Below are 136,903 nucleotides of genomic sequence, written 5' to 3' on the forward strand. Positions count from 1 at the left end.
CCTAGAAAATGCAAAATTAAACCTGTGATTCATATTACATTTCTATTGAGCAGCATGTCCCTAAGTCTTTTTAGGATATAATCTACTATTAAAATATAGAGAGATGTCAGAAAATGCCTAAGTAGTTTTGTTCCTATCCTTAAGCAGCAATTGGAAGAACCCAGATAGAACAGTAAGGACTGCTAAGCCCATCATCACGAGCTTAAGATGTGAAAATGTTCGTGATGTTCATGGAGACTTGGGCATCATAGTTCTGAAGACATTGTGAATATTTGTTTGTTCTTCCTGAAATATTTGCAATATATAAATCCGTATTATTTTGCCTCTTCTAAAAGTATCTGATGGTTCTACAAAAGATATTGTGGCAGAGATCTATTTCTCTAACTGAAATCAACAAGATCTTTTTAATCTTTATCAAGAATAAAAACTGGAAATTTGACTATTTGAGAAAATAAACTTCCAGATTAGTTTTTGTCTTTCTTTTAAAGTACATCAAACTACTTTTGTGAACCCCATTAATTTCTTACACAAATATTTTTTATTCTATTGGATTATGAGGATTAGTGCCATCATTTGAATTTTCTTTTTTTTAATCCTACTAGCATTCTTCATACTTCAGTTTGCTAAGCATATATTTTTAGAAAGGTTTTTATAATAGGCAACAGAAAGATGTGTCTGTGTGTGTGTGTGCATATGTGTGAGTGTCAAGAGTCCTCATTCTTAGATATACACATATTGTATATGTTTGCCATCATCTCTAATTGTCCCTTTCAGTGGTAATTCACAAAGTTTAGGTTACCACTCTTCCTTCTCTAAGTTCACTGATGTCTTTTAAATTGCAGTTTCAAAATACTTCAGTCAACGACTTTGGGTATTTATCACAATTAAGCACTGATTTCTTGAAATTCTCTCCTCTTTCAATTTCCATATTTTCTGCCTTGCTCATCATTTCTTCCTGATCCTCTTTATGAAATCTAATAGTTACCTATATATTGACAGTTTTCAAGTCCATGTCTTTGGGCATCTTTGTCTCCTGAGATGCAGACTGATGTGTACAGCTGACTGCTGAGGTGATGCTGATCCTCATTCAGAAAGGAACGTGCCAAATCTGAACTCATCTTTTTGCTGATAATACTTTTCCATCCAATTACTCAAATCAAATGCCCACAAGCAACAGTATATTCCATCCTCTTCCTTACTTATATTAACTCTGCTCCTAAGCCCTGTCACCTGTCAGTTCCAGCTCTTAAATATTTTAAATGCCTATTTCCTACTTTCTATTCGTTTCTACTGCTGCCCTAGTAAAGGCTTCATTATCTCCCTCTTCCAGTGCCATCCTAACTTCCCTAGCAAATGCACCATTTTGCTCCTGACATATATTCTGTATATTCCTAGGGTTAATTGTTAATAATATGAAAATCCATTCATGTTTCCCCCACATTTAAATTTCTTTAATTCTTTGCCATCATCCGGAGAAGTATTTTTTGAAGTAGCACAGATATCACTCTCCTCAGAATCACTGGATTAGAAATACAGGAGATAGATTGGGGATATTCAACTTTATAAATTCTCCAGGTAGTAACATAACACATGATACAGTTTGAAAAAAAAAAAAGCAACCCATTCACTTGCAAGGCATATATTGCTGCTTCATTGTCTGATTGAAGTTCATTTTTTTTCCTAATCTCATTCATTTTTTGTTCCAACACTATTGAACTGATTTGTAACTCTCCAAAGGTAACATTTCCTCCCACAAATTTATTCCTTTGCACAAACTGATCCTTCAGCTTGAAATTCATATCCATGTTTATTTCCCAGCAGCTTTTATTCAACTTTTAAGTCCAGTGCTTTGGCACTGGGGAGTTATCTGGAATCTCTCTGGCCTCAATGTCTAGCAAGTATCAAGCATTTAGCACAGAGTCCAGGACAAAAGCTGCCCAAATTCACCACCCCTAGACCTCCACATCACTCCTGAGTTACTTTCTCACTTTCCTATTTATGTTAATTTTAGGTGTCCTTTCCCCCTTCCCAAGGGTTAGCTCAATGAGTACGAAGATTTTGTTCTCAGTTATACTCCTTTCACCTGAAATGGCAAATGACATAAACATTTGCTGCATGCTTCAATTAATAATTTAATGTTATAAGTGAATAGATAATAAATCTCCAAATTCCATGCTGTATGTGGAAACAACAGATTCTGGAGAGAGAACATTGGTGTTCTGGGGAACTGTGTGCTAGGCCTAGGTTTATTAATCAACTGTGTGACCAAATCTCTTAATGCCTCTAATGCTTGGGTTTCTAAATAGGAGAACAAGAGGTTTTGGAACATTGGAGTGGCTCTCAATCCTGGCTGGACCTTAGAACGATGTGAGGGGTTAAAGTTTACTAACTAAATCCGGGTGTGAGGCCCCAGCATCAGCAGGTGAGACGGCCTCCTACGTGCTTCAGTGAGGAGGTAGGGTAAGCCCCCCGCAGCAGAGGGGCGGTATTAGATGCCCTCAGTGTTCTCATTCCGTTGTTTGTAACTTTCTGAGTACTCGTGTGCAGAGAATGACATTTATTAAGCTTTTTAAGCATACGTGGAACAGCTAAGTGGTTTTCACATGACATTACTGTTTCCAGTTAAAAAAAAAAGTCTTTCTGCTTTAACCTGAAGTCTCACTGGAAACATCTAAAACGCAAAATGTCACAGCATTCACTATGAAGAAGCAAAACAAAAACACTGAGGTGAACAAATGCATTTTGTTTTGGTTTCTCCAAACACACATTCCCCCACCTTTTGTTCTGAGAACAGCGTGTTCCTGGACACCTTTCAGAATCTCTGTCCTTCTGCCTTTCGGTGGGCCAATGGCATTCACGGACATGGCATTTAGAAGGCATCCGGAGGGAAAGAGACAAACTGGCCCTGACTCATTCCAAAACCAAGAGAGCTGGTCAGTATCGATCTCTACCCTTGGTTCTGTACCTGCAGAATAAGCCTGCGAGCTGAAGCAGGAAAGGAAAAGGAGAGGCAGAACAGAGGGTAAAGCTAAGCCCACGCCAGCACTGGGAGACTCCATCAGAGGGACGGCTGAGGGGAGAGGCCGAGCCATCCTGAGAATGTAGAGAGCAGTCAACAAAAACAAAGGAGGCGCTAGGTGTAAGTTCTGTGAAGGTAGATTCTGAGTCTGGTTTATGTCTGTGGCTAACTCAGTGCCTAAAACAGTATCTTTTCCAGTTTTACTGAGAAATAACTGACATACCTCACTGCATAAGCATGATTTACACCATGATCTACATATATTGTGAAATGATCACCAAAACAGGATAAGTTAACCTCCACCATCTCATATGGATACAAGATACATCTCTTCTCATGATGAGAACTCTTAGGATCTACTCTCTCAACTTTCCAATATATCACACAGCAGTGTTAACCATGGTCATGTGTTGAACATAACATCCCTAGTACTTATTGATCCTATAACTGGAAATGTATGCCTTTTGACCATGTTTCTCAAATCCCCCTCCTCCTACTCCCTGCCTCTAGTGACCATAAATATAATCTTTTTTCTATGAATTTGGTGATTTTGTTTGTTTAGATTCCACGTATAAGTGAGATCATGCAGTATTTGTCTCTATCTGTCTGACTTATTTCATTCAGCATAATGCCTTCAAGGTCCATCCATATTGTCACCAGTGGAATGATTCCATTCTTTTTTACGGCCGAACCACACCACATTTTCTTTATTCATTTATACATTGATGGACACTTAGGTTGTTTCCCTGCCTTGGCTATTGTAAACAATGCTGCAGTGAACGTGAGGGTGCAGATGTCTTTTAGAGTTAGTGTTTTAGTTTCCTTTGTATATGTCCCCAGAGTGGAACTGCTGGATCATATGGTAATTCTATTTTAAATTGTTTGCAGAACCCCCATACTGTTTTCCATAGTGGCTGTACCAATTTACACTCCCACCAACAGTGTACAAGGGTTCCCTCTTCTCCACATCCACATCAGCATTTGTTATCTCTCATCTTTTTGATGATGGCCATTCTAACAAACGTGAGTTGATACGTCATTGCGGTTTTATTTTACACTTCCCTAATGACGAAATGATGTGGAGCATCTTTTCATGTGCTAGTGCCTAATACAGCATCTTAATTCTAGTTAGGCACATCATAAAATTTACTGATAAAAGAAAGATTAAGATAAATATTATGTATTCAAAGTGCATGTTGTTCCCTGACAAGAAGAAAAATATTGACACTTGAAAGAGTATAAGCAGTCCCAGAAACTCTTATGTTTCATACAGAGTAAACTGTTGATGCAGAACATGCATGTGTAAAACACAGCTGCAATAGTAACTTCAGTCAATACTTGTTATGCCTCAACTTATGTCCAGGGTGTTTTACATACAGTATCATTTTCAAATGTGACATTCACCTCACATGATAGGTACTGTTCTATTGTAAAGAAGGAAAACTAAGGTACAGAGAAGCTGTCTCTGGTTACAGGCCAAGATAGGGCTTGAAATTGTCTTGTTTCCAAACCCTTGCTCTTTCCATCCTGCTACGTTTGCTTGGATAGATGTAAAATTTGAATGGTTAAGATTACTGGAGTGTTGTAAAACAAAAAAAATTTCCTAAATTCCTAAGGCCTAACTTTGCAGTCTCTAAGGTGAGAATAAAAGATATAAAACAGGCAGAGTTTCCAGTCCTCTAAAATGTTTCACTGTCAATATTTTAACTCTGCTATATTTTGAAAGAAACATAATTATCACTACAGTTATTATTATGAATACGGGCATCCTATTTTGTAGTCAGTATGTTATCAAAAATTATATCTTTTTTTGCATCTTATCTGTTCAATTTTATGATGTGCAGATTTCAAAATCTTTTCATTTGCTATCTAAAAATACATCAAATAAAAAATAGGAACGATTAAAGAGATGTGGTTTTCAAAACCTTTTCTCGAATCCAGCTCTTTGATAAAAATAAGTGAGTTTTGGATTTTAAACATTTAAGGCAGGTAATCTGAGTATGAAAAAAATGATCCTTGTCTTAACTTGACAGCTCTAGTGGCATTTTAATATCCTTTGGCTGTTTGGAAGAGCTAGCCTTTCACTCGTGTTAATCCAAGGGCACTCGAAGGTTGACTGGCACCCTGAGATGGGAATTTGACTTTGATACAGTTAAGTTTATCTATGCCAATTGTCTTTTTCTGCTGATCCAGTTGCTCAAATCAAAGAAGTATTTTCCTACAAAGACAAAATAAGAATGGCAGAGCAAACAGAAAACAGTTTTGCAAGTTTTAAAAATATTAGGTTAACCAAGAAGTTGAAATGCTTGAAAATTGAGTGATGGTACTGTATAAGCAAACTACAAAATCTCTATGTGACTCACTTGATTGTTCCTCAATTTTTTTCAACAATCTGAAGGATCGCTTGATTTTTAGAATTTGTAGTGGCAGTTCTGAGACAGTGTGCAAATTCACTGAAGCACATTGCCTGACTTCAGGTTATTTCTGGAGAAATCATAGAAGATAAAGAGGCATAGACTCTCTCTCTATATATATTCATCAGCAGGGGCTTTTCAAATAAGTTTTGATGCTTATATGTTTTAACACTAATTTATTGGCTTAACAGCTACAAAATGAAAATGACTAATAAATGCAATCTAAACAGAAAAAAATGAGGCCTGCATCCGATAAATGCGTGCCCTCGAGAGCTTCACTAAGAGGCGAAGAGCAACTCCAGGGCTTGTGAACTCACAGGCCATGGAGGCCGGCACCTGTACTCTCTCCGTCAAGACCTGTCAGCGCCGATAGGCAACTGCCACCACTGTGAGTTACAGACTCTATAAATGGTGTCCTGTCAAACAGACACATCAAAATCTATATCCATCAATTTCAGGAAACTATCTTTAATGTGGTTAAACAGGTAATGGTTTCTCTAGGGTCAAGAAAAAGGTTAAGGTCAAAATATATGTACTCCAGTGGTACAAAGTGTTTTATTTTTTTCCCCTGGGAATTTAAACTGTAGCATTAGAATGCTAATATTGGGCCCAGTGGGTAAGCACATACATTTCTGAGTATTTTTCATATTATCCATTAAATATGTTTCAATGCCTCAAAAGTGAACAATCTGTGCTATTAGTTTCATGCATGCTTCAGCTGTTCTAAGAAAATCATTTCTCTTTCAATAGGCTTTATCTTCTTCCAAATCAAATATTCTAAGTAAGTTTTTATAGTTAAGTTAGACAACAGCAAATCCAGAACCATTTCTTCCAATTCAATCTTAGCATAAAGCAGCTTAATGAAATTCATTACATTCTTCAAAAATATGGGGTTTTTTTCTGTTTTTATTTTCTGTTTCATGCATTTTCACTTCTGAAGTATAGAAACTGGCAACAACTTCCTTCCTTGGTTGTATTAATAACCACGAGTTAATCTTTAATTCAAGACTCAGATAACTGAACAATCAACCAAAAAATAAGAGCTATCAATCAACAATTTTTAAAAATTGAGTTCATTGTGTGTTAGTCAAACAGGAATTTGAATAATAGTATTCAATGAACTAGTAGGAAAACTGTAAACATTCTCATGACAAGTTCTCTGTGCAGATAGGAAACCAGCTGATCTTCATTTTCACCAAGAGTCATTTTGTCACACTTCATATGTAGACAAGTGAATTCAGGCTAGGCTAGCCTAGCCTGTGTTTGCTGGCCCCATGACATATGTTTTTTTCATTATCTTTCCCAGATGAATTTCTAAGGAGAACTGTTCTCCCAGTTTACCAGGCAAAACAAGACTTTTCTACATATTGAACATATGTCAAGCAGTGATTGGCAAGTCTTTAGGGCCAGCAAGAATTATAGTCTAAAGTTTAATTGTGGTAGATTGTCTGCACAGAGGGCTGTGACCATTCCTCCTCCTGCATACACTCGCTTTGGCAAGGTGACATCCAGCTCTTCCTATCAAAAGGTGGAGATTATTTTTCTAAAACCTGAATTGGACTGGCCTTGTGGCTTGTTTGCGCTGCAAGGATATGACAAGTGGAGCAGTGGGCCATTTTTGAACCTGCGCTTCAAGAGGCTTTCATGCTTCCCCTCTCCCTGCTGAGGGGCCATGTGAATGGGCCAAGACTCTCCTACCAGACTATGTGATACATACACAGCTATTCCCACGGCCCCAGGTGACATCCAGCCAACCTCCAAACGCAGAGCCACTCGGCAGTCTTGCCAAGTGCATGGGGAGCACCTGGGACCAGAATTGCTCAACAGAGCCCCGTCTAAACTATCAACCACTGAGTTACGAGCTAAATAAACATTCATTATTTTAAACCACTGAGCTGTTGGGATGGCTTGTTATGCAGAGACAGACAACTGATAGCCTACTTGTGTATGAGTCCTGTTGCTCTGAAGAATTTTGGGTTATTTACCTTTTTTCTAACACCTAAGCATAGTGTACAACCCAGAGTAGGTGCTCGATAATGAATTATTTAATTTTTGAAATGTTTCTATAACAATAAGTAGTTATCTTTTGGTAATTTGGTAACATCCAAATAATCCCCACAAATAATCAATCTCTCTTCCACTTTGTTAAACAATTTGAACATTTAACAGATATACTGAATATATATAGAAAGTTGAATCACAAGGTGGATGGATTTTTTTTCATAAGACACTTGATCTTGGTTAAAACACACATACTCTAAGGCCTATCACCATGGCAAGGGTTGATCATAGCAGAGAAGTCAGATTCAATAGTTTCTTCACATTTGGGGAATAAGTTTTGATAATGGTCCTACCACAGCTTACATTTCTGGATAAGAGTTCACCAAACATTTCTACATTTGCCAATTGATAGCCTTTTCCCTCAAAAGCATGGCCCTTGGACCACAAGGATCTGTATCACTGGAGAGCTTGCTAGAAATACAAAATATCAGCTTTTCCCCCTCACCCCCACTCCTACTAAATCAAATTCTGCATTTTCATAAGACCCTCGAGTCATTTGCCAATCTGTCAGCCAGTAGTAACCTGGAGTGCAACTTTTTCAGCCCAGAGAGTGATTAGTGGCACTTCTAGGAAAGGAATGAAAAACTGAACTCATTTAAAGTTGTTAAGGCATTTGGATACAAATATAAAAAGATAGTCACAAACACAAGTGGCTTAAGAGACAATTTTTTTCAATCCTGTTCAAATCAGCATTACTGAGCTTCACACAGCTACTCATGGAGCACAGAAGTTTGAAATTTTACAATCAACAGGGGAATAGACAAGAAAAGGAGTTAGAAGGGCAATAGAGCCTCGAGGGTATTAACTGATTCTTGTCCATGAGATGAGACTGGCTAGAGAATGAATTAATTAGCAGAGGTGAGGGAGAGGACTTTGGAGGAGACCTGTGGTCTCCAGTCCCTTTCCATTTCCTGGTGGAAATGCCTGTAAGACACAGAGACAGACACTATGAACCACTGTGACCATGTGATCAACCAGGTTGTGCCTCATGGTCTGATAATCAGAGTGGATCCTTGCACTTTCCATATTCATAAAATCATACAGTTAAAGGACCTAAAATGTCATTTTTCTGAACTTATGTTTCAATGAAAGTATTCTTTCTGAACAAGACTCTCACACCTGATAGCACATCTACCTGAAAAACAAAAAAGGGCTATCTCCCTTATTCTATCCTAGGTTGAAAATGATCAGTCCTTCCAATCTTCTCAGTAAATGGCTTTTTGATCCTTTTTCAGACCCAATTGCCTTCCCTTAGGAAGCACTCCTTTTGTATTCTCAGTTTTAATTACTTCAATTTGTTTTTGCCAGGTTGTCCCAAGAATGGGAGGAAATGCTCTGCACAAAGGGTAGAGTTTATTTTTTACCAAAGCAGCAGAGTCTAGGATCAGGTTGGAAAATAAAAGGAAGTTTGTCTTATGTGAACTCTCTGATCACATGGACTCAATAGGCTTTTCTCTTCCAAGGAACGAAGGAAGTCCCAGTAATTCTGAATAAAGTTATTTGATTTTTTTTCTCTAGTTGTAATGCACTACTTACAGGAAGCTAGAGAGGCCTCCACCATCATATTAATAAATGAACATAAGAATCACTTCTAAAAAAGTATCCTAAGAAATTATCCAAATGTGGAGTTCATAGGCATATGTTTATTTTGGTTTAGGTTTTATATGGTATTTTTAAATTGGAAGCAATTTAATATCTTAATATTGACAGTGAAATAAATCATAGTACAACTTTCTATTAAGCATTACAAATTTTATATTAAACATTACAGAGAAAACTTGCTTATAATATGATGGACAATAAAAATAATTGCAAAATATTATGCTTGCCATGATTGTTATATAGAGGTTTCACAGGCATAAGTGAGACAAAACTTTACAAACTCTCAATTTGTGAAATTTAATAAATCAAAAAGCAAAGAGCCTAGTGTTAAATAGCCATGTAGTACATCTGAAACTAACAATATTTTATGTCAAATCTATTTCAAAAATTAATTAATTAATTAAAGGAGAATTGGATTTTTTTAAGAAGCCACAAGCCTGACAAAGGCATCTCAAAATTGCCTAATTTTAGAGTTTTCATAGAGAAATAAATTTTCAGCAGACTTAGGGCAACCAACATGGAACACAGTAGAGGAACTTCTCACTTCAAAATAAAACTTACAGTAGAGTTGCATTTATTATATTGCTTTTAATTTTCTGTGCTTTTCTATAACCTTATTAAAACTTATAATTTAAAGATGGATATAGGCAACTGTTTATGGCATAAACAGATAAAATGAAAATCTTCTATCAAACTGGAAGAAGCATATTAATATTGATTTTTAAGTGCAGAGTGAAATTGGTAGAGAGAGTCCCCAGGGGTCAAAATCTAAAAGGAAATTGAAAGGCAGAGCAAATAGCTGAAGTGGATGCCTCGACTGTCTTGAGGATGGTTATTACAGAGGAGTGACCAAGAGGATTGAGTTTTAATAATTACACAAGGAGAAAAGATGAGGCTTTGTGTCATCCAGAGTCAAGGAGTGGTAACTTCTTTAGGAAGCCTGGACATTCAAAGGCTGTGACTTAAATAAAAGTGTGGACAAGAGAAACCATTCACATTCATGGGGTGATAATAAGGCAATTAATCTGTTCCTGGTTGGACTCCAGGTGAGAAAAAAATAATTTCCTGGACAGTTCATAGTTTTACATCAGCCTTCACATTGGATTGAAGCTGTGATTTCCTAGTTTAGTAACAGAATATCTGGGAGAGAATAAAATGTCCTGATTTTTAGCATCGACTAATTTCTGTGGTGTTAAATAATCCCACTCTTGCTGATCTCAAGCTACCAATGCGATGTCATGAACATGGAGCTGGGGAGAGGTGTACACAATCGGTTCTCACAAACCGACATGGGCTGGCTCCATCCAGCATAGCCTTTGTCTAAAGAATGAGCTTATTTAGAGCACTCCCTCACCCCATACACAAAAATAAACTCAAAATGGCTTAAAGAATTAAATATAAGACAAGATGCGATAAATCTCTTGGAAGAAAACACTGGCAAAAACATTCTCTGACATAAATCTTAGCAATATTCTACTAGGGCAGTCTACCCAAGCAATAGAAATAAGAGCAAAAATAAATAAATAGGACTTAATTAAACCTATAAGCTTTTGCACAGCAAAAAAAAAAAATAAATTAAGCAAAACCACCAACTACAGAATGGGAGAAAATATTTGCAAATGATACGACTGACAAAGGCTTAATTTCCAGAATATATAAACAGCTCATACAACTTAATAACAACAACAACAAAAAACCTAGTCCAAAAAAGAGCAGACGACTAAACAAGCAATTCTCCAATGGAGACATACGAATGGCCAATAAGCACATGAAAAAATGCTCAATATCACTAATTATCAGAGAACTGTGAATCAAAACTACAATGAGGTATCTATCACCTCACACCATCAGAATGGCCATCATTCAAAAGTCCATGAACGATAAATGCTGGAGAGGGTGTGGAGAAGAGAGAACCCTCTTACACCAGTGGTGGGGATGTAGTTTGGTGTTTTCATCTTGCTTCTTAGAGTTCTAGTTTATTACTTTCTACTTATATGCTAATATTCTTATTAATTCCTTTCTTGGACTTGCTTTGCAATTAAAATATTAGTCTTTTAAAAAACTTTTTCTTGTGATGGCAACTTAACTCATTAAATTTATTTTATTTCCAGTATGCACTTTTAAAGCTATCTATTCTCTTTATTATCACTTTTATTCATTCCTACAAGTTTCCATGTTTGTAGAGACAATAATATCAATGATTACATTGTTTTATAAAGTTAATATATGCTTGAGTCAGACAGGAACAGCATGGGAAAAGTGTATTACAGACATGAGATCTCACACAGGAAGATTAGAACACAGAAGTTCAATGAAACGTCAGCATGCAAATTGCAATAACCCTCTAAAAAACAGGATGTAAATAAGTTGCGTCCGTGCCAGAAAATCAAGTGTAACTCAACATACATAAATGTTTATGTCACTTCCCACTGTAATAGAGTTGAGGAGAAAATCAGAAGATTAGCTCACAGTGCTGATAAAATTCAACATACAATGACAAAATTGGATAAAATTCCACATATATTTTAAATTTAGAAATAACCCAGAACTATGAGTAGAAGTCAACTTTCTTAGCAAGGTTATCTTTGTTACCTACAACAGATATCACCCTTACTAGTATAATATTAGAAGCATCCCCTCTAAATCAAAGAATTGAAAAAGGATGCCACCTATCTCACAGTGAAAAAGCACTGTTAAAAAAAAAAGTAAATAAAAGTTATAAAGACTGGACAGAAAGAGGAAAAGCTTAAATTTTTTATGAATTAGTGGTTGTCTAACTAAGGGGAAAAATAAGTTTGAAAAATTAATGAATTGAAATAAAATAGCACTATTTAAAATATGCATAGCGTTTCTACTATGCTAGGTTTTATTCTAATTACTTTACATCTTTTAATTTGACCCTAAGGACATTTAATGAAATTTTATAATGTGATAAAGATGAAAAGTTAATATGTGGAGAAGCCTAGACAGGAACCCAGCAAGTCAGATTCTAAAATCCATGTTCTTGTCTTATGCTACACTGCTCTTTTCATTGTATAAAGATTATTATATTAGTATAAATAATCAAAGATTTCAAGCAGACTTCTGGAAATGGATATGTGTTACCTGAAATGCATCTTACAATATGAATCAATCACAGGCAATTAAAAACAAGTCTAACAAGATAAGTGCATGACCATTACAAGGTATATCATAGAACTTCATTGAATATAAATAAATGGAGAGACTCACCATGGTCACTGATGAAAAGACTCAAAAGTGCAAAAAAAAAATTAATTTGGCAATCTTGGTAGAAACTCCATAGTGCATGAATTAAAACCTGACAATGAAAAGACACGCCTCATAGAAGGTATGTATGAAATGAGCAGGCTTTGTGACTGTGCACTTTGCAGAAGTGACAATATGTGAATTTTGAAGATAGACCAGAGAATTGCTCTGACACGCACCTTGCTTACTGAAGTCTTACCTCTTAGAGCCACTAGCTGTCACGTAAGCCATCTGACCACCCTTGGGCACCATGCTATAGGGAAGTCAAACCAGCCCACGTGAAGTAACCATATGCACAAGCCCTGAGAAAACATGACAAAGACTTGCTCTGCTAACCCCCCAATTATTCCATGACCCTTCTCTTGTAGTTCCAGTCACTGTCTGACTGCAACTGCAGAAGAGTTTGAGCTAGAACTGCCCGTCAAAGTCTTCCCCAAACTCCTGACCCACAGAAAACGTGAGAGATGATCAAATGATTGCTGTTGTTTTTAAGCCACTAGGTATTGGGGTGATTTATCATGGAGCAATAGTAACTGATCAAGGTGTAGAGTCTATGAAAGATAATATACATTGTTAGTATTAACTGAAATACCCAAAACTAAAACAATCTAAAAATCTATCCGCAGGGGAATGACTTAGAACACCTTCTAGAGCATGTATACAATAAAATAATAGGCATCAGGGAAAGAGAATAAAGTAGATTTACCTATGTAATTATGACATGGTTTCCAATAGGTATGTGGAAAAGACCAAGTGGAAAAAACATGTCCCATAATACATGTTCCTGTTTGTGTGAAGAAGTGTATGTGTCTCCGCGCATAGCAACCTATTTGAAGGTAAACACAGGAAATGGTTATCACTCAGGCAAGGAGTGAGACTGAAGATGATGGGAAATCAATACTGAATTTAATGATACCATCAAATGAGGAGTGCCTAAACCATGGCCCACCCGCCAAATCCACTCTGCCACCTGTTTTTGTCGGTGGAGTTTTATCAGATCACAGCCATGGCCACCTGTTTAGGTATTCTCTGTGGCTTCTTCTACACTAACACTGCAGAGCTGAGCAGCTGCAACAGACAGCTGATAATATTTACTACCTAGCCCTTTACAGAAAAAAATTTTTACTAGCTACTAAGTCAAAATCATTCTCCTTCGTTTAAATTTCTGACAATAAATGTACATTTATAGGTTACTTTTTCATTGAGATATAGTTGATAGACAATATTAGATAAGGCAGATGAATTCGGAAAAATCAATGCTTATTCCTAGACATGCACAAGACTAGAATATGGGACCTATTTGTACAAAAACATATTGTTTCTGTACTTGAAATTCATGTTTTCATTTGGTGCCAGAGATAGAATTCAAATAACATGAAGTCCCTGCTTTCAAGAAACCTGACAGATTTCTAAAGCACACAGTCAATTAAATTTAGTCAAACTTGGCTATTACTGGCTGCTGCTAAGGGAATTTAGAATACAGACTTCTAATAAATATTCTAATATGTAGCTATAATTTAACTCACTTAATGCATGAACACTTTCTGTGCATCTGAGTTCGGACACCACAATGCTATGGCTTTTTCCTACTCCCAACTTGTAAAAATTATAATAGCACGTATCAGAACACTTTCAGGAGACACAGTTTTTGAAATCTAGTTCCCTTTATTCTTAAGTCTATGTGTTTGTTAACTTTTCAACTCCCATGTCTCACTTCTGTGTTATTTATTACTGTCTGATATGATACACTTTAACATAAATCAACCTTTCAGACTGAAGGTTTCTCATTCTTTAAACTTAAAACAACATCCAAAATTTACCGATCGTATACACGAACTATTTAAATTAAATATGCTATTGCATAATACTTAAAACTACCACTGAAATACAACAATTATATATTTGGACGTTTCTCCATGCTTGGAAATCCTACACGGTATTTCTCCTCTTCCTCTGCTTTTCTCTGGCTTCACTAACCACCCTTGACCTCCCTGACCTATCACCTTGGAAGGAAGCATAGGAACTCAAGGCAATCAGGAGAACTACTCAAGTTTAACCTTACTGAAAATAGCCTTCTTGAACTGCAAAGTGCTGTATGACGAGACTCACTCACTTTCAGGTCAGGAATTATAGATCATGAAGACCAAAATGACAGCCTAAGTATCATCAAGGCCAAAGAAAATGAAATTAAAACTATAGGATCACTGTATTCCCTGGATGTAGAATAAAACCTGAACCATGAACCAAAAATAAAAAAATAAAAAAACCTTAAATAATAAAGTGAGGAACCCTCCAAAATGGCAATATTCAACATCAGTTTTGTCAATGTGATTAATCGGAACAACAGAGCTAGACTAAAAATAAAATCTCAAGTGTTAGATGATCCTAGAATGCCAGCCTGGTCTTGCAAAGATCTGACACACACGGCGATAGCTGTCTCCCAGCCACATGTGGGAAGCCAGGTGTTCCAAAATCCCTTCTCAGATGAACACATTGAGGAACTCATACTGCATGCATTTTCTGTGGGCATTTCGTTGTCTGTTATAATTCTTTGGGAACCAGATCAGCACTGAATACCTTTTTTATTTGAAGCTTTCCATGTGCTAAGGCTGATGGTCTCTTTTTTCAGCCATGTTTTCAGAGGCAGCAGAAAGAGTTGTTTCTACTCTCCTTATGCTTCTAGTTCTAGTTTGTATTGAAGGTAAAACATTAACACTTGTCTCCTCTTTTCCTTATTTCCGTCTCCCTCTCCTCTGACCTTTTTGCAAATAAGCATTTAGGTTTATTCTCTCTTCTCATTTACACACAGGCATGTACACACACACACACACACGTAAATCCATCATACTTGTCCAAGCTCCCACTTTGACTTGCTGCTTGCAAACTTTATAAGGCATCCTCTGGCCAGAGATTCACCCCCAGTGAACAGAGATGTCTATTTCACAGCTACGTTTTGACCACAAAACAGAAGCCTCTGTAGAAGACAACACTTAAAGGCCACATGGTGGAACTGTGTTCCCCTATATCTCTCAAGGGACAGTGTAACAAAATTTTTAAGTTAACAAAATCTGATCTGTCAAATGTCAGCTTGCTAGAATTATCCTAGCTATAATCAATCATCTGTGGAGAATCACCTCCAAATCTCATTAAATCAAATGATAACAAAGTGTCCTCTGTCTTGGTCCTGGTATGCATCAAAATTCAACTTTATTTTACTAAAATTAAGGAAATAATATATCCGATACATGTGATATATCACTATATATCTATATATGTGATATAGCAATCTATCAGAAAATAATATGCCTGCTATCTTCCCTTAGAAACGCCAGCATTTGTGATGCACAACACACTCTGCAGGAGAATAAAGGGGTTTTGTAATTCATCTCCCTAACTCTGGGAGGGCCTGGCTAGCAACAGAATGTGGTATTGTTGCCAAGATGACACCGGTGTCTTCCGAGGGCGAGGCCACAATCGAGAAAACATTCAAATGCTCCTTTTAGCCACCAAGGAAGAAGCCAACAGAAAACTTCCTTTGGGGATGTGGTCCAGGAGACGAGCTTCTGACCACCCAGTCCACTGCAGCCAGTATTGAAAGTGCTCCTGAATAAATTATTTCCATCTCATCCTGAGACTCCTATTTTCACTTCCTTTGTTTGTCCTCTATTCCACCTTGACCTACACCTTTAGGCTGCCTCGCTTGCTCTTATGCTGCCTTTAATGGACTATTTGAGTGTTTCATATGAATATTGGGGAAAAAAAAGGCTGAACCTTACACTCTTCTTCTTCTATCCAGTCGTGTCTTAAAACTCACCTTAAAATGGATAAAACACGACAGATTAAAAATCTCCTTTGGGGAGAACATATAAATATGACTATTTAGGGAAGGAATGTCCCTACTCAATCAATGTGGTAAAGAAATATATACATTTTGCTTTCTCATTTTGTTTTAGTGTAATACTAAAAAGTTTTTATGAATAAATTTGAGTTAACAGTCATTTATGGGATCTCTCTAGTTCTAGCTATGGTCATTATGGAAATACTTTGCAGTAGCGAATTGGGACTGATTGAAAGATTTTATGTCAGTATTTTCATGTGGAAGGGGTGTGTGACTTAAAAATATAGAGGCTTAGCAAATTTTTGTTTAACATAGCTTGTCTTCTAAGCAATAAAGATTTTGTAGATAGAGAGGTCCAAGTTGTTGTCGTAGAAAGCCCTGAGATCACCCTGTCCCCTGGACGCACTGAATCTACACCTGCATATAGATTCGTCCTGAAGAAGACCTGAGGGCTTATTGAACAGCTACTGATAGAAGAACCACAGGGCAACAGGTAGGAAAGATGGTAAAACAGTATCCACAGTATCCCTGATTCAGCAACCCACAGGATGGATGCTGAGAGGTAGAGCACAGACTCACCCACTGTCAGCTGCCGGAGGCTGGAGAGGGATTCGAGGAGGTGAGCCGCCCCACCTGGAAGAAGGCGTGAGGAGCTGACATAATGCCCGAAGAGCCGACATGGAGCAAAACAGCACGTTAGCAGTACAAACAGGCTGCGCAGGCGGAGGCGGCGCAGACGGCGAGCGCACTGGTGTACGCACTTATCCTTTTATGACGCTGTTGGCGCATGCGTGGTGTTCATAATGCTGACTCACGCTGCTAGCGCATGCGTACATTTACCTCTTAACAGGTGCAAGCTATTGTAAACTGGCCTGGGCCCCAGTGTCTACTCTCTTAAGGCTGCCGCCCCCCACCCCCAAATACAGCAAACAAACGAACAAACAAAAACAGTGATTTAAAGGGCATTTACACTACACTGGGAGGAAATTCATTTACTAACCTTAGAACTTGTGCAAACCACCAGGGAAGTGCTGGAACCTCTCCGGGTTGAAAGCAAGAGCAAGCGGCATTGCTGGAGTCTCCCGAGGACTCACCATGCTTGGGCCTGCACCGCCTCCTGCTGCCCCACCAAAGTGGCTTCAGATGCAGCACTCCCCAGAGACTGCTCCTGGCTCACACAACCTCCAGCTCCAGCCAGCCCGCCAAAGCCCCCGGGTGCAAACTATTTTCACAAGGCCACTCCTTCAAGACCAAGAGAAGTAGCAGTTTTATCTGATTAATAGAAACCAAAACTGAAAGTTAAACAAAATGAGAAGACAGAGAAGTAGGTTCCAAATGAAAGAACAAAATAAAAGCCAGGGGAAAAAAAACCCTAATGAAACAGAGATAAGTAATTTACTTAATAGAAAGTCTTCCACAATAACTTCACCCTATAATCCTACAATTGTTAATACTTAAGATAATATGTAATTATCTGATACAACCATAAATCAACACCTTTTATTTTACTTCTAAATCAGATATATTTTAATTTTAATCACTTCAATGAATATCTTTTCAGATGACCTTACTTTTTTAAATACCATTTACTTAAAATAAATGGTTATCAGTAAAAATCTCAAAAACATGATTTTTGACTCACACCTAAAGAAAAGATGAGGTAGCTGACTACAGTATTTTTAAGAGTCAATCTTACAAATTCACAAATTAGCTTTCTTAATTAATGTAATTTTCTTCTCTTTGGATAGTCTTCACTTGTGAAAAAGTTTTCTAAAAGGAAGAATGATAAAGTTTTTATGAAACTTGAATCTAATTTCAAAGAGTCAACAATTTGAACAGGGCCAGTTACTCAATGGAAAGGAAACAAGGTTGACATCAAGACTTTTTTCTTTTTTTGGTGAGACACTGCTGTACAAACTCTGTACAAACACTCAAGAAATTCCTGGGCTCAAACAACATACCAAATGGGACCAAAATAAAAGTGTTCTCCTTGGCTCTCCTCAACTTTTAAAATGGATTAAATACCATCTAAACGCGGTGATTTCATTGCCACACAGAACAACAAGCAGATGGCATCAGCAAACGCTGAATGGCAAGAAACAGCAAGGCTGAGATTTCCAAGATGTTGATGCAGGAAGACAAAGTAAAACCAGAAGCTCATAATGGAAACGATGTGGGGGGAGGTCCATCCATCCAAAGGGTTGTGAGATGGGTCTCACATCATGTTTCTTGGAGGACAGTTGTGGCCATGTTGCAGCAAACCACTTTTTTCTTTATAAAGGCAAGTTCTCTGAGTGACTCCCAACAATGTGATTTTAAAGGTGACAGGAAGAGACCTCTGTCCTGCAAAATTCCTCAACCTCGTATTTAGATGTGGAATAGGTTTTAGATTTCACCCCGTATTTCATTATCATCTTTAAAAGTATGAAAAAAAGTACAGCACTTTAAATTTGGCCAAACACCCATTATCTCACTCATTTTTATTTTGTGTATCATTTTACTAGTTATACATATTTACCCCAATATAATGTAACTATAAGCACATGTATTTATTCACCAATGTTTCTTTTGTGGCTAGATGTCCCATGTAGAAAATTAAAATTGTGAGTAAAGCAGACACAAATCTTGCTCCCAAAGAGGTTATGATCTAGTGAAGAATATAGATATTAAGGAAATGATAGCACATTTTATTAGTTGCTACTGTTAGTTAATGCATCATTATCTCCACCTGGATGACTAATGGGCATCTCAGCTTTTTCATGTCCAAGAGTTTTGTTTCTTCCTAAACCTACCTTCCTCAGTCTTTCCTATTTCAGAAAGTAACACCATCACCCACACAGTTCCTACAGCCAAAAATATAGTAGTCCACCTTGATCTCTCTCTATTTTTATTTTCATTTATATAGTCAGTCACTCATGTATTCAACAAATATTTATTAAACATCAACTATGCTAAGTATCATTTTAGATTATTAGGCTATATCAGTGAAAAAAATCCTCCTCTCAAGGAGCTTACATACTAGAAGAAGACTGACAATAAACAATCTACATAGTATACAATAACTTGGAATTTTTTAAGTGCAATGAAAATTAAAATAAAGAGGTTCAAGTTTGGGGACTAGGTGGGGAAAGAATATCTATATATCTTATCAAAATATTTTTCACCAGTAAACAACTATCATTTAAAAAAATCACTAATATAGGTAGTATTTCCTTCTGCTAAATATCTGTGAGCTTTTACAGTACACAGCTGTCCATTTTTCTCTTTCTATTAAGATATAAATGAATAACGTTTGGTAATTTTAAGAGGTACAGCATATTGAGCTGATACATTTATATTGCAGTATGATTGCCGTTGTAGCATTAGCTACCATCGCTGTCACGTCACATGATTATCTTTCCTTGGGAAAAATTAAGATTTATTCTCTTAGCAAGTTTATTATTTACAGTACAATGTTGTTGTCTATAATCAGCGTACTGTCCTTACATCTACGAGTCACAAGCACATACCCCTAGACAACATCTCTCCTAATCCCTCACTCTGCAGCCCCTGGTAATCAGCATTCCCCTCTCTGGTTTTTGGTTTTTGTTTGTTTGTTTGTTTTCAGTTCTTTTTAGATTCCACATACGAGATATCACACAGTATTTGTCTTTCTCTGTCTGACTTCTCTTACTTAGGATAATGTCTTCAGGGTCCATCCACGTTGCTGCAAATGGTAAGAACTTCCTTTCCCCTCATGTCTGAATGGTATTCAATGCCACAGCTTTATCAACTCATTTGTTCACAGACACAGGCTGTTTCTGTATCTTTACTATTGTGAAAAATGGTGCAATAAATATGAGAATGCCTGTATCTCTTCAATAACTTGTTTTTGTTTCTTTTGAATATATACCCAGAAGTGGGATTCCTGGACTGTATGGTCCTTCTATTTTTAATTTTTTGAGGAATCTCTATACTGTCCTTTGTAGTGATTAAACCAACGTACAATCCTACAAACAGTGTATGGAGGTTCCCTTTTCTCTACATCCTCGCCAAGACTTGTTGTCTCTTATCTTCTTGGTAATAACCATTCTTACAGGTGTGAGGTGATATCTCATTATGGTTTTGATTCACATTTCCCTGACAATTAATGATGTTGAGAATTCTTCTCATGTAACTACAGGCCACGTGGATTCTTCTCTGAAAATTTTCTATTTAGTTCTTCTCCCTATTTTTTAATCAGATTTTGCGGTGGTGGCAGTTGTTACTGATTATATGACTCCTTTATAAATTTTGGATCTCAACCCCTTATTTGATATATGGTTTGCAAATATTTTCTCCCATTCCATAGGCTGCCTTTTTATTTTGTTGATTTGTTAGTCTCTGTTACTCCCTCAAACCTTACACAATTTATTAGCAAGTCCTGTGAACTCTACCTCAAAAATACATTTTAAGTCAGTTCACGTTTTCTCACTATGCTCCCAAGCCACTGTCGTTTGGGATTGGGCTCCTGTAATTGTTTCTGAACTGATCTGCCTGCTTCACTCTTTTTCATATAATCCATTCTCCACACAGCAGTCAAAATGATACATTAAAATTTAGAGTATATTATGATATTAAATAGTTTTTGACAACTTAATATATCAGAATAATGTGGCAGGTATTTTACTTGCTCTCTTTTTTTTCCCCTCAAAACAACACTATCATTAGGTCTCATTTTAATGTTATGTATGTGGAAACTGAACTATGTAAAGGTCAAATAATTCCTAATTGAACTATCAGCGTTTCAAGCCTAGAGCCTAACTCTATGGCTCATACATTTCTTTACCCTTATTTAATTTTTAAATTTTTAAAATTTAAACAGTTTACAATGTGTCAATTTCTGGTGTGCAGTATAATGTTTCTGTCATACATACATATACATATATTCATTTTCATATTCTTTTTCATTATAGATTACTGTAAGATATTGAATATATTTCCCTGTGCTATATAGAAGACACTTGTTTATTTATTTTATATATACTAGTTAATAACTGCAAATCTTGAGCTCCCAATTTATCCCTTTCTATGCCTTTCCCCCATGTAACCATAAGTTTGTTTACTATGTCTGTGAGTCTGTTTCTGTTTTGTAGATAGGTTTATTGGTGTCTTTTTTCCTTTTTTAGATTCCAGATATGAGAAATATCATATGGTATTTTTCTATCTCTTTCTGGCTTACTTCACTTAGAATAACAATATCTAGGTCCATCCATGTTGCTGTAAATGGCATTATTTTATTATTTTTTATGGCTGAGTAGTATTTCATTTATTCCATTGTGTAAATATACCACAGCTTCCTTATCCAATCATCTGTTGATGGACATTAAGTTGTTTCCATGTCTTGGCTATGACTATTTATTGTTCCACTTGTAAAAACTTTATATACATACACACTTAAGATGTTAAATAGGTTTACTTGATTCTGACTACCTCCCTCTACCTCCCTAAACTGATTTTACCGTAAGTTCTCAACTCTCAAAAATGAGTGATTTCTGGAGAAATCCCACTTTTACTTTAGGGGTTTCTCCAGAAATAGATCCAGTAATCCCAATAGTTGGTTGGAATACCTTTAAACCTATTGAGTCTAATTCTAGAAGAGTGAAATCAACCCAATTGCAGCCTGGAGCAAATGGACTGCAAACCATAGAGCTCTCCATGGTCCTGCCCGTGATGCATATCTCAGGCATCCACTTATCTCAATGAAAATTTACATTTGTCTGAATGCATGAAGATGTACTGAATCCTACTGCTCTGATTTAACAGTCACAACTACCCCATCCAATGGCTTTGAATTCATTCATCTGGTTCATAAGGTCTCTTCAGTAATCTCATCAGTTTACTTCTTAATTTTATGTAATCCACTGTATGAATAATTTGTGAAAGATTACTAAAACTGTTGAGAGAACAATTATAAATAAGACTAGATATCTATTCTGATTAAGTTTTCACTATAGTATATGTAGTAAGATATCTATTCAGGTAATCGCATTTTATTGAAGATGATACTAAATAAAAAATGTAATAGAGCAATATGCAAAATATGTAAAGGCACAAACACCTATAAATTCCTGGAAGAATAACATAAGAAGGTGGGAATATGTGTATGAGGTACAGAGAATTACTATTCAACATTGACAGCTTTGTATGTTTATATTTTTAGTATCTTTAACATTTTCTGATAAAATTTTTAAGAAACAAAAACCATACAAATATGTGAAATCTGCACTAGATCCCATGTGGAGAAAGGCTAAGAGATATTTTGATAACATATAGAGTAGGCACTTCATTTTTCTATGTGATCAGATCAATATTGTTTACTAATATTCCAAAAATCTGAATTCCAGATTTTATTCAATCACTTTCTGCCTGCATGCCTCTCTTGATCACAGTTTTCTTATCTTCATATTGAGAACTAGATGATCTATTAGTTGTATTTTGGTTTAGATGATTTAAAATGTGATCTATAAATACTTATCTTAATATTGCTAATTATACAACCTGATATTTGACAGATTATCAAAGACAGATGGAGTTCATAAAGCTCTAAGATATTTCAAAATTTAACTTCTAAAACAGACACCAAAAGAATGTAATAAAATGTTTAAATAGTATAATGTAGGAAATTCACAAGAAATTTTACATGCAACACAAAAAAAGTTAGAAAATATGTCTAATGATTAGCGACGTTGAGCATATTTTAATGTGCCTGTTGGTCATCTGTATTTCTTTTTTGGAAAAATGTCTATTCAGGTTTTCTGATCATTTTTCAATCAAGTTGTTTGCTTTTTTCATATTAAGCTGTTTATATATTTTGGATATTAACCCTCATGGGTGATGTCATTTGCAAATATTTTCTCCCATTCAGTAGGTTGTCTTTTCATTTTGTGGATGATTTCCTTTGCTGTGCAAAAGCTTTCAGATTATTTAGGTCCTATTTATTATTATTTTTGTTTCTTTTGCTTTAGGAGACAGATCTAAAAATAAATATATTGCTACAATGTATGTGATTTATGCCAGAGTGTTCTGCCTATGTTCTCTGCTAGGAGTTTTGTGGTTTCATGTCTTATATTTAGGTCTTTAATCCATTTTGAGTTTATTTTTATACAGTAAGAAGAAATGTTCTAATTCATTTTTTACATGTAACTATCCAGTTTTCCCAGCACTACTTATTGAAGAAACTTTTTTTCATTGTATATTCTTGCATCTTTTGTCTTAGATTAATTGACCATAAGTGCTTGGGGTTATTTCTAGACTTTCTATTCTGTTCCATTAATCTATCATGTCATTTTGATTACTGTAGCTCTGTAGTATAGTCTGAAGTTAAGGAACATGATCCTTCTAGCTTTGTTCCTTTTTCTCAAGATTGCTTCAGCAATTCAGGGTCCTTTGTGGTTCCATATAAATTTTAATATTGTTTAGTTCTGTGAAAAATATCATGAGTATTTTGATAAGAGATTTCATTAAATATGGAGATTACTTTGGGTAGTATGGGCATTTTAACAATATTAATTCTTCTAATCAATGAACATAGGATATCTTTCCATTTCTTTGTATCATATTCAGTTTCCTTTATCAATTTTTGACAGTTTTCAAAGTACAGTTATTTCATCTCCTTGGTTAAGTTTATTCCTAGGCATTTTATTCTTTTTGATATGATTTTAAATAAGATTTTTTTGGCTTTCTCTAAGAATTCACTATTAGTTTATAGAAAAGCAGCAGATTTTTGAATATTAATCTTCTATCTTGCAATTTTACTGAATTCATTTATTAATTCTAATAGTTTTTGGTAAAGACTTTAGGGTTTTCTATGTATAGTATCGTGTCATCTGAAAAATAGTGACAGTGCCACAATGACAAAACCACAATGGGATACCACCTCCCACCTGTCAGAATGGCTATCATCAAAAAGACCATAAATAACAAATGTTGGAAAGGATATGGAGAAAAGGAACTCCCTGTATACTGGTAGTGGGAATGTAAATTGGTTCAGTCACTATGGAAAACAGTACAAAGGTTCCTTAAAAAATTAAAAATAGAGCTACCATATGATCCAGCAATACCACTTCTGAGCATACATCCTAAAAAACAAACAAACAAAAAATCCCACTAATCTGAAAAGATATATGCACCCCAGTGTTCATAGCAGCATTATTTACAATAGCCAAGATGTGGAAATAACTTAAATGTTCATCAACACATGAATGGATAAAGAAGATGTGAGATAGATATATATACATGTACACACACACACACACACACACACACACACACACACACACACACACACACACACACACACTGGAATATTACTCAGTGATAAAAAGAAAGAAAGTCTACCGTTTACAACAATGTGACTGGAGCTAGAGGGTATTATGCTTAGTTAAAATGTCAGACAGAGAAAGGCAAATACCCTGTTATCACTTATATACGTGGAATCTAAAATATAAAACAAAGAATGTAATAACACAAAAACAGATTCACAGATATAGAGAACAAACTAGTGGTTACCAGTGGAGAGGGAAGGCGGAGGGCAAGATAGGGATAGGAATTTAAGAAATACAGACTACTATGTATAAAATAAATAATCAACAAGAATATATTGTACAACAGGGAACATGGCCCTTATTTTCTAATAACTTTAAAAAAGGAGTATAATCTATAAATTATATTGAATCACTATATTGTACACCCAAAACTACTATAATATTGTAAATCAACTACACATCAATAAAAAAAGTTTAGAAAATAATAAGTAATCGGTGATTTAGTGATCAGAAATTTGATTAAAATTGTAATTTTCTAATTCTATTGAATCTAGTTTATTTATTATATATTTAATTTTTAAAACATTAAAGCATATCACCCTGGTGATAATAAATATGTCTATCACTCCTCTGATTTTTTTTAAATTGTAATTAAAAGGGTGCAGCAATCAACATTGTCTCCACAGTGGAGTCTTTCAATGTTTTGCCCAGAATCTGCCAGTCCTCTTGAAGTTAACTAGTGTACTAAGTTTGCTTGGGTTGCCATAACAAAATACCACAGACTGGGTGGCTTTAGCAACAAGAATTCATTTCTCACAGTTCTAGAGGCTAGAAGTCCAAGACCGAGGTGTCAGCAAATTTGGTCTCCCCTGAGGCCTCTCTCCTCCGCTTGCTCAGGACTGCCTTCCCCTGCGTCTTTGCATGGTCTTCCCCCGTGTGTGCATCTCTGGTCTCTCTCTGTGTCCAAAGTTCCTCTTATAAGGCCACCAGCCCAAAGGCCTCATTCGGACTTGATTTTAAAGGCCTTATCTCCAAATACTGTCACATTCTGAGGTACTGGGGTTTAGACTTTCAATATGTGAATTCGGGGCAGTGGAGACTTGATTCAGCCCTTAATAAGTGGAGAAGAAAGCAGGGGGTCCCAGCGTTCAGTTGGTTCCCCAGTTTTCAGAACACGTCTCCACTCTCAGCTCTGTGTGCTGTTCCCAGGAGCAGATGTTCTCTTCACATTTTCCAGAAGCTGAATCTTCAGTTTTGCGCTGGTGAGGCTTCCCTCCTCAGTATGGAAGAGGATCTGAATATTTCTTCTTAATTCAATCTTTAGCCATTTTTTGATCAATCTTCCTCTTTTTAGTCCCAGTTTTATTGCCACTTTCAATGTCACAAGTGCTGTCAACTTTCCTGTGATGGGGTTGTTATGTCGTATTTAATTGTTTGCTCCTTGGCTTTTTCCCCTGCTGGCTTAGAGATCAGATTTCTTAAGCCTGTTGAGTCAAGACTTTTTGGTTACCTATTTTTTTAGCTTCTGAAATTATGTGACTCTTATATCCTCTCTCATTCTGTGTTTTGCTCATTTTGCAAAAATCCTTCCCCTGTCTGACATTTGAGTGGGGTTTCTAGAAGGAATAAATGTTTGTGTTCAAACTATCATCTTCAGTCTGAAGTTGTATTATAAAATGTGGAAGCGAGAATATTCTACTAAAAATAAATATTATCCATAAATTCAGATTTATGATACAATACGTGTTTGCAATATTATAGTTGCATTTGCTGTTCAATGTACATTGTAAAGTTTGCCTCATAACTAAGTCCAATTAGCTCTTCTACTCTTCACTGTAGTGCTTGCTTCATTTCTGCAGTTGTTAAAAGTCAGTCCTAACTGGGGAATTAGAAGGAGGGCATGCACTCAACTGTCAAGGAATTAGTTACTCTCTAATATAACTTCACTTAATTTCATTTCATATATTTCCCTTTTAATATTATTAATAAATAAAGGTACTACTAGGGAAAAATGTTTTAAGAAACAAGATTAAATTGAAAAATTTCTATCTCAAACAGTATTCAATCAATGTTTATGGAGAGTATTAATGAATGGGATAAAAACCTTTTAGACCTTTTAAGTATGTCTTTGTGATATCAAAATTATTTTCCCGGTTGGAAGAGTCTAAATTTAAAAAAAGAAATGAGTAGTTATCTGAAGGAGCAGTCGGTATACATTGTTCACAGTTACACTGCGTCATCTACTCGGTCCTATCTGGACTGCAGAAGTAAGATTTGGTGATCTAATTCTATGTATGCCTTGGATTTCTCCTAAAGTGTTTCCTGTGATTATTTTCATAGATAAAGATTTGAGGTGATTGCAGCCCATAAATAACACACATCATAAAGATACATATTTAAGCCCACAAACTGCATGGACTGTGCCACTGATTTTCAGGACATGGCTTAGCTAAAAGCTGTCCTCTATACAAGATGCATAATTCAACTTTGAAGCTTTGCCTGCTTTACCTGAAAACCACCAACTGCAAAAGCGTAAGAATCATGTGTCCCGACAGAATAAATCGAACTCTCTCTCAGCGCTGCTATGGCAACTTAATTCTAAAAAGAAGATTCTTGAATAAAAAATTAAGAGTATTTTAATTATTATTAAGTAATTACGTAATATAATGTATGGTAATATATAAATTATAATAAAACTAAAATAGATACATTTGGTCCATATATTTTGTATATATATGTGTATACACAGAGAGAGAGACAGAGGGACAAAGACAGAGAGACAGAGAGGAAGAGAGAAACAGAATAAAGATATTAGTGAAAAGTCTTTTTGCTGTGCATCAGGAAGCCAGGAAAAGGTGAGTGGGGGAGTGGATAAGGAAGACAAGGTAACAGCGGTGCTCTCTTAAGTTACTGGCCTAGTAAGTATTTTGGAAAAGCCGTTCTGTGAAAACTGTGCCTGGAAACATGCTGTTATTATCGACACAGAGGTATTAATGGGAAGAAACCCAAGAAATTATTGTGATCTTGGTTGGAAAATCACATTGAATACCGTGTACTGTTTTTAAGAGGAAACCAATCATGTTTTTTATAAACTCTGAAAATGTATTTTGTCAGTCCCAATTAAAGAACTGTGACATGAAGCTCCAGTTTTTAAAAAAATAAGCTACTTTTATTTTCTAATAGCATAATCAGGATAAGAGAATTTTGATACATCTGCTGTTTCTTTTCTTTTCTTTTTTCTTTTTTTTTTTTTTTGCCAAAAATACGGCTCCAGGAGTTTTAAATAAGAATTTCCACATGGAGATGAGAGTGTTTATAACATACTGGAACAATTTTGTTCACTTTCCTTTTCCCATCCAGATTGATTCAAGGAAATGGGTATTAGAATGAAAAATCATACTCACATTTAGATGATTATTTATTGAACATCAGGCAAGGTCTGTCTAAGGACAAGGACAACTTTGGCTCTGGCAGTGACTTCTGAATAGCATCCCAAAAAATGTTCAGAAATAAATACACGTTGTGTTTTAAAATTCCCCAGGATGGCTCAGTACAACATATGTTATACAGTTATATATTTTCACACCAACATTCCTGCAGTTATATGAACCACAGAACATTGTGGGGGTAGAGAAACTTGGCATGTGGTGAGACTGACATTTCTACCAAAAGAGTAACTTTCTGTGCAAGACATTTAAATTTCCATAAAATCAAGCCCTTTGATGAGCTCATCAAAACCCTCTCTAGTTCCAAAATGACATATCTTAGTTACTTTTATGTAGCTAAACAGATAGTATTCATATTTTGATATAAACAAATCGTATTAAAGACAGTATTATAATTTGAAAATTAGGTAACAACCATGAGCTATTTGTGAGTGGGCAAATTTTCCAATTTTATTTATTCTGCAAATTCCCCAAGGCTTTGCCTCCAAGCTCGGAACAAAGAAAAGCATCAGGAAGTGGCCCATCTTGTTATGATTTCTTTTCCAAACCACCCATTGAGAGTACCTCCCCATTAAAGACGTATACACATGCTAAACTTAAAAAAGAAGTCAATCATCTTACACTCATTATCTGTTAGCCACCAGTCTCCACTGAATGCATTCATGCCTTGCTGTATATTGGGAAAATCTGGAAAATGAGCCATTGATATTGGAATATCCAAGATATTCCCATCTTGGACAGTCTTGAATTCTACATGGTCAAGATGGGCAAATGGGAGAGTAAAGGAACACTTCAGTAGGAGAAAATAAGCAGTTTTAGTTGAGTTTCAAAGCAGTATAGCATTATTAATGACTACCAGAGGATGGATATCAAAAAATTATATGACTCTATTTTTAAAGATTGTATTTGACTATTAAAGAAAAATCCAGAGGTCATGTTTACACCTGCATTAATGGTACCTCTTGTGATTCTTATGAAAATTTTTAAGACTGATTTGTTTTTACTTTAATTTTATCAGTCTCTCCTGCTTAAAAAGTGGTTAGTATGGTATAGAATATAAGAGAATTCAGAAATTCAACTGAATTTAAAAATCTGAGTGCTTTTTAATTACAGAGCCTAAAGGGCATAGTTTGTGTATCTGAAGCCATTAAACGGGCAATGATGAATAATTATACCCAGGAAAAAAGAAGTTACATGGGGGAGGGGAAAACAGGCTGAAAAACTATTAAAAAAAATTCTTATAAGTAAGTTGCAAAATTACTACAAAATATTTAAAGGTTTGTTTGTTTGTTTGTTTTTAATGTTTTTGTTCATGAGGGGTACCAGGAAATAAGTCCATCATGAGGAGGAAGTTTCCACACCGCCTGCTCCCGTGGGCTGCCGATTCTACAGCGGTAAAGAACGGTGGTCCTCAGAAGCTACAACTCCACATTCTTTTCGTTATGCTCCCTGCCGCCCGGGTCAAGTAGCTGGGCCCACCCAGGCCCAGGAAGACTGTGAGTGGGAAGTGCTTTGAGTTCTTTAGAGAGATATGTTTTACAAATACTATTATTATTAAAGCTATTATTAAAGCTGAGGCCCAGTTTTAGCTGATGCCTTTCTGGAGGCAGTGGGTGGGCAGCAACCCACTTCAGCGCCCTGCCAGAGGCGCTAAGCATCCTCTTTGCTCCCAGCGCTGTATCTCGGCTCTATTGTTTCCAATTCCGTGTCTTTTCTCGAGGACCTCACCCTCCCTGCTTCTCACAGAAGGTCAATCCACAGAGAGGGAGACAATAAGGCAGAAAATCTCCCAAGAACAATTCAAAGTAGCAATTTTAGTAAAAATAGCTGGATTTAGCCCACGGTAAGACGGTTTTTACAGAATTTGCCTGGCGTGCACATTCATTACAGTACGTCTCCCCCTCGCACTGCAGGAGCACCAAGGTGTCAGCTGACAAGGAGTTTAAATTTTCCTCAGGCATTCTTACAATTCCTCCAGCTGCTTCTTAACCACCTGCCCGGGGCTATGAGATGAGCACTTATCAGTTGTATCCCATTTAACTCGTTCACACACAATTTGGCCCGTGCGCAACTTCTCCATAGCCAAGGAAGCCCATTTTAGAGAAATGTTTTTGAATTCTTTTCTTTCTCTCTCTTAAAGGAAGTGTTTGAAATTACACTTATGATGTCCAAAATCAAATGTCCTCCCACACACTTTTTAACTGTAGCTGGTATCTTGGAAGGCTCAGAATCATAATGGAAGAATACATGGGTATTAAAAAAAAAATACTCCAGGAAGGATTGGTTCCCACAAGAAACTGAAATGAGAAACTCCCAACGAAAGAGTCAAGTATGATGTTGAACTCTGACATGTTTAGCACACTGCAGTTTCTAAATTTCAGACACTTCGAGATCATTATTGCAAACAGCACCCTGAAATACATGAAATAAGTCTCCTTTTCATGTGTGTTAACATGGTACAAAATAGTTCTTCGAGTAGCATTTTCATAATGAACTCAGGGGTTCAGAGGAGGATTTTTAGAGGTAATCTTCCCCAGCCCTTTTGGCTCAGAGATGGAGGAACTGATGACCAGAAACATGAAGTCCCCTCCAAATGTCACATGGTTTGTGACAGAGTGAGGACCAAGATCAGGGTTTTCTAAGTCACTAAGTTTTCTGTTCACTACTCCTTCTGCTGTTACATTCTATTAGTTTTATCACTTTTGAGAACCAAGAGAAAAATTCCTAAACAAAAATTCAGAATTTAATGTTAAATTAAAACTAGCAATTTTATTGGTTGCTTTAAAATTTGAGAATTCTGTAGTTCCCCTTTTGTTTTAGATTCATATATTTTTGTGACAAAACATAAAATGATTGGACTAACTTCAAAAGTACATGAAAATACAAAAAAATAAACACAGGAAAATATATATAAATAAAAATCACCTCCCAGAGAGAACAATTATTATTTTGATGTAGTTCTTTCCAACTTTTTTCTCTCACTCTTCCATCATAAGTATGTGTGAATATATTTATACATGTATACGTGTGTAGACACGTAAATAACATTGAGTTGATAGTGGAAAATAATAAATAACAGCACCTAAAAAGAAACGTATTTGTATTTATAAAGAAGTCCCAAAACTCCAAACTCATGTTTACATTGTGTTTTGACTGCTGTGACTATTTCAACCTGAAAAAGCCTCTGAATCAGGCTTGAACCCAAGACAGAGTGATTTTTCTTCTCTTGTTAGGAGATATAAATGGCTATAATGGGGCTCTTGTGGCCAATGGGGTGACAGAACGGACATCTTGTATTACAAAATAAATTTTAAAAGAATTGGCCGTGGCATCTGGAGAAATAGCTAGATGAATGCACTGATGAACCAGAGAAAAAGACAAGCTTTATGAAGTTTTGAAACAGATTTAAGTTCTGATTATGCAAACTGAAGAAAATGGGCTCATATTGTCAACAAAAATGTCACTGCATCTCTAATAGGCCAAGCATGGTGTTAGGTGCTGGGACAAAAAGGTTCATGAAACATGATTCAAGTCCTCAAATACTTCATATTCTAATAGGATGCACCAGTACATACACCAGTGACTACTATAAAGTCCTCCAATCTTATAACAATATTGTGGATTTGTGCAAAGTGGGGTAGAATGACAGGCGGATGATCAATCAAAAATTGACCCATGCTTGGAAAAAATGTAGAAGACTCCTCAGAAGGAATAGTTAAAAATTACCATCCCAGGATAGATAATAGCTTATGTGCTGTAGAAATAACAGAAAATCTATGCGTTACTTAGTGAACAAAATTTTATGGAATGCATACCACATTTCAGGCACTATTCCAGACATTAATCACAGAGCTGTGAACCAGACAATCAAAGCCTTTACCTTCTGAAGTGAAAAAGAAAATCTTGAGACTGAGTTTCACGGTAAATTGTGAGCCTAGAGATATAACTTTGGGAGTGAGTCATCAGCACACAGATTTTTATTGAAAACCAGCAGCACCAAATAAGATCATCTAGGAAGCAAGGGAAGGCAAACAGGAAAATGAGAAAATGTGAGCCTTGGGGCTCCATGTCACGTAAAGTCTAGGGGGAAAAAAGCAGAAATGCTAAAAAGAGACTGACAAGAAATGGCCAGTGAGTTAGTTCAGAAAATGTCCAGGAAAACCATGACAGGGAGGAACCCTGAAAGATAAGTGAAGACGATATTTTAAAGAAGGGCTGATCAACTGAGTCAAATATAAATATATCAAGCGAGATAAGGACTCAATTTACCATTGGATATAGCAGCAATAGTGCTCTGAGGCCACTGGTGATCCGAATATTTATTTGAGTGGATTGTGTATTTATTTTAATTAAAATTGCCTTCCAGAGGGATCTTAATCTATTAAGGCAGAAACTGTACAACAACAAATGAGGTTGAAATTTTGGGTAAAATGAGAGCTGGGTGTTTCATGTTGGATTTGACAAAATGGCCATCATTGAAAACATGGCCAAGAGGATTTTCAGTGGCGTGTTGTGGAAGAAAGCTTGATTAGAAAGAATGTGAGGAAAGGCATTAAAGATAACAAAGAGTATAAAACATAATTTTATGGAATTTTTCCATAAAGGAAAGCAGAATACAAAGAATTAAAAGAGACATGATACAGGGCCCCCAGTTTTTCTTTGCTTCAATCATTGCTTCTGTTCCCTTTCTTTCTTTTCCCTTTTTTTTTTTTTTTGCTAAATCTCCCACCCTTGAACCTTGTCTACCCAACAAACCACAAGGCTTACCAAACAGTTCTTGATAAAACTGTTCTGACAGTTACTGGGATGTCTGTCTGCCAATAATACCAAGTAGAAGGAATGGAAAACTGGAACAATCTTCAACCGACCCAACAGCAAGTTTCACAAGAGTTAGAGGCGAAAGCTGCCATGTGAGTCAAACCACCAGTCTCCCTTTCTGCTCCTCCCCCAATAAAATCCGGCTTTGACTCAGCAAACTACTTGGTCTTCAGGTGGTCCTTGATATGCATCAGGTGAATAAAGTCTTTAACCTCTCTACTTGAGTTACCTAAACTATTTTTTCCCCTTGGTTAGAGAAATGAGACAATAACTGAAGAGAGAGTTGCCCTCCAGAGAGGCCTATAAAGATGAAAGACGTTCTTATTTGTTTCCAATGAAAACAATTCTATAAAGAGGGAAAGATTCATGACGCATATGTAAAGGGAGTGGATAATTGCAAGAAAAATGTTTCTGTATACAAAAAGAGATGAGATTCAATAAAAAGGTAAAAAGTAGAAAGGAGCTCAGAGAGTGTACCGTTTACCAGAGGACAGTAGAGCAGATCTGCCAGTGCAGATCGTAAGAGGATTTGGTAGTAGAAAGATAAAAATAATTTTCTGATGGCTTCTATTTGTTCAACGAAATAAGAGAAGTCATTATATAAGAATGAGGAAAGAGGAGGGGCGTGTTGGCATTTTAAGAAAAGACAAAAGGGGAAGAAATGGTATATTCTGTATTATTAATATCTAATTTATCGGATTATGATCCTGGAGTCTGGGCTTATAAATTTCTGGGAAATGTGATAGGCTTGAAAGGCAGAGCTAGGAGATCATTTGAGAGGATGTGCTGGGGAAACATTTTAGATTCAGAGAGCAAATGGCATAAAAAGGTGTTTAAATGTTATTTTCTAATCAATGAAGACACATGATTTTTAAGCAAGTGAGGACAAGAGATGTTCTGTTATAAATGTGCTGCTTGCTTTATGATAACTATGTATGAGAATTTGTTCTTGAAACATGTTTATTCAAGATTTTTAATTGAGATTTAATTTTCTCTGTAAACTATTTATGACTATCACTATATCGGTAAGAAAGAAATACTTCATATAAATATATACCTATAGCAAATGTTTTGAATCTGGGTCCATAATAATTTATAAGCCAAATAAACTTCTTTTGATTTATTATTTGCTTATTATTTTTTCATATATTCCCTTGAATCTCATTTGAAAATATGAATATTTGGAGACAAATTAAGTCCTGTATTTAGAATGAAGTGTATTTTGAAACATCGTTTCTTTCTGATTCCAAAAATAATACATGGTAATTGTTGATAATTGGGGAAGTTAAAAATTTACAATGAAGAAAATAAAAATTAACTATAATCCTAATTGACACAGTCATTTTAATAAGTATAACATTTCATTATATACATTTATCATCATTTACTTAATTGGTCTTCTAGGTTATTTACAGATGCAAATTGTATTTGTAAAGGTATTTGCTAATGAAAATTGGAGAAGTGGGAGAAGGGACTGTATAATAGCAATCCAAGAGCAGATATCTTGGGAAACTATAGCAAATTAGACAAATAACAGGTTATACAATTATGACACCAGCATCCACAGATTTATAGGATTTTAGTATGGTCTAGAATGCAGCTGGTCTGTCTTCCCCCACCCAAGTCTCCTGCATGACCTGTACCCCAATCAGGAATAAGCCTTGATTCTTTCTGGATCATAGCAAAACACGTATTGTATTGCTTTGGGAAACCTCAGATCAAATAAAACCAGGTCAGGTTAACCATATGGCAGTGTTTTTTAAGTTTGCTGCAAGTCCTTTTATCAATGCAAACTTATTATTGCTGCAGGGAAAGGTTTTCTGAGTCAGAAAAGGTGCACAAACTAGGCCAAGGTTTTGATATTGTGAAGAGTTTTTAAAATTAAAGCATTACATACGAAATAGAGCAGAAGTGCTTTAAAAAGATAACATCTGAAACTACCTTCTTTCTTCAAAAAGTATTTACTGAATCCACAGAATTTGAAATTAAAAAAAAATAGATGTAGGGAAAAACAGATTCCCATCAAAATCATTTACCCTCAAGGTAAACATATCCATGTTTAAATCTTAAGACCCAAGAAACCTAAAATATTTCCTGTATTTTTTGGCACTTATGGTGAAATCTGATAATATAATGAGGCAATTTATTTTGTTTGTGGGTTTTTTTTTCATCCATCACTTGTCAAAATCACAGAGTCATGAAGTACAGAGATAGTAAGATAAACATTTTCCTGAAAAAAAAAATTGAGTTCAGGAGAGAATCATCTCAGAACAAAAAATACTTCAAGTTCACTGTACTTGTTTCAATATCGCCTCACTGAGGAGATAAGAAGCCAAGAATGAAGAAAGTAGCCAATTATAGAAAATTTGTGAAAAGAAATGTTTCCTTTCTTTTCCAGATAACATCCTCCTGGTGACAAATGCTGAGCTCGTACTTTGGGTCTCATCGCAGGGATGGCCTAATTAGAATGAAGTAGATCTGGTGAAGACTATTAAACACAGTGATCAGTCAGCCACAGAAGGATACAGTGACTTGTCAAAAGACGTGGGAATGTACAAAAATCAAGCTGGAGGGACAGCTTTGATTTTAGTGAGCTCTGAAAAAATGTTGGAATTTTGAACTGCGTTTTAGCAGGAAACCAGCAGAGTGATTTTCAGGAGCAGGGACCGGTCACAGGCAACAGTGCAAAATTTTATCCTTTAAACACACCAAAGAGATGCGCTCACTGTGCAGTTTTGAAGGGGTTCGTATGATGTGTAGGGGCTTCTACAAGCAAGAGAGACAGTTGGAGAAATGAGCTTTAGATGGAGATTAAATCTTTATAAAATTTAAGAAGTAAAGATTTTATTGAGCTTATTATCATGTGTGGAATCTAAAACACAAAACAAATAAGCAAAAAATTAATATCCAGGCAGTCCAGCTGGAGGGTCCAGAGTTTTAAACAGTTCACCCCACTCTTCTCACAGAAAAAAATGAGTGATGGAGTTGTGATTTAAGTCCAATTTTTCCAGCCAAGTTTTAGTCCCCTCCCCATCTCAGGTGCTGGTAATCTTTCTGACTTGTAGTAGAGAAGTCATATAATTCATATAATTATGTTAAAAGGAAGACAGAGGTACCTGAGATATAAAGGAGTCAGGGAAAGCTAAGAGTTTTGCCTGGGATTAAAGAACTGGTCATTAGAAAGAAAGAGAGAAAGAAAGGAAGAGAGAGGATAAAAGAAAAAAAAACAAGCATTTGATTTATTTTCTTGACATCAACCTCATCACCAATAAATTGCATTAAATTTCACCAAGAAGTCTGCTTAAACATCAAAGTAATATGATGGATGATAGAACACTGTACAAATGAGCTCTATTATTTGATATGAACTTTGTTCTTCTATAGTCTTTTAACTTAATTCTTTAATTTGAAGAATGCCTTCACACTAAGAATAAATGAGGATATGCTAGGAGTTTACCATTCAATGCTATGATCTTTCTGAGAAACATAATAGTTTCACTCAAGAATTCTGATGGACATTAAAAGTGAACATCAGTCCCCAAAGAGATAAAGATAAATCATCCAGTTTTATCAAGAAAGGGATGTTGATGAAAGAGTAGCAAGACAGAATTTTAAAATCAGTGGAATAATACATAATCATGCAGAAAATAAACTCTTTTCTCTAATACCATGTGGCTTAAATTTTAGTCACAGGGCACTAAGATGAAAACCCCCCATGATAAATGCTCATTTTGCTTAATGTTACATTAACTTGTCTTCTGCCACTGGTCTATGCAGTTTTCAAGGACAGCAAGCATATTCTATTTGCCTGTAAGCACTTTTAGTTAAAAGAGAATCACATTAGGAGAAATAAATCAAATCTTAGTTGAGAAAACTATTCCTATGTCTATATCCATCAGAGGTAACCACAGAAGAGATGCAAGCAGGATGCTAGAAATGTCACTATACATTTGTCCTGGAAATGTGAAGATACTCAGTAAATGTAATTAGATAGGCTACAGTCTATGTCAAAGCTTGACTGTTATCCAAAGATGAAAAATAGTGAAACTTCATGTAGTTGATCATTCTTCTGCTTCTAAAATGCCTAAAAGTACTAGAAATAACATAAATAAAAACAAATATGAAAATAACTTAATGGGCTTTCATTTCATCATGACGCCTCACTAAGAGAATTACAGAAACATGCCCTCCGCCCTTTAGAAGGTTAACATTGCTGGTGAGTAACAACTTACAGGCAAAAAATTAAAAGTCTGACACGGGGTAACACACACACACACACACACACACACACTGCACATTCCATTCAGATTTTTATCCAAACAAATCTGAATCAACTGACCTTTGTCCTCATGACTTTTTAATCTAAGAGGAAAGTAAAACACGACACTTTTCAGTTATACTACATTCATGAATTCCTGATAACACACCTACCATGTCATCTCCTGGGTGCCTTGAGGGAGTGTTGAATAAATGAAGATGCTCATTAGCATTTTTAGCTAATTAGCATTAGCATTATTATTTTTTGCGGATTCCTCAATGGCTTCTGCTCAATTTTGATCCAGGTGCAGCCACACTGAAGTTTCCTCTCAGTGGACCCCAGCTTGGGAAAGAGTGCCTTGATTTTAAAAGGTTTTGAAAAAGACTTTTAAAGGATAACAGGAAGTAATGTGTGAAATGACACATTACTTTGGATATAAGGACCTACTTTCTATGAGGCCTGCTGTATGTAATTTAGACTGCACTGCATAGAGGAGGCAACATCTTAATGACTTTTAAGATCCTCAGCTTCAATCATTAATGGTTCTAAGACAGAAATCTTTCAGAGAAGTTTGCCAATTTCTCTTATTTTTTGATACCAACCAAAATTACTTTGCAAAATGTCTTTGTTCCAAACAAATTGTTCCTCGTATGTCTAAACTTCCTTCCCAAGTACCATTCTGTCAACACAGTCTGTCTTTGTGAATTGTTACTGCAGGTTGGCACTGGGATAGTACAGGACATGCTGAGGAGAAACCAGAGTGTCAGCATACACTCCTATAAAATATTTCCCATAAGGCCTCACATAAACTGTAATATCCTATGACCCCAACAGTGTTCTAATCATGGGAAACAGAGATTAATAAATATTACACTGCTTTAAATGAGCCATGTTTCCACATCTATCTGAATGTGAATCAGATAGAATTAACTTTAAGGACTCAAAGATGCATGAAATAGCCTTTGTTTACACAGAGTGATTTCAAAAATGAGTTGACTACCAGAAACCTCACTTTTTCCCATATGCCTATTTTATTTATTAGACATTTTATTTTTTTCCCTTTAAGAATAAATCCTCCAAACTTTTATAAGACAGTTTTTTGATATTAAATAAAAACATTTTCTCCTTGTTACTTCTTTCTTCCTTTCTCATATGTCTGTGATCTTTATACATTTGTACTCCTTATTTCAAATGTTCTGTACCAGAGGAAAGAGAAAGAAAGGTGTCAGGGATATGGTAAATTTGTGTTTCCTTTGCTTTATTTTACTTACAATTTCTTTCCTACTCAGAAACATTTTCATACAGTATTATGTCTGTATCAATTTAAAAAAAACTATGGAAATAAATAGCACAGACATAAAGAATAAGGATGTGTGTATCACGTAGCATCCTAAATACCTATTTGAAAATGTGGAAGTCTTTGGAATATTTTCTTATTGAATAAAATTAACTGTACATATCTGTCACTAGAGATGTGCATTTTAAACTAAGAAGTTCTTCCTTGTTTGTAAAAGTAGAACATGCTGTACTTCATTGCAATTTTCTTTAAATATCCACAGTTGTTTTGTATATATTGTCAGAGTACAAGCTTAATTATTTCCAAAAGGAATGAAGCTTATGGAAATGAACAAAATTAACTTAGCACTCCCTTTTATTCAACAGAGTTATGGAACAGAAAAAAAAAAAACAAGTGAGACAGATGGATGGGTAGGGCCAAAAAAGGGAGGAGAAAGCATGGGGCCAGTTCCTAGTGAGCTACAAACCTGATGGAGGGTTGATAGAAATTGAGATTGGTGGGTCAGGCCAGGAGACAGGTCTAAATGGGAGAGGAGTTCTTAACAGAATCTAGAAGGGGGTTGGAAGTTAGAAAAGAGTAAAATTAAATGTGATTTCCTAGAAAAGGGAACTGGTTCTTAAATCTGGTACAAGGCATCTTTCGGACATTAAAATATTTCTACAGGGACAGGTATGTACCTTCCACATTTCTCTACAGACTGTTTTGAATGTGCCTTGAATTCACATCCCCTTGTTACAGAACAAACTGCCACAAACTCCATGGCTTAAAACAAAACCCATTTATTCACACACAATTCTGTAGGTTGGATTTCTGGATGGGCTCATCTGGGTTCCATGCCCAGAGTCTCACAAGGCTGAAATCAAAGTTTTGGCCTGACTGGGCTCTTATCTGGAAGCTCTAGGGGAGGTGTCCATTTATAGGCTCATTCAGGTTCTTGGAAAAATCCAGTTCCTGTGCCTGGAGATCCTGTGAAGTCCCTTTCTCCTGGCTGGGTGTCAGCTGGGGGCCTTTCTTGGCTCCTCGATACCACCTTCATTCCTTCTCAGTTGAACCCCACCATCTTCCAACCAGCAATGGCCCATCAAGTTCTTTTTATGACTTAAATCTCTGATTTCCTATTCTGCTGCTCACCATTGAAAACTTTCTCTTTTTAAAGGGGCTCACTTTATTAAGCCTAGCCCACCCAAATAACCTCCCTACAATGAAGAAACTGGTCAACTAATTAGTAACCTTAAGTACATCTACAAAATCTCTTTTGCCGTGAAGCATATACAGTGATGCCCCATCATATCACACATGAGGGAATCATACAAGAGCTACTGATGTCTTTCTCAGGCATCTGATAACCATATTCCTTCTGGAATTTGGATGACTGGGTACTGTCAAATATACTGAACACCACAAAAGCAGATTTCTTAAAAGTTCACTCAACACACTGATGATTTACATAACCAAGTAAAGCTAAATCATAAACTCTCCTTCAAAAATTTTTAAGAGTAAAATTACAGTGACTATGAACTACCAGTTAACAACAGAAAAAAAATACATGCATATCTCCATACTATAATCTTTGAAAAATGGTTATCAGGGGAAAGTAAGGACAGAAGATTCCAGAGTTTGCTACTCTTTCCCCATAACTCTTCTCAAAGAGAATGCATGATGGAGGTGAAGATAAGTGCACATATATTTAGAAACCTTATGAACAATTCCTCAATTTGGAGACCAGCTAACTGGCAGGGTGTGTAGAAAGTTCAGAGAGGATATACAGATAACTACTATAGTGAGGAAGTAGTCTGACCAACTTAGCAACTTAGAAAATTGCCATGCCAATTGCCCAGAACTAATTATGCCCAGCAATTTAAAAAAAAATCTAGCAAAAAGAAAGGGTAGGGGGAAGTGTCTGATAAATAAGATCACAGCCTCTGAAGGTCTGTGAAGTGGGCAGAGAACTGTTAGCATGGCCAAGGGAAACCTTTCTCCACCCCAGAAGAGCACTGTCATAGGCAAAATACACGTTTGCCTGCCATTCCACTCACCTAACTGGGAAGAGCTGCTGGTGAGTGGCAGGTAGAGCAAAAACATTTACCATCTGAAGCCAATTATCTGTCTGGAGAAAGTTCTAAGCATTCCATGCTGAACTGGAAAGAACGAACAGGAAGTCTGTGGGGATACCCAGACAAACATAACAAATAGGTCTACTGGACACTAATGCAAGTATTTAAAAACAATTTCAGAAGGAAAAGCAAAGAACAAGCCCACCAACCACAACTGCCCACAGCCCTAGCCAAAACATCCAATTCCTCTCTTCGTGCCCTGGGCAATGGAATCCCATGCAGACCACAAGTCTTCAAACTGAAGCTCTAGAAAAAAAATAAACAAACCGATGTCTAAAACAATGAGAAAGGAGCCAAGGAGAGTTCATTCTTTTAGAAAGTATTCAAAGGTCTTGGAGTAGTTTTCATATTAATCATCAGTACGATAAAAGAAATGATAGCACAAACATGCAAAATAAGGCATATTACAGGTTTACGGCTGAGCTAAGCACAGTACAGCTGCTCTGCTCCCAACTCAGATCTGCATATATACTCAGCAACCCCGCCTTCCACTCCACAGCTGGTCATGGAATTCTGGGGCTTAAGCAAGTGCAGTCTTGAAGCTACTGTCAGAGGCAAGGAACAGAGATCATTCTGCATACTTCCCTTGTATTATCAGTGAAGGATTTCTAACGAGTACTTTATAACTTATCTCGTCTTCTTAGCACATGTTTGTTTTCAAACTATGATGGCAATCTATCAAATAAATAATTTTGCCTAAACTTTTAAGTCTGTAAACATTCATTCTAAAGCACGCACAAACTTAGATTAAAACCAGCAGGAGCAAGAGAGAGGGAGGTGAATGAGGCGAAAGAGAGAGAAAAAAGAGATGCAATTTAAAATAAGATTTTTAAGATTTATTTTAAAAACCTATATAGAATTGTATAACATTTTTCTAAAGTGCATATGAAATATTTCCAAGAGTTTATTCTATATCAGGCTTCAAAAAAAATCCCATATTCATATAAGAGTATTTCTATAGTTACACTTGTTTTAAAGAAATTTCTTCTCCATTCTGATTTAATAGAAGAGAGATTAAAGTTCTCTTTCCATTTCTTGAGTATTTTCATGAGAATTTGTTTTATAAATGTTCTTTAAAACATTTATTTGGTTTTTAATGAAATTTTCTGTGTGAACTATTTTTATAATTCACAAATTTAAAAGTATATAAATAAAATAAAACAAACAAGACATGTCACAATTAGTCACTCTAGATTTAAAGTACATTTATGTAATAATCTCAAGGGGGAAAGATTTTTAAATTAGTCTCTTTCAGATGCCATAAGAGATAAGTGAAGGTGTGACATTCACCCAAAAGCCATCAAAGGTATGGTGCAAACACAAGAAAATGAGTAATAGGACCAATTAGCGATGCCTAAAAAGCCATTTAGAAATTGTGGATATAAAATATAAACATAGAAATAAAACACTTCTAAATTGAATAACAGACTGTGTCCAATTGAAGAGAGTTAGTAATTAGAAAGAAGTTTGAGGAAGTCACTCGGAACCTTGTACAGAAAGATAAAGAAATAAAAATTTGAAAGAGTATGGGATTTCAAAATTGTAGAACAGGTAAACAAGATTACACTGTATAGCACAGGGAAATATACACAAAATGTTATGATAAATCACAGCGAAAAAAATGTGACAATGAGTGTGTATATGTCCATGAATGACTGAAAAATTGTGCTGAACACTGGAGTTTGACACAACACTGTAAAATGATTATGAATCAATAAAAAATGTAAAAAAAAAATCCCCCCCCCAAAAAAAAGAAAGAGTATGTAAGAAACATGGAGAAGAATTGAGGCTACAAAATAATTCTAATATGAGGGCTTTTGAAAAGGAGAAAGATCGGCCTATGTTGAAGGAATCTTTAAAGACAAAACAGAAAGAGTCTAAAGTTTAGTTAGGACTTTAAGTAAGAAATAGCCTTTAGAGTTTAATAATGCACTAACAATAATAAGCATGATAAATAAAAGTACATTTCACTGGACACTCGGTAATATATCTGCAGAAAATCAAGTATACGGAGAAGTGTTAAAATAGAGAAAAGACTACAATTCACAGAATAATAAGGACAAGCAGTCAAGAAACTCACGGAGAAAAGCTAACCCAATGTCATCAGTAACTAGAAAGCACAAATTAAAGTTACACTTACCTTTTATATACATTCATTTTCTAATGTAGAAGTTAAATCATGTCAGATGTTGATAAGGATATGCAGAAAGAATCCTCTCACACACTGCTGGGACCAGTATACGTGATGAAGGCAAAGTTGGTGGACAGTCTGGTATCTAAGGAGACAAAACAAAAAAAGTGCATGTATTACAATCTGTCTGCAAGAATACCATTTCAATGTTATTCATATTAGTGAAAAAAGGAGCCCTATTAGCAACAATTTTTAACTAAAGTAGAATAAAATTATACCCTATAATACTATTTGGTACTTAGAGAGAATAAGATCAATCTACATGTTCTGACATAGAAACAACTGACAGAAGATGTTTTTTCAATGAAAAATATGTTTCCAAATATACATATGGAATAATACCACTTATTTTTTAAGAAGACAGGTAAGAAAGGATGTCAATCAAACAGTGCTTATCTTTTGGGAGAAGACCGAATTTGGTGCCTGTCCAAAGAGGAATTAAGATTTATCTGTAATATTTAAATACTTTTTATAATTATATGATTTAAATATTTTTCCCCAAAAGCAATAAATGCAACACTAAGGGTAATCAGGAACAGAGATGTTCCAGATGTTTATATAGAAGGGGAAAAAGCAAAGAACATCTGACAAGTATGGTTAACCTCCTCCCTAGTCAAAAAGTATATCAAACTTGATGTGCATAGAGTTAAACCCATCACCATTCTACAATGCCTCGAGAAAGGTAAGACTTATAGAATATATTCCAGATCTTTCCATAATGTGTTTTTAAAGTGCTAATTGTTTGCAAGGATCATCATTACATAGGTTAATATTTCACTTGTGATTTTTCCGGGTAATTCAGCACTTGCAAATTTATGTAAAGCCTTGCTTTGTGTTTAGCAAAAGCTAACTGTTCTCATCACTATTTGTAAGAAATATATACTTTGGGATTTGAGCATTTCTTTTTCAAGATTATGGTTTGGAACAAAGAATCTAAAGCCATTATAGAATGTTTGCCTTAAGAATCTTATAAATTGTAATCAGTGAATAAAGTTAGGAAGCTACCTAAGGAGCAGACCCTCTCACAGAACATAGTTTAGAGCTCAAGTAGACTAGAAAAGCGATTTACCTTGGTTTTTACCTAAAAAGATGTTTGGCTACAAATCACTCAATTCACGCAAGTTTTTTTAAAAAAAGACAAATTAACATGATAACATGATATGTGACAATCTTATTTATTTCAAATCTTTCAAGAAGTTTCTGAGGGTTTCATTTGAATACTTTCAGTTTTTTTAGTGTTATTGACAAATTTTAATTTATGCCCTTAGAAATGACTAACTAAGCTTAGGGGGAAGCTAGAATCAAATAGATTATAAATGAGTTGAATTAATAATAATCTTAGCTTGAATATTTCACCTGTGCAAGAAGACTAAATTCTGAATCTGAGCTGGTATCATTGAGATGCACTACTTTAGCAAAGCGAAGGGCAGTGTAGGAAGCACGAATGAGTGAGAATAACACAGCTTCATGTTACACCATACTTCTCCTTTGAAAAGCACTAGTTGCATTCATGAAAATGATTTTTTTTTTTTTACTTAATGGTCTCTTCTGATCTAATTAAGGGTAGATGGTATTATACTCAGGCAGCAGAGGTGGAGCATGAGATACATCAGGCCCTTGTGGTTTCTCCAGCTCAAAATGCAACAATGTCAATGTAATGCCCAGCGACGTCAATTAAAGGTGAAAAACTCAGGTGCTCTTTTGCAGCCTTTTCTCTGGCATCTTTAACACTGAAACAATAGTTTTGAAATTTCATTTTAGGTAAAGATTTGTTCTCGAGAAATAATGTCTTCATTGGGCTGTACACCAGAAGTTGACACAACAGTGTAAATTGACTGTACTACAATTTAAAAAAAGACAAAGGAGTACATGGAAACTTCTGCAGGTGACAAATCTCTCCATTGATCTTGACTGTTGTGATAGTTTCATTGGTGTGCCTATGTCAAAACTTACCAAACTGTATCCTTTAATTATGTTTCATTTATTGCATGTCAATTATACTTTATTAAAACTCTTATTAAAAGAAAGAATGTCTTCCTCTGAGCATATCTATGACATTTTTGTCTTATTAAAGTTAAATATTATCAATACATTATTTAAATGATGCAGGACAGTAACATACACAGCTTATTTCCTCTTTAGGAATATACTACTGATATATTTGCAGTAGCTCTTCTCACTGTTTGTGAATCTATTTCTGTAGTGCATGCAAATGGATGGCAGGGATAGCTGATAGAAAACAGAATGATAGTTACATACACACACACATACACAAAGTACAATTTGGTTAAATGATTTCATAAATAACCCATGCCTAATTTAGTGATGACTACACAAAATATTTTTTAGAAATTTAGAAAACCCTAATGTCAAAGATTTTCTACTTATTTCAGGTAGTGGAGTTTTAGACATAAGTCATGTATAATACTGAGATTTCAAAGAGAGCCAACACAGTAACATAAAATAAAGTAAAAGTCATGATCTGATATGAATCCAAAGTAGAGAAGAGTACCCTGTTTGTGGCTGTCTAATGCTTCATTTCCAGGTCCAAACATGTATTACAGGAAAATCGTGTTTCCAAGTTTAACTTATCTCTGTGACTTCTTACCTACCAAAAAAAATTACCAGAAATGATTCATAGCTAGATTGAATAAATGGATTCAAGACAAAAATATACCCATTTCCATGAAAGTGATAATGACAGATGATTCATTTTATTGCCAGTTCCTAGGGAATAATTGGCTTTGCTAACAAAAATGAAATACAATAAACTCCTTGCTGCATAACCTAAAAAGAGTATGTTGATCTTTTTCCTATGTGGGGATACAGTGCAAAGTATAACCAGGACACAGTTAACATGAGACATTAGCAGGTTTCCTGATACAAAAGCAGAAAATATATCAGTCAGCAGAAAAAAATGATTGTGATTTTTACCATTGTAGAGGAAAGAATACTGGATGTAATATGTCAAAAATAAAATGTTGCATCATTTGCATAGATCTGAATATTCTGATGACTCTGCAGTTTTTGTTTGCAAAAGAAGTTGTTACAAATGATGCTAAAGGAAAATTAACATCTCAGGATTAACAAAGCTGTTCTGAATTACCTTAAACCATTTTCCTTCTAATTTTTCTAGCTTCCAAGTTATTGGAAATTTTTTAAAAGAAACTTCAACACCTCACATTTATTAAATATTTTCTTATTTAAAAAAAAGAGATTCTTTTGCAGGCTAGATAGTCTTCACGCAAACACCAGTATTTTAAAATGTGTTCTCAGGAAACCTAAAAGCTTTATTTTTGGTGATAGAGTCAACATGCTGTCAGTTACCTCCTCCGAGATGCAATTACAGTAAGCACTAAATAATTTCGAGCTTCCGGCAAGAGGCTATATCCAAAAAGATTTCCACAGACCTATAAGCAAATTTACCTCTTCCAAAAGAACTAGCAGAACAAAACCTCACTTAAGCTATTTTCTGACTGTTAGATCATGATGGAAAAGTTTAGTTATCAGCTGGTTTTCATTATTGAACAGTACCTTCAAGAAGCAAAATATTAAGATTAGTTTTTCCTTTAATAGACTGCCAAGAAATTCTTTGTCACCAATTTAAAATTTTCTGAGAAGTGAGAGAAAATTGAAAAGCCACCTGCAGTTTGTGGTAGCTTTTACCATAACTATCTTACTCTTACTATGTGAACTTAAATTGCACATCATCTACCTAACTCCCAGATGCTCAAAAAAATCTATGTGTATCCTCCAAAGATCTCAGAAAAGAAGGTAGGAGATGACTAATACTATTTCCACAGTACATTTGTGGAGACTAAAAAAAGGACGTAAAAATTGATGCATCAAATGTCTTAAAGATTTTTAGTGGTATAAGTGGTAATTCAACCCTTGTTTTCTGTTAAATCTCCAAATGCAATTGTCATTGTCAAACTAGAAGTAAAAGTTTACTGGGGAGGAATTGTTTCAGTGAATGTAAGAAACACTGTAGTTTATGACTATAGGTACTAAGAATTATTGCAGAGATCACTTTTCTGAGTCCTGACACATCAAATGATGCAGAAACAATAACAGACTGCCTAAATATTAAAGTTTTAAAGATGGGCTTTATTATAACTGAATACAGTATTGCGTTGATTCATGCCACATAGAAGAAAAGTTGAGGGTACGTGAATTGGATGCCCTGTGGCTCTGAATCTTGCTATTCTAACATTGTTCTATCTCTCAACAGAGTGATTTTACTGTCCAAGTGAGTAAAAGTGTCTTTTCCCATAGCTTGCCTAGTCATTCTAAGCCCACTTCATTAACTCACTGCCCAGAAAAGTAACTTAACAACACTAAAAGTAAAAACTGCTATTTAAGATCAAGTTCTTGTATCTTTCCAACATAGAAAATATTCTACAGTGGGCATAATGGGAAACCAGAGAAAAGCTAGTATGTTTTATTCAGTGTTAAATGATCCATCTAAGTATCTAGACAGGTATTTTTAATGGCTTTTTTTAAGGGGGGTTAATTAGGTTTATTTATTTATTAATTTATGTTAATGGAGATACTGGGAATTGAACCCAAGACCCCGTGCATGCTAAGCATGTGCTCTACCATGAAACTATACCGTCCCTACCCCAGGCAGGCATGTTACCTCAGGGTATCATCTATTATATAATATAGCTCTTTTCACTAAACCCAATGTTTATATAAATTGAAAAACACTGTCCCACTGATGGATGTTACTGAAGAATATTTAACTTTAACTTCATTTATGTTTATTCTTTCACAGCTCTCCATGCTTTTCCTTAAGAGAGTAAATTGAATAATTTAAAAATGTTTATATTGAGTCGCTGCTATATGTCAGTCTCTGTTGGGATTCAGAGTCGATTCCTCTAAAAGCTGACCCACAAATAATGACCTTACTATAAGGTACTCATCCCTCAACAGTATAATTTGAAGCTGTTCTGCTTAAAATTATTAATGGACAATTACAAAAGTCCTTCAGTAATGAAAATAGCCATAGTATACTCAAATTTTGTGTACCTTTTTTGCTTTGTTATTTAGAAATTTTCAATTTGGAATCCTTTTAAGTTAGAACATATCAATATAATCTAAAAGAACAGAGAAGACTTTGAATATTTTTATATGTGGAATCTAAAAAAAATACAATTTAACTTACTGACAAAACAGAAACAGACTCAGACACAGAAAACAAATTTATAGTTATCAAAAGGGAAAGTGGGATGAGGGAAGGATAAATTAGGAGTTTGGGATTAGCAGATATTAATGACTATATATAAAATAGATAAACAGCAAGGTCCTACTGTATAGCGCAAGGAACTATACTCAATATCTTATAATAGCCTATAATGAAAAAGAATCTGAAAAATTATATGTTATATATAATTAATATATAGAAAATTATATATATTTATATGTAATATATTTACATAATGTATTTATATGTTTATACAATATTATATAATTAATATAATATATAAATAATATTAATCATATAATATATTAAATATATATTAATTACATATATATGTAAGTGTATACACACACACACACACACCTGAATCACTTTGCTATACACTGGAAACTAACACAACATTGTAAATAATCAGTAATTCAAAAAAAAAAAAGAAAGGCAGTCATTCAACAGAAAAATGCCCTATAACTGTAATATCTACCCCCACTTTTATTGTTCTTTCTTTTTTTGGCATAAAAACTTTATTTTTCCTGTTTGGTACTCATATTTTCCTACCTCAAAATATCTCTATTATCTTGCTTTTATCATTCTATTTCTTAGAATTTAAGAATGTCTCTCTGCCTTTCCTAGATGACAATTCTAAAAAAATCCAAGCTCTTCTAAAGATTCTTCAGAGTTGTATCATCTGTAAATAGTGTCTTTTGGGAACCTCACTCCTTAACTATTATCCAATCAATGGCCACCCACTGCGTGTCCACCTGGAATGTGCTATATTGGGAGTGGCCCCTTTGAGAAACAGATTTCAAAAACAGCCAAAGCATCTGCCTGTAAGACCTTGATTTACGGGAAACCTCTTATGGGAAACCACCGATGGTTTTTTCAGTACACCGTCTTAATGATATCGCACATATTTAATAATCACCCATTATGTACCAGGAAATTTTCTAGGCATTGGTGTAGGACAGTGGAAAAAGGAGACAAGAATCCCTCATTCATAGACTTTACATTCTAGTATATATCTCTCTAAACAAACAGCATCTTGCTGAAACTCACTACCAACTATTCCAAAAGTAGACATCTTGTAACTGAGAGGTCTAAGGGACATCTAACTGTGTACTGTGTATTGTCCCTGAGGCCTGTATTTTTTTCAAATAACCTCATACACCCCCTTTCACATGGAGTAACACACAATGTATTGATTTAAATTTATGTCTTTATCGTACAGAAAGATTTGAGAGTGACTGTTTTAAGCATTTTATCTGACAATTATTTATGCCTATAGTTTTATTGAAGAGCCACAATGAAGTCACACATATGAGAAAAAATAAGGATATGAAATTAAACTGCTATTAAAACTATATCAGCCAACATTTATTGAGCCCTTACCATATACCTGGCATTTTCCTAACCCATTTACTTCTATTAATGTGTGAAATAAGTACTAAAGGAAAGCGTAACACAGAGGTTTAAATAACCTGCATGACAGTGATTAAGCAGTGGAAATGGGGCAGGGCAGGGGGCAGAGGGCCAACTGGCATAAGGGTCAGAATTTTTAACCACTGTATTATGATGATTTCTTATATTTGTTTAAAAGTGTTCTAGGGTATGGCTTCAGATCAATTTAAATTAAGCAAAAAAAAATTTTTTTTACTCACCGTTTATATCTAGTCTAATGTTAAAATAATTGATTAATAGAATTCCAGGGCTATTAAGAAGAGATGAAGTTATGTAAAGATGTGAAAATAATACACATATATGCCACAAAACAATTCATTTGTTTGCTCTTTCATATATTGATTTGGGTTTTTTTGTTTGTTCTGGGTTTTTTTGTTGGTTTTTTTTTTTTTTGCCGATTTCTCTAAATATGCTGGTAAGCAGAATGCTCCGTCAATGTTTTACTTTGAGATAGCATTCCTCCTTGAAAGAATTCACCTGGCTGCTACAATTTCATCCTTCTGTGCCTCAGTCTTCCTAATCTGGCCTCTTTCTCATTTAAAAAAAAAAGTGTGTCCTCCTACAAATTCATGTTCTTTTCTTCATAAAAACAAGCCCCAGAACTTCCAAAGTGCACATTGGAAGCGAAATGCCACATGGAGAGGGAAAGCTACACTACAACAATTTCCTTCTGGAAAATCACCATCTCCTGGTGCATGCTCACTGACTCCTACTGGCTCTGCTCACAGACCTCCAATTCCTCTTCCTTATATCTAAGTATGTGAGTCTAAGTCTAGGGAGATAGATATACTCAAACTAGGATCTCTATTGGAGTAAAGTAGGTCATTCCAAGAATTTACTCAAAGCTAAAGGACAGCCAAGGAAAAGACACAGCAGATGGTAGCACAAATCTAGAACTTCCATTTGAAGCAGGCATTTTACTCATTTCCAATCTATTGTTTACCTTGTGGCTCCCTCCTTCTAAGTAGCTGTTTCTACAGGGCAGAGACTCCATTTAGCCTGGACCAGCTCAAGCCCCCAGCATCAAAGTAACGGGCCTCTACTCTTACAGTTCTCTATTGGTTTCCTTATATTCCTGGGGTAAATGACACCAAAATTGACCTCCATTTTTTGATGTCTTCAGACCTCTAGGGTCTTCATAGGACAGGTACTTCTTGGTGTAACATGGCAAGCACAAGATTTATATACTCAGAGTAACTGGAGGGGAGGGTCAGAGGCAGCTTGGAAGAGAATGTCTTTTCCTTATCTTTTCCTCTTAATTTTGCCTTTCTGGTCAGAAAGTTGCCTTTGGGAAAGATAAGCAAAAACAATCAATACTTTAAGCCTTTATTGGTGTCTGATGATATCACAGTCTGGACAAGTTAGAGCTTAAATGGGACACAGCAAACAACTATATATGTCTATTTCATCCGTGGCTGAAAAGAGAAGTCGTCAGCCAACTGTAAAAAGGGATAGATGAGACATAAAAAAGTATTAAGACAATAACGGAGGAAATCCCTTAGCCTGCACTGATCTGATAGTCCCACAGTACGAAACAGACACTAGGAAGAGTCCACAAATGCTGAGCCTAAGAGTGTAATGAATACTACTAAACACTTAATATAATTATAACTCCCTCTGCAGCTAACAACAATCTATTCTGTAGACCAAGAGAGAAAAGGAACAGCAGTCTCCCAAGGACTCAGAAATTCTGGAAAGAAAAATGTGAACATTCTGACAAATCTAAGTACAAAACATCTCACATACAGAGCTTGAGGCAGTCACTGAAATGGTAACGCAGGGTTTGAAGACAAACTAAGACCAAACTTCCAAGTGCTATTTAGATACAATTGTGAACATTGCCATCCATGAGAAGAAATCTCCATTTTCACAGGCATCTGAAGGACTGCTGTACAACTCAGACAGTGGCAGCAAACTGGCTTCAGGGATGTGATAAGAAACAATGGAGCTAAAGCAGCAGGGCTGAGGGACTCAGAACCAAGAAAGAGGGTAGATGTATTCTTCACCAAGCCCTCAGGGCAAGACCAATATCCCAGTTTAGTTCCTTCTTACTAACAATCTGTGAAAGTAACACTATGAAATGTGAATTGTGACTAGGAGCCTGGGAACTGTTGAAGACAGTAAAAAAAAAAAAAAAAAAAAAAACAAGCGAAACAATTCGGGGAGAAAAAGAAAAGTGACTGTCGTTACCAAGTCCAAACTCATTCTGCTCACTCCATGATGGGCCAATACATCGGGAGACAAGGTGTCGGGGCAAGGAATAACGACTTTATTCGGAAAGCCAGCAGATCAAGTGATGGCAGACTAAGGTCCTGGAGAACCATCTTCCCAAAGTCAGAATTCAGGCACCCTTCATACTAAAAAGGGGAGAGGGTGTGGTTGGTTGTTGAAAACTTCTTGGTGTTGGAATCCTTTGTTCTTGCAGCTACCCATGTGGGTCAGGTCATGGTGTCCCTGTAAACTTCCAACAAGACAAATATTATTTTCTATTCTGCAACTTTTTATCTCTATATGAATGGAAAAGTATTATACCCTTAAAGGTTAGAGTCTTGAGAGTGGTCTACCCTGTCTATTTCAGGCTATGGGTAACATTCTTTTACAAAAGGTGCAGAACCAGCATGACAAAGCACAGGAAACAGCACAGGGTTAGAGCTAAAGGAATAGACCTAATATGGAATCAGATTTGCTCTTTTCTATTACAATTTAAGTTTAATCCTTGGGTGTAAAGATAGAACTAGGGTTTCAGTATAATTTTTTCTTCTTCAAATAATGAAAAGAGGGAAGAGAGAGATCATCTTTCTGCACCAGTATTAATAACTATAGCTATCCTGTGCTATGTAGTCCCTGGATTCTAAATAGATTGTATGAGACAGGCAGGAAAATACACCTTTTTGCAGCTGTGTAGTTCCTCCCAATGCCCTGGCCCTACTTCTAAGTGGCCAACTGCCCCTAGAATCTTCAAACTTTCCAGTTCAGCATGTTTTTTCTTATCTTTGTCCAAAATGCCTCATCTCAAACATGACCTCCCTTCTTTGTGACCTTCCTTAAGGCAATGATATAGCATCACTCTAATTCATTTGTGACTCCTAGAGAGGTCTAGTCACATATTAGCCAACGTAGGCCTTCTTTCCAAATTTCTACCCAACGATTGAGGGTTAGGTCAAGAAGTTAGAATTACACATTATACCTTCACCATTTATATGGATTTTATTTCTTCTCCTTAGTTTTTCAAAGACAAAGTGAAAATCTCAAAACTATGCTCCTTGAACAACAGGTAATTATTTAGTCTGAACTAAATGGTTATCATTATATATTTCTAAATTATTTTCAAAATGTATTACTCAGACTTCATATTATAGGTGGACATGTAGTAGGTACCAAACTATAGGGGCGCCTTTGGAATTCTAATCTTCTCTATCCCTCTGATGGAATTTATTAAATTGGGTTCTGTGACTACAGAGCACATAAGGGATTTGCAAAAAGTTAATGTCTTTTTTGCACTTAAATCATTGCTCTACTTTTTTAAAAGTTTTCAAAGGACACAGGGACAAAGATAATATACTTAGACCTAATGCGCTGAAGTCTCCGATAGTTTCATTTTTTAGTAGAAAGAGACCATCTCATTTCTATCACACAGTTTCTTCCCGAATGAATGTCTTCCACATTGCCGTATTGTGAAGCAATATGTTCTAAACATTAAATATGTTAACTTGCCTTGGGAATAGTGGCCACCCAGATTCCAGACACTATGTGATTTCATGTCACCTCTCCCTCATACGTTATAAGCCACAAGGTTGATGCTGCCTTTGTAACAATAACTTAAAGGGCACATATTTATAAGATTATGGAAATAACTGTGGTAGTGTGTTTAAAATTGGGTTTTGCCACACATTTATGTGTTCCTAATTAACTTTGTTACTGAGTACCATATTTTTTGAAAATGTTCAAACTTTTTATAAACACTCTATATATGATATATGTATATAAAGTAAAATATGTATGTGTATAATTTGTTGACTTCTTATTTATGCCCAGCCTTGTTAAAGGCAATTTACATTCATTATCTCATTTTTATCCCCATTAAAACACTCTGAAATAAGAGTTTACTGAGGCACATAAAAATTAAACAGCTTTCCCCAAGTCATACAATTAGTGCAGAATTGTATATGAAATGAATTATATATGAAATGAATTATATATGAAAATGAAGTGAATTATACTATATTATGAAATGAATCAGCGAAGATGGGTGCCAGTTAGGGGGTGCTGCAGCAGAATTTCATCACCAAACTTTACAACATCCTACTTGACATTTGACATTTGACAATAGTCCAGCATCTCACCCAGACAACATCCAGTACATGGAATTCAGAGGCCTATGCTCTGAGGGGAGGTGGTATAGTAAAGCTTCAAGCTTCAAACACCAGAAAAAGCCCTCTCCCCACTATCAGCCCTTCTGTAAGCAAGAGTCCAGCTCTCTAGTAGACAATTACAAAGAGCTCTGACATTTCAGTGGCTATGTATTTCCCACTGTCATCAGGAGACTAAAGCTGTATCAGATAAATTCCTCATAATACTTTCTCAGTATTTTATATTGACAGATCAAATTAAACTTCATTCAAATTAAAATAAACTAAACCATGGAAAGCCCAAACTAATTCATTCATCATGAGTAAGGGGTGCTATTCTAGATGTTGTCATAGTTATTTTAGTCTGTACATCATACGATTTTCCGGAGAAGAAATAGTACATGTTGCATTCGTATTCTCTGCCAGGAAAAGATTAGAGAAAGAACACGCTGTATGATCTTCTGATTTTTATCACATTGATATAACCTACACCTCATCACATTACAACCTTGTTCAAGGTCTTTCAGAAACGATGATTTCAGTTTGAAGTCATTGAAGGGATCTTTCTAAACCTCTGGGATGTCCAGTCTGTTCTAGATGAGGATTTACTGGTCTGGATTCATCCATCTATTCACTCCATTATCGTTCTGTTTATTTCAGCTGCTTAAACAGTTACCTAAAGTTTCTACTATAAATTAGACTGCAACAAGAGTATTCAGAAAAAATACATATACATATATCAGTATTTGTTATTTCAGCAAAGAAAATCCTTTAGCTAAATAGACCTGAAATCTAGTCATTATCCTCTGTACAGTAGGGCTTGATCTCTGTTACTGAGCAAAAGCGTTTATGTGTATATGTTCATGCAAAATAAATACCTTAAACAGATGAAACTATTTTATTTCAACCAATGTGATGTCAGTGTCACTTAGTTATATTTGATATTTGCAAGTGCTCTGCTTTGTTCTAAAAATGGGAGAGGGGGATAGAACAGAAGGGAATCTTAAAGAGTAGGTTATGATAACATATCTCAAAGATTTTCAATCCAATAAAAAATAAGACAGAGAAAGACAACTGCTGCATGATATCATTTATATGTGAAATCAAAAGTTTTTTTAAAATGCATATAACAAAGCAGAAACAGACTCACAGATATAGAGAGCAAACCAGCGGTTACTAACAGGGAGAGGGAAGGGGCGATGGAAAAGATAGGTGAAGGGGATTAAGAGGCACAAACTACTATGTATGAAATAAATAAGCTAAAGGATACATTGTACAGCACAGGAAATATAGCCAATATTTTATAATAACTATAAATAGAATATGACCTCTAAAAATTGTGAATCATTACATTGTACACCTAAAAGTTATATAATATTATAAATCAACTATGCCTCTCTCTCTCTCCCTCTCTCTCTCTCTTTCTCTCTCTCTCTCTATATATATACACACACAAACACAAGCATAGAGAGTCTTACAGTATCACAGGAGGATGAAAAATAAAGATTGCTTTCCAACCCATTTGACAGATACACAAACTGAGGCCAATGTTTTCCAAAAATTTCCCCTAGGTCATAGAGTGAAATTTTGGTAATCAGCATCTCTGTAAAGAGCACTCTCTGCTGTGAAGAATACAGTAACAATCCTTACAAGACACTCTGTTATTAAGTACTCTCCTTTTTCATTCAAACTGGAAATGTAAGGATGCAAAGAAGGCAAGATTAGTATGGAGAAAGTGGACTTGGGCAAGTTCCTGAAGGGTGGGAGTAATTTGAATGGAGAGAGAAAAGGGCATCTCAAGTGTGCAGGGTCAACTGATCAAAGGTGGGTTGGGAAACCACTGATTCACTTTATCGGAACAAGAATTTGTGCAAGAGAAGTAAGACTGAAGAGATGTTAGAAGTGCTTCTCAGTAAGACAAAGAAATCTGAAAGCCTAGTAATGCATTGCAGAAAATAGTAAAAGAACACAGATTACTCATTTTTCCAGCAGGTATAAACAGCAATCAGATGTGCTGTCCAATTTCACCATTTTGTAATTGACAACTAGTAGAGTCTTCCTCCTTTCAAGCATTCCACCCTTAGCTTACTATTTCTTCCTGTTTTTTTTTCTTTTTCTTTCCTTCTTGGTGAATTGTTATTTCTGAGGATAGCTCTGTTTTTTAAAACTATGTAATTTCCATTTTCAAGAAAGAAAATCTAAGGTTTCAACCACTACCCTTCAGGTCAAAATTTTGAAACATTCCTTTTAATCACCAATCAGTTAGAAATTAATTGAACAGCAAGTAAACCAGGAGAAAATCAGAAGGCTCAAAGTTTTGCTACATTAGACACTTTCATGACAGGAGCTAAAGAGGGTGATTTTTCAAATAATTTTCTCTGGAGCTCCAGCACCGCAGGGGAGCTACTTCATACAGAGCAGCTACACTTCTATTTGTTTTATATTTGAAATACTAAATAAATGTTTATTTGGAAAAAAAAATGGCTTCAATGCCAGCCCATTTTTATTCTGCCCTGAGTTCAACACTGCCTCTCATCCGGATTTTTTTTTTTAATGCATTAAATGATGGGCTCAGGTTTTCAATTATTTCAGCTAAGGAGAACACATTTAAGACCAACTCACAGAACATGCTGGAAGATTTCATCTATCTGAAATCTTTGTTAACAGACTGAAACAACAAACCTGAATAGAAAAATGACATGTTAGAGCCATGCTGAAGACATGTAATAATTAAGAGACAAAAATAAGTTTATTTCTCAAAATTCTGGTAGAGCATAATTGCTACTTTTTTGTCATTGAAGTATTGTTGATTTATAATGTGTTAATTTCTGGTGTACAGCATAGTGATTCAGTTTATATATATGTATATTCCTTTTCATATTTTTTTATTATAGGCCATTACAAGGTATTGAATATAGTTCCCTGTGCTATACAGTAGGACCTTGCTGTTTATCTATTTTATATATAGTAGTTTGTATCTGCTAATCCCAAACTTCTAATTCATCTTTCCACTCCCCTCTTCCCCACTAGTCACCACAAGTTTGTTTATTATGTCTGTGGGTCTGTTTCTGTTTTATAAATAAGTTCATTTGTCTCATTTTTTTAAGGTTCCACATATAAGTAATATCATGTGGTGTTTTTCTTTCTTTCTGTCTTATTTCACTTAGTTTGATAATCTCTAAGTTCATTCATGCTGCTGCAAATTGCAAATAGCATAATTTAATTCTTTTTTTAATGGCTGAGTGATATTTTACTGTATATATTATACCATAACTTCTTTATCCAATCATCTGTCAATAGACATTTAGGTGGTTTCTATGTCTTGGCTATTGTATATAGTGCTGCTGTGAACACTGGGGTGCATGTATCTATTCAAGTTAGCATTTCCTCCAGATATAAGCCCAGGAGTGGGATTGCTGGATTATATGGTAAATCTATTTTTAGTTTTTAAAGGAATCTCCATACTGTTTTCCATAATGGCTACACCAAACTATATTCCCACCAACAGTGTAGGAGGGTTCCCTTTTCTCCACACCCTCTTCAGCATTTATTATTTGTGGACTTTTTAATGATGGCCATTTGAACTGATATGAGGTGATACCTCATTGAAATTTTGATATGTATTTCTCTAATAATTAGTGACACTGAACATTTTTTCATGTGCCTATTGGCCACTTGTATGTCTTCATTGGAGAAATGTTTGTTTAGGTCTTTTGCCCATTTTTTGATAAACATACAGTTTACCAAAACTGAATCAAGAAGAAATAGATAATGTGAACAGACTGATCACTAGAAGTGACAAAAGTCCAGTACCAGATGGCTTCACCAGGGAATTCTACCAAACATACAAAAAAAAAAAAAAAAAACAAACTTATACCAATCCTTCTCAAACTTTTCCAAAAGATTGAAGAGGAGGGCACACATTCTATGAAGCCACCATCACTCTGGTGCCAAAACCAGACAAAGACACTGCCAAAAGAGAAAATTACAAGCCAGTATCTTTGATGAACATAACAAAAATTCTCAACAACGATTAGCTACTTTGAATATTGAATGTTATTATCTATGCATGTAAAATCTTAGCACAAATAATGAAAAAAATTAAAATGATGTATTAAGTTTCCAAAATAGTAGAGGGGAACATTTGAGTTAAATAAAAAGAAAAGCACAGTCAAGCAAAAAAATACACATATATAGGTGAGAAAAAAAGAAGTCAAATAGTAGAAAAATAAAAGGAAAAGATAAGAAGATAGCAAAAATCCAATATCATTATCCTAACAAATTAATGTAGCACGGTCTTCTGTGAAACCAAAAATTGTCAGAATGATTTTTTTTCCTGAGATATATGAGGGTTATAAGAATCATATTAAAAATAATTTCAAAACTGTAAAGCTGCAAAATATTAAATTGCAATCATAAATTTTAAAATACAACAGCATGGTTAGAGATTTTATCACACTTCTCTCAGTAATCATAGACAAAGCAAACAGAAAAACCAGGAAGAATATACAACATCTGAACTACATGGTTAGCAAACACAATCTGATAGACACATAAAATCTTGCAGCAAACAATTGGAAAATGTTTTGTTTCAGGCATGCAGGCAAATGAATAAATATCGGTCACATTCTAGACATAAACACAAATCTCAACATTTTCAAACCCCAGTAACCATATGAAACACGTTCCTAACAATGAAGTTGGGTTAGATATAAATAAGGAAAATGTTTTTTTAAAAAAGAAACTATGCACTCGAAAAAATTGTTTTAATTTAGCTGATAGACCAACTTTTATAAATAATCAATAAAATATTACTTCTCAAAACTTATGGTATGCATGTAGAGCTGTACAGTGAGGAAAACTTAAAGACTTCATACAACAGATTACATTAGAAAAGATTAAATGTTGAAAAATGAGCTAAGAATGTTAGACATGAAAAAGAGAATAACCACAGAAACAGCAGAGATTAAAAGATAATGAAAACTGACAGTTTATAATCAGATATTAATAGCAGGAGAAACCCATGTTCCAAGAAAAATGTATAGTATAAAATAATGACAAAAAAAGAAAATGGAAGTCCTTAATAATACTATAATAGTAATCAGTGTGTTTATAACACAGAGAACTTGCACATATGTTCTTTGGGAAACACCTCCCACCACTCCCCTGCAAAAATATGCGTAGGCAGCATTGTTCATGGTAGTTAAAAATGGCAAATAACTCAAATGCCCATGAACAGAAGAATACATAGAAAAATGATGACATATTTATGCATAGAATATACACAATAGTAAAACTGAATGAACTATGTCTCCCCTAGTCAACGTGGGTGAATCTAATACATGAAAAGCTGAGCAAAACAGCAGCTCTTAGACTTTCCATGCTATATGGCTCTGTACACATACCAAGTTTAAAAAGTGCCATGATACAAAAACAAAACAAAACAAAACAAAACACGTATTTTAGAATGTACACACTTTTGGTGAAAACAAGAAAAACAAGGGGCTAACAACACAAAATCTGCTCTGAAGGAGAAGGAAGAAAGGGAACGGAACTGGGGAGAGAATTGGAGGGTTTAAGTCTTAGTGGCAATGTTTTATTTCTTAAGTTGTGTACATAGGTATACAGGTGTTTATGTTGGTACTACCATTTAAAATATGCATATGTGTTATAAATATTTTCTGTGTATGATTTATTGCTTATACCAAGAAATTGAATTCTTCACAACTTCATAGGGGATTGATATATCTACTAAATTCTATCTCTTCATTAAATTCCTCTTCATTTTCAGCCTCCCAGGAGCCTCATCTTCTTAATAAAGGACTTTCTGAGTACAAATTCAATTCCTCTCACCTGAGGACCACAGCCATCTCCACTACAATGCTCAAGCACTAAGCCGTCTCCATGTGCATGTATGTATCCTCACAGCGCTCTGTGTGCCACTCTACTTTGATGCTTACGTCACAGAATTCCAAACATGGGTTTATGTACCTTTCTTTCCTATAACACAGCAACCTAATTTCCCACAAAAACTATGTCTAAATTCATTTTTGTAACCTTAGAAGCCCAACGTGATACCTGAAATATGGCCAATGCTCTGTAAACCTGTTACCTGTTGGATAGTTGGATGTATGTTAAAATGGGTGGGGGAATGGATGGATAGATGGGTAAATAAAAGAAGTCATTAATGTTTTATACATTTTAGTGCATTGTTTTATTTGGCTTAGATTTATTTTGGATAAGCATGATTTCTAGTACTGTATCCATCTATCAGAGTACTTTCCACTTGATCAGATATTTATCATGCACTAGAGTAGAACATTCATATTTTCATTAGTGAAACTTATGAAATGATCTTCCATAGATGAATAAAAAGTATGTAATTAGATAAAACTTTGTAGCAAGTTTAAATTTGAGGATTAACTTTTCATTGGGACTTTAACGTGGCTCAATCATTGCTTTAAGATAAGTCATGTATCTAAATTCAATGAAGGGGAACACTATTTACAAATAAATATCTTTTAAAATTTTCCATTATAATTCATCTCATATGTTTCAGAAGTGCCTCTCATCCTTCAAGATTTAAAAATAATCCACCATGAACACTGATTAAGGAAATTAAAGAAGACTTAAAAAAATGGAAATATATCCCATGCTCCTGGATTAGAAGAATCAATATTGTTAAAATGATGATACTGCTTAAGGCAATCTACAGATTTAATGCAATCCCTATCAAATTACCCAGGACATATTTCACAGAACTAAAACAAATCATAATAAAATTTATATGGAACCACAAAAGGCCTAGAATTGCCAAAGCATTACTGGTGAAAAAGAAAGAGGCTGGAGGAATAACTCTCCCAGACTTCAGACAATACTACAGGGCTACAGTAATCAAGACAGCATGGTATTGGTACAAAAACAGACATATGGACCAATGGAACAGAACAGAGAGCCCAGAAATAAACCCACAAACTTTTGGTCAATTAATCTTCAACAAAGGAGTCAAGAATATACAATGGAATAAAGACAATCTCTTCAGCAAATGGTGTTGGGAAAACTGGACAGCAGCATGTAAAACAATGAAGCTACAACACTCCCTTACACCATACACAAAAAATAAACTCAAAATGGATCAAAAAAAGACTTAAATATAAGACAAGATACAATAAACCTCTTAGAAGAAAATATAGGCAAAACATTACCTGACATACATCTCAAAAATGTTCTTCTAGAACAGTCTACTCAAGCAATAGAAATAAAAGCAAAAATAAACAAATGGACCTAATGAAACTTACAAACTTCTGCACAGCAAAGGTAACCATAAGTAAAACAAAAAGACAACCTACGGAATGGGAGAAAATTTTTGCAAATGAAACTGACAAAGGCTTGATCGCCAAAATATATAAGCAGCTCATACGACTGAATAAGAAAAAAACAAACAATCCAATCCAAAAATGGGCAGAAGACCTAAACAAGCAATTCTCCAAGGAAGACATACAAATGATCAATAGGCACATGAAAAAATGCTCAATATCACTAATTATCAGAAAAACGCAAATCAAAACTACAAAGAGGTATCACCTCACACCAGTCAGAACGGTCATCATTCAAAAGTCCACAAATGACAAATGCTGGAGATGCTGTACAGAAAAGGGAACCCTCCTTCACTGCTGGTGGGAATGCAGTTTGGTGTAGCCACTGTGGAAAACAGTATGGAGATTCCTCAAAAGACTAGGAATAGACTTACCATATGACCCAGGAATCCTGCCCCTGGGCATATATCCAGAAGGAACCCTACTTCAAAATGACACCTGCACCCCAATGTTCATAGCAGCACTATTTACAATAGCCAAGACATGGAAACAGCCTAAGTGTCCAATAACAGACGACTGACTAAAGAAGAGGTGGTATACTTATACAATGGAATACTATTCAGCCATAAAAACCGACAACATAACGCCATTTGCAGCAACATGGATGTTCCTGGAGAATGTCATTCTAAGTGAAGTCAGTCAGAAAGAGAAAGAAAAATACCATATGAGATCGCTCATATGCAGAATCTAAAAAAAAGAAACATAAATACAAAATAGAAGCAGACTCACAGACATAGAATACAATCTTGTGGTTGCCAGGGGAACCGAGGGTGGGAAGGGACAGACTGGGATTTCAAAATGTAGAACAGATAAACAAGATTGTACTGTGTAGCACAGGGAAATATATACAGGATCTTGTGGTGGCTCACAGAGAAAGAGAATGCAACAATGAATGTATGTATGTTCATGTATAACTGAAATGTTGTGCTCTACACTGGAATTTGACACAACATTGTAAAATGACTATAACTCAATAAAAAATGTTAAAAAAAATAATCCACCATGAAAATGTTGAGATTAATTCAGAAGTTACATTGTAAATAAGTAGAGACTATTTTGCCTATGTGGTACAAGTCTTTCCAATATTGTGCAATGTACTGCTTTATATATGAAAGCTCTGATGGCTATAAAAGGTGATTTGGCAACATAGAAACATAACTTAGCTATAGATAAGAATATAAAGTTAGAAAAGGGACTATAACCTAGATCACAATAGAAATAATGATGACAACCAGCACATAAAAACTCTAATATGTTTAGCTAAGCAAGGAGTTGTGTTCTTTATTTCCATTTTCTCATTGAAATCTCACAGTAATCATCAACCTCACATATAAGGAAACTGGGCTCAAAGTTTAACATCTCACAGTAAGAAGAGAATCTTAAATCAAGGGCTAACTTCAGCCTTCTTCTTTGCCTAAATGTTCTTTTTGGTTTGCAGTAATGTTTCTCTCTTCTTTGGAATTTCATAGTTTCAACTTTTTAAGATGTGATATTTTACTTAAAAATATATTGGAATTCAACTTTCTTTTAATTTTGTAAGTTATTATTTAGCAATATGATTATAGAACTAAAGGAAACAATGCTGAAGTAACAAATTTGAGTTAAAATCATACCTTAATTTCATAACTGAACTCTTTCCTGGTTTTTGCATAATCTTGTTTTTCCTTCTGCATCAGCCTTTGATCTAGGTTTCTGTACTTGGTAATCTGTTGACCAGGAAAAAGATGTAATTCTAAAAACCATCCTAGGTTGGCCTAAAACAACCATGAGTTTGTTCTTAAGATCACTCAGGAAAATTCTCAAGCTTTACCAATGGCTCACATAGACCAGATGCTGATCACAATATGTACACAGAGATGACCAAATGACATACTTATTCCTAAATATTCTGGTTGTCAGGATATGCACCCAGAGTTTGACTAATATGATTTCTGTCAGGGACATAATTATAACAGTATTTATGGTCAGTTCCTCATTCATTTGTTCAACAGAAATTTATTGATAGACTGCTATGTATGAGACAAAATGAAAAGTCACTGGGCATGCAAGCAGTGAAAAAACCAGGTACAGTGTCTACCCTTCTGTAGGTTACATTCTGGAACACTGCTGATGGTCAAGGCACTGACAGTAAGAACAAACCGTTTATTAAGCAATCACTAAAAGCCTGAACCACACTAATGGTTTTGAATGCAGTAGTTTATGTTGAGCCTTAGAAGCTCTGCTAAGCGTGTATAAACATCCCCATTTAACAGATAAGAAATGGAGATCCAGGTGGTTTTGTTGAACTACCCAGGATCACTGACTAGCAAGGAATGGAGCTGGAATTCAACACACATTTTATCCGCTTTCATACTCAACATTCACAACCACTGCTCTACTAAGCCTCCCCGTGTTAGTGCAACCTTTAAAAATAAACAAAACTGTTTGTATGAATGAGTGCTTTTTTAAAAAACAAAAAACCCCAATATATTTGTATCTAATCTTTTCATAGAAAATCATAAAAGTAAACAAGATACTCAGCAAATACAGGGATTGCTACAAAATCATTTACAGAGATTTTTTTTTTACCAAAAAATAAACAATTTCAGAAAGAAAACAACCAAGGATTTTTAAGAGTACTGGAATTATTTTCCTGAAAAACAACTGATTTGATTTGATTTGATAAATTTTATCTTGAGCAATACTACAACTGGGGGATTCAGGAATCTATTACTAAAAGAGTATTTGCTGTAAGACTTTAATACAATTCTTTTTCAACAATCAAAATATTTCTCTCTTCTTCCTCTTGTTTTATTCAGTGTACTAAATTTTAGTACCTAAATGCCTGACCTCAGAGCAACATATTTTCATATTTGGTACAAAAGACCTGAATGTAAATGAAATAGGTAAATTCTGTTCTGAGACTTTAAGCTTTTCTTAGAAGCCTTAAAGAGGAATAAATTTGAAGACTTGTTTCCCTATTCTTTAATTTTTTATCATTCACTGAGAATAGAATATGTGCATAAAATGAAGCTAATGAATTAATTTTTATAAAACCACAAGCCATTCTTTATTTAGTACTTAAATTAGGTCTTTTTTTTTTCCTACTAGTATAGTCGATTTACAATGTTGTGTTAATTTCTGGTGTACAGCACAGTGATTCATTTATGAACATTTATATATATATTCCTTTTCATATTCTTTTCCATTATAGGCCATATTTAGTACCTAGGTTCAGTTTATTAAGCATTCACTTTTTCCAGGCACTGTAGTCAAGAGAAGGGATATCACAGTAAATAAAGCCACATACTCTGTCTCAATGAAGAAAAGCAATGCGACAGTAAGCCAGTAATAAGTCAGAGTAGACTATACTAAGGGCTGTCCACAGAGATCTGTAGTGGAAATCACATTGGCACGTGAAAACAAGACCACAGGACAAGCAGTCAAACGGGTGAGGCGGCCCAGAAGTGCTGTTTGCCTTGGACTTGAACTACAATTAGGGATGTGCTCATGTGCCCAAGAATAGTAAGGTGCTTAACACAGAAGGAAGAGCAAGGGTCCAGAGATGCTGGTGAGTGAATGAACAAACCTAGGAGGCCGCTAGTCATTCCATGGCACCAGCGACCACAGGACAGGAGAAGGGAAGGGTACCAGATGCTGGGGTTAGAGGAGTCAGGTCACTTCACTTTCTAAGTTGTTTCAGGAGTAACCGCTAAAGTAAGAGAAACAAGACCCTGCTTGGTTGCTTGCACTTCAGAATATGGGAGGTGTGAGGGAAGGAGAAAGTGAAGGGAGAAAGGGAAAAAAGGAGATTTTCTTTTGTTTTCTAAAAAATACTGTTTTGATATCAGCTACAAGTGGGTCCGTGGCATAGCTACAGTGCAGCGTTGAGGCTCTGCCCGATGCCTTTTCTTTCCAGAGTTTGGAGAATTTAATGCAGGATGCGTAGTCTTGTTTGCCACCAGGTGTGTGTGTGTTGAGGGTGAGGAGGACTGGAAGTAGCATCTAGCGTTTGCAACCATATTTAATTCAACTATTATCGCTCAGTGCCTAAAGAGACATGAATCAAGGTTTATTTGAATGCTTTGCCAGCCCTTGAAGGAGTTACTTATTTAAAAGTCTTTGGTCTATTCAGACATCAAGATCCCAGAGCTCAGGTAAAATTTCAGCCCCATTATCTGCAAACAGTCAGTACTTCTGAGTGCACTTGAAATCTCTGAAGAAGAGAAAATGTGCTACTCTACAAGCAGGAAGCACACCTCCTAGGTACAGATGTAGCTGAATTGTAAAAAGAAGGAATGAATTTCAGAGGGGGCTATTCAGTGATTGGACAGTACCTATGGCTTCTGTTGCTGGAAGAACTGTGTTGGTGAAGACCCTGAAAACTGGTTTATATATCACTGCGTGTATCACAACACAATGCTTTCATCTACTTTATTTTATTTAGTTCTCATAAGCATTGGCAGATGAGGGAAGAAGTTCAAAGTGGCTATTTTGCCTGAGGAAACATAGTAACAAGAGGCAAAGTCCGGACTTAAAGATGTTGTGATTTCAAGGTCAGGGCTCTTTTCATTACCTCTAAATCCCTTTCCAGATCACAGAAGAGATATTAAAGTTTTCACCTGCTAATATATAAGATACTCAAAGAAAGTTCTGGGGGTTCCATGATGGCTGAGAGAGACTTTGAATGGGAGGGAACACTGGAAGAGAAGCTATGCAGATGCATTAGCCGGAGCCAATGGAATTGAGCTCACCAGTAGAGCACCTGGACTTGAGAGGACCTGAGGACACATTACACAGAGAGCATCCAGTAGCAAGGGTCATGGGACCCAGAGACAAAGGATGACAGCAAAAGATGTGGTCATGGTATCGAGGGATATTTAACATGAAACCTTGAGATACTGAAATGAACTTTTACTTAATGAAGAATGTCTTCCATGGGCTGATTTTCTCTGCATCAACAAAGTTTCCATCCTCCATATTGTGAAGAAGGGGGTTACAAGTACAGAATTGGTATGGGCATCCTGGACAATCCAATGGAACACTTGCCCATTGTCCTCCAGTGTCCACACAGGATTTATGCTAAGAGAACATGGACACCCTTGCTAACTAAATGTTGTCATTCCATACCCCCAAGGATTTCTGTCCTGAACCACATAAAAATGCAAAAGTATAAATGGCAGAATTCTTTGCTAGCTGAGACGCCTCCCATCTTTTATTTCTATCACGTTAGGGTTAGGATATGACATAACTTTCACTTAAATATTAAATTGAAATTTTCTTTATCTCACCGATTTTCTTTCAAGACCATCTGTACTAACATTTTCTTTCATTTCTCCTTGACTCGGTTTACATCAAATTCTCAAGCAGTGAAGCAGTTTTCCTTGATAAGGGCTCTCAGATTCACACTTTGAAAGGCTCTAAGTAAATTTCCTGTTTTCCTGAAAAAGTTCCCTAATGCTGTTTGCCTCTCTTCTTTTGCATTTGGAAATCTCTAATTGGACAATTCAGTTGAAATTTTTGCTTAATTATTATACATATGTGTGAAATATACTAGTATCTGAATGCATGCCTACAGAGGTCTCTTTGCTGTTGCAATTTTATCGAAGTGTTTCCAGAATCCATTTGCATAATGCAGAGTCTTCAGTGTACTTCTTATGGAGTAGACTGTTTCTTGTATTATAGTTTCCCAGTCTTTTAGGATCCCCTGTTATATTATTTCATGGTAATAAAATCATAAACGTTATATTAGTTTATTGGGTGTTCAAAATTAAAAAAAAACAACTATGAGCTTGGATGGCAAAAGATAAAGTATGAATACTGAGAAAAGAAATGGAATTTGGTTGAATGCTCATTTTGTGCACACACTTCCTCATCTTACACAGTTTAATTCACATCAATCTTGTGAGTTTCTAAAACTTTCACCTTACAGTGAGAATTTACAATGAGCTCAGAGAAGTGTTTTCCCAACCAACTTATAAATGTCAAAGGTAGAATTCAAACCTACATGTATCCAACCCCAAGATTCTTAATGTATCCCTCACACCATGCTGATTTATAGAACTTGGGTATAATCCCTGTTCCCCATGCATGACATGGCAATCTTTGTTTACTGTGGGGTTTTTTTCCCATGACATAATTTTTAAAACACTTTATTGAACTATGATTCACATGAAAAAAGCTACATATACAATGTACACAGTTTGATGAGTTTGGGGGTAACTGTACACCCATGAAACCATCTCTAGACATGGTGACCTTTGGATTGTGTTGCAGAGGTATGAAAAAGTAAAAAGGAGATTTGGAAGTATCAGAATAATCTTGTATTTCCCCTCAAGGGAAACTAGTTGGATAGCCACACTGTTAGTACACTTAAGCAGTGTTAACTGGTACCCTGAATCGGTCAATAGATAATTTTTGCTTGATCAATAATTTTTGACACAATTTTGAGCTAATGAGCATTTACTGATCACCTACCATAATTTCATTCATTCAACATATAACTAGGTACCTTCACAACTTTCTGTTATTCAGTCCTCAAATCACTCCACATGCAAGCAAACAAGTTGGTAGATGTAATAGGTATTAGAGCCCACATTCTTCTCAATAACCATGTTATGTGAAAGCCTTCGGTCTCCGCGGGTTAAAAGTTATTTGTATAATAATAAATTGAATAATAAAATCTAATATTTTATTTGTACGATATTTATAGTGCATAGAGCACAGTACTGAAGAATCAAATCTGAGCTCAATTTACTGCTCCATCACGAACTATCTGTGTAACTTCAGAATACTTAATTTATTTGAGTCTCAGTTTCTTCATCTCTATAATATTAACACTAATCCCTATTCCACAGGAGGCAGTGATTAAATAAAGTAATGCATATAATGGTAGCACAGCTTCCGTACAGGAAGAAGGAAGTGTGGATACTTATATAGGTAGGAGATCAGGAAACTGAAATCAGTTTCCTCTGCTCAGTAAGAACTAAGATCATTAGCGGAGAAGGAATACCTAGGTTACTGTGGAATTATTACATTGCTGGAGACCAGCAGAAGTCTGAAGAGAAAAATGAGGTTTTTCTCTCTTTCTTCCATGAAAATAACCAACATTAACCTATGAAACAAAAATAGTTTTGAAAATCTCTTCTAAAAACAAAGCAGGGAACAGCTAAGGCAAGAATATTATCCGCCAAAATTCATCCAAATCCTGGGAGGCCACCAAAAGTCTAAAATAGGTCTCCAGGTCTCAAACAGCATGCTTTATTTTTCTGAAAAGTATGATATCTTGCAGGACCAGTGATACATCTCTTAGAACAATGAAGGGTTGGGCGCATGGGCTGCCATCAGGAAGAAATTGGGAATTTGGGTCTAGAACACAGAGAGAATCAGAGGAGACGCTGAGCAAGAAGTGATACCAAGAGTGCCCCACTTATGTCTCCAAACATGACTCCCAACATGAGAAACTGTTAATGAGGCAGAGCAGAAAGGGAAACAGAAATCACTTTGCACCCACTAGCAAAATGGGACTGAGTAGAACTAAATACTAAGTCACCCTGAGAAGTCCAGATGAGATGTGCTAGAAACTTGCTGAACTGGCTCTACAGGACCTGCTCCCTCTGGAGGAATGACTCGAGAATGTTGCCTCCAGGACACAAGACACAGCATGTTTATTTGGCAAATGCTTTGAGAAAACACTCCCATTTAGAAGCTATTGACTGCCTCTGTCCAGTACAAAGAGCAGGCCAGGAAATGATGGCCCCCATTCACACACACACACAATTCTTGAAAGATTACAAAAGCACTATTTACAGAGTTGATGGAAAGCAAACAGGAGGAAAGGAGCAGAGCAAACCAAAGGCAGCTGAGGTGGTAGAGACCAGGAAAGAACTGAAGACAGCAATAACATCGTTACAGAAATGGACAACAAACACCTTTTAGGTGTAACAAGACAGAGAAAAGGAAAGGACTTTAGTTATTATGATCAGCACTTCCAAGGAATTTGCTATAAAATAGAACCAAAAAATGGAGTAGCGGGTAGAGGTAAAGAGAAAGTAAACAAACAGATAATGCAGGAAATAGGAGAGAATCACAAAAGGATAAAAAGACCCCCAAATGTGCTCTAACAGACTAGTCAAACAAGTATGGCACACGACATACTGGAACTCAGTACTTTTTCAACATCTAAAGTCCAATGAAATAAATAAGGTATAGAAGAGCATACTTCATAAACTCCCATTTGTGTAAAACTGGAGACCACATTGCTTCTTCTAAGAGGAAGCAAGTGTCCGGGGCGGGGGGTGGAGGAGGGGATAAGCACAGGGGCTACATTTTACTCTATGTGCATTTGCACTCCTTAAAAAAAAAAAAACCCTGTTTCACCATATACATGTCTTTTTTATGAATGAAAATGCAAAAATTTTTAAATGTTAAGAATGAATTCTTGACTCAACTTTCCCCAAAACCAGCAAATAAAGAGGTGAAGAGGGAATAAACTAGGACAGACAGAACAAAAAATAAAAAGCAAACACTTCATTAAAATGAAAATCTATATTAAGCTCCCTTAGCCACTCACTTGACTTTAAGTGGCATTGATGGTGCTGACTCTCCAAGTTATGCCTCTAACCCCTACTCTGAATTTCCCTGAATCACAGTTTTATTTTTTAATAGCCAACTACCCACTTGACATTTTCACATGCATTTCCAAGAGGCTGCTCCAATTTAACATGCCAAAATGTGCCCCTTTCTTAATCATTGTCATTCCAATAAAATGCATCACCATTTACTCATTTGCCCAAGCCAATATTCTAGGATTTATTGTTAAAATATTCTATGCACTCCCTCATCTCACCACACCCCCATGCTGACCCCTTCCCTAAAACATACACCGATTTTGTTCAGATCTATCTGGATAACTGCCACTCTGCTCCAGTTGCCCAACCTTCCCTTCTAACTGATGTCCCTATTTCCACCCTCACTCCTCTGTTATTCGTAGTCCAAGCCCCACCACCATCCTGCTACCACAATAAACTTCCTATTGACATCTGCCTCCATCTACAGGCTTATCTCATGTGCTTCAATTTATTGTACTTTGCAGAGATTATGTTTATTACAAATCAAAGGTTTGTGGCAACCCTGCACTGAGCAAGTCTACAGCACCATTTCACCAACAGCATTTTCTTACTGCATATCTCTGTGTCACCATTTGGTAATTCTCACAGTATTTCAAATTTTTTCATTATTATTGTATTTGTTATGCTCATCTGTCATCAGTGATCTTTGATGTTACAATTATAATTGTTTTGGGGTACCATGAACTGCACTCAAATAAGAGAGTGAATTGATAAAGTTTGTGTGTGTTTTGACTCTTCCACTCTCTCTCTCCCTCTCCCTCTCCTTGGACCTCCCTATTCCCTGAGATACATTATTGAAATTAGGCCAATTAACCATCCTACTATGGCCTCTAAGCATTCAAGTGAAAGGAAGAGTTGCATGTCTCTCACTTTATATCAAAAGCTGGAAATGATTAAGTTTAGTGAGTAAGGCATGTTGACAGATATGACAGGCTGAAATCTAGGCCTTTTGCACCAGTTAGCGAAGTTGCAAATACAAAGGAAAAGTTCTTGAAGGAAATTAAATGAGCTAGCCCAGTGGAACACACAAATGATAAGAACAAGAAACAGCCATATTGCTGATATGGTAGAGGTTTTAGTGGTCTGGACAGAAGGTCAGACCAGCCACAGCACCCCCTTAAACTAAAGCCTAATCCAGAGGAAGGCTCTAATGTTCTTCAGTTCCATAAGGGATGAGAGAGGTGGGGAAGCTGCAGAAGAAAAGTCTGAAGCTAGTGGAAGTAAGTTCATGAAGTTTAAGGAAAGAAGCCACCTCCATAAAATCAAAGTGCAAGGTGAAGCAGCAAGTGCTGATGTAGAAGTTGCAGCAAGTTATTCAGAAGATCCAGCCAAGAAAATTAATGAAGGTGGCTACACTAAACAACAGACTTTCAACGCAGACAAAACAGCCTTGTATTGGAAAAAGATTCCACCTAGGACTTTCGCAGCTAAAGAGGAGAAGTCAATGCCTGGTGTCAAAACTTCAAAGGATGACTGACTCTCTTGTTAGCGGGTAATGCAGCTGGTGACTTGAAGTTGAATTCAATGTTAATTGACCATTCTGAAACTCCTAGGGCCCTTAAGATTTATGCTAAATATACTCTGTCTGTGCTCTACAAATACTACAACAAAGTCTAGATGACAGGACTGTTTATAATATGGTTTACTAAGTATTTCAAGCCCATGGTTGAGTCCTACTACTCAGAAAAAACATTCCTTTCAAAATATGACTGCTCATTGACAATGGACCTGGTCACCCAAGAGCTCTGATGGAGATGTTTGAGATTCATGTCATTTTCATGCCTGCTAATGCAACATCCATTCGGTAGCCCATGGACTAAGGAATAGTTTCAACTTTCTAGTCTTATCATTTAAGAAATACATTTCATAAGGCTATAGATACAGATTCCTCTTATGGATCTGAGGCTATAGATACAGATTCCTCTTATGGATCTGGGCAAAGCAAACTGAAACTCTTCTGTGAATGATTTGTCATTCTAGATGCTATTAAGAACATTTGTGATTCACACAAAGAGGTCAAAATATCAACATTAGCAGGAATTTGGAAGAAGTGGATTCCAACCTTCATGGATGACTTTAAAGCTCAAGACTTTAGTAGAGGAAAGTAACTGTAGATGTGATGGAAATAGTAAGAGAACTAGAATTAGAAGTGGAACCTGAAGATGTGACTGAATTGCTGCAGTCTCAAGATAAAACTTTAATGAATGAGGAGTTGCTTATTTTGGATGAGCAAAGAAGGTGGTTTCTTGTGATGGAATCTACTTTTGGTGAAGATGCTATGAAGATGGTTGAGATGACAACAAAATCTTTATAATATTACATAAATTTAGTCGATAAAGCAGTAGCAGGGTTGGAGAGGACTAATTCCAATTTTGTAAGAAGTTCTACTTTGGACAAAACACTATCAAGCAGCATTGCATGCTACAGAGAACTTGTTTATGAAAGGAAGAGTCAATCAATGCAGCAAACTTTATTGCTGTCTTATTTTTTAAAATTACCACAGCCACCCCAACCTTCAGCAACCACCACCCTCATCAGTCAGCAGCTATTAACATCACGGGAAGACCTTCCACCAGCAAAAAGATTATGACTCATTGAAGGTTCATATGATAGTGACCATTTTTTTTAGCAATAAAGTATTTTTAAATTTAATTAAAATACGTACTTTTTAAAGATACACTGCTATTGCACACTTAATAGACTAAAGCATGGTGTAAACATAACTTTTATATGCACCAAGAAACCAAAAAAAAAAAAATCATGTGATTCACTGTATTGTGAGATTGATTCACTTTACTACAGTGGTCTGAGACTGAACCCCCAATATCTCCAAGGTATGCCTGTCTAATCACCCCTCCACACTGTGGCCAGAGTTATCATTTTAAAATAAAAATAAGATCATGTAATTTACTTCCTTAAAAACCCTCTAACAACTTCACATCACACTTAAAAATAAAATCCAGGCTCCCCATCATAACCTAGAAGACCCTTCAGATGCTGACTGCTTCTCTCTCATTATTTCCCCCTTTTACATCGTTTTTGTCCTTATTCTGATTCATACACTTGGGGCCGTGGTTTGATGGTGCTAACCTTGTTTTTGTCTCAGCTCATTTACATGAGCTATTTCATTGTTCTGGAATACTCGGTCTCCATGCCATCCCACAGAGAGGCTTTCCCTGTCCAACAATCTAATGAAACATCACCCCATCGCATCACTGACTGGCTGCCCAGTTTTATTTTCTTTATTGGCTTTATATAACTATCTGTTATTTTCTTCTTTTGCTTTATTATCTGTCTATCCCCAAGTACAAGAACAAACACTGCCTAGAAAGAGTAGACTCCTTTTTGTTGAATAAATAAATGAACTCCATTTGCATTTTCAAAATGATGTGTCTAAGAAGATCTTTTACAGACACACAAAAAATGGCTTAAAAGACAAACGAAAAGCTAAGGTTTGTGATTGGCCCTGAGAAATTGGATGGCAGCCTGGCAAAGAGGTAAACTTGCACTCTTTTATAATTCAAATGCTTTGGAACCAATTTAACTTCTGTAATGGATATTGCCTCATTTTTTCTTATTTAAGAACCATATAAAGGTTTTATAGTTGTTAAGACCTGTTCTACAAAAAAAAAAACTCAGACAGATTACTGGGAAGGAGATACAAGAATTGAGACCCTTTTAGCTAAAAGTAGAAGGGAGAGTGTAATACAAATCTTTGTTAACAACCATACATTTATTCTCACCCCACTCATCTTCCCTTTAAGCTATAAGCTTTAGATAAATTTTAATTGCTCAACTAAATTCATTATCTCTTTAAAACCAGATGTATAAGATTCAAAACCAAGATACAGATTCTATTTTAATATCAGAATAGCTTGTTTAACAATATAACTTTAGCTAAGTTACACTGAATGTTATTGATAACATTGGATAAGAGTATCTTTTAGGAGGTGATATTTTGAATTTTTCAACAGACAATGGAAAAGCCTCTGCTATTATAGCAGATAACATGAGACTGTTACAAGAAGTGCCTTTATATGTTATTTGGGTAATATCAGAAACTTCATAAGAAATAATTACACTTTAATATGTATTACTGACAACCAATTCTCTGAAATACTGTGGCATATTACAATCCCAACCCAACTCCTCAGGAAAGATGGGAGAAATACTGCATATTGTTTTGCATGTAATTATAAGGATTTAGATGCTTTCCACAATTGTTACATTTACTTTTATATTGACCAAAGTGGGCAACTTGTGATTTAGCAATAGAAAGCCTGAGGCCTTCTCAAAGATGGAGTCTACAGCTTTTGGAATTATACTAATCAAAATAAAATATCTAAAAGGTCACCAAGGGAGGAGGGATGGGCTTTTATCTATCTGACTACAAATGAAAAAACAGGGCTACTATTAACTCAAAATGTACTCTTGCAAGAATTTTAAAATGGCATTTCTTTCTTAATTTATTTTACTTCGACTGACCAGAGAAAAATACTATAATAACAGACAAATCCACAATGTTTACAGTCAGAATAATGCCCCATTAATCAGTGTCCTTGTACAGTGCACAACCTGTACACACATACCCACTGTCTTTGTAATTTAGAAACCTTTGGCAGAAGCTACCAGGACACATTCCTGTTCCAAATGAGAAAGACATTTCTGACATAGTTTTTAACAGTCAGAATGAACGTTTCAGGAAGTTCTAAGTCCCTCATCACTGGAGGAATGGAAGCTTCATCTTAAGCGCGTGTATTATGTGGAGGTTATAGATAAGATTTTACACGCCAAATAGTAGTAGGACTAGATAAACTTGAAGGTTTTTTTCTACTCTTAGAATTTAATGCTCTATTTAAAAGAGACTTAGTGAAACTACATACAAAATATATCTGCTCTTCTATAAATAGGAAAGTGTTAGTCATAGCTTTAAGGGAGAAAATAAATCTAGTACCATTTATTTTGTTAAATTCTTAAGAATTAAAATTTATTTTATTAAAATAATTTTTTCATTAAATTTTCATTTTTGTTTAATTTATTTTTGTTAAATTTATTTTCATTTTTTGTTAAATTTGTTAACAAAATAAATTTAAATTCTTAAGAATCTTAAGAATTTAAGACCCCTTAATGTCTTAGATTTATAAGTTGCTTGTGTTACCCTTATGTACACAGTCCCATTGATTTCTGAAAACAATGAGACAAGAAGGCCAAGTGTCAGGGAATTCCATCTTGAGACGAGAAAGCAGATGTTCAGAAATGTGATTTCCCATGAGTAAGTTTTCACAAGTGAAAGCTAAAGCAGTGACAGTCAAACTCAGATGGTTTATTTCCTCCTTTTCTTGTTTTAAATCATTCCTCCAGTTGAAAGTTTTAAATTTAATTCTGGCTTTTAATTCTAATCTGCCAAGCAAACATGGAACTATATTAAGCCATGTAATCTTTACTACCTGATAAAAGAGAAGTTTGACAGGGCATCAGATGAGATAAACACTCTTACTAGTACTATTTGTTAGCTGTCTCTCTTTCCTAATAGATTGTAAGATTGATTAGGAGAAGAAACTTGCCTCTTTTGCCAGCTAATTTCTACCACTTAGGCTCGGAAATACTAGTTGTTTGAAGGAATAAATGGTTCAACCACAATTAATTATGTGGTTCTTTATGCAATAAACCTTAGGCAATATATAAGACAAGGGATTCAACAACAGTCTTATACATAAATCCACCTTAAATGTATAATCAGAAAAACACATGGGTTTATAAAATGCCACAAGCAGACAGCCTAGATGCTGAGGTTAAATTTGTGTAGACCAGATAATCAGGTGATGGACTGCATAATCCCCCTTTTAATAGGCTGTCTGGACAGTGTACAAAAATGGATTTCTACATACTCAACATTAAATTTCAGCTCCAGATTCTTTGCCTTGGGAATGATCCCTTCTTTCCTGTACCTCGTATTACTTTCCTGTTATTTTCCCTAACAGAATCAGAGAAGGGCTGTCAATCCTAATTGAATTCAAGAAAAAAAATTTTTTTGATCAGTAAGAAGTATTAAATAATACACAGATGGGAAGAAAATGATATGCAAATAGTCCAAAAGGATAGGACATGATGGCCAAACTAGAGAATCAATATGCTACAACCAACCAAAAAATACATTGTCAATGGGACCCGGCATTGATGCCAAGGGAAATGAACAGAGGGTTTCGGTTGATTCTTCTTCATCTGGCATCAAATCTTCTTTCATTTGCTGCTTTGAGGAGAAACTCTTTCATTTTACTTCTTTTTTTCTTTTTTAAAAAATTTTTATCAAAATATAGTTGATTTACAATGTTAGCTTCAGGTGTACAGCAAAGTGATTCAATTATACATATACATATATTTTTCTTTTCAGATTCTTTTCCATTTTGTGTTATTACAAGAAATTGAATATAGTTCCCTGTGTTATACAGTAGGTCCTTGTTGTGTATCTATTTTATATATAGTAATGTGTATCTGTTAATTCCCAACCCCTAATTTATCCCTCCCCACTCTCTCCCCTTTGATAACCTCAGTTTTTTCTATGTCCGTGAATCTGTTTGGGGTTTGTAAATAGAATTTGCATCATTTTTTTTAGATTCTACATATAAGTGATGCCATATGATATTTGTCTTTCTGACTTACTTCACTCAGTATGATAAACTCTAGGTCCATCCATGTTGCTACAAATAGCATTATTTCATTCTTTTTTATGGCTGAGCAATATTCCATCATATATATGTATGTGTGTGTATATATCTCACAACTTTTTTATACACTCATCTGTTGATGGACATTTAGGTTGTTTCCATGTCTTGGCTATTGTAAATAGTGCTGCTATGAACATTGGGGTGTATGTGTCTTTTTGAATTAGAGTTTTCTCTGATATATGCACACAAGTGGAATTGCTGGATCATATGGTAAGTCTATTTTTAGTGTTTTTAAGGAACCTCCATACTGTTCTCCATAGTGGTTGCTCCAATTTACATTCCCACCAACAGCGCAGGAAAGTTCCTTTTTCTCCACACCCTCTCCAGCATTTATTATTTGAAGACTTTTTAAAGATGGCCATTCTGGCTGGTGAGGTGATCCCTCATTGTAGTTTTGATTTGCATTTCTCTAATAATTAGTGATACTCAGCATTTTTTTTCATGTGCCTGTTGGCCATCTGGATGTCTTTAGAGAAATGTCTATTTAGATCTTCTGCCTATTTTTTGATTGAGTTGTTTGGTTTTTTGACATTAAGTGGTATGAGCTGTTTGTATATTTTGGAAATTAGTCCCTTGTCAGCTGTACCATTTGCAAATATTTTCCCCATTCTGTAGGTTGTCTTTTTGTTTTGTTGATGGTTTCCTTTGCTGTGCAAAAGCTTTTAAGTTTAATTAGGTCCCATTTGTTTAATTTTGCTTTTATTTCCATTACTCTAGGAGCTGGTTTGAAAAAATATTGAAATATTGCTGAAATTTATGTCAAATAGTGTTCTGCCTGTTTTCCTCTAGGAGTTTTATGGTATCCATTCACTACATGTTAAGAATAAAATTAGAACATTCTCTAACACCATATAAAGAATTAATTCAAAATGGATTAAAGACCTATTTTTCTTATAAGACTAGATTCTTCTAGAGCAGTTTTGGATTCACAGCAAAACTGAGCTGAAAATATGTAGATTTCCCATAGACCACCTGTCCCTACACATGCATAGCCTACCCCATTATCAACATTTCCCTCCAAAGTGGTCATTTTCAATTGACTGACCTACACTGACACATTTGAATCACCCAGATGCCATAGTTTACATCATGGTTCACTCTTGGTGTTGTGTTGTACAGTCTACGGATTTGGCATAACAGATAATGACATATATTTGTCATTATGGTGTCATACAGAGTATTTTCACTGTCCTCAAAATCCTCTGTGCTCCAACTATGTATCTTTTCCCCTTGTCCCTGGCAACCACTAATCTTTTAATGTCTTAATAGTTTTGCATTTTCCAGAATGTCATGTAATTGGAATCATATAGTATGTAGTTTCTTCAGATTGACTTCTTTCATTGAATAATATAAATTTAAGTTTCCTTTATGTCTTTTCATGGCTTGACAGCTCCCTTCTTTTTAGTACTGAATAATATCCTACTATCTGGATGTACCACATTTTATCCATTCACACCCTGAAAGATATATTAGTTCTTTCCAAGTTTGGGGCAATTAATAATAAAGCTCTATAATCATTTGTGTACAGGTTTTTGTGTGGACATAGTTTTTAACTCCTTTGGGTAAATACCAAGGGATGGGATTACTGGATCATATGGTAAGAATGTATTTATTTTTTTAAGAAACTGCCAAACTGTTTTCCGAAGGGTTTGTACCATTTTGCATTCTCACCAGCAATGAGTAGGAGTTCCTGATGCTCCACATCTTTGTCAGCATTTGGTGTTGTCAATGTTCCAGATTTGGCCACTGTAGTAGGTATGCAGTGGTATTTCACTGTGGTTTTAATTTGCATTCCCTGATGATGACATATGATGTGGAGCATCTTCTTGTATGTTCATTTGCCATTTGTATATTTTGTTTGGTGAGGTATCTATTAAGGCCTTTGGCCCATTTTTAAATCAGGTTATTTATTTTCTGAATTTTGAGTTTTAAGAGTTCTTATAGTTGAATAACAGTCCTATATCAGATTTCTTTTTATCATTTGTAAAGATTTCCTCCAGGACTGTGGCTTGCCTTCTAATTCTCTTGACATTGTCTTTCACAGAGCAGAAGTTTTATATTTTAATTAAGTCTAGTTTATCAACTATTTCTGTCATAAATCATGCCTTTGGTGTTTTACCTAAAAAGTCATCACCATACTCAAGGTCATTCAGGTTTTCTAATTTTTTTCAGGAAATATCTAGAAGGAGCTTCCCTATCTTAGAATTAAGGTGGTGACTTTGTTCTCCTTGGAAAATTTATTAATGTTGAAATAAAATTCTTATATATCAGTATTGCCATTTTTCTTGATGGAAAAAAGCACTTGTTCTCTTTTAGAAAAGGTAGTAAGCTTTCTTTTCAGTTGCACTCACTCCTTTAAAATTTTATATTATCTCCTTTTCTGTCTGTATCTGTCTCTGTGATGTATATGTATTACTTACATTCCTTTTTCTAATTGAAGCCATTAAATAAAAAGGAGGCTGCTTTGAGAAGACAACTGACACTTAAAATGATAAAAATAAAACTAATATAAATTTTGCAAGGCAGTGAGAGAGGGAAGGCATGGCAAAAAGAGACAGAATATCAACTGTAATAACATGTTAAATTAAAAAAAAAACCAGAAAAATGCTAGGCATATGTTATTTGGAAACGGTTGGTGCCATCAGGAAACACAATGTTCAATATATTTGGGACACATAATCAATCATGGATATTCTGACCAGAGTTTAACACAGATATATTGCATTCTCTGTTTCTGGTATCACAAAACAGCAAGTTCAACTCACTGTGGCAGGGAGGTGCTGGGAGGTTGGGGTGGTGACAGTGGCCAGATGATACAGCAACCATTTAAGGAAGAGGTCAATAGGTACTATAAGCAATAAAGTAATATTGCTAAAGCAGGTGGTATTAGGGGAATTTTGTAGAGAACAGTCAAGAAGGTAAAGACACAGATGAAGGACAGAGAAAGGTCAAAAAAAACTCTACAGCTTGTGAGAGGAGAGTGGTTTGGTGGCTTACCTGACACTCTCTGATGTAAATGAGAAGCCCCTCCCCTTCTCCCCTGTACCATGTCTTAATCTCATCAGAGGGTTGCCATTCTGGCAGTAGAGACATGCTTTTTCTGTGTCCTTCTCAACCCATTTTTCCCTTCCCTTGGCTTTGCATCATTACCTTCAATCTTCTTTAATACCAAAGACAATGACAGGATTTCTACTTGAATTTTTGGACATATATGTACCTGAGGTCATTAAGAAGAAGACTATGGATCTCTGGAACTACCCCTGACAGACAACCGGTTAATTATTACTATTTATAGGATTATGTCGCTTAAAATGTGTTACTACAAGGCAATCAATGTTATAGGAAGAAAAATGGGAAGATGGAGGGGAAATTGTTCAGGGAGCTTAAAAACCCATAGGAGAATCGTAGCCTTTTTAAGAGTCACAGTAAATACGTCTGCAATGTTTACAACAGGTCAGCTATTGTCCCACACTCTTTACACATATTAATTCATTCAGTTCTCACATAGCAGATACCATTATTCTGCCCATTCTACAAATGAAGAAAGTCTACAGTATTTTCTTGTTCTAGAGACCATGAGACTCAGAAGGTGAAAGGCCTTGCTTTTCAGGATAAAAGGAGCACACATTTCTTGCTAGAGCTTAAGGTAGAGTTTTGATGTCAGAGAAAAACTTTCAATGGCAGAAATGAATGATTGAAAGTCAAAGTAAGTTCAATTTATTTCTTACATGTGCATTACCTAGTCATATATATAAAAGCAACTTTAACTTAGTTTATATTTTTTTTTCATTTCGACATTTAATCTGAGAGCACTTCTTCTATATCTAAAGGTTTCTATGTTAAAAATGATTAATAATATACTTTTTGCCATTCCCCAGTATTTTCAGACTGAACTAGATTTTATTCAGTAGGGGTCAAACAATAACTTTTCCTACCACTCTTGGGAACCCCATAACATAAGATAGTACTTTTTTTTTTTTGCAGAACATATATCTGATAGATTTATTCAGAATGTACTAAATATCCAATAATAAAGGCAAATAACTATTTTTAAATGGACAAAAGATTCGAACAGACAGATACTTCACAAAAAAGATATCCCAATGTACAATAAGCACATAAACATATTCAATGTCATTACTCATTAGGAATATGCAAATTAAAACCACAATGAGATACTACTACACATATTTTAGAGCAGCTAAAATTAAGAGGACTGACAATATCAATTTTTGTTGCAAATGGGATGCAGATGAAAGTCTCATATATTGCTCATGCAAATGCAAAAGAATATATTTGGAAAACTATTTGACAATTTCTTAGAAGTAAATATATACTTATAGTAAGATATATACATGCCATTTTCTAGATATTCCCCCATGGAAAATAAAAATATATAGCCACGCACACACTGGTTCTCAAATGCCTTGAGTCATATGGATTTAAAACATTCCTACTTTCCCATTTTACATGTTCATATCGAAGGTATGCATTTTTAGGAAATATTTTATTTAACACTTAGAAGGTGAGGGATGATGGAGGTATAATTAAATGCTGCTATCAGCAGAATAGAACATTGTCCCACGATAATGTTCAGCTCTCCTGCCAGAGCATAAAAGGAGGGGCAAAGCCGAAGCACTGATTTTCCAAGCAGGAGACGTTTGTTCAGTGACAATGTCTTATTACAATTAATTTACTCCTAGTGTACAAATGACGAATGCAAGACTAATTGCAGCCCCTGCAGATTAGGAAACATTGTTTCCTGGTTCCTTTCTTCTAGACCAGTACAAACCGCAGTTGGCAGCTGCTTACTGCCGTGCTTAATACTTCCTTCTGTCTAAAGTTTGTGTCTCTCACTGTTTTTCCTGTTTTTTTTTTAGCATTCATTTTTCTTACTCTCCTCCTAACACCCTTTCTTTATCAGTTCCCTCTCTCCCCTTCAGCTCGTTAGGTTATTCATCTACTGATTTTTTATTTATTTTATCTCAGATTAAGAAGCGATTTCTGAGCCCAACTGCACATCAGAATCAGTGGAATATTTTATTAAAAATAATTATTTCTGGGCCCTGCCCCAAGGGACTCTGACTCGAGAAGGCTTCACTGGCCATGAAAATCAGCAGTTTTAAAGTCTGTATTTTTTTTAAAGGATTCCCAAATCATCATCATTTGCAGTCAGATTTCAAGACCCTTCATTGCTCTCCTTTAGATTACCCTAGTCAGCATTCTGTTGGTTTATTTCAAACTCTGGAAGATGCAATCAACACATCATCCTGTTGAGAACAAATGCTCCCCCACAGAAGCCCGAATGTACCTGCTCTCTGAACCCCGCCAAGAGCATGTGAGCTCAGACACTGCTTCCACGTTGAGTGTTTTTCAGATTCCCTACTGTTTTGATGAATGCAAGATTAATCAGGCAGTGGGCCTGCTGCCCAGAGAGGCTGTTTGGAAAACAGTAGACCAGGATGGCAGAACCTCCACTTCAAATTTGGTCGTCAGAAGTGAACACACTCAGAATGAGGAAGCAGCCAGCTCCTTTCTCTGAGATTCAGGCCTCTCAATCTTAGCCTCATACCCAGTTAATATGCTCTCTCTCCTGTGCATTTTCTAAGTATGTGGCAGCCATCTGATAAGAACAGAAAGGCTGCATTTGCTAAATCTGGGCTGGTTCTTCAGTGAGTACATGAGAAACTTAAATGGAAAAAGAGCACACAGGCCCTGCAGACGGGGTATGGAACACCTGCAATCATAAATTACTGGATGACCGAGAGCATTGTGACCACGACAGCAACCCTCACAATGCCTTGGGAAAATTACATTGTTATGATTCATCATGAAAATATATTATCGATGGGAAAATTTAAGGATGTTTTGGAAAGCATCTTAACAACACAGCTTTCAGTACAGTAAAAATAACATTCTTACATGGTTTTCTTCCTAGACAAAAGAAAATACAAATACATATTTCCACTACTCAAGTGTATCTATTTAAATTTTATAGGGATAATACAAGTTGGCGAGCACATTCTTAGGAGTCATGAGCCAAGTCAACTTTATTACTTCTATGTACTAATAGGATAGCAAATTACCTCACCTTTACTCGCTACCCATGATAATTATAACAACAAATATACACTGAGAACTCTAGTGTCTTGCCAGGTTCTGAATGTATATCTTGTTTTTTCAAATAAAAAGAATTTTTGTTGTTTCATATTACAAAGGAATTACATGGTCATGTTCATTTAAAATACATAATATTAAAAGAAAGAAGTAAGAAAATAATTCCATCAGAATTTCATCACCCAGGGATCCTCCACAGCCACATTTCAAAAAACACACTGCCACTGTGTAACAATTGCTTGTGAGCGGTTTTGTGGCAGGGTTATTGCTCTTCTGCCTTAAATAACCTATTAAATTTTTAAAAAGAATGATGATACAAAACTGACAAAATGATTAGATTTTCATTGCTGTATGTATCCTTCCAGACTTGTTTTTATGTACATGCATATACACGTGCACACACACACACACACACACAAAGGATTGAACCATTTCATAAACTTTTTTGTCATGTAACAATAATATGTAAAACAATGTGAAAATTTTGTCAGTGAATACTGACATGCATGGTCATTTATAGTAAACACAGAGTTCTTCATGTGATTCCCCTACAATTTATTTAACATCTCTCCTATTGCTGAGCATGTAAAATGCTTCTAATTTGTTGCTATCAAAAATGGATCAATAAGTTATTATTATACATATAGCTTTGCATACCTGTAAGCTTATTTCCTCAAGATAAATTTCTAAAAGGAAAATGGCTGGCCCAAATCACCCTACAGACATCGTGCCTAAACTTCAAAAATGCTTTCGTACAGCAAAGGGAACCAAAAACAAAACAGAAAGACAACCTACAGACTGGGAAAAATATTTGCAAATTATGTGACTGACAAGGGCTTAATTTCCAAAATATATAAGCAGCTTATACAACTCAATAACAACAACAACAACAAAAAACAACCCAATTAAAAAATGGACAGAAGACCTAAATAGATATTTCTCCAAAGAAGATGTATGGGTGACCAATAGGCATGTGAAAAGATGCCCAATATTGCTAATTATAAGAGAAATGCAAATCAAAACTATAATGAAGTATCATCTCACACCAGTCAGAATGGCCATAATTAAAAAGTGCACAAATGATAAATGCTGGAGAGGGTGGAGAAAAGGGAACCCTCCTACACTGTTGGTGGGAATGTAATTTGGGGACGCCACTATGGAAAACAATATGGAGATTCCTTTAAAACCTAAAAATAGACTTACCACATGATCCAGCAATCCTACTCTTGGGCATATATCTGGAGGAAACTCTAATTCAAAAAAATACACAAATACCAATGTTCATAGCATCACTATTTACAATAGCCAAGACATGGAAACAACCTAAATATCCACTGACAGATGACTGGATAAAGAAGTTGTGGTATATATATATACCACACACACACACACACACACACACACACACACACACACACACACATATATATAATGGAATATTACTCAGCCATAAAAATGAAATAATGCCAGTTACAGCAACATGGACGGACCTAGAGATTACTATACTAAGTGATGTATGTCAGACAAAGACAAATATCATATGATATAATTTATATGTGGGATTTTAAAAATGATGCAAATGAACTTGTTTAAAAAACAGAAACAGACTCAAAGACATAGAAAACAAACTTGTGGTTACCAGTGAGGAAAGGGGAAGTGGAGAGATAAATTAGGAGTTTGGGATTGGCAGATACAAACTACTATATATAAAATAGATAAACAGCAAAGTCCTACTGTAGAGCACAGGGAATTTATTCAATATCTTGTAATAATCTATAATGAAAAAGAATATATATGTATATTTATAACTGAATCACTAGAAGCTAACACAACACTGTAAGTCAACTATAATTCAATTTAAAAAGGCACTGTTTAGCCCCATGTTACACAAACAAGAAGTGATGAGAATTAACTAGCTCAAGATCACATAGCTTTTACAAATCTAGATTCAAATAAGGATTCCTCAAGGTGACTGTTAACCTCTTCTAACAAGCACATAAAAAAATTATTAAACTCTCATTGACCCTCAATACGATCAAGAGGTTAATGCCCAGTCCTCCCACCCTTTGAGATAATTATTTCCAATAATGAATTCCAAGACATTCTGTCACATGTAGCAGTAAGCCTGGAGCCCTAACAACATTTCTGAGGCATATCAAGCGCCCTATATTCTTCTGATTTCTCTTAATCCGTGGTTGATCTCTGCAGAACTTTTGTTTCAACTCTTAAAGTTGCTACTCTTTTTTTAGCACCAGTTCTAACCAGGACCAGACCGTCACTCCCATTTCCCGAAGCCCCATCAATACTGGATTGCTGCATGTAATACAGTCCACTAAAGATAGGAAATTAGCACAGGGGAAGGACAGAACAGCTAGAAAAACAAGTAATTTTAAGATTAAATATTATCCTGCTCTTAATTTAATACTCCTTTGCTCTTGTCACTTTTGGGGATTTCTTACTGTCCATCTTTCCTCATAAACTCCACCCAGACATGGCCAGCTTCTCCCTGGGAATTCTCTTCCCTGGCTGAGAATTTGAAATGCTGGAGAGGTTTTATAAAAATATTGTTGTCTGGACCCAACTCAGACCAAGTAAATTAGACTCTTTACAGAGTGAAACCAAGAAATGGGTGTTATTTTCAACGTCCCACTTATTAATTCTAACGTGCAATTAGTTTGAAAATTACTGATTTAGATCCTTCATCCAATTTACTTCTTTCCAATCCTGAGTCCTCCAATTCCTTAGCCTACTAGCCAAAACTTGCCAGCTATTATTTTTTGCTTTTGCAGAGTAAGGTGTTTCTTTTTTTGTATCATTCTTCTTCCTCCTATTTTTTTTTTTTCCTTCTCTTCACAATGCCTTACAGCATGACCTTTTCATACTCAAAAAAGGTGATTTCCTAAATAAAAGTGAAGTTCTCTCCCCAGGGAAAAATCTGTCAGTCTTCGAAGGCAACTGTGTAAAACATCAACCAGTCTCCAATTGTGAAGAGTTTTTTTTTCTTTTCTTTCCTTACTCATTTCTATAATAGTCTTCAATATATTTAGTAACAAGTCAGTATTTCTACCCTCAAGCAGATCCCACAATAGTTGTGGCATTGATGGTGATAAAAAAAAAAAAGACCTAGTAAAGTTGAAAAAGCCCAAATAATCAGTCAGAGAATCTTTTACTAATGGCCATAGGGTTGTGGCCTCTGACTTAATCACAGGATTTAGGGGAAACTGGATGAAAACCAGGATGTGGTCATTGAGCCAAGGCATCTCTTTCATCATAGCATGCTTTATGCCCAGTAGCTAAACTTTAACTGCTAACTCCTCTGCATGTATTGCTGACAGATGCCCACTGCATATCCCCTAAAGATGCCATCCATCAGTCAAGATCATTCATTTACCCCCCAAATTTTTTAAAATGTGAGGAACAAAGTACAATTTCCAATTAGGTCACTTTGAAATATATTAGAATTCACAGTTAGCATGTTTCCTATTACAAACTATATATTCTCGGGGGTCAAGTGAGTGTCTTTGATCACTCTAAACTGAACTGATTTTACAGTCAAGGACACTACCCTTGGAAATAAGTTTTATTAGGCACTTTTATAAAATCACAGAACTTACACGGTGCAGTCATGTCCTGAACTCAGACATAAGCATCCATCCCTGACAGGCAAGTACAGTGGATTGTTCCCATTATGTTCATGGTGACATGAAAGGCCCAATGGAGAAAATGAGAGGCACTTCAAAACTAGCTGCTTTCAAGTAGAATAGACACCACTTGAATATATATATAGATAGATAGAGAGAGAATATATACCTGGCTGAGTGGTCAAGGGCCTTACCCAGAATTTGCATCATTATCAAAATTCTATGTGTTTAAGGACTGGTGTCTTTCAGAACAAATTCCTGTATATTTTCATGGAAATACCCCTCTCTCTTTTTTCTTTCTCTTCCCTGTCTGCCTCCCCCACATCATAAAAGTACCCCCTTGAGAGTTTCTGAACTTTCTCTTAGAAAGTCACAGAGTCTAGAGACTTGAGCCAGTGCGCTGAGTATCCACCAACCGTCACACCTGTCAATAGACGCTAATTCCCTCCGTGTCACTGACATAGAGTAAAGTGCCCTGTGGTCTGAGACCTCTAAGGCCATCTCCTTTTTTCCAGTCATTTCACATATTGTCTTCTGTTTATTTTGCACAAGTTCATTTCACCTCCCACAATCCCATTTCAGAAGACACTGCAGTTGTCTGTTGTGTTATAATTATTTGTGAAGGGTTCCATTACAGGATGCTTGTCCAGCTGCCTTAAATAACTTGCTAAATTTTTTAAAAGAAGAAGGATGTAAAACTGACAGAAATAATCAGTGGAAAAGCTGAGTTCTGAGTAATGGAAAACATAAAGTACAAATTCATATCTAATATATCTGAACAAGAAGTTGTTCCTAATAAATCACCGATGGTTATGTGAGTTTATTAGATGCTTCTATTTTTATGTTCATACACAAATGGAATTTCAGCATCACACAATTTTTCAAAAAGACACCTCTCACAGATGAAGGAAGTACAATATATATGTTGATATCTTGCTTTCAATCAATGAATACAAGCTTTATTTTTATTGCTTCTCCTTTACGTTCTAAGGTTTAATTTATGTCTATGATATGATGAAAGATATTTTTATGGGAAACCACATTTTTTTCTGAACCATTTTCTTTTCTTTATACTTTGAAAATATGATGTTCACATTTCAGAAAATAAAAAAAATGAAATGAAGAAATAATCAGATAGATAGTAAGGAGAGGATGTAAGAATAAGCTATTTACAACACAAACCATTCCAAGTACTCAGAAAATATATCTAAGCAACAGTTCTTATTATCTCTTTTTCTTCCTTAGGATTCCATCCCCAAAATGGTGACAGTGTTGAAGAGGATGCCTTCTCAGGTAAAGAAAAACTACTCATATCAAAGGCATATTTGTAGGCCTATTTTTTTAAGACTTTATTTTTTTAGAACAGTTTAAAGTTCACAACAAAATTAAAGGACAGGTACCACATATCCCCTGACTGCACACACGCACAGTCTCCTGATGAGCAGCACCAGTCACGGGAAGGCTGCATTGCTACCAAACATGAAGCCATACTGATGCATCGTAATCACCCAAAGTCCGTAGTTTACATTATGATTCACTCTTGGTGTTGTACGTTTGTACAAATGTATAATGATATCTACCCATCATTTGAATATTATACAAAATATTTTCACTGCCCTTCTCTGGGCATCCCTACCCTCTACCCTCACCCCTGGCAACCAACAAATTAGTTTGTCTCCATAGCTTCACCTTTTCCAGAATGTCCTATAGTTGGTATCATACAGTATGTAGCCTTTTCACTTAGTAATATGATATTAAAATCCCTCCACATCTTCTCATGGCTTGATAGTGCATTTCTTTTCAGCACTGAATAGCAGTCCATTATCTGAAGGTACTACAGTTAAAGTATCCATCCACCTACTGAAGGACTATTGGTTGATTCCAAGATTTAGTAATTATGAATAAAGCTGCTATAAACATCCATATGCATGTGTTTGTGTGGACACAAGTTTTTGCTTCCTTTAGGTAAATAACAAGGAATACCATTCTTAAATTTTATGGTAAGAGTACGCTTAATTTTGTGAGAAATCGCCAAACTGTCTTCCAAAATGGCTGCACCATTTTGCATTTCCCCTAGCAATGAATGGGAGTTCCTTGCCAGTATTTGACGATGTTAGCATTCCAAATTTTGGCTATTTAATAGGCATATTTGCAGACTTACTTTTTTAGAGACTCTTTCTCCTAACTATGCCCCCAATTAACTAATGGGTCTTTTTCTGAGTCAATGAAAGCAAAATCCTCAGAACTCTAAGAGTAAGACATGAGTTCAAAAGATCTTTCAGTAAAATCCCTTTATTTCTACTCAGCATAAAATTAAATAATTATTAGAAACTACCCTTCCATGCTTCTCTGTCCTTCGTCCATAAGTTTCTTTTCTTCCTTAATTTCTCTCACTCTGTTCTTTTTAAATCCTTTCAATCACATGACCTAAACTGGAAGTCCTTTCTGTTTTTAGGGAGCACAAATAGAGGAGTGTCTACAATTAGGTCTATGAACAGAGCCGCAGTGATTCATTTTTGAGCTCTATCTTCATTTTTATTGTACAAGACAGCTTACAATGATGATATAGAGTTGTATCTTTTCTATTCTCATTTGGTCTAGTAATAGATATTATAGTGAAGAGATACAGTCAAAAGATTACTGTGTACTTATTTTATTGCCTCATGGTAAATCACATTACTCTTCTTGTGGAATTGGAATGCCCTATACCTTGCACCACACTCTCTAAGTGACAGTCTTATCAAGTCACTACGTTCCTCCACGAAGGAGGCATTATCTCGTGGCAGATTGCCTGGTATGCCACAGAGCTGCTGCTGCAGGATTGTCCAAGCATCTTCTAACCTTGGGCCTGCCCCTGCTAGAGTTCCAGTCAAGTTCTAATGGCAGTGGGAAGAGAACAAAAGAAAATGGAAATGGGGGCCCTTCTTGGATAATGAAATGGATAAAGAGAGTGAGCAGACACTTGTACCAAATACCTTTAAAAGTATAATTTCACTTAAACAGAGTAAACTCACCCTGAACAATTAGGATATTTAAATGTAATTTTTATATATCTACAGAAAAAGATATTTTAAATAATCAGTGGTGATCATAATGTTTAAAATTCCTTCCAGGATAATTCAGATTAGTCCTAAACAATAAAACCACAGATGATTGAGACAGTTATGTTTTTCAATAACAAATTTTTATGTGAAAAGTAATTCAAATGAAATCATTTTCAGCATATTTATGACACAGGTTTTCTTCCTCCTCTACCTTCCCCCCTTCCTCTCTTTATCTCTTTCCTTTGCCACCACTCCTATGTGTGCTCTCCAAGCAAGCCTTCCTAAACCCCTTCAAGAGCACTGAATAGGCACACAAAAAGGAATGCCACGTAGGGCCACCACAGCTCAGAGAAAGTCCACACCCACTGGAAAAGCTCACGACTCCGCCAGAGGAATATCCAGTGAAGGAGCCATTCCCAACAATCTCTTCCAGATACAAGTAACATTTATAGGTAAAACTATATTTTTATAAAAACTGAAACTAGATTTTATCAGTTGTTGGAGGTTGTTATTTTTATTATTTTGGTAGCGGTATTAATTTTCCCTTCTCTTTTAAAAAGATACATGCACTCCAATGTTTATAGCAGCACTATTTACAATAGCCAAAACATGGAAACAATCTAAATGTCCATTGACAAATGACTGGATAAAGAAAATGTGGTATATATATATATATATGAGTATTACTTGGCCATAAAAAAGCATAAAATAATGCCACTTACAGCAACATATATGAACCTGGAGATCATCATACTAAGTGAAGAAAGCCAGAAAGAGAAAGAAAAATACCATATGATATCACTCATATGTGGAATCTTAAAAAAAAAAAAAAGACACAAATGAACTTATTTGCAAAATGAAAACAGACTCACAGACGTAGAAAACAAACTCATGGTTACCAGGGGGAAAGCAGGTGGGAAGGGCTAAAATAGGAGTTGGAGATTTGCAGATATTAACTACTTCATATAAAATAGATAAACAACAAATTTCTATTGTATGGCATAGGCAACTATATCCAATATCTTGTAGTAACCTATAATGAAAAAGAGAATGAAAAGGAATATATATGTATATGTATGACTAAAACACTATGCTGTACACCAGAAACTGACACAACATTGTAAACTGACTGCACTTCAATTAAAAAAAATTAATTGCTCTTATCTGATAAATCAGCCAACATTTCCATGTATAAAATCAAGTTCGAGGGATCCCTAAATACATTTCTAAAGCACTGGTTCTCCCAGGCTGCAGCTTCCTGAAGCTATAGCAGGTATAAGTACAAATAGCTAACAGATAAAATATGGCCAATTTGAAGAGAGTCCATGGAAAGTTTCCTCTACTCATAACGTTTTTACTTCTCATCCTTTAAAGGGCTGACTTTCTGTGCTTAGATTGGGAAAATGAGCCAAAGAATTAGGGTGATTACTGACTTCACTCTCACCAATTCTTTTGAGGTTACCACCTATTCCTTAGATTTAAAAATATTGCAGCTTAAAGTAGCAACATATTTATCACTGTAGCAGCAGCATCAAAAAATAAATAAAATAAGGAAACCAATAAATAATAACCAGATAGATAGATAGATGTAAATCCATAGATATATGTGGAGATAACTGGAGAGAGAGAGAGATGGCTTCATATTCTAAGACAAATTCTCTTCTAAGGGCCCCTGAATCAAATGTATTCTTATAAAGAGTCTATATAAAAATAATGTCAATAGTCAGTGTTAACAAGTATTGAGACTCTGAACATATTAATTTCATACAAGTCTATGTCTACCACTCTTTGGATCTTTGCCTCTTCCTCACTTGGGAACCATGGGAGGGCATTTGGGATGTTGCTCAGGGAAGCTTCTTTCTGAGCTCCCTAAAATCCCACCCTACCAACCTCAACCCTCATGTTCCTTAATTAGGAAACATGTCCTTTGCCTCATTTCTACCCCAGTGTAAATTATCTGGTTTCCCTGGGTCCCACCCCAGAGTGGGGGAACACTTTCCATCCTCTGTCATCCATGTAGAATTCTTAATCGTGGTAGAAAAAAAGAGGCAGATTTAAGTGAGCCTTTTGAGGTTAAAAAAAAAAAATCAATTAAACTTGACCCTACAACTGTGAGAGGTAAGAGACAAGGAGGAAATCAACAGTGAATCAAATGTTTTGAATTAATATCTAAGTGATTGTCCTGGAAATGTATGATGCATGCCTTTGGTTCTTTAAAAATAACATCAGTCGCTATGGGTCCATTGCAAAATTGTTCAAGTGATCGAAATAATACTTGATCTAGTCTAAAGAAGCCATCATTAGATAGTAGTATTCGTATATGCAAAACTACAGAAAGATTGAGTAGTGATTCAGTAACTCTGTAGGTTTTCTCCCACTTCCCTTCTATTTCAGCCTTTATGTTCTTGGACTTTAGTAAGAAGCTTTATCATAGAATACTTTGACAGAATTAATGTGCTCAATGAAACTGCAATTGGCCTTCACTTTCTTGGACATTTTTCCACTTCCCCATTTTGTGGACTGCAAAGCATTTGAATATACTTAGGCCCATTTAAACAACAAAATATCACCTTGAATGAGGTGTTTGCTGAGTTGAAAAGACAGGAGTGGCCCTGACCCAATACCTGAAGTCTTTTCATCTCATACAGTGTCGCTCATTATGGTTGTGACCCAAGTCATTTTAACAGCTAGAGGCCAACTTCAACGAGGACCTGGGGTATAGATATTTCTATTCAGGGCTCTTACTGCCTTTATTTTTATACTTGTTCATGGGATTATATATAGTGAAACCAAATTCTTGCCCTGAAAATAGATTCCACTATGTGACCTAGATGGAATTAATTTACCTTAATGTCTTCATGTGCAAAATGGGCATAGTAGTATTATCTTACTAAGAGGGTTTTTGTAGGAATTATGTAAGACAGTTTAACTCACTCACTGGCAGATCATAAGCTTTTAATAAAAGTTATCATCATAATCATTGCCATTATGCTCTTGATTGATGATCACAGTGGTATTTCTTAGTTCTCTGATTGGACTATTCTCTTACGATCTAATTCCTCTAAGGGCAGGTCCAAAGATAGATCCATTTGCATTGCCCTGTCTCTCTGTCACTTGATATATTGTCTATTCTCTGCTTGTATAACACAAGCTTAAATCAATAATAGCCACCTCCCAACTATATTTAATGTTCCTGCTTTGAAAATATAATCAGACCAAGACATATATACTAGGATAATGATTGCAAGATTGTTCTACAATAGAGAAAAAGCAGTAATTTACACATGATCTAAGTCATGATCAATAAAAATTAAAGAAATTAATTATGGTTCACTCTCAGATTACAATATAATTTTTAAGGAGGATGAAGATGTTCTATGTGCTTTGACATGAGGGAAAAAAACATGAAACATTTAATAAAGCTGTTTTAGAGGAGAGCATGTATGCTGTAATATTACTGATATTTTAAATTATATAAAATGAGGTGTATCATATATATAGCATGGGCAAACCTACACACTTTGTCATATAGGATTACCACATCATGTGAAGAGTGCCTGGAGTTTGAGAATGTAGAGTACTTTCTCTGATACTGTGTATACTATTGTAATATTTGTACTGTATTATTTGTGTTTAGCAGTGCTTTAGAGGTTGTAGCATTTAAGAATCATTATTCTCACCTCCACGTATGGTAGGAAAAATAATTCTTGTAAAAGTAAACCACCCCTTTTTGGGTCTCAAGATGCCTCTATTTACTATTTCTGTTCTTTCTCTAAGGGCTGACTAATCAAATCCTCAAGGGAAAAAATGAACTAAACAGAAAAGATGACATTCAAAGCAAGAGGAAAAAAAATCATGTAAAGGCTATAAGGAAGATTTTACGGAGGCAAACAAAAACTTACACTACTATGAGAAAACTTCCTGAGCTGCAGAGGTGATTTTCCTAAAAATCCACATGGAAGAATAAAGCTAGTGAATCCGTACCATTTCCCTCATGCTCCTGTGGCAACACCTACTAAACAAGCATCAGATAAGAGCTTGGATTTTTTTTTTATTTCAGCCACTTTTGAATTTTAAGTTAAACTCAACTCTGCTGTGAGGCTTCATGGATTAACTCAGTCCAAGAAATCACATACACAGTTACTTTGAAATCTGTATATTGACTATTATTTGAACATTACTTTTTAAAATAAAAAGGTTGTTTTTATTATGAATGTTATTACATGACAGTCTATCATGACTGAAACTGTGATTAAAAATTTTAAGTTCAAGAAAAATATATTTATTCAACCTAAGACAGTCACTATAAATATTTTGTCTTATTTCCTTCTAAATATTTCTATATTTCATAGATTTGGATTTTTTCAGTTTTATAGTATTGTCATCATGGTGAATGTACAATTTCCTCTTATTATTACGGCTTATGTATCCTGCATATGAAGATGGACTCATTAACATAATTTAATAAGTCTATTATATTCTATTATGTTTCTGTATCTGGCTTCATTTTTCCATTATTTTTGTTAAACAGCTCAGTTGTTTCATATTTTTTATTATTATAGAAATCTTCATGCATAAAGTCTTCTTTAAAATATTAAAAATACTTTATTTAGAATAATGTCCCAGAAGTGGCCCAAGAATGTGCAAATTCTAAAGATCTTAATATATGTCTCCAAATTGCTTTCCAAAATGATTTTGCCTATTTAATCTACATGGATGAGCTTGCCTCTTTCTGCATATTGACTTTCAAGGGTCTCAGGAACTTTTAAAATCTCTCTCAAAACAAGAAATATTCTCATTATTTTCACTGCTGAATACTTTGTATATCTTCCTTTATACACAATGGTATTATGTCAATATCACACACTGATGGCTATATTGAGAATACATTCAGTTGTTAGAGTCCATAAAACTGATAAAAAGCAAAACTTTGTATGTCTTTGCCTGCCACTACCATTTCCCCATTTTTATAAAATAGTTAATAAATGAAAGCAGAGACAACAGGCAGAAAATAAAGATGTCAGAGGTTGGAGAATAATGTATTACTCTGATAAATTGCTGTAATTGATGTTTTAAATGTATGGATATAATTAGATTTAAATTATATAGTATAAGAAAAGATTTTAGTGTATTAAATAAAAGTCCTACATAAGCATATTTTATAACTTAGGGTGGAATGTAAGTGAAATGAAGACCAAAGAAATGTAATAGCAGTTGTATATATAAGAAATAAATTCTTTAAATATTAAAATACTTCCATTTTCACAGAAAGCCAAACAACAACATCAACCAGGCAGAGCTGCAGTTTTTTTCAGCATCACACTGCAAATTCCTACCACTGCACTAAAACCATACCAGTGATAAAGTATCTTACATCATTAACACAGAGATCCTCAGTCACTTGAATCAATAATGTGATAAGAACTCTGAGGATAATTCTAAAAAATGAAAGGTAAATAAGATGAGGTTAGAGATATCACAGTAACCTTGGCTTCCTAGAGGGTAGCATTGGGATGCTAACAATTAAAACAGGCTATAGGTGGTCCAGTAACAAAATCCGATCTCTACAAAAGAACTGAGCCAATTGAGAAAAGAGAAAAAAAGAACCAGCTAATAACAATAAAATATGAAAAAATGTGGCTTATATCTTTAAGGAAATGGACTCCAAATATTGATTCTCAGACAAGGCATAGCTGTCACAGAACTCGCACAGGGCATTGCACCAGACACAGAAAGTGTTTCTGAAACACTCACAGCATGAAAGAGCAAAGCAGAATTCTTGTTTTATGGACAAGGCTGCTCCCAGGGAACAAAGAAACATGCATGCCAGTTCCCTAAGCCAAAATGCACCAATTAATGCATTCCTTTGTCCCTGGGATGATTATATGGGGATATGAAGTGCTCACAGGAGTTTCATCCTAGTGGAACCTTCTCCATCTGGAAGGAAATATCAGATATTAGGAAGAAGTGTGCTTCCCACTGAATATTCCCAATCTCTTTGCTCCACTTTTCCTTTAGGTTTAACCATTGAAATGGCCATTCACAGAAATCCAAATCCACCAGGGCAGCCCTGGCACTAAGCATTCATCCTACCTGAATCCCTAGAGACATCCCATCTCTATTTTAGGAAATCGTCTTTGAGACATTGCTGTCTTCTTAAAATATTTAGAAATTCACTCCATCACAGCTGCACTTAACTCTAAAGAGGAGGTTTTTTGTTCCTGCTTCATAGTGACTACGTTTACTATAGAATTACTTAAGCCTGTGAAATCCTCCTCTAAGGAAGTTTTGCATCTTGTCTTTACTTTTTTTTTTATCAGCTAGAAAACTCACTCTCATTAGATTCCTTTACAGGAGCTGCTTGAGATGTTGCTGAAACTTGTGACCTAGCTAGATCCATTCCTCTACCATGTATTCTTCAAGAGCCTTTGCATTTTCAAGGACATAAATAGCGTTCTCTCTTTTCACTCTTTTTGCACTAATTGGAGGTGCCCCGACTATATTACTGAACTATTATTTACCTGCAGATTAACATTTTCCGGGGGCTAGGAGAGGAATAATGGTGAGCAACTGCCAATGAGTATGGGATTTTTTTTTTTTGAGGGAGGTTGATGAAAATGTCCTGGGAGTAGATAGTGATGGTGGTTCACAACTTTGTAAATCTACTACAAACCACTGAATTGTACACTTTAAAAGGGTGAATGTTGTGGATACACGTACTCATACTCAACTGATTTACTTTGATTGATAGATTGATTTTCTGTTAATAAAAATAGCCTACAACAACCTTAAGACTACTTTCTCTGTATTCTGGGTTTAAAGCAATACATACATTTGAGATTAAGAGGTCATTTTCTCGCTATTGGCAGTAGGAATTACAAATATAGAAAAGGGAAAAACAGAAATGTTTCCTGTGGTGTTGAATGGGAATTAATATGAACTCAGTCATTACACAGATACACAGAGGAACTGACAGGTGCATCTGTAAATGTATAGGGATGCGTGTATGTACATGCATGTATTTTCTAGCTCCATCTGCTGAGTGGGCCTAGAGGGAATGACACACCAGTAACAATGAATAAATTTCTTCCCCAGACCTTCATTTCTAAATGTTATTCTCTACTGAAAGGAACCAGGACTCATTGAAGTAAATACCAATAACAAGTCTGGAGCAGAGAAAACCCAATATGGGTCTGGAACATTTTCACCAAAATAGAAATGACCACAAAATCATGGAGGCGAGCAAAAAAGATTGTAAAAGTTCCCACTGGCCAAAACTAGTGCAACTTGAGCATTAAAATAATAATACAATAACAATAAATAAACCTGAATACAACAAGAATCCATGAATCTATACGCATACACATAAATCAACTAATTAATAATGAGAGACAAGAAATCTCTATCAATAGAATGCCAATTAATAAATATAGAAGAAATGATAAGGTTAGAAATAACCAACATCTGCTAAATTAAATGGGTGAAATTTTGATGAGGAATAGGATATTGATATAGTCTTAAAATGCCTCCCCACAAGTTACAGATTAGTTACAATCTTAATTTTTAATGGAGGTACTGGGGATTGAACCCAGGACCTCACGCATGCTAGGCATGCACTCTACCACTGAGCTATCCCCTCCCCAGATTCATTGTAAGTGGAAAAATAATGTATAGTGGAGAATCCTTGCAGACACCACTTAACCACATGACCAAAGAGAGAAAGTGGAAATGACTTTGTACTTCATAATAGGGAAATTAACATCTATGTGGATAATGTCTTTGCTCCCTTAACACTATTGTGACCACCATCCTGAAAGCTGTGGGGACACGTCAAGCATTGGAGATCCAGAAGTTACAGATTTGGATTTGAATAAATGAAGGGAAAATGTCACTTATCACAGAGAACATAGCCAACAACCTACTTCTTAGAACAGCGACAATATTTTTTTCCTCTATCAATGCCTTTTTGGTATCTCTTTGTTTTTAGATAAAGGACTGTGATGGTCAGATCACAAAGACAAAATCTATTTAAATGGCAAGGAGATGTCCTGGCTCCTAGGTCAGAGGAAAGATGAGAATGTGATGGCTAGTGGTGAGTATACTTTAACTGTTTAATGCCAAGATACTTAGCTGGTGAATAGAAGGTTACATGGCTATACTAATATTCCATGACAAGAATTATTCTGGAAGAATAATGTGTTTGTATTTTAAGTCTTTATGTATACTTTTCTCAAATTTGGTCATCCATCTCCTTGGCACATCTGAAGTGTAATCCATTGTCATTTTATCATGCAGTGCCTATTTTAAACAATAAAAAGGGAAAATGCTATTCATCGATCACTAATTGTGTACCAGATCTGTACTTGTCGTGAGACATACATTATCTCATTGTGATTAGGCAAAATAGTGACCCCACAAAGAAGTCCATTTCATAATCCCCAGAACCTGCGAACACATTACCTTACATGGTAAAAAGGATTTTGCAGATGTGATTAAGTTAAGGACCTTGAGACAGAGAGATTATCCTGGATTATCTGGATGGGTCCATTCTACTCCTACATCTTTACAAGTGGAAAACCTTATCTGGTTGGTCCAAGAGATGAAAGTATAAAGATTCTACCTCTCCTTGTTGGCTTTGAAGGTGGAGGGCAGAAGCCAAGAATCAAAATATCTGGCAGATTTAGAAACTGGAAATATCCAGGAAATAGACCTTCAGAAAGGCATGTAGCTCTGCCAACATCTTGATTTTAGCTCAGTGAAATTTGTGGTGGAAAAGCCACCTTTAGAACCATAAAATAATAAATTTGCATTGTTTAAGCCATGACGTTTGTGTTAACTTGTAACAGCATGATTAGGAAACCAACATACTCACGAAATGTCCGTAATTTCACTTCAAGTGTGTAGCATTCCCTCCATTTCACAGATATCAAAAATGAAGCAAACAATCATTTACTTCATTTGTCAAGTTCACATAAGTAACTAACTGCTAGACTGGAATTAATACCTGGGCTTTGGAATTCTACAGTCTTTTAGGAATGATAGGTTTTTCATGTGTGATCACAATTAGGTATCATTTCATCTTTTAATAAATGTATCAGCTAAATAAATTTATAAAAGTAATAAGTCAAATATAAGTATAATATAGTTGTAATATTTCCATTCCTTGAAATGATGAAAACAGTAGCAGAGAGAAAAGCTCTAATCATTAAGACTTATCTAGGATAGTTAACCTTATTATGGAAAAGGATATTCTAATAGATTAACTTTTTTTAATCTAAGAATGAAGAATAGGATTGATATAATCAAAAGAAAGACAGTAACTAGTGTTAATGAGTATGTGGTGAAGTTGGAAGACTCATATTTTGGCTGGTGGGGATGTTAAAGAATGCAGTGCTTTAGGAAATTCTTTGGGAATCCCACAAAAGTTAAATGTAGAATTACCATATGACCCAGCAATTCCATTCCTAGATAAAAATCCAAGAGAATTGTAAACATATGTCCACATAAAAACTTGCATGCAAATGTTCATTGTAGCATTACTCATAATATCTAGAAAGGGCAAACCACCCAAATGTTCATCAAGTGAATGAACAGCTAAACTAAACGTGATCTATCCCCACAATAAAATATTAATCAGCCATAAAATGAAAGGGAGTACTTGTTTGTACTACAATATGGATGACCTTGAATATATTATGCTAAGTTGGAAAAGCTAAGCAGAAAAGACCACATATTACGTGACATTTATATGAAATGTCCAGAATTGGAAAATCCATAGAGACAGAGTATCAATCAGCAGTTGCCAGGGGTTGGGGAGAGGGAAAATGGGGAGTGATTGTTAATAGGTGTGGGCTTTCTTTGAGGAATGTGAAAATGTTCTAAAATTAAAGAGTGGTGAGGGTGATCCAACATTGTAGAAGTGCTAAAAATGCTAAAAAGATAAAAATGGTATGGTATGTGAATTATATCTCAAGGGGAAAGGAATCGAAAACCAAACATGAAAAGGTGGATCTAAAGAGCTGAAAATGTTACATGGAGTTTTCACTCTGATACTTACCCCTGTAGTTTGAACAAGTTGTAGTCATCTGGGGAGTGGCCAAGATGGCAGGGTAGAAGGATGTTCTTAGCTCACCCTCTTACACGAATACACCAAGAGAGACATCCATGGACCCACCCATTTACTCAGAACACCTGCTGAACTGTGACAGGACATCACCTTCTTCAAAAGACAAAATTCCTCATAAATCTGGTAGGAGGAAAAAAAGTAGAAAAAGGAAATAAATGCAGGACCTGTCCGGTGGGGAGGGAGCCGCAAAGGAAGAATACGGCTCTTATGCTGGGTCTCCCCCTCTGCAACAGAGAGGTCAGTGGGGATGGAGGGGGACCTCTGAGGCTCGGATCTGTGCACCAGCCCTTGGCCAGCTGACAGAACTAAGTGAAACAGGCACACAGGGTCCCTGTGACCCCCCCCCCCCAAGCCCTAGACGCGAGCGAGTGGGGGTGGGCCGCGACTGGCTGCCCGGGCCTGGAGGAGGACTGGGGCCGACTGTACACAGGCAACCTCAGGGCACTGGAGTGTGCTGTGCGCCCTGGCTGGGAGGGTATACAGATCAGAACAGCCTGGGTCCTTCATTTGAAAAAAAAAAAAAAAGGAAGTAGAAAGAAAAAGCAACACTGGGGGTGTGCCCTGCGGGGAGGGGCGCAACGCTGCCTGAGCATAGCATTAGTCTCCACAGCCCAGGGCACCATTGCTGGCGCTTCCTCGGGAGAAGAGAGGCGGGGCTCGGCCGTGGCCACCATCTTGTCTGGTGCGAGGCTCCAAGGAGTAGCTGGGGTTTAAAACTGAATCCATACCCAAGGCCTCCGCAACTTCATAGGTGGAACTGCGATTTGTTTAGTCTCAGGCAGAGGGGACTGTTCTGCTCCATGGGTGCCTTTGTCCACCCGCGCCTCTAAGACAAACGAGCAAGGAGCGGCGCTCCGGCACACAGCGGGGGCGGGGGTTGGTGCGGCCGTTCCTGCGCGCCCGCCTGCCCTGCGCAGACTCGGCGCTGGGAAGCGCGCTGACCCCCTGGCCTGCGCCACGGGCCTCCAGAAAAAGCGAGTGGAGTTTGCGCAGTGGGGCGAGTGCAGGGGCTGTGTTTGTCTCTAGGGACAGCACTGACTTGGTAGCCTGAATGTGCAGTTGCTACAGGGGTAAAGGCCCTACCTGCACAGGCCTCTAAGACAAGTGAGCAGAGTTCAAGCAGCAGGGTGAGCAGGAGCGGCACTGGGTGCGCAGGACAGCGCTGACCAGATAGTGTGCCATAATCCAGGTGTGCAACCCAGAAGTCACTGGAACTGCACTGGTAGCCCTGAGGGCACAGAACCTGGGGGACACCAGAGCAGTGAACGCACATTCCTACAACGAAAGCAGGGACAAGGGCAGAGTCAACAAAGAGCACTTAAAACTCTCCATCCCCACCTACTGCAGCTCAGAAACGGGTCTGAAAGCCTCCATTCCAACAAGAGGGGAACAGACCTGACCCCTGTCGGGCTGTGACAACCACAGAACAAAAAGAGGCCCCGCTCAACAACCCCGGGCGGGCTCTGGTCACCACAACACCAGCCATACCTGCAATCAAAGGGATAACAGCCAGCAACACAGAAAAAAGATGTGGCAATCATCCATACTAAAGAGACCTCGTGACAAAACTATTAGGGGCACACAGTCTACACAGGAAAGCATCCTCTTAAAAAAAAGTTGCTTCAAGACCACAGTAGACAACGGATACTCCATAATCCAGAGATACACAAGGAAAATGAAGAAACAGAGGAGCTACTCCCAATTGAAAGAACAAGAAAAATCCCCTGAAAGAACAATCAATGAAATAGACCTCGCCTAGTCTACTAGATCGTGACTTCAAAAAAGGAGTGATTAAGACACTTAAGGAACCAAAAGAGACTATGAATAGAGACAGAGACTACTATAAAAAGGAAATTGAAACTATAAAGAGGAGCCAATTAAAAACAGAAAACTCAATGGCTGAAATAAGAGTCATTCAACATATACAAATCAATCTATGTGATTACACCACATCAACAAAAGAAAGGACAAAAACCACACGATCATCTCAATAGATGCAGAAAAGGCATTTGATAAAATTCAACACCAATTTATGATAAAAGCTCTTACCAAAGTGGGTACAGAGGGAACATATCTCAACATAATAAAAGCTGTTTATGAAAAACCCACGGCCAGCATAGTACTCAATGGTCAAAATCTGAAAGCCTTCCCACTAAAATGGAATGAACAAGGATGCCCACTTTCACCACTTTAATTCAACATAGTCTTGGAAGCCCTAGCCACAGCACTCAGGCAAGAAAAAGCGATAAAAGAGATCCAAATTGGAAGAGAAGAGGTAAAACTGTCACTATATGTTGACGACATGATACTATATACAGAAAACCCTAAAAGCTCCACACAAAAACTATTAAAGCTGATAAAAGAATTTGGTAAGGTAGCAGGATACAAGATAAACATACAAAAATCAGTTGCATTTCTTTACACTAACAATGAATTATTAGGAAAAGAAAGTAAAGAAACAATCTCTTTAAAATCAGATCCAAAATAATAGAATACTTAGGAATAAATCTGACCAAGGAGGTGAAAGACTTATACATGGAGAACTATAAAACATTGATTAAGGAAATTAAAGATGACTTAAAGAAACAGAAAGATATCCCATGCCCTTGGGTTGGAAGAATCAATATCATTAAAATGGATATAATGCCCAAGACAATCTACAGATTTAATGCAATCCCTATCAAATTACCCAGGACATTTTTCACAGAACTAGAACCAACAACCCTAAAATTTATATGGAGTCACAAAAGATCCAGAAGTGAGCAATACTAAAGAAAAAGAACAAAGCTGGAGGAATAACTCTCCCAGACTTCAGACAATACTACAGAGCTATAATAATCAAAACAGCATGGTATTGGCATAAAAACAGATATGTGGATCAATGGAACAGAATAGAGAGCCCAGAAATAAACTCACAGACCTATGGTCAACTAATCTTAAACAAAGGAGGCAAGAATGTACAATGGAGTAAAGACAGTCTCTTCAGGAAATGGTATTGGGAAAACTGGATAGCAGCATGTAAATCAATGAAGCTAGAACACTCCCTCACTCCATACACAAAAATAAACTCCAAATGGCTTAAAGGCTTAAATATAAGACAAGACACCATAAATCTCCTAGAAGAAAACATAGGCAAAATATTTTCTGATATAATCTTAGCAATGTTCTCCTAAGGCAGTCTAGTCAGGCAATAGAAATAAAAGCAAAAATAAACAAATGGGATCTAATCAAACTTAAAAGCTTTTACACAGCAAAGGAAACCATAAGCAAAACAAAACAACCTCTAGAATGGGAGAAAATATTTTCAAATGATGTAACTGACAAAGACTTAATTTCCAGAATATATAAACAGCTCATACAACTTAGTAATGAAAAAACAAACAACCCAATCCAAAAATGGGTAGAAGACCTAAATAAATAATTCTCCAATGAAGACATACAGATGGCCAATAGGCACATGAAAAAAGGCTCAATGTCACTAATTATCAGAGAAATGCAAATCAAACTTGTCATGAGGTATCACCTCACACCAGTCAGAATGGCAATCATTCAAAAGTCCATGAACAATAAAGGCTGGAGAGGCTGTGGAGAAAAGGAAACCCTCCTACGCTGCTGGTGGGAATGTAGTTTAGTGCAGCCATTTTGGAAAACAGTATGGAGATGCCTTAAAAAGCTAAAAATAGACTTACCCATAAGATCCAGCATTCCCATTTCAGGGTATATATCTGGAGGGAACTCTAATTCGAAAAGATACATGCACACTAATGTTTATAGCAGCACTATATACAATAGCCAAGACATGCAAACAATCTAAATGTCCATTGACAGATGACTGGATAAAGCTGTGGTATATTTATACAATAGAATACTACTCAGCCATAAAAAAGAGTGAAATAATGCCATTTGCAGCAACACAGATGGACCTAGAGATGGTCATTCTAAGTGAAGTAAGCCAGAAAGAGAAAGAAAAATACCATATAATGTCACTCATATATGGAATCTAAAAGTAAAGGTAAAAAAGGGCACCATGAACTCATCCACAAAACAGAAACACACTTACAGACATAGTAAACAATCTCATGGTTACTGAGGAAGGAGGGTGGGAAGCTATAAATTTAGGCATTTGAGATTTGCAAATGTTAGCCACTATATAAAAATAGATTTTTTTTTAAAGTTTCTTCTGTATAGCACAGGGAACTATATTCAGTATCTTGTAATAACCTTCAATGAAAAAGAATATAAAAATGAATATATGTATGCATATGCATGACTGGGACATTGTGCTATATGTCAGAAATTGACACATAGTAACTGACAGTACTTCAATGTAAAAAAATTACAACATATTTTAAACTAAATAAATTTTTTTTAATTTAAAATTAAAAAAATTTTTTACATTAGTTATCCAGGTATATACTGTCAGAAAAAAAAATCTGTAGTCTTCATGTTCATATTTGATATCATCTCAATAAGAATATAATCAAAGCCACTCTGAATTAAATTTGGATCATTACAATGTCAATAAATGGGTTTTAAAAGTGTAGCTATGATTTCTAAATCCCAGGATATGGATACAATTACAGGGCAATTTGACACAAATCGATTTAAGTTAAATTTATAAATGCAAATACATTCAGATTTACACTTAATACTTTGTTCTTCTCTGAAACTTTCTTGCTTGACTTGAATATCCTATTGATTTGCCGTCTCAGAATTTATTAGCACACTATAAAAAGGCTTTAATTTCTAAAACATCACTGTTTATTCTAGAAAACCTGTATGCACTATATCACATGAAATTTTAATTGAGACATATATTGTGTAATAAATGATGTTGCCTGGCATTTCTATTTGCTTACATAACAACATCTCAATTGACTATACTCATTCATTGTTAATTAGCTTCTTACCAAAGGGTATTGGCAGAGTTTCCATCATCTTCCTAGCAAATAAAATAATGGAATCTAAGGAATCTTAAGAGACTCTGAAGTGTCTACCTTATTCCCAAAACTGTTACTTCATTATTTAAGCATAAAATTAGCCTATTTTTAGTTGCTGGGTCATCCCCTTAAAATCAATGGGAAATGTGCCAACACGCAAAGGGAGAATTGCACCTGCATCATCAGCAGGAGAGAGACCCACGGTAATAACACAATCCAGGCCAGAAGCTACGTGTAAACACTCAAGCTTTCTAGAAAACGTGTTTGAGAAAGTCTCTTTATTTTCTTCCATAGGATAGTTTTTAAAATGGATCAGAGATTTGTAAGGACTTTAATTGTAATCCTTAGCAATCTCCCTCTTGCCTTTAACAATCGCAAAATTACCTGCAAATTTAGAGTCTGACATCTCATAAAGGCTGGTTATTTTAATTTTAATTTTGAGGACACTGGTAATATTCCATAAGTTTCTTTAGTTTCACAGTCCACAAAACATGAATTCCAGATTTTTCGTTTGGTACCTGCAATGTCTTTCCAGAGTTGTAATGGATACCTTCATGTTCCAGGCTTGAAGCAGTAGGAAAAACACACCAAGTCTTTGAATTCTAATTCTTATTGGAGGGCTGGACCTGATGTTAACAATTTAAGAGACTGACTGAATTGTTGTTTTCACTGCTAATAAAAACATGAGCTTCTCTGCATATTATTAAATAATTTTGGAAGTGTTCTTTTAGTTGCTTCAAAATATGGTATATAGATATTTTGGTATTTATTTCATCATTTCCTTTTTATTGGGGAATGAGATCATTTCTAATTTAGAATATTACTTTAAAAATTGTCATGAAGATCTCTGTTACTTAAATATATATCAGCATATCTAGTTGATGATTTCTTTAGAATAAATTCCTAGAAGAAATGAATTTACTCAAAATGTATGAATATTTAAAAGACTCAATAAAATTATAACTTTCTTTCTGGAAAGTTTAAACTCACTTAAAATCCCACAAGTAATATATAAGATTATTTTACCCTACTTTCAACAATCCTAGGCTTATATTTATTAATTTTATGAGCCAAAAAATGGGAAGAGGGTGCTATATTGTTTTAATTTTAATTATTGGTTATGTGTTATATTGAACATATTACATGTTTATTTTTTCATATGAATTGTCTGTTTGCATCTTTTGCCAAGTTTTATGTAAGATTATTTGTGATTTTCATCTCACCTTTGAAGGCTCTTTGTTTTCTAAGGGTGTTGAATCTCCACTAAATTCTGCAAACATTCTCCCAGTATACTGTCTTTATGTTCAGTTGTTTTAGCTATGTAAATGTTTTATGTGTATCACAGATTATATTTTACATATACTGATTTACTGCACTATTTATCTTTATTTTAAATTTGCTATTATTTTACTAACAATTTATGTTTATTCTCATATTCACATATATTTATTTTATTTAGTTTAGGTATATTATATTTGTATATGCTATTTGTTTATCTATTATATTTTATGTGTATCATATTTGTTGTATATTTTATGTAATGTAATTTTGTTAGGTAATAAGCTATACATTTTTCCTTTACTACTTCATTAACTGAGAAATTTCCTGAATGTAAGATCATTATTCCCATTCTCTTCTAGATTATTATTTTCTTAAAAATAAAGACTTTACTAACTCTGACATTTATTTTGTTATATACAGTGAAGGATTCATACTTATGCAAAGTTATTCCCTAAAATAATCAATTAGTTATTTCAATTCCACTTTCTTTTTCACATTTTTCAGATTCTATTTTAACATATAGTCAATTTTTACAATATTATTTTTATTAACTGAACATTCATTTTGTTGTAATATGTAAGGTCCACTTTATCTCATTAAACTTTTTGTCAAAAAAGTATTTCTTCTGTTTTCGCCCTTTATTTCTCTCAGATGAATTGTAGAATACTCTGTGAAGTTCCACCAAACAAACCAAGCAATCATCCAAATATCTACTGAATTTCTAAAGCTATAATAACTTATGACTTATTATAATAATTTATTATAACCTACTGCTGTCTCCTGTATTGTTACTGTGCTTTTTGTATTATAATAAGGTATATTTACTATTCTTGTCTTCTTTTGAATTCTGAAAATATTTCAACAGTTTTCATCATATATATCAAATACGTATCTTTTCAAAGCCTTTCTAATTATATTTGATGATTACTGTTACTAGAAATGCATTGTGTTTTTAATATGCTTCAATTTTCTAAAATTATATTATGGATAAAAGAAAGTTATAAGATTTACATAAAAGAAATCAAAATAAAGCAACACAAGTCTTTTTCAATTTTATTTAAAATTGATTCTCTTTTTCTAAGTTGATAATCATACCAACAGCAAGAGATTAAAAAATTTCTTTTCATAATTTTAGAGGCTATATTTTTATGCTTAGAAATACTGCAATGTTGGTGAAATGCGTAATTTTTGAATTTACTTTTATTTGAAATGAATTCTCTACCAGATACTCATTTGAAAACTGTTCTAATTTGTTTTATAGATGGCATTTAAATTTCAGTTAGCAATTAAATTTATTATTATATAAACATACTGTGTTTATATAATAATTGAAAGTATAAAGAGCTTATGTGTGAGGGAACTGGAAAAGTAAAAACCTAACTCTATCATTTCCTTCACTTTAATCAAGCATTACTTGTTATAAATAGAAATATATACATTTTCACACTTTCATTTTGTTACAAGAATATTCTATCACGTTCTGAAGAACTACAATTCACCATTAAGTTACTGAGGCTTGCTTTGTTTTTATGTTCTCAGTGTAATAATGTGTCTTATTTTCTTTCCCTTGAGGAGAGTTGTGAGCTTATTAATCTATAATCTTCCAATTGTTTTGAAATTACCTTGGAGATATGCATGTGGAGGGCATTACAAAAGATTCCCAGGTAAGAAATCCAAAGTATTTGAATAAATTCATATATGTACATATACAAGGTGAAGTAAGTAAGGTTGCTAGGTAAAATATAGGAAGCCCAGTTAAATTTAAATTTCTGATAAGTAATTTTTTAGTACATGACCCATACACTACTTGGAACATACTGATACAAAAAAATTACAAGTTGATTTTCTAAAATTCAAATTTAATAGGGTGTCCTACACACACACACATACACACACACAATCTAGCACTCCTAGCAGACAAAGCTTTATTTTACTACTTGATTTAGAAATACTTTCTATTATATTTCTCTAATATTTGTTTCCTCTCTATAAAAATTAATGTACAACAAATTTATACCTGTCCATAAAGGAATAGATTAAATAAGCATTCTAATTTATAGTAATTCTGTTTATACTTTTGCTTTAAACACTAATCATTTAAAGATGTAATTAAGACCTCAGTTTAATTATTGTTTTTTTTTAATGGAGGTCCTGGGGATTGAACCCAGGACCTCATACATGCTAAGCATGTGCTCTACCACTGAATTACACCCTTCCTCCAAGACCTCAATTTAAAATTTAGCTCATGTAAGTATTTAGGAATCTTGGATTTATAAATTAAAATACAAAACTAGTAAAATGTAATTACAATTGTAAAGTACAAATATCATTTTATTTAGTAACAGAGAAAAGGAAATAGAAACTTGAAGTGAAAAGAAATTTACTTTGAATTGAAGCATCAACACAAGGAATAATTTTGCAAAGTATTCTTTTCTACTGCAAACATTCTTTTATTTAACTGTAACATGTACAAAAAGAAATATAACTTCCAGAGTCTTATGCCTTTGTTCAGGAATAGTAACTATTGCCCCAAATCTCTATCATTTGAGCAATTCTTTTTTTTAGGCAGACTATGAAATATCATGCGTGATTTGTTATTTTTCTTTTTTTAATAAATAGTACTTGAAAGTAGTTTCTCAGATATTTGAATTATCTTACAACTTTGGACATATCTACCACAGTTATTGATTATTCTGATATGAAAACATTCCTTTGGCACATATGGAGTAAAAAATAAAGACCCATTTACACATGTTAATTAAATAGCACTAATATTTTTCAAAAATATTACACTGTTATAAAAAGTACCAAATGATTTTTTCCAGATTTTATTTATAATTAAATCTTTATTTAACATTATTTTTTCTCTTTTTGTAATACACATTGGATGCTTTGCTGATTTTCAGTAATTTTAAATAGATTATAAAATCAGGCCATCTCCATAAAAATTTTAGAAGATGATGATGATGATGGTAACTAACCTTCAATTAGTTGCTCATTTATTTAACCCTCACAACTCCAGGAGATTTGTGTTGTTATATCTCCAATTCTACAAATGAGGAAACTGAGGCAGTTTAAACAGTTTAAGTAACTACTGAACTTCTCAAAGTTAGTATGAGGCAGAGCACAACAAAAGGCCCAGAAAGCTGGGCTCCAGAGATTTCCCTTATCTTTTGAATAAGAATCAGTACAATTCTGAAGGTAAACAGATGCATTAAAAGGAATAAAACTGTTCAATGGTTTACGTGTTTCTGATAGAAAAACAGTTTTATTATGTTGTTAGATATAAAATGATATCTTCAATAATTTTCACAGATAAAATTCTTTCTAAAAATAAAAATAACATATATATCATAAAAGTAATATGTATTAATATAAATAGCAAATATAATACAATGCTATCTATATTAATCAAAAATACATTTTAAAAATATATAAGAAGACTAATCCTGTCACTGAATCACAGTTCCTCTAAATCAATTTTTTAGCTGTATCTCCTGTACATTATAACATTGGGACTTTTTCCTAAAACACAAATTTTTAGTATTGTTTTGCTATTTTTAACTTTTCATAAAGTTGGTACAATCTTTCTAATGACTCATTTTATAGTTAATGAATTTGAAATTGTCGACATCCTCAGCTGACTCCTCTCTGAACAGTGTAACAGTATTTATTGCAAATACACTCACTGCGGGTGCTGAGATACCTGGTAATCTCAGAGCAAATTGTGCCAAAAAAGGAATATCCTCAATTCAGTTTTTAATGAAATTCATAAAATTTTTAGCTCAAGTATGGACACATGTAGTATCACTTACCTCCATTCAAAGTAGTTTTGACAGGTATATTTACAAGTCAAAACTCATCAAATGAATATTTAGCAAAATTTAGGCGCCACAATAGCAAAGGTCTTCTCTGAATAGACAAGACCCAATGAAAACTATGAGCTCCCTTCATACATTTTCCCCAAAGTCAAGATATAACACAGAGAGCAATTTTAATATTAAATTTTTTACACTGCTTTCTGTGTTGAGTTTGTTCCATTTCTCCTTATTTTTGTACGGATATATTTCAATATGTTCTTGTGTGCTTTATTTTCAAAAACTGCAATTCACTAAAGCTTCAAAAGTTGAACATTTTGGGCACTCTATTCATTGAATCCTTCAGTTTAAGATTTCCAAAATTTCAAAACAAATGCAACCAAAATTTAGAAGTGTCATTTTCAAAAATTAGCAATTGCACCTAAACAGTTGTCAAATATTTCACCTTTTTTAATTAAATGAAGTTCCAAAGCATCACTTGGATTTTATAAATTGGATTAAAAATTAAATTATTTTTGAAATTAATGTATTTTCCCTTTGGAATTAGATGACACTGATATAATACTGACATTGTTTAACACTGCCAAGTTTTTCTGCTAATGGAACTAATATGCTAACACTTTTCAAACATGCACAAGAAAACTTGACATTAGAATTTAATGAAATTAATTTTAAAATTCTTTGATCTAAATGAAAAATGATACTGTGATATGAAAATGCACCTCCTTCAGCTCCATGTGTAAAATTACTGTCTTGGTAAGTCCCCTTAAAACAATGGTTAACTTTGGAAATGCTTAATTCAACAAATTTGTTTCTTGTTTGTTATGTGTCCAGTGACATCACCACAGCCCTCATGAAGAATGGTAAACGTTGACAAATAATTTGTTCAATTTAGTATTAATCAACTACCATTAGCAATGCAAATGTAGCACTTATTTTTTTTAATTTCACAAGCATTTTCATTTTTTGAGCTCATTGCTGCTTTAAATAGTATCCTCTAAAAAGAAAAAAGCAAATATTGTAATTTTACATGACAAAAATACTATATTTCAAACTGTTCTCTATAAATGCCATGGTGAACTATTCAGTCTCTGTTTCCTATACATATTCACATATAAATGGCTTGTAAGTTCCCCTATTTTCCACTGGCCCTACTAACTGGTTGCCTGGAGGCCTCGTGCATCTTGAAAGACACAGGCCTCAGGACAACTGGCTTTGGCACAATGTGGATGGCAGAAACAGCAGCACTGGGTACTTTTTTCCATTATGAAATGAAAACAGAAAGACAAACCGCTCCCTAGCTTTTCCTGTCAACATACACTTTGGCTTATCAACGAGTCTCTACTGGCTAATACCAAGAAGAGACATGTTTAATTAATTCTATAAAGGTTTGGGAGTAGGAGGGATGGGTTATTACTAGTCTTCTTTAAGATTTAATAATCTGTTAAAGTTAAAAATTCTATTTACTATCCAAGCATATCAAACACTATTAGATGGAGCCATGACAGAGGCTAGAAGTACAAAGCCAAAGAGTAATAAATTCATTCTGACTTATTTTACTGTAACTCCTGATAACTTACTTTTTTTAATATATACAAACATCTTTTTCATATTCTTTTCTATTATATGTTAAGAAATTGAATACAGTTCCCTGTGCTATACAGTAAGTCCTTGTTGTTTATCTATCTTGTATATAGTAGTGTTTATCTGTTAATGCCAAACTCCTAATTTATCCCTCCCCCAACCGTTTCCCCTTTGGTAACCATAGCTTGTTTTCTATGTCCGTGAATCTATTTTTGGTTTGTAATAATATTTGTATTTTTTTTAGATTCCACATAAAAGTGATATCATATGATATTTGTCTTTCTGTGTCTGACTTACTTCACTTAATATGATAATCGCTAGGTCCATCCATGTTGCTGCAAATGGCATTACTTCTTTCTTTGTTATGCCTGAGTAGTAGTCCATTGTATATATATACCACAGCTTCTTTATCCCAGTCATCTGTCAATTGACATTTAGGTTGTTTCCATGTCTTTGCTATTGTAAATAGTGCTGCTATAACTTACTATTTTCTAAATGTGATAAATGCAAAAAAATAGAATGCTGGGGAGAAGGAGTAGGGGAAAAAACTAGAACTACTGTATACAAAACAAGATGTATGACCTTTCTAGCTTATAACTAGTATGCTGCACCATTTGGTGAAGCAAAATAAAAAAAAAATTAATAATAATAATAATAATAATAATAATAATAATAATAATAATAATGCTTCTCTCACCCTTTGAAGCCAAGAAATACTTAATCCCAAATTCTTTGAATATCTGGAAATGTATGTAGAAATTTATACTGGCCCCTGGGGTGGAGTTTCAACATTCTTCCTAGAAGTTTTATCTTTTCTTTCCCAAGAATGGGTCAAATCATCCCATCTCTGTACTCCAAGGCACTATTCTTTACAGTGTCTAAATAATGACAATTTCTTGGCCATTATGCTAAACCTGAAGACATCATGTCAGATACCAAGTTGATAGATACATGATGTGGTTCTTTGAACTATTTTTCTCTCCATACATTAGGAGAAGAGTTGAGTGATCTGGAGCACATAGCTTAAATGGTAAGATACTGGGAGGTGGTAGGGGGCGGACTCTAGTATCTTTCTCACTTAAGACACTAATCTTTTTCACCTAAGATGTTTTCTCTAAAAAGACTAGAAACCTGACAATAGCCCACTCCTCCCCTCAAGCCCAACCCTCTCTGACCTGATTCTTTCCTTCAGTGCTCCTTGTTAGTGCATGTGTTCACCTGTCTTCTCATTGCGGAATAGTGAGATCTAAGCTCCAGCTCTGATGTGGAAGTACCTAAACTGACCTTTGAGACTGTTTTACTTCTAGCCATTCAGTATGATCTGACTTTGGTAATGGCATCCTGCATCTCCATGGTGTCCAGCCAAGCTCCCTATGTCCTCTCTGCAGAAGTGGGGCAAAAATCCCATCTTGTCCTTAAGTATGTCTTTGTCTCTTTTCCTTCCTTAGAGACATTATGACTAGAGCAGATTGATCAACAGCAGAATACAAATATTTCCATGTCTCCTGGCCAAATATTTTTTTCTAGCCATCAACATTCTCAGTACGTTATAGAGAAAATATAATTTTGACATTCACCAGGTGAATAGACTTTACATATCATCAAAGGTCAATAGTCGAAATTCCTCAATGGAGAGTTCAAGCTTCTCATGATCCAAATCTGCCCTGTACCCTTCAACATAGTGGCCTTTAACCTCATGGGGCTATTAATCACCTGAAATGTGGTTGGTTCAATTTGAGATGCACTATAAAATGTGACATATATAATGGATTTTGAAGACTTCATATTTTTTAAAAGATAAAATATCTCTATATGAATTACAGGTTGAAATGGTAATAGTTTAGATATACTTCATACTTTAGATATACTACCATATTTCAGTAAAATATGTTATCAAATCCATTTCACTTATTTCTTTTTATTTTTAAGCTAGCTACTAGAAAATGTAGTTACATATGTAGCTAACATCTTATTTCTATTGGACAGCACTGGTCTATACCTTGTCTCTCAGCCTGAAGCCTTATTCTTTTTATTCTCCTAGCTTCAGATTTTTGCTTCAGCACTTTGGAAATAGTGTTCTGAATGTATCATATTGCCTGGGCAACCATGCTTTACTAATGTACTTCCTCTCCAACTTCTACCCCACAATATTCTATAGAACAAATATAATTCTGACAGTCAGTTGATTAATGGCTAAAAAACATAATTTGCAGGTCATTCTTTTGCAAAGCCATTTTTGTTTCCCAAGATAGTTAACTGTGTAACCCTATTCCTTATGCCAATATTTAGCAGTGGACTGATGGCACTACACTGCAATGATTATTTACATGTGTGTCTATTTAGTTGCTTACAAACTCCTTGAGATCAAGGATCATAACATATACAACACAGTACATCACTTTCAATGAATGTTTCATGAACTGAATCAAATGGTATCTTTCCATATCCTGTTGTTAATTTGGATTAATTAATTAGTATATATTTTATCAACATTACATAGAAATAAAGTGATATTAGGAAGTTATTGATTCAGAAGTAACTAACATAATTTAAAAAATAATTTAGAGACTGGTTATCAATAATTACATACTCAACAGGAACGCTACAGTAGTCCCCTAACTGGCTCAGGATATATTCCAAGACACATGGTAGATGCCTGAAACCATAGACAGTACCAAACCCTACATATTCCACATTTTTTCCTATATACACATATCTATGATAAAGTTTAACTTATAACTTAGGCACAATAAGAGATTAACAACAATAACTAATATAAAAATAACAATAGTGATAAAAATTATTTGAATGCAGTCTCTCACAAAATACCTTATCGTACAAATTTAATGCCTTTTCCTTCTTAACTAAGCACTTATGCACTGTGGCCATAACTTTTTCAGTTTGAGGGCTGACAGCAAAACTAGCACAAATTTTTTTTTCCTTCTTCACAATTGAGCACGGATAGGCAATTCATTGTTATCATAAGTCTTAGCAACCTCAGAATATGATTTTTTCTTTCCTTATTAAAATTGAGAATATTCACCTTTTCACATAAAGGAAGCACTTTGTGGCTTCTTTTTGGTATATCTACATTGCCAGCATCACTACTCTGGTGCTTTGGGCCCATTATTAAGTAAAATAAGGGTGTCGTGAACTCGAGTGCTGTGATACCACGAGTCTTCCTGATACCAGGTAACCAGGATGGCTACTGAGTGGCTGATGGGCAGGGATAAGTTGAACAAATGGATGTTGCACATCCCAGGCAGGATGGAGCCAGACAGTGTGAGATTTCACCATCCTACTCAGAATGATGGGCAATTGAAAACTTATGAATTGTTTATTTCTGGAATTTTCCATGTAGTATTTTCAGACTGCAGTGACCTCAGGTAACTAAAACCCCAGCAAGCAAAACTGCAGATAAAGGGGATGGACTATGATAGTTGGATTTGTATGAAAAGCAAAATTATTTTACATAAAAGCAAAAAAGAAACTTTCAGAAAGTTAATAATTGGTAATAATCATTGTACTTAATATATGTGTGGCACAGTATGAAATCCTATATACATGCTATTGCATTCAGTTTTCACAGGATATTGTTATCCTGGCAGTTTTAGAGATGGGAAAACCTAGAGGTTAAATGACTTGTCCAAAGTCACCCATAAAATAGGGTAAATCTGGGATTGAACACAGGTACTTACTTCAGAGCTTTTGAACTTCACAAACTTTGGGAGTTAAATTATAATATGTGTGGCCCAATCGGTTTTAAAATCACTAACAATAACAATGGAATATTTTGCAACATCCAGATAGACAAACCTATTTTTCTTCATCCAGGCTTGATTCTTTGTCCTCAGATTAGCTAAGAGTTTCACAGACATCACAATCATCACTGGACCAGTCCTTTGTAGCAAGGATGAAAGACATAGAGGACAATCCCAAAATACATTCTCTATCAGAATATCAGGTCAGAATACAAACAGGCAGACTGGCAAAAAGAAAATGGAAACACTACCTTTAAAAACAGCTGACAAATTTCATAAGATAGCTCCCTGCTTTGCCTTGAACTGAAAATCTAAAAACCACCCTGTAGAATTTTTGTCTTTCCCACTGTGCCATGCTATTTTCGGTCTGTTGTCTGTTGTGCCTGGATTATGGAATATTTTCCTCACTGAGCTCTCTTGTCTTCCTTTTCCAAAGCAATCTGCAAAACTGTGTCAGATTAATATTACACGAAATTCTTTCATATAAGACAACTGTTCAGCTCAGAAGTCCTAAAAGGTTTAGTAGTATCTCTAGACTGAGGTTCAGCATAAAATGCAAGATCCAGCGGACCCTCCTAGCTTCCATAAACACCCACTGATTCTTCCCAATATTCCAGTACACTCCATCTGCCTCCACACATATGTATATACACGTACTTACATCCTCTTCTCCAAGGATACTAATGCAAACAGCCCCACAAACCTGTCACCTACATTCCCATCACTCTGCCCTTACTCATACTTTTCTTCCAGCCCAGAATGTTCTCCACCACACTTCCCATCTGCACAAAGCTATTTCTTCCTACAGATGCAATTCAGGTCCCACTGCTGGCCTCACCATGTCAGACACAACATAGGTCTTGCCTGCCCTGCACCTAAACACCAGGCAGCCTTATTATTATTATCATTGACACAGCGTGTGTCACATTCCATATGAATCCACTTTCTCTTCTTTGAATCAAAGTGAGCAGCTTCTTCAGACAAAGGCCATTGGCTGTATCTTTATATATATATCAAATGATACCTAATCTAGATTTGTAAGCGTAGTCAGAGCTTAGTACACTTTCATTGTATTAATTGAACCCATTATTAATTGGCTATTTCTCAAATTATCAGTTGTAGTACGCATTCATGTATCGCAAGATTGTGACATTTGGTCTTTGCACTGTGGCAAGTATCAGCACGGTAACGGAGTGTCCAGCAGCAGCAAATATATGAGGAATCTTTGTAAAAAAAAAGGAAATAAAATACTAAACTAGGAAAAAAAAAACTTGTTGAGAAATCAAAAGAGAACTGCTTCTGACATATTTTTTTCTGGGGTTTTTCAACTATTACAGTGCTTTTTATTCTCATCAGTTAACTTTTCCGTATTCAAATTCAACATAAAAAGTGCTTGAGTTTTTTTGATGCCATAATTAGATTAGATAAAGGCTTCTCAATACTAAAATCTGAAAGTTAAAAAAATTAAATAGTTCTTCCGCTTATCTTAATAGTGTTCAAATAAGACATGAGAAACTAGCAGAGAGCTTTGCTATAAATAGTTAAAGATGTAGAAAAGGCATTCCCAAAGAGCTGGCTACAATGACATTCTGATCTCATTGCCATTTAGACACTCATTAAGGATGACTGCACCCAAAGATGCTCTTAGCAATTTTTAAAATACTGAATGAATGCATTTTGATGTATTTATTCATTCATTTCTGTTCACATGAATCCTATGAGAATTATGGGAGCTTTCACATAAAATGAATTAAAAACACTAATACTAATGGCAATAATAATGATCATTTCACAAATGAGAATAAAGCAAGAAAAGATTTGCGTCAAACAGACCATACCAAAAGAAAGAGAACAGTTATTTAAGGAAATTATATCGTTATATTTTAAAGAATGTGAAAAAATGTTGAAGTTGGCTGTTCGTTTAAAATACATAAAATTATGTATTTCAAAAATTAGGGACAAGAATTGTCCATTCAAAATTTTACCTCTGAGGCTGAATTCCATTGTTAAAAAGTTTAAGATCTGCCCTAAGCCAAATAAAATAGATTTCTGTTTCATTTTGAAAAATGAATATTAATTAAATGTGAAATAATTTTCAAACTTTTTATTTCCTAAAATATTCAAACAAGATAGAGCACAAATTAATTGAAGAAAATCAATTCTTACTGTTTTCCAAGTCTTTTCGATCAGAAACCAATTGATAATGAACAACGGACAAAATGAACAGAGTTAGGAAAAAGAACAAATTTGAGGCTTTAAAACTAGGACAAATCTCATTAAATTTTTTATTCAGGAAGTGGTTCTTTGGGTTACTGCAGTGCCAGGCACATTCATGGAGGATACCAAAATTCCTTTCACCGTGTTTTTGTCCTCAAGGTACTATCTATGCTCCTAAGATAATCAGAAATAAGATCTTAAGATTTACCCTGTAAGATGCCTTGTTCCTCCCCAAAACTTAATTGCATTTGATCTAAAATCAGTCCACGGTACTTTCCAGACACACCTCAGTATAATCACAGGTTTAGTTCAAGACTACCACAATAAAGCAAATACCGTAATAAAGCAACTCACACCAATTTTCAGGTTTCCCAGTGTATACAGAAGTTATGTTTAAACTATAATGTAGTCTATTAAGTTTGCAATACACTTATGTCTAAAAAACCATACATACCTTAATTTGAAAATACTTTATTACTAAAAATGCTAACCATCATCTGAGCCTTGTGACTGACAGTATAATACAAAAGATCACAGATGTCCATGACAAATATAATAATAATAATGAAAAACTGTGGAATATTGTTGGAATTACCAAGACTTGACAGGGAGACACAAAGCAAATGCTGCCGGGAAAATGGTGCTAATAGACTTACTCGTTGCAAGGTTGCCACAAACATACAAATAATAAAAAACTATTTATTGTAAAAAAGCAGTATGTGTGAAGGGCAATAAGATGGAGCACACTAAAATGAGATACACTTGTGTTAGCATTTTTTTTTTAACCATCCTGATTGCATTGTAGGAATGCCAGTTACTAACTTCCCTTGAAGAAAGGAAGAATTTATTTTCACATCTTGTCTCCTACTGGTCTACATTGTTAAAAAGGTAACTTAATGATAAAGAGATAATACAGTTCAGAGTGCTTTCAGTAGAAATGTGATTTTCTGAACCAAAGTGAATGCTTTATAATTTTATCATAAAAAGAAAGGTACTGAAAGGATTTTAGTGTTATATAAGGGAAAAAAACGGAACTTCTGAAAAGCAAAGAAATAAAACTGTAAAAATTAGAAAAATAAAAATATCTATATTAGGGAAAATCAGACAGAGTTTTTTTTTTTATAGTTTTATGTTAGTTCAAACTGTATTTCAAGAAATGAGAGAAAGTTTTGTTTTTAATTTGGCAAAGGAGATGAAATGGAAAAATGGCTTGGAGACTATAACTAAATATACATGGAAACAAATATATAGACACTGGCCAGATTGGGAGAAAAATTTGACGTGGTGAAAGATGTGTTCCTGCACTATAATACATATGGATCCAAGTTCAATTTCTCTCTCCCAATACCCTCTTTATGGCCATGTCTACCCACTTTCTTCCCATCCACAAACAAACATAGATTATACAAATGGTAGGCGTCAACTTCAGACTGGTCAGTTTCATATACCACCTTCTGATCAATTTCTACAACATATGTGCCATGTACATGTAGACAGCAGTGAACGGCCTCTGAAATGGATGGCTACACATTGGTACCGCCCACGTTATCCTCCCACTGAGGAGTCTTGTCTGAGCCCCCAGGGTCCCCCTTCCTATTATCGTCTTCTCGAGTCTGTCTTTCCCCAACCGTCTGCACATGAAGTGCACCATTCTACCCTCCCAGATGCACTCTCTTCTCTCCCTTACTGTATAAACTCTTGTGTTTTCTCTGTGATGCTTCATTTCTGTTTCCTGACATTGAACAGCAAGTACGCTTCCTTCCCAAACCTTCTGCCCAATCTTACAGAGAACATTCTCATCCAAAGCAAGACCTGCCTCGGGGACAGCCCCATGCTTTGGAATCTTGAGGTCTTGATCTATGCTCTCTTACCTCTAGAGTTCTAGCAGAATGGCTCATTCTGATACAATTTTTAAACAGACAGTTTAATAAACATTTGTTAGGTGATTATTATGTGTCAGGCTCTCTGCTGGCTCTGGATAGAGATGCATAAACCAAAGGCCACTGATACCAGTGGTTTACTGGGCAAGATAGGCAACCCCACACATCATACAGTATTACTTAAGTGGTTACAGAAATACCAACGGGGTGCTGTGGCAACAAAGACGTCTTGCCTTTGTAAGAACCATGAGTGGATTTTATAGCGCTTTGTAGAACAACATTAAAGGCAGTACCTGCCAACCATCTGATATATACTTGTTGGAAAAAAAGTGGCAACTTTTCTGCTCTGTTCTATGCTATTCTCCTTCGTTCTATCTCCCTTTGACCCCAGCCCTCTCTCCCACTCTCCTTGTCACTACACCTTAATGTTGGTACCATCTTGTCACATTTGACACCCTGTCACTGGTCTCACTTTCCCTGCCAAGAGGAGCAGGTATGAATTAGATTAAAAGATAAAGGCTAAGTTTTGGGGATATTTTTAGTTTTTTTAATTAAAGAAGGAACACAGAAAAGAAGGGATCTTGAAAATGGTATATTTCTCTTTATAAATGAATAATTTAGATTTCTAATTAAAATATTAATCAAGGAAAATTTATTTTGGGTTCAGATTTCCAGCCATTTGCCCATCTACACACACTCAAGGTCATATGCAGCCATTACCAAGGAAGGAAAATAAAACCTCTTTAGTAGTTGCCCTCTCCCCTGACTATTATTAGCCTGGCAACAGCAAGATGCCGAAGAAAAGAATGTTCCCACATCTCCACGTTGGAGCACCCTGACCTTCATTTATGATGCTGCGTGAACCTTAATTTTGTCCTGCACATGCAAGGCCAATAGCTTCTTGTTAAGACACTAATGCATTCTACTAAGAACCCTTCTATTTAGCAAAGACGTCCCACAGACTCACCTAAAAGTGTATTTTAGATAGAGGCAGCTGGTTCCCTGGGGAGGAGTCCAGTGTCACTAGTTCAGGACAGCAGTGAGAGCTTCCAGCTTCATTTAGCTTCACAGATCTGTTATCTGGAAAAAGAAATGAGCTAGGATGATACATAAGGAGGTGTGTGCAAAACTACTTTTCCATGGGAGGATTTAGGCAACTGACAGGCATTGTATTCAATCTGCCATATGGATCATAGCATCAACTAACTGGAGAAAATATCGCAGATGTTGCTAATATCTGAAAATAAAATGACAGGTAAGAAAGAAAGAAGAAAAATCCTTCCATCGGCAAATATCTGTCATCCTAAAAATAGAAGTTAAAGCCTTTATAGGATTCTCCCCAGAGCCCTTTATAAAGGACATGCACCTGCTCCACCTAGTACCTTCTTTGTGGATGGATTTTATTTCTACTGTTGTATGCAATGACTATTATTATCATGCATGAGAATACATTTAAATGCTACACCAGCTCCAATAAAAATAGTTGGACTCTTTTTTATCACTGCTATTAAGAGTGAGGACCAGTAGGCTCCAAGCATTCTGTTTGGCCTCAAATTTCACTTCAAGTTTATAATGAGTTGAAATAAGAAGGGATCTTTTATATACTAAAGCTGAAAGTTGAAACTGACTTGTATTTCCTGGCTATGTAAAATGAGAGCATATAAGTGTTTGGGTGTGTGTGTATATTTGCATGTAGCGGTAGATACCAATTGGTGCACACAAAACCTTTTGTTTATGGCGCTCCTTTCCTGGAGCTCATTCGTTTATGTGACAAAGTACGTAACATCCAATGAAACCATCAGTCATGGATTGAAAATATCCAAGGCTGGGAAGGCTGCTGTGAAAGCAGAAAGAGATGTTGTAAGGGTGGCGTGGCTTATGGCCCCCTAGTTCCCTGACCTTTTCTTCATTTAAAGTGATGCCAACACCTGGGGCAAGGCTATTAGAGAAATATCCTCTCTTTTCACTCAGTGGAAATATACCTGGGAAAGTAATGCTAATGTCTATTTCTAACACTGACAGAGAAAACTAGGGGGTAAAATCATGTGAGTTAGGATTTACCTAGACACATAGTCAAAGACCCCATTCGCATTTTGTCTCTTTGCTCCATTTCGTATTTCATGATATTGAATGATATTTCACAATCCTTTAAAAGAAGGGAATCAAATACTCCAACTGGGCCCCTAATACTAGCTTGTTACTGTTGGGGTTCAGGAGTCAAAGGGCTCACAGGTGGGGAGACACAAACTTCAGAATTTCTCAGGAAGCTCGGTTTGGTTCCAGTAGGTTTCGCTCAGTTCCTTGGTAAATGGGATATCCTTTTTTGATGTACATTTCTCTGGGGCATATCTTTTATTTCCTACTGTTCCCACCTACTCACCTACATGAGGTTAGGTTTATCTGAAAGGGATTTTGGCTTATGCATCTATAATTATGCCTGTAATTTTTTCATAAGGAGTGGAACAGCATGTTAGCCTTCAGTGAAAACTCAGCCCTCTTTCCCATCAAATCTTCAGTTTCCATTAGGATCATAAGTAAGCTAAGCAAAGGGAAGAGAAAAAATAAACTCTCTCGCTAAAGGTCAGCCTCCTTAATTAAATGAAAACAGGCAGCAGCATAAGAAAATGAGATGACTAGAGCCCGTGCTCTTTCCGAGGAGACCCTACAGCGTCTCCAGTTGATCCCGCCAAAAGCAGGCCAAACTGAGTTATTCCCCGATGGGCGAGAGGCTGCAGGATTTCAGCAGTGGCTCCCCTTTTTTTATTTTTTTATTTTTTTGCGAATAGATGGAATTGATGGTGTGCGACTGTGGCTATAATGGGGGCCTCTGGTCCCACAACTGCGCTCCATGTTGGCCCACCTTCTCCTTGAATTACCACCACCACGGCTGCTGTTCCTTTGCACTTTCTGCTTTTGCTGCCACTGTGCCTCAGCTGAGGCCAGTGTGGGGGAGAAGCAAGTCAAGAGGCCCAGAGCTAGGTGCTTGTCACATTTTAGGAGTTCACAGAAAGCCTGTAAGGGAAGTATCGCCACCTCCTTTTAGAGAAGAGTAAACCACAATTCAGAGAGGTTGATTATTTTACCCAGGGTCACACAGCTCACGAAATGTCAGGCTCGAATGGAAAGTCTGTCTCTAGTGCCTGTTCTCTCTCCATCAGAGTGAACATCTGCATTGCCCTGGTTCCATTCTCACTGCCTTCATTCAGGAATCTTCCGGATGGCATCTAAAGATGACTGCACACTCTCACGGGATCACAGCAGAGCCTCCTCTGTCAAGACTCTCAGTCGGCCTCTGTTCTGCTCCTCCCTTGATTTTGTTGTTCTTTTCCTATAGATCCCTGACCGCTTCTGATTGGTCAGGAGCTCTGTGAAGTCCGCACAAGAGTAAATGAAGCTAAAGTTTCACAAAAGCAGTAGGAAACTGCAAGAATTGAGAATGACCATTTATTCTAACTCCCTCCTGCAATGTCTGCATGGTTCCTAACTTCCCCAGCAACACCACTCTGAGTAGTAATACATGGCATTGTTTTCCATTTCCCAAATTAAAGAAGGCTGTTATTCTATTGATTGGCTATATTTATAATCAATCAAATAAAGATATTGAAAGTAGTAATGCTTGATAAGTATATAGGATCTCTTAAGTTCTTAAAAACTATTGCATAATCATAAAAGAGTTAGAAAAACTTTTCCAGCACTGGTTTTTAAACGATTAAGCAATTATTATTATTAAGAAACATATTGCCACTGTTCTAATACGTTAATCTTTTTAAAAATGGAAAAGCTTAATATATTACCAGTTAGGCTCATTTTTTTCTCAGAGATTCAAGAGGTATGTAAAATACGATTAATATAGGATGAGTCAGAAGATCACTCATTCAGTCAAACCCACAGAAGTCCTACTCAACTCTGAACCTGGAGAGTCTACTGAAGATGACACTGGCCTAATGTCTGGAATGGAAAGCTGCCATTGGAGTTTTGTCCTTGGCTAACTCATCCTTCCATTCAAACTGCATTCTGCTTTATCTCATGCTTCCACATTATTTCAACTCTCTCTCAAACACCACGTGTGAATTTGGCCAGTTAGTTACCTCTAGTGACCTCAGGTACTCCAATGATACCTTTCTCCTAAGCAAACTCCTTCACAATTTAAGCCCAACCAATAACAAGCCCTGTCAATTACATTTCATGAATGTCTCTCAAGCCTTAATCTTCTTCTCCAACTTCTCTCCAAGGCTGAGGACATTTCTGTCTTGGACCTTCTACCAGCTCTTCATTAATCCTGTGTGAACTGCTAGAAATAGCTTTCTGGTAAACAAATATTCACAAATCACTCTCTGATTTAAAGTCTTTTCATTGCTCTGTTTCCTGCAGAATCAAGTCTCCAGTCCCTTTAGTTCAGAGTAGAAAACCTTCAAAATTTGGCTTTGAGCAAACTTTTCAGAATCTTGCCTCCACCCACCCCTCCTCTCTATAAACATCCTGATCTAGCCATTCTGAATTTTACATCTCTGCAGGTGCCAGTGTGTCACTGCATATGTTGTTCACCTATTTTACTGTCCCCACCTTCTTTGCCTAGTTAACTCCTAACTACCTTTCAGGGCTGAAATCAGGTATCATGCCTATAATGTCTTTTTACGACTGCTCCAAGCAGCATTTGTTTTCTTTTGTTTCCTTTCTGTGCTTCCTACTAGTGCACTTACTGTGCTTTAATATAATTGATAAGGTAGGTCTTTTCCCTGTGATCCAACCTGTTCCACCCAATAGTCTGAGGGCTTCTTAAGAAAAGTCTATAACTAACTTAATGTTGTATCCCCAGCAACTAACAGGTTAGCTTTTACCTGAGAGGTAAATCAGTAATTTGATTAAAGTTTATCTCATTAGAAATCAGACTCACTAGACAGTGCTGAGGAACTTGAAAAATGTTAAGGGTAAAAAGAACTCAGACTATAGATGAATAAATGAACTATTTAATGCATAGATGTTTATTCAATGCGGATTGAAAGGTGGAATTGCATAGTTAACAAAAATCTCTGTTGAAGTAGAGATATTTTCTGCTCTCACCAATAGCCCCAACATGAGCTGGAAGAGCCAAGAAGTGTCTGGAATTGATCTTGAGTTTTATTGTTGAGTTAAAGAGAAGAAAATCTGTGTACTTCTTAGATACTGATATTGACATAGATTAAAGGAAGTAAATGTTATTTAAGTCTATTTGGGACCATCTCTGGTGCACAATGCTTGTATATGAGTACTGAAATTTCAACATACTGGATTACAGGGAAAAGGTTAAAAGTCTAGGTTGAAATTTGTTTTCCAATATATACTTTACTTTTGGAAAATGGAGATTGAACTAAGGTTTTTAAGATGATCAGAAATCTCTTCTGAAAAATTTTTCTTTCTTGGGATTCCAGATTAACAATGTTTTTAGGAAGCTAAATTACTTAATAGGAAGTGGTTCTCATCGAGATGATAAAAAATTAGCAATTCACAGAATTCTGGGAAGATGGCAGAATAGGAAGCACCAGGAATCTGTCTCCCCACTCACATAACAATTGCCCTGGCAGAATCTGTCTGGTATAATATTTTAGAATTCTGGAGTTTATTGAAGGCGTGCAACTTCCAGGAGAAGTCAGGGATAGTAAAGCGTGGTGAATTTCAGCCTATTCCAGCTCTTAGCACAGTGGCAACTATGCATCTCCACTCCCAGCTACATAGCAGGCAGCCACACACATGTTCCAGGAGCAGGTGGCACACACTTGTGGGAGCCAGGGTGGGCAAAACAGACCCTGCCCTCCAAATAGTGGGGATCAGTGTTCCGACTGCTGACTGCTGCTCCTGATCATACAAATGTAGACAAGGAGGCAGCAACTAGTTTTGTTGAACTTCCTCCCATTTTTGCCATCCCTTTAGCCTCTGGCTCAAGTCATTTCCAGGGGGTTTAAATGACCACTGAACTTCCCCCACTTCATTTTTCTTTTTATCCCTTTTTGGGAGTTAGACATTAAAGACTAGGACATCCAAAACAGTAACATGTATGGGGAAAGTTAGAAAGTGACAGCCCATACCCAGGGACATGTTCAGAAACTATCCAAGATGCTCTTAAGTGTACACCTCAGGGTGGTCCTCAGCACAGAGACAGCCTACAATAAATAAATAAATAAATAAACAAATAAATAAATAAATAACAAAACCCAGCAAATCTTAGGAAAGGAGGTCAGCCATGTTTCCAGAGTTACCACATTAGTAGATTCAAATATCCAGTGTTCAATAACAACAACAAAATTGCAAGGGATACAAAGAAGTAAGAAACTATGGTCCATCCCATTCAAAGGAAAAATAAATAAATCAACAGATACAGTCAATGAAAAAGATCTGATGGCAGATATACCAGACAAAGACTTTAAAACAACTGTCATAAAGATGCTTAAAGAACCAAAGATGTGGAGAAAGTCAAGAAAATGACATGTGAATAAAATGGAACTGTCAATAAAGAGAAAAACCTAAAAAGAAACAAAAAAGAAATTCTGGAACTGAAAAGTACAATAACCAAAATAAAATTTTCACTAGAGGAATTCAAAGGAAGATTTGAATAAGGAGAAGAAAGAATCATCACACAAAGATAGGACATTTGTTGGAATAAATTGGGAGTTTGAGATTTTCAGATACTGATTACTCTATAAAAAATAGATAAACAACACATTTATGCTGTATAGCACAGGGAACGAAAAAGAGAGAGAGAAAAAAAAGATAGGACATTGAAAATTAGCAAGTCTGAGGAAGAGAAAGAAAAGAGATTGAAGAAATATAGAGAAAGCCTGAAGGACCTATGGTACACTAGCAAGTGGACCAACGTACAAATTGTGGGAGTCCCGGTGAGGAAGAGAAAGACTTAGGGCAGAGAGAATGTATGAAGAAACAACAGCTAAACAACTTCTTGATGAAACATAAATATAAACATCCAAGAAGCTTAACAAACTCCAAGTAAGAGGAATTCAAAGAGGCTCATACTGAGACACGTAATCAAACTTCAGAAAGATAAAGGGAATCTTAAAAACACAGGAGAGGGGCAACTCATCATATACATGGTATCTTCAATAAGATTATCAGCATATTTCTCATCACAAACTTTGGAGGCCATAAGGCAGTAGGCCAGTATATTCAAAGTGCTAAAAGAAAACACCTGTCTACCAAGAACCCTATATCTGGAAAAATTATCCTTCAAAAGTGAGGGAAACATTAAGATATTCCCAGATAAACAAAAGTTGAGGGAGTTTGTTACCTCTAGACCCATCCTGCAAGAAATGTTCAAGGGAGCACCCACAGGGTGAAATGACAGGATACTAGATAGTAACGCAAAGCTATAAGGCAAATTAAAGACTGCAATGAGGGAAAATACAAAGATAATTATAAAAGCTTGCATTATTATAACAATTGAGTTTGCAACTACACTTTTTTTCCACATGATTTATGAGACTAATACATTAAAAAGTTATTAATCTAAAAGCTAGTAGCAGTATAACAACCTTATTTTGTTAACTCTAAATTTTGATTTCAACATAATTTATGAGATTAATGCATTTTAAAGTATTATTAGGTTGTATTTTCAGACAGACAATGTATAAAGATGTAGTTTTGTGACATCAACAACCAAAAGGGGTAGAGATGGAGCTATAAAGAGCAGAGTTTCATTACAGTTAAGCTTGTATAAATTCAGAATAGTGTGTTGTAACTGCAGAATGCTAAATGTAATCCCCATGATAAACAGATACAGAATATAAACAAAATAAAATGATGGAGGAATTTAAACATTTCACAAAAAAATCAACTAAATATAAGAGAAAATGGTAATGCAGGAAATGAAGAACCAAAAAAATCTAGAAAGCATACAGAAAACAAATAGCAAAATAACAGTAGTAGGTCACTATTTATCAGGAATTAATTTAAATGTAAATGAATTAAACTCTCCAATCAAAAGACAGAGAGTAGCAAAATGGATAAAATCACGTGATTCAACTGTATTTGGTCTACAAGAGACTCACTCTAGATCCAAAGAAACAAATAGATTTAAAGGGAAAGGAGAGAAAAATATTTTATGCAAATAGTAACTGAAGAGAGCAGTGGTGGCTATATTAATATCAGACAAATAAACTTTAAAACATAAAAGATTATAAAATACAAAGAAGGAAATGATATGTTTTTAAAGTTTCAATACCACAAGAAGATATAACAATTATACTCATTTATGGACCTAATGACAGACCATCAAAATATATGAAGCAAAAACTGACAAAATTTAAGGGAAAACAGATAGTTCTACAATAATAGTTGGAGACTTCAATACCCCATTCTCAATAATAGATAGAACCAGGCAGACTGTAACTAAAGGGACAGAAGACTTAAACAACACAATATGTCAACTAGTTATGATAGAGATACAGAAAACTATGCAGTAACAGCACAACATATCCTTCTGAAGTGCACGTGGGACGTTTTCTAGGCTAGAACACATCTCAAATCAACAACCTATTTTTACAACTTATAGAACTAGTTAAAAAAGAACAAACTAAACCCCAAGCTAGCAGAAGGACAGAAATAATAAAGGTTAGAGCAGAGATAAAGAAAATAGGGAATAGACAATAATGAAGAAATTAATGAAATCAAAAGTTGGTTCTCTGAAAAGACCATGAAGATTGACAAACATTTAGCTAGAAGGACTGAGAAAAAGAAAGAGAAAGAAGAAAAATTACTAAAATGAGAAACGAAAATGAGACTATTGCTACCGATTCTATAGAAGTAAAAATAATATTAAGAGATTACATTGAATAATCGTACACCAACACATTGGATAACCATTAAAATTTAATCAATTAATATTTGATAAGTATTCCTGGCACATGACATTAATACAACAGCTAAATTATACTGTGGTAATCTAGGATGGCTGGGAATCAAAAAAACATCTAGCCACTGCAAAATAGTTAGGGAATGACAAATCAAAGTGGAGCAGGTAGAACTTGCTGGCATTACAATGGATATATATGTCAGCTTAGTTTTCTTACCCTCAAGCAAGTGTGTTTTCTATGAGAAGGGAAAGTGAAAGAAAGAAATAAAGAAAAATGAACAAGAAACTGAGAAGCACAAAGTAATAAATAAGGTAAGTAATTAGGAAACGGGAAAGGGAAGGGATCCAGAGACAAGAGAAAAGTAAACCACAGTCACGGCAGCTTGTAATCAAGCACTGAGAAACCTCTACATCTCCCTCCCGCTGCAAGGCGTCAGCTCTGGACCAACTTTCAAGTTACTCTTACACGTCATTTACCATTTCAAGGGACACTGCAGGCTGATTTGTCTGCCGAATCCTATTCAGAAATCTGAGGGATCATGAATAGAGCCACCATGAGAAGAAAAGGAAGGCACAAACCGATGGGCTGTTATCACTGACTTTGCAATAGACACATATAAATCATAGTCCTCAAAAGAAACGTTTTGTGATTAAGTTACCCAAGACCACTGATGTTATGAACCTGTTTCTCAACTGTGGCCACATGTTAGAATCATCTGGGGAACTTAAATAAATACACACATACATATATATCCTGACCTACCTCTAGAAATTCAGACTTAATTGGTCTGGAGTAAGCCTTGATATTTTGCGTATATTTTGTTTGTTTGTTTTTTTCACCCTCCCTAGATGATTATAATGCAATCTGTGGCTTAGCACCACTCTTACAAAGGAAAATTCCTAAAGGAACATTTTCAAAGACACTGCCAGCTTATTTATGGGTAAAATAACTAATTTTGACTGTTGTTAACTATTAAGCTTTTATTTCCCCCCAAATCCAGGAGCATTTTCTGAATGCTTTGATCCTGTAAAAAATTAATAAACAGAAACCTCAATTAAATAGAGTTGGGAGACCAGGAGGGGGAGCTCACACTCCCTGTCTCCTTGTGATGATAGCTGAGTCGACAGGAAGAAGAAAGACTCCTCTTCTTTCCCAGCAAGGACTCAGCCAATGAAAAGCCATGGACTTTTTGTTTACTAGAGTTCTCCCAACTTCCTTGTCCTCTCTATAAAAAGTGTTCTCCTTCCCTATGCGGGGATTGCCATGGTTTCAGATCCTGAACTGTAATTCTCTGCTGATCCCAAATAAAACCATCTTCGCTGGAGAAATATTTTGCAGTCTACTTGTTTCAGGCCAACATTTCAGTGGCCAGTAGAGGGACCAGAGAAAACTCCTGATGGCTCTAGGCTGGTGAACAAACAGGTGTGGTGCCCATAATTAAGCCCATTGTCACTCACTGCCCTTCTTCCTGACCCTGAGATTTAAAGGTAGGTCTTTGTCCTCTTTGCCTTTGAAGTCCTCCAGGCTTTACTTGGGATCTATTAAAAAGTTTTATCTTTCTGGTTAAGGCCTTATTCTGTATGCAAATATTCACTTGTCAATTTGATCTTATCTTGAGATCAAACTGTTTCAACTGATGGTGGCTGAAGTTGCCTTTGACCCAGTTCCTTTGAGGAGGGGTTGCTTCAAATGAAATCACCAGTTTTCAGCCTTAGGCCTATTTCTTTGGAAGAGCTATTTTCTGGAAACTGGCTAAAAAATGCCTTGGCCTGGCTCCTCTGGGACCACGCTATTTCCTTTGAATTGGCTAGAACTGTCTTACAAGCTGTTTGAATTGAGCCATTTGTGCTGTGAGCTGTCTAAGCTGTTTGAAAAATGTCCTTTCTTCTAGAGGAAAATCCTCTAGGAAATGGGATCCCTAATGTTTTGAGGGCCTCCCCACTACAGGGTCTCCAGCTGATCTTATGTTTAAAAACTGAGGTCCTTCCTAATGAATGGACGGGCCTTCCCTAAAGCAATTTAGCTTATCCATGGCCATTATGGAGAACTTTTGAAATTCTGAAACTTAATTTCCTTAAAACCAAGTTGGACTACAATAGTTCAAAAATTTCCAGAACTGAGTTGAATGATTATTTCAATTGGTATTTTGAAGTTTCCCAACGTTATCAGGAGTCTAAAATTGTCTCTCTACAAAACAAGATTTTAAGATTAACTGAAGCAAACAAATAATTAAATACAGATAAAATGGCTCCCAAAGCCTCAGGCTCTTCTTTCTTGACTTTGTTGCAGGCTCTGCCTCTGGTGCCATCTTCCTCCTTCCCTTCTATGCAGCCTAAGCCTCCACTGTACCTCCAATCCTCCCACACTAATTCTCCCACCAGACTCTCCCTTTTCTCTGAAACTCTTTCCACTCTCTTTACCTCTGAACATGTGAGAACCTGTCTCTTTAAAATTAAGGCTTCCAATGATATGGAAGCTAAACACTAATTTCTTAGTGTGTCCAGATTAAAAGCTAAACTGTGAACTATCGTCAAAGATTCCTCCAAAGTAACTGAAGATCTTCACAAATTTTCTGAGGAATTTAATATCATCCTTCAAACTTGACCTGGTTTCTCTGACTTTTATCAGCTAGATCATATGCTTGTCAGAGAAGGCCAGGTCCAGCATTGGGTGAAAACTGCTAAATGGGAAAGTTGTCTGTTGGAAAAGACACTGCCAGAAGAATTCTCTTTAATGTCACTGAAAACGCCCCTATCAGGTACTTCTTACCAAGCCCTGCATTGCCAAACTCCAAGGAATAAACTCTTGGATTCATGTGACACACCTAAAGAAAGTGCTGAACCCTGGCTGGGCCCCACACATCATCTGGTGACCTGAAAGGAAAGATTTCTCAGAACTGAGGCAGATGACATCTGGTGAGATAGTTTTTCCATACTCAGACACAAGCCTATTGGAAATTTGTCACCACACCTTTGAAGATGAAATAATGCTTCAGATGATCTCCAATGTCTATAATCTTGATAACACGTGGAATTTAGATTAAAAAGTGCCTGAAGTTCTCCTTCTTTGTTACTTGAATGTGACTTTAATAGGTTTCCAAACTGTATACTTTCTGAGACACTACATCCAGGAAATTTCCTTCCTGACATTGAAGGGAAAAAGCTGCTGAAACTAGAAAACCTGACTCTTGATTAGAGATGCTTTCAGAGAAAAATCTTGATTAAAAAAGGGGAAAAGTAAAACACGAATAAATGGAAACCTTGAATGAATAGAGTTGGGAGACCCTAGAGGGAGTTCTCACTCTCTGTGACAATAGCTGAGTCCAACAGGAAGAAGAAAGGCTCCTTTTCTTTCCTGGCAAGAACTCAGCCAATGAAAAGCCATAGGCTCTTCATTTACTTCAGCCCTCCCAACTTCCTCATCCTCTCTATAAAAATGTTCTCCTTCCCGTGCTGTGAAGGGACTGCCATAGTTGCAGACCCAAAATTGTAATTCTCTGTCGATTCCAAATAAACCCATTTTTGCTGGAGAAATATCTGGCAGCCTATTTGTTTCAGGTCAACAATCTCATTCATCTGACAGCATAAAAACAATTTACTACACGTCTTTGATACATGTTCAAGGCACAGTGTAACAACTTTTTTTCTTATTCTATTTCATTTTAGCTACAGGCCTACAAGGAGCTCAAGTCACCCTAAAGCCAAAGTCATTAAGTCGTTGATCCAAAGTCCAAAATCTTCCTACTTTCATTGTACTCCTCAAAGGCATTTTAATATCTTATCCTCCATAATTTTTACTCTGTTGTTTGGATAAAATGAAAATCAGGGAGTATTGAGCCTATAACAATCTCACCCTTGTATCCTGCGTTCATGGAAGAAAACTTACCTATGCTGGAAACAGAATGAACCGTCTACTGCTCTGTTCTTCTCATGTCTGCTATGTGGGAAACTTTCAGCAGTGCTAATTGCTCTGCTTTTGAGAACACACAGTGAGGATATCATATCTTCCTAAATCCCTAAATTTTATTTTAATAGGCTGTTAACATTCTTAGTTATCATCATAGCAAAGTTTTAAGATTTTTTTTTTTTTCATAATCAAAGCACCTACCAAGTGCTTGAGTGAATGACGGGGTTTCCCAAAGACAAGTTCAGGCACTACTGATAGTATTCTCAAAATAGAGATGTTGGAATGAAGTAGTGGAAAGAATTCTGAAGCTGCATCGACAAGATACAGACTAAAACTAACTTGGAATGCTTCCAAACTGCTTGATTTTAAACAGTCACTTAACCCTTAGGAGTCCCAGAGTCTTTACGATGGAGATGGTAGCTCCCGCCCCAGCCAGACCACAAAGTGGTGTAGTAAGCACATAGGAGGTCCTATTTAGAAGGATATTCTTTTGCTTTCAAAAAGTACAATGCAAATTCATATGTTTGTTCCCCTTCCATCTGTCACTTGCCTCCACCCTTCTCCAAGAGGTACCTGGACTCTCTAAGCACCAGCACGGCAGACACAGCTCTGTGGGAGCAGAAGACCCCAGAGGCTCAGCGAGGCACCCAATGCAGACAGGCTGAGACCAGAGATTACCCTGGGAAAAAGGAATTAGAGAAGACAGTGATATAGTAGGGTAAAAAAATCAGAAAAAGCTATCACATATCTCCGTTATGTTTACTAGAATTTCTTTTGCAAAATGTTATCTATTAATATTGTCTACTTATTTCTTACAAGGATACATGTTTGATGACACTTTCAAGTTTTTTTATGGAGTTATCAAGGGCATCTAAGAATAAATAGGGACAAGGTTAATCAAAAAGGCTACAGTGGAAAGCACCTTTGTAAAGGGTACATTATATTGGGAGAGAAAATCAACACTTGATCCACAGCTGCTGAAAATATATGACAGTTATGGCCAATAATACAGTACCAGAAACAAAAGGAAGGAAGACAGCATTAGGGAGTCCAAAATGCTTATTGACATTAACTTGTTGTAAAGGAGAGAGCATGAGATAAAACGAAATGAATGTTTCTAACATGCAATTATAAAATAGCCTAACCCCAGGGAACCCTCTTATGTGTAACTTTATTATGCATATTAAGTTAATCATGAAATCATAAATGTTTCTGAATAACTACAACTGTGGGTCAAGGGCTATACTGTTATCTCAGAAAATTTTCAGTACATTTCACAAGGTGATTGCTATACCATCCCTTCCCGACCATCATCTGCAGATTGGAAAACAGACTCAGAGCAAAACACTGAAGTGCACTGAGGCTAACAGGCTACTTGTTTGCTTCTTCTTTTATTATCCTTTCTTCGCCTTGGAATCAAAGATGTGCCTTGGCTTAATAATTAACCATAGCAGGATGCACTTGTTCTCTGAATGAGATATATTCTTAGCAAATAGTAAAAACAAAGATTGAAAAAAAACTTATTTCCATCACCTTAATTTCAAGTAAATGAACATCAGGGGGATTTTATGGCCCAAACTATTCTCTTCTTCCTATAATTAGAAAATCATAAAAAAATACTTCCAGTAGAAAGAAACAATTTTCTAGATTAATAATAGAAATAGCATATAATTATTAGTAAAGGAATATTGTTTATTAGAAGAAATGAAGTGCAGTATATTTATCCAATGAATATATTAATATGTGTCCCAGAATTATTTTTCAATTCATGTTTATTTAGAAAAAGTATGATGCTGTTAACAAAAATACTTTTATTTTTGCAATAAGTATAAAAATAAAAATGTGAATGAGAAGTTCATGTAATTTCTAATGCTAAAATAGCACTGAACTGTATCACTGGTAGTATTGACAATCTTAATTAAAAAGTCATTTAATGGTAATGTTAACAAACCTGGCATATTTTTTTTTGAGTCAGATTGACACTTTTCAAGACTCAAGCATAACTGATGTCCCTTTGGTAAAATGCAGAGTAGAATCTGTGAAGGAGCATCTGATGTAGCAAAATTAAGGTCAAAGACTCGGCAAAATATGTTATAGGCTGTAACAGATGTTCCCAGATTAAATCACATTGCTATTAAAAACTATGCAGACATTCAGTTGATAAAACCTAGAATCTCAGAACTGTAGAACCAGAAGGGATTTTTAGAGACGAATCATTATCATTTTAAAACTGAGGAAACTGACAAGCAAAGAGGGTTAAGTGTTTATCCCAAGGTCCCAGAGTTATCAGTGGCTGGACTTGAACTCAAGTCCTTTCTTGAACTCCAGGTTGTCTCTCATTTTGACAAATGAAGGGACATTTTAATATTTCACTTAAAATATATTTAGGGTAAATTATCCTGTATAAAATTAAATACAGGAATATTAATAAAAAAAACCCCAAAACCCAGACCATTGCATCTTTCAACGTTTCCCAATTCCTGCTCCTGGATATTGCCCAGTCTAATATTTAATATTAAAAGACACATTTCAAAATGCTACCATTCTCCAGGCATTAAAAATGTCTCAAGCTAATAGTAAATCTGCAACACATTTTTTAAAATTTGTGATGTACCATTAAAGATTGGCAAATATTAACACCATGCTAGTGTGTGGGTGGTACCTCTTTAAAATCTGATGATGTACAAATAATTTCTCAGTTGATCTTTCACAAAAGTTATTATCCAGAGTTTGGGTGCTAATACTAAACTTCTATCAATCACAAAAGATTTGGCAACAAATGGGCAAATACTTAAACCAGCAAAGTCAAAAACACTACAGTGAGGTTAAACGCTTTCTTTCATGGGTAAATCAAGTTGACGGTGGAGCAACAATACACTTAGAGGGAAAAATATTCTAAGTATATTCTAAGATGCATGTAATATAGCACTTGTGATTTGTAAGCCCTTATCATGGACTGGAAATTAGAAAATCTGAGTTCTATAATAACCTCTTCTGTGATGTCAGGAGGGATTCTGACCCCAACTTTTCACTGACCAACTGGGATAGACTTTGCAGAGGACAGACACCAGTACAAGGACAGTACACTTGACTCTCATCCCAATAATAAAGATGTAGAGCTAATAATCTCTTCTCATCTTAGCCAGTGGCAGAACTGGTCATCGGGTCATCATAGCCAATGACCTGAAAGTGAATATGGATTCCTCACTTGGGTCCACCCCCTCAATCTCTAATCATTCAGCTTTATCAAGACTACATCCCACTGCTGTCTCTTTACATCAGTGGTTCTCAAATGTATGGCCATCAGAATCCCCTGGAGAAATTTGCACTGGTGACAATACAAAGGCCCACACGCTATCGCACTTCAAGGAGCCTGCGCCTCCATGGGCTTTATTAGCTATCCAGGTGATCATGATATGGAGCCAATTTGAGAAGGGCAACTTTGATGTATGCTCTTAATTTTCCTCTGCCAGATAGATGCATTTGCCCATTAATTGGCCTGCGTGACTCCAGCTTCTCTCTCCACCAATCCATTCTTTAGCCCGTCAACAAACCTGAAGTCCAAGCTTAAAAAAGTGCTTATCACACTTAACAGTAAGTCCAAATTTATTATGCATCTAAAACCCTTTAGGATTTGGCTTTAGTTGTCTCCTCCAACCACATTTTTCATCACTTCAGATTACATGCACATTCCCCTAATGCATAATACTTTCTCAGAGTCCAGGTCTTCCTGATAACCATTCACATATTCATTCAAAAATTGTTTATAGAGTTTTTACCATCAGTACAGCATTGGATCTAATACTGGGGGTAGGTGGTGAAGAAAAGGAAATCATACTAATTCTCCAGGAGTGAAAAATATTAAAATGAACACATTTAATTTCATTAGTCAGGATGAATGCTGCAAAGAGTAACCATAGGTTGTTAGGAATGCCTAAAATGGGGGCCTCACCTGGTCTGGCAATTTTCTGAAGTACCTTCCTCAAAGAATTGATTTTCTAGCTAATGTTTTAAGTTTAGATAGAAATTACCAGATAAACAGCAGGGGTTATAGAGGAGCCTTTAAAGATAGGGAACAGTATGTGCAAAAGTCTTGTGGTGGGAGGAGAATTACATTTTAAAGGAGCTCAAAGAAGGTTATATAGGTTAAAACAAAAAGAGAAAAGAGGTGAGTAGTCAGAGATAAAGTCGGTGATGGGGCAGAAACCAGTCGATGTAAGCGCTTGTTAGTCATACCTTTCCTTTATCCTAAGGAGAACTGAGAGTCATTGCATACTTTTAAGCAGAGAATTGTCTCAGATTTGCATTTGGCAAGATTGTGCTGACCACAATTTAGGGAATGGATTAGATGAAGGAAAGTATAGATCATGTACTACTTCACAGATGGCCATTACAGCAGCCCAGGAGAAAACAAATGGGGCTCGGACTAGCCTCTGATCCCAGAGCTGCAGCAAGAAAAATGGTAAGAGATGACAGATTGAAGGCATGCTTCGCACTCTACTCAAGTAACCATCTTTTTTCCCCACCTCATCTTTTGGTTCCATCTGCAAAGCCTAGATTAAATCAGGCCTTCCTACTCCAGTTAGCTTAGCACTGGGCATTACTCTTGCTGTATTTTAAATATTGGGTTATGCATCTCTCTTTTATACTAAAATGCAAATTATTAAGGGCAAGGGCTATGCTTTATCTTTATCTCCACTGCCTAATTCTATGTTTCAATAAATATTTGAAAGAATTGACTAGGAATTGACCAGCCATGTGATCCTGGGCAAGAAATCTAACTACTTATAGACTTCAGTATCGTCACTTAACAAGGAACCTCATCCCCTCACTGGGGCACTGTGAGCCCTTAGAGCCAAATCTCAGCAAGCAAATATCTTTTCCTGGCACTGAGGATATACTGAAATGGAATCAGGGAGATCCCAGCAGGAAAGATTTAACTGAAAAGGATTTTAGGAAGGAGATTTTTATATATGTTGGGGCAGGGTTCAGGGACCAAAAAGAAGAGACAAGTGTTCAGGATGTCTGATATCACGAAAGCTCTTCCATGCCTACACATAAGGTAATAAGGAGAAGAAACAGTGTCAGGGAAGCCTAGTGGGGGATGGAACTGTGGGTGTGGGTCTGTCCAACAGCAGTCATGGCCAAAAGAAGGGCAGCCTCCACCAGGATTGTGGTCAGTCAAGGAGTGAGCTGGTGTGGCAAGAGGAATCCAGTAACCAATCCACCTCTTCTCCCAGTCTTCAGTATCTTTCCAGTGCTTCTCATTGACTGAGCCCTCGTGAAAGCCAGAGGGCAAGAAAATTCAGGTGAGTCTGTTCTTGGGGTTGATCTCCCAGGCTACTGAGCAGGATACAGAAGAGGGAAGAATGGATCCAAGGGGGAAACTGGAAAAGAATCAGCATGGGAAAAAAAGTTCTA

At 35.7% G+C, this 136,903-nt stretch overlaps 1 long non-coding RNA gene across 2 annotated transcripts; it reads right to left on the minus strand.

Moving 5' to 3' along the window:
• Window positions 1–38,026: 38,026 nt before the first annotated feature.
• On the minus strand, window positions 38,027–100,127 carry LOC140685730 (uncharacterized). 2 transcript variants are annotated; one of them, XR_012059090.1, is made up of 6 exons: window positions 99,984–100,127; window positions 99,187–99,375; window positions 62,607–62,699; window positions 42,560–42,695; window positions 38,772–40,665; window positions 38,027–38,204 (listed from the first exon to the last, which is right to left on the minus strand). It is a non-coding gene; the product is annotated as an uncharacterized lncRNA (long non-coding RNA). The 2 variants fall into 2 exon arrangements; XR_012059091.1 differs by lacking the exon at window positions 62,607–62,699.
• Window positions 100,128–136,903: the final 36,776 nt, after the last annotated feature.

The sequence above is a fragment of the Vicugna pacos genome, chromosome 15 (genome assembly GCF_048564905.1).
Source record: "Vicugna pacos chromosome 15, VicPac4, whole genome shotgun sequence".
NCBI lineage: Eukaryota > Metazoa > Chordata > Mammalia > Artiodactyla > Camelidae > Vicugna > Vicugna pacos.